The following is a 133774-nucleotide window of genomic DNA, read 5'->3' as shown; positions in this document are numbered from 1 at the left end:
AATGGAAATCAAAGAAAATTCAAAACCACTGGAAGCATACTAAAAGAATTCAAGAGAGGCAAAAAAATGAATAAATCACACACGAAGAACTTAAAACGTAGAAAAGCGAAATTAAAGGAACTAACTGACGCATTTGACGTTGTTATGGAGTAAACGAAAAAAAAAATAATGATGATAAATAAAGACAAATACAGCAAGGGGACAATCAACTAATAGGAATTTAGAATGAGCGCTGAAGGCAATAACCTCTTGCCAGAGGCAGGCGCTGTCAAAATTTGAAGTGGGAATTACCGGGAGGAAAAAACAAGGTGATAAAATACAGAGAGGGAAATATGTAGATGATATTTGACTTTACGCCTGCGCGTTCCACACACGAATCATTAGCGTGTAATTCGACTCGTTTTCTCGCAGACATTGCTTTGATTGCGGCGCTGTTCGTTGATGCGCGCAATCCATCTTAGTAGAGGCACAGCCTTTTGTCATGCAAATGCGGCCTGCACTCGAGCGGTGGAATATTCCCGGCAAAATGCGTCGAGACGAAATTCAAGATTCGCCGAGCTTTAAAGATAGAAATTGAATTCTGATTGCGCTGTCCTGAATTTTTTATTATGATATTATTGGTTTGTCGTTCTGTTTGTGTTATACTTGTAATTCTCTGTGAATAAATTTATTTACGCATATCAAAGTATATTCCTCGTTTAAAACATACATTCCCGAAAAAATATTTCTCAGGTACTAATCTAGTGGTGTTCGGAATATATTTCGTCCTTTGTTGATTATTCCAGGTTGCATAACTCTCACAGAAAACAAACAAAAAAAGTTATGTTACTCAATACAATCCGCTTGTCAATAAATATTCTTTCTTGAACTTATTTTTCATCCGTCATTGCAGCAATCGTTTGAACAGATTCTTCAAATTGTAATAGCTGTCCGAAATGGATGCAGGCGTGGATTTTGAAACGAAACTACGTAACACACCTTTAAGTTGCTGAAGGTGAGCGATCGAGATGCAGAATGCGCGCGGAAATGTGATCGTCTCATGCAACGAAAATGAGTGTAAGGCAATGCCGCGCTCCGCAGCGACCAGACACGCACGTGCGCGGGAAAAGAAAACCCTCACGTGTAATCGGGGAAAAAGCGACAAAGAAAAAAAAAAAGAAGAAGAAGGAGAAGAAGAAGAAGAAGACACATGAAATGGCGCACGATCGTGTATCTCGCCCCCACTGACTCATGGCCGTGACAATTCTTTGTTATTCAAATGAAACAGGGTATGTTAGCCGGTCCCCTACCCCCGTTCGGCCGTGGGTGCCGTCTTTCTCAAGGGCACGGCGAATCCATCATTTTTACGTCATAATTCTCTAAGGTACATTGGCAAGACATAACTTCAAGTTGTATACGCGTCTCCCAATGACTAAAACACTAAGATTCACCAAATTCCCCTTCTTTTAAGTTAAATAAACTTTAAAACGAACTAATAATTGAACGCAACAAAGGGTTGTTTTAACTTTTTTAGTGAGGACATTTTAAGGAAGTATACCTTCAAACAGAGTAGGCTCTGTGTAATCCATCAAAAAGATTTAAAACGAAATCAGATTAATTAATTCGCTTACATTTCAAGGCAATTTTTACGTCACCGTACAAATTCACATTATAGGCTAATAGGGTTGTGACCGATATAACGGTTCTGAAAAATATAGGTAAAATGTCAAAATTCCATAAATTGGTCTACATATTTCTAATTCTGATTTCAATGACTGACTTTACTCCACGGAAGGAATTCATACTACCGAATGAAGTTACCACTAAACTTTTTATGAGATGTATTTTCCGTATTCTTGTTATACGCGAAAAGTGCCTGTTTCAACATATTTTTATGCATCTGCATCATTCTTGGTTGTTTATTTCGGTCTGCATTTATCCGCAAAGATCGATTATTTCATTTTCAAAAGTTAATGATGACAGCAATGATGATGATGAAAATAAAGTTATACTACTACAAATAATAATAATATCAACAATAATAAATGATAATAATGGTAATAACAATATTTAAGTTCTACTGCTGCTAATAATTACAGTAATAATAACAACAAATAATTATGATCATATCTATAATAGTAAGAGTGATACTGCCTGCAAATAATATGATAATCATGACTACAATTTTGACAATAATAATAAAAAACTTTCCTTAAACTTGCGCCTGTACTTAAAGACGTGACGTTGGTCGGTATCATGGGCTTACCTTTGTCCAGCTAATAACCTAGTCCCATTCACATGAAAAAAAAAAATCACTGAAAGCGAAAAGAATAGGAGCTGCCTGCAGAATTTGCATGATCAAAAAAAAAAAAAAAAATGGAAAAAAAATCACCGAGGGACATTCTGTAGACCGTGAATTACTCTTACATTTCCACTGAGGCGATACTTTTGTTTCGACGCTCTTCTCTCTCGAGAGAGATTTTTTTTCCCCTTCCGCAAAGTGGTCCACCCGGATTCTTCGACATTCTTTTTGTCACCTTCATTGTCTTTCTATAAATGCAACGGCACACGCACACTCGAAAGCTTTAAGGTTCCATTTACATTGTGTGTGTGTGTGTGTGTGTGTGCGTGTGTGTGTGTGTGTGCGTGTGTGTGTGTGTGTGTGTGTGTGTGTGTGTGTGTGCGTGTGTGCGTGTGCGTAGTACTTACGTGCGTGTTATAGGTTATGATTTGCATTACAACGACATTATTAAGTCAACATCCGGATAAAACTTAATTTAGATTTTCTTTCATATCAGCTTAATCGTGAAAGCGCTCTGAAATCGCATGAGGACATGTGAAGTGAATTAATTCAAGGGAAAACTTTAGAAGTGTTGTTGCTGCTCATTTTAGTGAATAGAAAAGCAGTTTCTTCTCTTCTCCTCTATATACTTAATACTTATTTTTATGTGTACTATCCTTCCGTGCGGAGTAGATCCATCCTGCACTTATGTCACCATAATCCAAACATCAAGTAATACCATACAACATAAAAAACAGGACATATGTCCTTAATCAACTTGTAAATATTTATACAGCGTAAACTTATACGTATAGCGGCTATATCATATAAGTTTCGTGAATCCGATTCTGAAAAAAAGTTCCTTCTATATAACGAACCCTTCGTTTTTGGATTAACGTACCCTCGGAATAACGAACCTTATTTCATTTTCAGATAAACAAAACTTATTTCATTCTCTGATTAACGAATCTTACTTCATTCCCGGATAAAAGGAACCTTCGGTATAACGAACAAGTTTATTTTCGGATTAAAGAACCTTTGGAATAAAGAATTGTAATAGTTACTAACATCATTGTTTCGTTGTTGATCTACAAAGTCCTTAATTGTCTTATTCAATATATTATGTTTGCTCAGGGGACCGTTTCATGAAACTTTTTGTCAGTGATTTACACTGACAACTGTTAAAAGCTACTGAAATCCTTGCGTCTGATTGGCTGATAGCAAATTTGTCGGTGAAAACCTCCGACGAACTCGTTGATGAAACGCCCCCTCAGATGTCAATGAAACTTGACGCGTGTAGGAATTATGGATTAGTTGTTTGTTTTGTTTTGTTTTGTTTTGTTTTGTTTTGTTTTGTTAAGATTTTACTCTTCAACTCACTGGGCACTATGCATGGGAGGATAAGACTCTTGACTTTCAAAACTGACGTCTCGAGTTCGAGTCCTACCAAGAAGTTACATCCTTGGACAAGATGTCGTCACCCATTATGACGTCCCACTTGACCCAGGTGTATGAATGGGTACCTGGCAATGCTATAGGACAATAACGATGGTATAGGGCCCTTCGAAAGAGCGGCGTACAGGCTGAAGAGTCTACCCCCATCAGGTGAATAAAACCACATTGAGAGGGTTTCCTCTGTGATTGTATAGATCACCATCACTTCGAATTCGTAGCGATTTATTTCTCCTTGGGGGAGGAAAGCGAATGTTTCAAGTTAGGTTTAAGTTTGGGTATGTCCCTGTGAGTGCTTTCTTTAAAGGGATGGTACAGTATTGATGGAGACGAGAATTTGGCTTTTAACTTTTTGCGAGATACCAAGAAAACACTTATGATATCGTACAGAACATACCATTTTAAGAGGAATTCAAAGTTTATTTGACGAAAATCGGGTTTGGAATGACTGAAACATCCAAAATCAAAGTAAAACAAAGCGACCGTAATAAAGTGTGGGTCCCACACTTTATTAGATTCGCTGTTTTTTGATATCTCAGCCATTTCAAAACCAATTTTAATCAAATAAACGTTGAATTCCTCATAGAACTACATGCTCTTTCACATATTATAAGAGGTTTCTCATTATCTCACCAAAAATGTTAGAAATTTGAAATTAGGTCTCAACCATAACTGTACGATCCCTTTACCATTAGGCTGTGCGTTGCTATTACCTATCTAATGGTCGTCAACTGTTATGCTGGTGTTTCGTCATATTTTGTAAACTGTACCAACATGGGCAAATCAACAAGAGTGTGAACATGCCCGTACATCGATACCTGCCATCCTGAAAATAATCCGGATATGAGACTGTGTGCTGTGAAAATATCATTGTTCTACGAGAATTGATTATATTTGGGATTTTGTACAGGTGTATTGATATTTTTTTGTTATCGATGTTGTTTGCATGTGTATGTATAAATAGGGTTATGGGTGTGTGATAGTATGAGTGTGTGCTTGTGTGTGTTGCTGTTGGTGGTGTTCTTGTGTGTGTGTATGTGTGTGTGTGTGTGTGTGTGTGTGTGTGTGTGTGTGTGTGTGTGTGTGTGTGTGTGTGTGTGTGTGTGTGTAGATAACACAGGAATAACATGCAGGCAGTCACAAAGCGTCGTACAGTGACAACGACACCCTACTCCTTTCATTAATATGGAAATTTGCAACCTTACATGATTTGATCAAATCGTGTAAGGGATTGTTGTTGTCCCAAGGTGAAGGATAGTGCGCTAACGTGATACAATTGGCAGAACATTGCCATAACTTGATATGAACGATAGTCTCTCCTCTCCGAAACATCTCCTCTTTCTCCTTCTTCTGTTTCCTATTTCTTCCTTCTTCTTCTTCTTCTTCTTCCCTGCCTTGCTTCTCCTTCCTTCTTATTTCAGTGATCAATTATTTCAATTTTCTCTCGAACAAAAGACATCGGATATCATACAGCGATCGCAGCTCGACCGTTTCTTCGATAGATCATGATTGGTGTGGGTTTTATGACGACATGTCCAACTTCCCGAAGGAGGGGGCGGGAAAGAGAACGAAGCCATAGAGGTGTGTAGGGGATATTTGGGAGTGGGAAATGTACATTAATTTTTTTAGTTGTAACTCCGTATACCTTTTCGACAGCGAGCTGCACGATGCTGATGATATACTATGGACTATAGAGGCACTGGAGTTATTAGTTGGTCAAGGTACTTGGTATTTCCCCTCATACGTGTTACTTGATGTGATAAAATGACTAAAAAAGTGAATTTCCATGTATAATTATGCACATAATTAGATAGTAGTGTGCCATTACTAATACTATTGTAACCTCTCTTCGAGGAAAGCTGTACGCACAAAGGGCATTAGAGGGCGTTGTCTCGGTTCTCCCCAACTCCTTGACCTATGCCGAAGGTCCTATATCGGCACCTGCTGTGACCTGCGACAATTTTGTACTTATATTTTCCCCTTTCCATCCGATTCTGATCTAACCCATCGATCACTGAAAGTCAGTGTACCATCTATCAATCCTGTGAAGAATTATTGAATTTCGAAAGCATTGGTTTAAAGGGATGGTACAGTATTGGTGGAGATGAGAATTTGGCTTTTCACTTTTTGCGAGATACCAAGAAAACACTTATGATATAGTACAGAGTATACCATTTTAAGAGGAATTCAAAGTTTATTTGATTATAATCGGGTTTGGACTGACTGAAACATCAAAAAACAAAGTAAAACAAAGCCATTGCAATAAAGTGTGGGTCCCTCACTTTATTAGAATTGCTCTTTTTCGGATATCTTAGCCATTTCAAAATCAATTTTCATTGAATAAACGTTGAATTCCTCATAGAATTACATGCTCTTTTATATTTCATAAGAGGTTTCTCATTATCTCAAGAAAAAATGTCAGAAACCTGAAGGTCTCAACCAAAACTGTACGATCCCTTTAAATCATGGAAGAAGAATGATGAGACGCACAGAAAATTATGTCATCATGAAAAATAACTGTTCTGTAAGTTATGACTTGTGAATGTTAATTCCGTCATAAATTTGTCTTTCACGAGGAACAGCGAAAATGTTGATTTGCCGAAGATTCAATACTAGTATCCTTTGTCGTCTATATACTTGCCGCAATATTCCCTACGAAATTGTCTTCTCACTTCAAGTTAACTTTGGAGACAAACCTTTTCAAATAGTTAAATGTGTAGTGTAGCAGGAGGCAGATATAATAATACATATCCACGCCAGTGGTCTTGAAGAAGAATTTAGGTCCAGTGTGGTCCGCTTTAAATAGAAAATGCAATCTGAATTTAAGGAGTTACTACTAGACTCGCCTGGTACCTCCTTGGTCTAACTTGACCAGCGTTGTATTTGGTAAAGAAATGATATTATTATTCATGGTCTGACCTGTGGGCTGTGTTGTGTGACTTCACTGGCATCTGTTTCTACAATGTCATTGGCATCTCTTGCACTTTATGTTGAACAAAATTAGATGTGCCCTTCTCGTATCATTTTAGACGTTATGTAGGCCTATAACCAGGGAGGTTGCTGTGTGACTGAGTCAGATGGACATGACTTGCTTTCTTAATGATCAATTTGTATCAGTGTGCTGTAAATACTGTAGCTGGTTTTCATCAGATGTTGACGATGACACTAACCGTCCCCCTACCGAAATTTTGAAACTTCTCATCGGCTTTCGCACAGGACCAAACATATTCTCGTAGGCAGTGGACTATTGAGCAAGAAGCTTACAGTTCTCCGTAAATTTGCCCTACTGCCTCCCTTTAATAAAAGTATTAAAAAAATGTGGCGGGAACTCAAACTGCGAATCTTGTTATGTTTTATTTCACGCTACCGTCTTTCCTGCGCACACCATCCAAATGGCACATACCACTTACACTGGTTGATGGGTGATAACCATGAAGACAGTGATGATACAAACATTGGCCCAGTTTCCAACCCATTGTAATTTCATTCTACCGTGTCCTCAGCTACCACGGCGTCAACAGCTGCACATACTCGTCAACCACATGACGTTCTTCATGGTACAGTAGTACCGTCGTCAAGTTCACCTCATCATGCGCGCGCGGCTGGAGACTCGACGAGACGAGCCACATGCTCCGCCGAAACTGTCGCGTGCGCAAGTGGGTGGTCGCCCGCCCGGACTCGGCTTCGCACCACGCCGCCCGGCTGAATGAAATCTATCCTGACGACATCACGCGCCGATAAGAGCCTACGCCCCGCCGTAACAAGATTGGAAAGTGGAAAGAAGACAAACTGTGCGGTACCCAAGAAAAAGTACGGTGTTATCGTGTTATCTCTGATGTCTGGTGTAAGCATTGTCTAGGGGGTGGAAATTGTCAATTTTCTCGCTGAGGGAGATGTTTTGACGGCAGGTTGCAAATGTCATTATCAACTCTGTACCTTTCCTCTCAACTCTCATGTTTGTGGATCCAGCTTGATTTACTCCCCCCCCCCATTTTATTTTATTTTTTGTCCTGTTTAGAATTGACAAGATTGAATTGTGCGCAGGAAAATCTACAAGAAAATCAAATCTTGATTTTTGTGAAATATCAAAAGGGTTTCGAACAAAGGAAAGTTTATCTATAGAGGAAAAGTATACATCTAATCACGAACTCATACCGTCCACGCAAAAGATGGGCAGCGGTCCCATAAACCTATACATGTGCCGCTTCTGGGACTTTTGATTGTAGCTTTGTTTGGTTGTTGGTTTGTTTGTATGGTTGCTTGCTTTTCCAGCGAAGTCAACCAGAAGAAGATCAAGCAGAACAATGGAAAGACAATGCACGGAAAACAACAACAAATAAAAACAATCACACAAAAGACACGTTTACAAACAAACAAACAGACTATACTCAGCGCGAGAGAGATGGACGGAGGGGTAGGGATGAAGACATGCCGACGAGGGGAGGGTTGAATACAATACGGACCACCCCCCCCCCCCCACACACACACACACACACATACACATACACGTAAAAGCAAACACAAGCAAAGAAACATTCTGACAACATCGTTGAGCTGCTATCAAACCTATACTAAAAATGAATGTTAGCTTGTATCTAAATTATCACTTCTCCCTTTCTTTATTATACATCATGTCAATTGAGCATGCCACAAAAATTTCTTTTAAAGATGACGGTCATCATGCGTGACAACAGACACACGAATCGACGCATGAAACAGATTGACTTCGGGACGTCTTTGCGCCATGATGCACAAAAACCAACTAGTTAACATGTTATTTACCATGTTAACAGTTATTACTAAACCTGATTAACAAAAGTCTAAGTATCAGATGGGACATCAGTGCCGTATTAAGAATATACGGCACTGGTACATAATTTGTGTAGAGCGCCCTCTACGTCACCCTGTCACTCTCTTCATCCTCCTCTTCCTCCTCCTCCCCCCCCCCCCCCCCTCCCCCCGCGATTAGGAGTATAAACAGTGGCGGATCCAGGGGACGCACCGGGTGCGCGCCCCTCTTTATTTATTTATTTTTTAAACAAAAGAAATAAAAAGAAAAATGGGGGGGGGGGGAGGCCGTGCGCCCCCTTTAATTTTGTAAAGGCGCCTCCCCTCTACGGAATTCCTGGATCCGCCCCTGATAAAGAGTACAGAAAACAATGGGTAAAACAAAAAGTTATATACAATACAAAGCAAACACCCACTCCCCCCCCCCCAAAAAAAAAAAAAGAAGAAGAAGAAGAAGAAGAAGAAGGAGAACAAAACACACACACACACACACACACAATCGAAGCAAAAAAATATATATATATTTTTTTTCAGTAGCATCAATTTTGATTTTGTATCATTGTGCTCTATCCGAGTCTTTGCTCTGGAATAATCAAGCAGGAATGTAGTGAATCATCTTGAGATCATGTCATTACTTCGATTTAGAACTTCGACACCCCTGGTGTCATTCCTAAAAATGATATCCCCTTGTCTTGTTTTGCATGAGGATGATTCCATCACCAGTGCTACTAATAATACAGGTCCACTTTAAAGCAATGCTGTAAGCAGATTTTGACGTCTGGTCAACGTCACGGACATGAAAAGTAAAGGTTGAATAGTCAAACTGGGCTCACGTGATGGAGAAGAAATGACAAGAAAGGAATGATTTATTAGTAATCATCAAAAGAAACAGAAACAGAACCACGAAATAATAATAATGTATGTTTGTATATCTTTATACCGTCTTCTGATCGGGAACTGTCGTGTACAAAATAGATCTTAAATGACTGGAATGTAATATTCATGAAATCTGATATGTTCTACATCCAAGATTAGTTTGATTTTGAAGAATATCTGAGAAGGAAAACTGCCTCCACCACCACAAATACACTGGAGATGATACTTGGCCATTACAAACGCAAACATAAAGCGAGAGTAGGTTTTCGTTCTACACACTCGGTTATTGAGTGAAATAGTTTAAATAACTTGAAAAGAATAGACGCCCTTTGGAGTTTATATCGATCGCTTTCTTAGAAAAGAAAATTATTATAATTATGTTGTGTACCTGAGTTCAGTGACATATGAATAAAACTAATCGACCAACAATTGTTTTCCTCGTTTGTACTTTACACTCTGCACTATTTACGACGCTGTTCGTTGTGGACAGTCAAGGAATTACGCTTGCCTGCATAAACGTGATATGTTACGCAATCATACCATCATGCTCAAGAAAATGCGGTACATGATGAAATATCAATTTAGTGAAAGCCCTCTATTTCCAGACATTAAACAGTTATTGATCGCTCTGGACAAACAATTCGGCGAAAACTGATCACCAATCTTTTGTAGCATTTAGTTGTTTGCCTGTTTCAATTTCACATTTATTTTAACGTGGATGTTGATCTCGCGGTTTTCCGCGCGTCGCATTTTAAGCCCGCATTTCAAGGAAACTTACAAGCCATTTTCGTGCAGTGACATGTGCATGTAAATCATCGTAAGAGCCATCTCGGCTTGGTACACGCATTTCTACCCGAAACATGATTGGTTGGCCGGGGCTAAACTGATGCGCCCGATGTTTGGAGACCATATTTTGACCTGATACTTCGAAAACCGACTTTCTCCAGGTGAAGGGAGATTAAATTAGATTTAAAAAACGGAATAATAATATACGACAGGGGAAAACAACAACAATAAGGACAGTAACTAACAAACAAAACTCCTAAAAACAAACAATATTCAACACACACACCAGGGAGGTTGGGCCACCTCCCTGCACACACACACACACACACACACACACACACACACACACACACACAAAACTATTTTCCTTATCCAACATTCAAATCCTTTTGCTCTGGAAAGTATGAAATACAACTGGACATTCCACGAACGAATACATTTCGAATTCCATTTTATTCATTGTTCCTGTCAATTTTATAGTAGCTATAATAGAGTACAAATTAGATGTCGCGATGCAGCTGATATCCCGCTAATTGAATGCTGATAAAACTCTATAGTTCTGTATTTTTTACCGAGGAGAATGCTCATTCACTTGAGTGTAGAATCTTCCAGTTAGTACCAGGTCCTACTTAAACTATAAAAATTTTAAAACTCAATCCTTTTCCTCAGTGTTGTTGACGATGACAATTCCCCTTTCTCTCTTCATTACGTCAGAGGTGAGAGAATAATAGATAAAAAAAAAGTAATTGACAATAGTTTTCGTGTCATTTGGATTTATCTTCTGGATATAAATATTTAAGGCTGTCGTATCTTCAAGCTCTATGCTTACTTGACGACAGTCGTCTGCATTCACACTCCCAATACCTGCGCCATAATTCAGTCAGATCATTTGATTCATTACATCCCGAGTAGTTCCCACATTGACGTGTTCTCTTATTCTTTTCTTCAATCTGTACACGTATAATTATCTCGGTTATGTTCGGATGTACACACCCACCGCATGTTTTATTGTCTTGAAAGTAAAACGAAATGACTGTATTTCATTTGTAATATTTCAATGCAGAAAATTCCCAATAAATTCATTTGCATTGAATTGAATTGAATTTGAATTGAATATCAAAATAAAATCGTGAAGTTATGGATAACGACTAATGTCTCCCGAAATGACATTGACTGTTACCAAATCCAATTATAAACTAAATAAAAAAGTCAATGAGTAACAACGAAATTACTAAACGCATGTCCTGGCAAGAATGATTTCTGCAAACTTTACTTTGGAAAGCATTGTTTATTCCTCTCACTTGTACAGGTATGAAAATCCAGCATTATGTTTGTATGATTTTCTTATTTTGTTTCTTTATTGCAATTTGTTTATTTGATTGATTTTAACAGGCAACAGTTTACAGAGGAATAACAGAAGAATCTGAGAAAACTGTTCATATTACTCGACTTTTATAGCAGAATTAATCACAAATATGCAGACACACCGAGTCTCTGGCCTAACTCTTGGATTGCCATAAAGACGAGTCCGAGGTTGTAAAATTCCACTTACGTAATGAAATTGGCGTCATCGATAAACAAAATATTGATTAAAAATATACGTATCCGTTGATCGATTTTGGTAGGCCTATAACTGACAAAAATATCACGTTTCTTTTGACATTCGGATAGCGAAGGTCAGCGTGAGCATCGCTCTTTGCGAAAGCGAACGTTGAGGGCTCACAACTAGGTGACCGTTAGGACTCACTACCGTTATGTTTGTCGATGAGATTAGGCTCGTGCCGTGTGAAGCCACCCCTGCTCCTGAAATGCTCGAGTCCTCGCAGGTTTTTTTGTGTGTGTTGAATGCGATTGTGTGTGTGTGTGTGCATGCTACCATGGACCATGTGTGAGAGGAGCGGAGCTTTCTTGCGATACCACTGTTGGTGGATCATTCTTGAGGATCACTCGCAGGTGAATAGTGCGATCATAGCGTCTGGTGCGGAGAGCGCAGAGCCAGTTCCTTGAAATATGTGTGTTATAACTTAAAAAACTTCCAACTTTTGGTTCCCGTGAAGAGGAGGAGTGTGTGTGTGTTATCTATCTTGGAACTTTATTCCTGCACTAAAATGGATAACCGGAATTTCTTTATACTCAGCATATTATTTTTCTGGAGTTCACACGCTCGAGAAGGTAAGCGGCTCATCCTGTTTGTTATAGAGATGTCTTTGGAGATCTACTAGAGCTATGAGATGGATGTCTTGTAACTTCCATGTTATGCTCCGTCTAATTATATGTTTATCTCCCGTCAAACTAGATGACTGTCGATATACTATGATTATGCAGTTGTGTCTTCACTGTTTATGTATATTCTTGCGGGAAAACCAACGTCAAAGATGCTCAGCCGGTGTCTTTTCAAGCAAATTGCAATCAGTTTACGGTTAATTGAACAACGCAAGCGGACAAGTTGTTATCGTACCCCGAAAGCCCAACGCGTTGACGCGTTGTCTCGGTGCGGCCCCTCTCCGTTCCCGTGAGCGGTTGGTTCTGTTGGAAGAGGGGGTTTCTGTCAAAATTATGTTAATCAAATCTGATCTAAACACTACGTTCTAGCTCTGAATTTGACAGGGAAAGAAGAATGTTAGTGAAAGTTGTTTGATGCGGAAGAGTGAAATAGTTTTAATGATTATCCATTCCTCCCCTTCTGATGTCGACATTCATGCAGTAATGCTAGAAAAGAGAAATCGCCAGAAGGTTTTTGCCTTGCAGTTCTTTTTTGCGCTGCGTATAGCGCGACCGCGGCACCATTGACAGACTGTCGGGACTTTTCGCAGACGACCCGCGGAGCTCGCCCGTGTCTCGCCTGCCGAGTTGCCGCTTGATTTGTTCCTTGATCGCGGGGTGTCTTCGATTTTCGTTGTTGCCCAAACGCCTTCGGGCTGTCAAAAATGATTTCGCATGCTGTTTTGAGAGGAGAAACAGGGCAAAAATTAAAATGAGATTCCCAGTTTAGATTGACTTAGTGCTGTTAGAACATGTGGATATATGGCCTGCACTTTACTGGGCTCTAGGGGTAGGGCTAAGCATAGTGTCAGTGATGTGAATGATAATTCTTAGTTTCTTTTTTATTTCCTTCTTCTTCTTTTCTTTTTTACAGTGTTCTTTGTAATGACGATGCTCTACATTTTGATTAAGTTGATTATCAAACTAGATATTTAGGTGGTTGCTGGGTTGTCAAATAAAACTGAGTTGATTTGGATTCTATTATAGAACTAAATTGTTACTTATCTATTACTGCCATCATCAGGCACCACCACCACTACCACCTCTACTACTACTACTACTACTACTACTACTACTACTACTACTACTACTACTACTACTACTGCTACTGCTACTGACTACTACTACTACTACTGCTACTAACCATGCTAACTATATACTACTACTATACTACAACTACTTCTATACTACCACCACCACTACTACAACTACTACTACTTCTGCTACTACACTACTTTTTAATTATTACCACAGATTTTTTTTCATCAACATGGTCAATTTCTTCTTTGCTTTTGTTTTATTTCTCAGTTTTCCTATTCTACTTTCACTCATTCCAACAGTACCGTGCATAATTTTCAGTGGATGTGCACACAAATAAATATTACTTCCTAAAATTTTGACCAATAAATACACTAATGTCAAGAAATATGCCTACAACTTAATTCTGTCATCAAGAATTGAAATGAGCAATAATCCTTGGGGATGTATAAAAGCTTGACATTCTCAGCTACCATTTGCAGCTTGGCAGCAAACAATTTTAATTCCTCACTTGTGATAGAACGCTGGTTCTGAAACTACACAAGGAGCTGCACGTCATTGAAGTTGATGTATCGGTGTGCCTTGCTGAGATTTTATCTTCCCCAAAGTGTATTATCTCCCGTTCATAATTTTATGCTAATACAATAGTTGCACTGGTTTCCAAGGTAAAAAGTCTGTTGAGTGTTAAGAATAAGCCTTTAAGAAAAAAAAAAGTTGCCTCTTGTATTGCTGGTTTTAAAGTGAGATCTGAATTCATTATGAACTGCGAAATGGGGGAAATCTATTAAAAACTGGTTCACATGTATGGCCCGAGATGGTAGAAGGACCACTATTATTAATGAATGGCATCATCACCCCCCCCCCCCCTTCGATGTCAGTCACCTCCTGAACTGCGGCAAATTCTCAGTGGAGGAAGGTTCAAGTAGTAATTCCGTTTCGTGGTCCCAATCATATTGTCAGAATGCGAGAGGCCAAAGCTTTTAAGGGCTTATCCTGTAATTGATGAATGCTGCCCATACTTCTCCTATTCTCCGGCCAAGAAGAAGAAGAAAGGGAAAGAAAAAAGAATAGAAAAAAGCAGGAGTGAGTTCATATCAATGTTGTTCCATTTCTTTGCCAACAAATTTCCGAATAACCTCTGATTAAACTCCACTTTAGCGACTCTGTCATTTCTCCTGTTCTCCCACGTCATTTTTGCAAGCTCGTGTAGATGTGTGCTGGATGCAAAAAAAAACCATCCATGGCTAGTTTCACAAATCTATACCACAACACGCAGGTTTTTACTGAGGCAGTGTACCTGGTCTGAAGTGTCCCGTGTTCCGGGGAGATAATTTATGATCGGTACAATGACTTGTAACCCCAGTGCACCTTCAGTACGGCACCCGCACCCACCGAGGGTCAGATACTCTCTCCTTTGCCATACAATCATGGACATTTTGAGATTCTGGGTTGACCTTTAGTGTGGTGGTTTGTGTTATTTCATCAGATGGTTGATTCTGGAGAAAGTTGTTAGATGCCTATCTAGCTCTGCTTTATTTCCTGTTTCAGGTAGTATTGTTGCAGAGTATGTGAGCAGAATTATCAAAATGACATGCACTCTACACAAGAGAGAAAGAAAGGTTATAAGGTTGTCAAAAGAAAATCTAAACTCACTGGCAAAGGCCATGAACTTGGAAGTATATATACTGTAAAACGAGGAAAGTTCGCGAGCATTTTGATTTCACGACATTCGCGAGCGGCAAGATTCGCGAAATTAAAATGCATGCGAAAGTTCTTGTCTACACTGTATGCATTGAATGCCAGTGGCACTTCGCGAAAATTTCATGCTGCAAAAAAGGCCGTCGGCTCCAATTTGCGAAAAATTCATGCCGCGAATATATCGTGTCTTACAGTAGATGTATCTCATCAAATAAATGGTATACATACAGTGTATATGGTATATATATACTGTATATATAGGCCCTATATATATATTTTTTTTTTTTTGGGGGGGGGGGGAGGGCTCATTGCAAATCCTTAGATGCTGCATGACTCACATACATTTTTCATAGCCAGTCGTCAATGCAAATAAACCAAGATAGATGAGTGCAGTGTATGGGTATCTACTTTCCAATTCATTGTCAAAATTGTGCACCCACCAGACAAGTGTTCAAAGGGGGTCAGATATCTCCACAGACAGATTGTATGCGCTGTCTCTCCAAATCGTGTCGTGTGTGATACGCATCAAACACCTCTGCAACCAGAGGAATACCTTACCTTCATTTTGGTCGCATCTCCATTGCTAGCCCAGATATCTTTCTTCTTCCTTTTTGTCGGCTGAGAGTCTCCAGTTTCTGTCCACATCATTTTTTGAAAGGGGGGAATTCAGACTTGATTATGAAAAGGGGAGGGGGAATGAGGCAGAATTTTGAGGGATATCTCTCTCTCTCTCTCTCTCTTTTAAAGATGCGAGAGCAAGATGTTTCTAGAAAGAATGGATTGATGGATGGATTAAAGAGAAAAGATGCGATTAAGGAAGAGAAGGGTGGTGAGGTAGAGGGGTAAAACTGGAGACCAATCTGTCGAAGGAGATAGTAATTTTTCCGCAATATGGGGGAGTGATACAATATTGGAAAAAGAGAGAGAGGGAGATAGATCGAGAGAGAAATATCCAAGTTTAAGAGTGGAGGGAAATGCGAGATGCCATATTTATGACCGTGAATTGCAGAGATTGCGTCTGTGAAGAGAAGGCGGCTGAGGGGGCAGACCTGCCTCAGCCTGGATGATAATGCCCCTCAAAAATATGAAGTATCCCCGAGTATCTGGATGGAAGTGATGCCGTCGTCGGAATATTCCGGACGAAAAGATGACGGGATGAGATCTGAGTGGGTTTTTGTGAGGTCGTACTGGTTTTTCCTCTGCAGCCTTTGCTGCGCCCAGGAATAATGCAGAATGAGTGAGTGGGGAAGACTTGACTGCCTTGGCTACTACCATCAACTCCTGTGGGCTGCAAGGAATGGGAGGCGGTTGAGGCGATCGCTCCTTGCTTTGAAAGGATTTCGAGGTCACACATGTGCGCTCCCCCCCAATGCAATGAATTTCTTATTCACAGCTAGTCAGAGCAAGCCACATTTTTTAGGCAGCATTATAGCCCTTGTATACTTTTGGCAAAAAGAGTCAAGAATTTGATGTGCTAAAATAGCTTTTGTGTGGGGCTGATTAAGACATTGTCATGATATATTTACTGTCTTATTTTTATGTATGTGATTTTAAAGATATCACAATTTATAGGGTTACAGAATGAGAGATAATAATGCATCATGAAACACCCCCCTACCTGATTTACTGTCATACACATGAAGGGTCAACATCACTATGTGGCAAATCAAAATCACAGGAAATGAAGGGGAGGGGGGATCTTTTTGATGTGATGTTATTCTGATCTAAATGCACATTCTACGTAAAATCTCCTGCATTCACTCACTTTGCAATGTGGTATCTTGCTCCAGAGACAGAAATGCAGTACATGCTTTTCCAGCATTCACAAACCTCTGAAAAGTGCTGGGCTCTGATCTGTGGTGTCACTCGGATAAAATTTGATGCCGAATATTATTTTCCTTGCCTCGTTCAGTCTAGATGACTTGTTATAGTATTTAAAGCAGTCAGAATCTCCTTAGTAATAGTATTATCACTTTTTTAATGATCACCTCCTATGTGATATTACACACTGTCCTCCTGTATAGTACAAAATGTCATATCCTCTCCAAATGCATCAAAGGTGTATATGTGAATGTGTAAGGTTCCTGCATCTTCCTTTTAAGGAAAATATGATTTTATCCTAGTTAGATGTGACATGGCTTATCTTTTAGAGATTGCCATGTATCATGCTGCAAGAACAACCTTTATAATAGGGAGGGTGAATTGATCTGTGGCTGCTGTGTAGTAGTCATATGAGGAAATATTGTAGTTCATGTACTGGCCATTTTCCTAGCTTTCTCTCCCCCCCCCCCCCCCCAACAAACCACATTCCTCTGTGCATCAATGGTAATGGGGGTCATAGATCAATTTCGCCCCTGTTTTTTCCTCCGTGCTGCCGAGTGACGTGATGTTGTAGTGGACCTACCCCATTATCTGCTGAAAACCAGTCTGGTCTCTCTGCCTTGACAACTGCAATGAATGGTATGAGGGCAGTGCCTCTGTGGATGGAGCGATGTGCTGGTCAAAATTTTCACACCTCCTGGCCAAACGATGCGGCCTGGGTCACGTTGCTGGACAGCGTGCTATGTATATAGGTGGACAAGAGAAACCCAGGGGCAATCTAAACTCATATTTGCAGCCAGGCCGTGGCATGGAAGAATAAAACAATTTTTCTGAGATGTCACTGACATGAAAAAATAATGCACTCCAGCTCTGGGGGAAGAGCGTTATTTCAGACGGAATTTCGTGAGACAACAGACCGCCGATCAATGAAGTATTGAGGGGAAATCAAATATTGGAGAAAACTCTTTTGACAGTTGAACGTTGGCTGTAGTGATTCATCTAGCATGGCATCCTGTTTGGGGCCACGAGTGGTTATTTGAAGTCAAGCTATAGTGGTTGGCTTCCTGCAAATCCTGGTATTCTATAAGCATAAAAAATCACTAAATCTGTAACTTATTAAATTGATTGCAAGTAACAGAATCATCTTGACCAAGATTATACTAGAGATATATGTAATTTACATAATGATAATTTCTTCTTGACATTAACACACAAATAATGGAGTTATTGCTTATTTTTTTTAATATGAGATGCCTTGTAGTCTAATGTGATTCCCATATTCATGTAAAAAATTATGTTCAATACAGTGTCTGCACTAATCCCAGCTCTCCTTTTTTGTTAGGGGGGGGGGGGGGCAAACTCTCTATTCAGGCACTTAATTCTCTTGTCCAGCTTTTCAAGTGTATCCAACCATTTCCAGTCATGGTGTGCAAACAAAAAATTCAGTGCAGCAGAAAATTTGTTGTTTTTTGAGGATTTATGTCAACTGCAAGCTCTACATAATAGGGGAACGATGTTTGCTATTGTGCATATTTGATGGTCCATATTTGGCATGCTGTGTGCTGTGCTTAACATCACTTGATGTTGAATAATAGCAGCACAGTTCATTGAAGATGTCAGCCAAATCATGACCGTGACATTCATGCATGCACAAGTTTGATTTAGTCCCACTAGTTGTTGGAGCAAGTTGTACCATGTATTACTTACATGTGGAATGAATAAAAAAAATCTTAGATACTGTGATTTTAGTTTCACTTGTAATATGTTTAACTGTCTCTGTAGGCCTTTCTGCTTCAGCTAAAATCACTTCATAAACCCTTGTACCATTCAACAAACGAATAAACAAATGGAAAAGCAAATGCAATCTCATCTTGTGTTCCAAATCATGTATTCATCGTGAAAAAGAAAAAAAAAATAAGCCCAGAACGAATGCCATCATGGAAGGTGTGTCAACTCTTTCCCACTTCCCGCTGCATTGCACTTCACAAAGTGTATCACTCTTGTCCACACATTCTCTGAATTGAAACGAAATGATACCATTAGCATCCACTGAAAAGAATGACAGAAAGAAAAAACAACAACAACAGCTCACTGGCTGGATGCACCTGCCTAGCTTTCACTAATATTTCATGAGATATTCAGGTTTTGAAACTTTCATGAGCCGAGGCTTTTCGCTGGAGAGGAAAACCGGTAGTGTAGTACTACTGTAGGTAAAAAGCGTGTCAACCAGTGTGTCGGCAGTAGGATCCAATTGGACAGGCAGACAGCATGATGAAGCTGGCAGTGGTATCCACACTGTTGTTGGTAGATGCTGTTGGCGACAGAAATGACATTTGGGAGAAAGGCTAAAAAGTGATAGGGCCTATATTGTTGGCTATATAGGCATGTATGTAGCCATGGTATTGTTGACATAGATAAAATACAAAATCTCGTTATCATTAGTAATATTTTTTTTTGTTTACTCCCCCCCCCCCCTCCAAAAAAAAAAAAAAAAAAAATATATATATATATATATATCACAGGCTGAGGTATAGACCTACACATACTGCATAATCTTATCACATATTTGTTTTCTTGCAACTATTTTCCTGTACATTTCTTCCTGAAAAGAAAGGATAAAGAATAAAAACAAATAACCATCCAAACATAATGTGAATGTGAAGTAGCCCAACAAACACTGAACTTACAGGTAGAATTTGCTGGAGTTGAGCAGGGTCACATGATATTCATCGTTGGCTGTGTTGCTGGATGTGCATACAGTTTGCATAATCATGTATTACCACCGCTGCAACAGATTGAATGGCCCGCACATACCAAATGAGTGTAGTTCTCATTAATATGAAATTGAAGATGAGAGATGGGATTTGGGATATGGGGGGGGGGGGGGAGGGGTGTGGAGGAGCGGATGCAGGAAGAGGGCAAGAAAATTGTCTGTCGGCAAACAGTGATGCAGACAGATTTTCCAGACAATCAGAGTGAGAAAGGAAGAAAGGAGAAGGGGATAATATGTACTACTTTACCGGCGAACACGGCTAGAAGGTGAAAAGCGACAGATACAAGTCGTTTCAGAGACAGCTGTGCAACTTAAGGTGTGGAAAATGGATGAGAGGTGGAAATCGAGGTTAAAAAAAAAAAAATCTACCAGAGTACCCCAAACATAGGATGACAGTAAGAGAAGAAGGAGACAGTGAGGTAGTTAGGAAAAGGAAGAGAGATGGGGGGGGGGGGGGGGGGGGGAGGGGAGAGGGAAGGAGAAAAAAAAGATTGCTGTGACCCAATTTTGTATTCATGAGTTGGAATCAGCTGGCTGTTGTGCATCTTATTCCATGTCATTGCATATCTGGGCTACCGCAAGCAGAGGCATTCCCTGCCGACTTCAGGCTAACTAGCAACCGAGGACGTGTTGTGTGGTACAGTGAGTAGTGCTTTACTGTATTTTAATAGTCTTGCCTCCAGTCACTCGCTAATCCCCTCATTCCAATCACAACCTCTGAGGCCGAGGTCGCGTGGCTTTTTGGGGGCAAATCATGAATACATTTGCACATTGTATAGTACCATTCTCTGATTGTTTGGTTGTTTGAAATGTGAGTACATGACTGTGTAGCTGTTTAGTAATGCTGTTAAATCTTCAAAGTGTGTTTATGTGTGGTCTTTATTTGTGGGGACGGGGGAGGGGTTTCTGCATACTTTTGCTATTTAAACATGTCTCATAAACTTAATAAATTCAGGTTGGCTACATCGGCAATTATCTCAGAGGTTATTGTATAGGCCTACACAGTGTGCATACATAACACAGCTACAGTATCTGTGTGTAAATGGAACATCAAAATTGTCATTGCTTTTGACAGAAAAGGGAGGGTTGGGGTTGGTGAGGGTTAGTTGCTTGGATAGGGCATCTTTTGTGTGATCTGAAGAAACAGATAAACTTTCATGACATGACATCCTCTTCTGTCCACTCTTCTTGCACTCACTCTCTTTCCACTTCTCCTCCCCCTCCCAATTTCACTTTCTCCTTCGTCTGATTCAATCTGCCCTGACCACTGGACATCTGCTACACTGGTCAGTGGGGATAATGACCGTTGGGTAAAATTTGTATTCTTTCTTCTCTCCCCCTTCCCCTCTCTTCCCCCTCCCCCCCCCCCCCCCCCTTTCTGGCTCTGACACAATGATGCATTTGGGAGCGATTCCAAACAATAGAAGTAACAATGGCAGAAGAACATGCACAAACCGGAGGAATTTCCTTTGTCTGGGCTGGCCGGGCGTAAACAAGTGGCCCTACCCTCATGGCGATCGTTGCATAAAAGGGGACTGGACGAGAGTGGCAGAGAAGTTAGCCACAGTGTTCTCATGATTTGTCATTGTACTTCAGAGATTTTTGTGTGCTTTTTTTGGCGTCTCAATCATTTTTTGTATTCCCCATTGAACTGATAGAGTGTCGCTGTGACATATTTGTATTATATTTTAATCCTTGTGTTCACTGATTTTATCAGATACTGTTGATCATATGCAATTTTGTGTGCAAGTCTTTGCAGATGAGAGAGAGAGAGAGAGTTTAAAAGGGAAGAGACAAAGAAAGCTGGTTGTTCAAATTTATGATTATATGTAGTATCAGTGGTATGCTGAACTCGTAAGAACAAACCAAATGCACATGATTATGAGTATTATGTTCTTTTAACCTATCATATATACATAATATTATTTTTTATATATTATATGTTTAATATGTTTACATAGCAAGTTTAGATCACTTGTTGGCTATATAGAAACCAGTGTTTAATAGTTTTGTATGTCATGTTACAAAAGATGACTAGAAATAGAAAGACTCGCCCCCTCCCCCCCCCCAAAAAAAAAAAAAAAAAAAATGAATGAAAATAAAGTTATATCATCTCTCTTGTTTATACCCAGGCTCAGGCTCACCACTTGAACATGTTTCTCCATTCCGTGGAAGATCAACATTTATACTCTTACATTTCTAGTGAATTTTGACATTTTGTGGTAGCTGACATTTTCTTAATTTTTTTATTTATTTTTTAATAGTGTGTACCTGTCAAATTACATGCACATTCTGGCCACTAGTGAAGTTGTTTTTCAGGTCCTCTGTGGTGGATATACGCTCATGGGAGCCATGTTCTGAATTCATGGAGGTTTGGTAAATGGTCCGTGTAGTTTCCACTTGGATGTCTGTGCACAGAGTGGAAACTACATGGACCATCGCCAAACCTCCATGAGCGGATGAAAAAGAAACCTGACCAGAACGCGAGTGAGAGTGTTTGTAGCTAATCCATACTTGTCTTCATGTGTCGAGCGAGCTCCGAGAGTGGGTTGATACAATTTGCGCCACGAAACAAGCACCCCGGTAGAAGAGAGACTACCTTCGTTTCACGGGCCCAGCCCACGATGGCCCCAGGCGCCGCGGATGCAACAGTAGCTGGGTCGAGCTGTTTTTTGTTTGAAAGCCCTTTCAGAGGCTTTTCTCGAGATATTAAAAGGAAGGAGAAAAAAAAAGAAAGAGAGAGAGAGTCGACCGGGCAGGTAAAAGGAAGGGACTCGAGTTACTAGCCCCGGGACGGCCAGCTTTGACTGTCGTAATTCTCCGCGACGAGAGCGTGAGGGCGAACCGACGTATGCGACGATGCGCGGGGGAGGCCCGAGAAACGCGACTCCCGCCAACCCCGTCAGGCGGATCGCTGTGCGGCGTGCAATGAAAATAGGGGCTTAGATGCCGAAGATGGTGTGTACATAGGAGGGGAGGGCAGTGCTTGGCCTCCAAAAGGGCCAGATAAAAGATAATCATCTCAGCGTTGAGGAGGATGGAGACGTGGGAGACGGGGGAAGAGATGGAGGAGGAGTACAGGGGGAGCGAAAAAATAAAGAGAAGACCAAATCAAGCCTCGAATCATAATCATGATATGAGGGCATTGACACGCGATGCATTTGCAATTTCGAAGAGGTCCATTTCTAATGGTGGTCTTGCCATACAGAAAAGAAAGAAAGAAATATTTGGAAACAAAAGAATAACAAAACTTTTCACCATCTCCCGTCAAGATATCGTACAATTATGCTAATTAGAGGAAACTTGAGAAAAAACAATTGTTTGAAATTTTTTTGTTGAGTACACAGTTGCATGTGATGTTATGCATGTTTTCCAATGTGTTTTCACTGCATTAGCCTGGATTGGTCATCTTCTTTGTCTGACATATATGGCATCACCTTTTTAACCATACATCTTTCTTCTTTTTGCAGTGAAACTATATGACAGTAGTGAGTACTCATCATTAGACTGGGTCGTGCACCCTATGATCAGAGAAGACACATATGATGGCGGGGTAAGTTGCTTACTTCTTTCCTGTTTTTCTCGTTTGTATTTAAACTTTTCACGTAAAAACAATCACACACACACAAAAAAAATAACAACCAAATGACATTTCAGGGAATGAAAAGATGTGTAGTAGATGCATGTAGGCCCTACAGTGTAAATGTAAGTAAAAGATATTAAAAAATGCCCTAGATAGAAGTAGAGTGTTCCAATATGTGCATCATCACTCCAATATTCTTGATCTGGACTGGACGTGATTTAAAGGGGAAGGCTAGTAACTGATCAGTGGGAATCAGTGGAAATGCTGGGAGATGGTTGTTCCAATTCTTATGGGATTCATTCAAGAGTTTATTGTATATCTATTGTTGTGTGAAAATGATTTGCTTCAGAATGGTCTCATATTCAAGTAATGTGCAGATTAATGCTCCGTCCCTGACCAGGGACGCTAACCTGGAAGCATTAAACCGCACATTACTTGAATATGAGACCATTCTGAAGCAAATAATTTTCACACAACAATAGATATACAATGAACTCTTGAATGAATCCCATAAGGATTGGAACAATCATCTCCCAGCATTTCCACTGATTCCCACTGATCAGTTACTAGCCTTCCCCTTTAAAGATGCAAAATTACCAGAACATGTCATGGCTATGAGTACAGTGTTACACCACGAGAGGCTCTGTGTGTCACCCAGTATCACCCTCACTTTTAAAACAGGAGACATATTTCTTTTATTATGATTATGAACTAAAGCTGAATAAAGCTTGTACACTATGTGTGCATGTTTTTTTTCTCTCTTTTTGTTTGGGGTGGGGGAGAGATGGAATAAGGGAAGGATATTTTTTGAGAGAAATGGTGCCAGGACCTTCTTGGGAATCTAGTTTTGAGGTCTCTACTGAGGCATTTAGTTTTGACCTCTGCCTTCCACTGCTGCTGCTGCTGCTTCTACCCCTCCACTGAGGTGGTGGCAAGGGAGAGGACAGGGGGACTTCTCAGTGGAGTTATGGTCCATTTGAAAATAGCGAGTCTTAGGGGAAAATATATTTGAATTTTTGTCCTTGGTGCCCTCTGGCAGTGTTTGCTTTCCTTTCTTGCTTCACCAACTTTTTTTGTGGAACCAACCCACTGAAGAGTTTATCCTCTCCAATTGCTGCCAGAGATATCGATAGTGGAGTTTTTTTTTTTTTAAAGATGCATAAGAAAAAAGATAAGAATAAAAGAATGAGATTCCAAATTGACCTTTGTCTTTTTTGAAATGCATGCTTTTAAGACTTACATCCATCAATCTTATTTTGTATGCTTGATGTACATTCCAGGTGACATGCATTTCATATTTTCAATGTTTATGTCGGCTAGGTTTGTCCACTTGCAATATTATAACAATTGACAGAATCTCGATGGAGAAGGTACACAAGGAGTTTTTAAAGTGTAGAGCTGCCCTCGCATGTTTTGATTAGCTCGAATGAACAATTTATCACGTTACTCAATAAGTTTTCAATCAGCTGTGTATAGGACTGGGTAAGGGGTGAAAAGGAGTGTTAAAAGAGAGTTGAATTAAATGTAAATACACAATCCTAACACTGCTGAGACTATACTAGGCCTATATCACTGCCCAGTGTGGTGCAGAAGGTACCCAGTACTTGATGTACATTACACGTGGTAGATTGAGTGCGATAGAATTGATTTCTGGGCACTCAACATCCCGCAGTTGCTCATTACGAGTGATTGTCATATATAAGTAGTCCACATTGAATGTCAGTTTTGTCCTTGAGTTCAGCTAATTAATTTCTTGATTTCACAATCTTCAGAGAGAATTGTCGGTTTGGGCAAGTGTAAATATTTGCTGTATTGGTAATCAGAACACACTATAGAAGTCATCAAACTTTTGTCAGGGAGGGGGTCAACTTTATAGCTTTCTTAGAGCAGAGGTAAGGATGGAGATTCTAAAGAAGATCATTTTGCTGCTTCCACGATAAAAACAAAACTCTGGCAATAACGTTTTAGCGAACCAGTATGGCTCGGAGGTCGGCGGAGGCTAGCAGAGGTTGAGACTGAGCTCGATGCGTTTCTGCTTGATAATCTTTGACAGTGAGGCTGCACTTTTTAAAGAATGATACAAATAGTGAGAGTGAATTTCTCCCGCAGATCAATGTCCATTCTACCGAAAGGTAAAGTTCAATTGAAACACACAAAAAGCCTTCCGTAAGGTTAACTGGGTGCACTATGCCATCTCTCTCGTGAAAAGTTGGTATATTATTATATGCATGGGTTCGACGTGCGAGCCATACAAAAAATTTTCCTCCCCACGTACAACTAACGACCGGTGCTCTGGACGCCTGATCAAATTAAGGGGCTTTTGTCAGTTGGTAAGCCCGTTAGTCCATGTAGGGATGTGATCGCCAAATACCTAATTCAATTCATTTGTTACGCTTCACTAACTGGTTTACGTGAGGGACATGTTGGATGTGATACTGTGCATTGATCACCGCATATCATCTTTCAAAGCGGTGAGGGGGAAAAAAATAAGAGGGGGAACCCTAGCCTTGGATGTGTGTAATATACTGCCGAAAGATTAAGATTCATTATCTCAGTTAAATGGGAGAACAAGTAGGGGAAATATATTATTTAACAAAATGACCTTCGCTATTCCTACATGCACCATGTCAACAGAGAGAAAGATATTTTCTCTATATCATCAACAATTATACTGAGAATGAGATATATGGAATTTTAGAATTTTCAACCATTTGAAAAAGATACCCCAAAACAGCAACCCCACAATACATCTTTAATATTCATTTGAACAGGTGTTTCTAGATATTATTGTGAACTGTGTAAATGCAAATGCTGTATTTCCTATTCATTGATTGGACTTTGTACAAAAGTGTTGAGCAGTCGGATCGAAAGAAATAAAGCTTGAGTCATCTTGTATTTTACTTTTTCGCTCTAAAGTATGATACACAGGAATACTGGGTAAGTAATAAAATCCACCTGTTCTATGAGTGAGAATATCAGTGGTTCATATATTATGTAATAACACTTGATACTATGTCCAATTTGTGATAATCTGTACACGTACAATGCCATATATATTTATCAGTCACTTTTGGTTCCAGAATGTTTTCTCTTTCTTATTGAATATGTAGTGTATGTGTGATTGAACATTGTCCAGAAATCTTATTTAACTTGAAGGGACTGTACAGTACTGGTTGAGGTAGGGATTCATGTTTTGAACATTCCTAAGTGAGACAATGAAAAGCCTCTTATGAAATATGAAAGAGCATGTAATTTTAAGAAGGATTCAACATTTATTTGATGAAAATTGGTTTTCAAATGGCTGAGATATCCCAAAAAGTGCTAATAATAAAAGGCGACATGCCCCAACTTTATTAGTATCTCTTTGTTTCACCTTGTTTTTGGATATCTCAGCCATTTCAAATCCGATTTTCATCGAATAAACTTTTGATACCCCTTAGAACTGCATGCTCTTTGACATCTCATAAAGTGGTTTCTGAATATCTCACAAAACGTTAAAAGCTAAATCTTCACCTCGACCAGAACTGTACACACCCTTTAATGTCTATACTTCTTCATTCATATGATTATGTTATAAACAGTGGAAAGATTACATGAAGAGTATTGACCATGTACACATGAAAATTGCAATATTATGTGCCCTTTCATTTTTGTTTTAATGGTGTGTGATGTGGAAGGGGGGGGGGGTGGGGGGTTAAGTTTTAGTTGGTTAAGTGGATGAAATTATATTTGAGTATTCAAGAAAGTTGATACCCTTTCACTTTTGACCTGACAGTGACCTTAGGTAACCCATCAGGAATATGTTTAATGAAGCCACGATAGATATATATGTCTAATACCTCTGCCAACTTTGTGTATTTATGTTCTTTCTTCCCTACCTTTTGGCATGCTCGTTATAAAGCAATACGGCACAGATCGAGAATTGATTTATGCAGTAGTCCAGGGCTTTAGGTTGATTTATGCATCCAAATCCACTTGCCTTGTTGAACAGTAACAACTTTCTGACAGTATTTTTCCCAAACACACATATTTATTTTCGTTCATGGTATAAATGACGTTGAGTGGCCAGGATTGATTTACTGACTCTTGTCGTTAAATTGCCAAGAAAGGGGGAAAATGTCAGAATTATGCTGGTGCTGTGCTTATTAAAGTGCAATGGCATTCGTATTCAAGTAGACTGATGAAATCAAACAAACAGTAATAGAAATAACATCAAAATGTACGGAAGAGAAGAAAGGTTATAGAATTTAAAAGTTTCACACTTGTTCACTGAACTGTAGTATTGATTGCTACTATGTGCAATACATGTAAGGAGATGATTTTATCACCTCACAACCATTGGTTTGTACAGAAAAAAAAATGACAAAAGCCATTTGTATGCTCCATGATTTAGCAACTACAAACCCATTTTCCTATAGTCATCTTTGCCAGGTGTACCACACAACAATGATTAGGTGGAAACAATACAAAATTAACTTTTGATTTCATTGAAAAGAGAAACAATATTAAGTGATTTTTTTTTTTGTCAGAGGGAGAGTTACGTAATATAATGCAAATACTGATCACTTTGGTGAGCAAAAAAGAGTAAAACATCAGGAATGTTGTAATTTTCTTATGTCATGTCTGATTTTGATGAGACTGCAACTGTTCTTCTTGCTGATTATTAGAGACAGTTTCAATGGGGAGTGTTACCACTTATGTGGCACTGTTCTACAATGTGTCCAGTTTGGAAATCTGAGGGCTGTGCATGGTTGTAATGCTAAAATGCATTGCCCCCCCAAAAAAAATGATCGACTAGATTTACCTTTTTGTACTCAGTTTTACCCGAGAGGGTAACGCTACAATAAACCATGTAATGAAAGGTTTAGTAGCATGCGAGTTTGATCATAGTAATGAATAACTTGGGTAGTCCGGGTAGTGACAGCATAATTTTGAAAATTCTTGATTTTTTCTTTTGGTCATCCATTTTGGCATTATTAGGCTACACATGTCTTCAGAAATCATTCTTTTTTTCTAAATTGAGCCACTCTCTGCACATTGTCAAAACAGTGCCTTTTAAAGTTTATTCGTATCATAATACACAACTAACTTGAGACTATTGGATAGATTTGTTTTATTCTTATTGTTTCAATGTTTCTTGTCATGACATGTGGTTGTATTCCAGTTTTGAGTTTGTGGACGTATCATCACTTTTGTTCAGTCATCCGTAGTTATACTTCATCAAAACAATGATTTTGATCCTGATATAGATGTTTGTAGAGGAATGTGTGCATGATCACATATGTCCAATGTCATATCATATATTATCTATTTTATCATACACTGTAAATCAAGTCAACCAGTATCTATGGAAAGACAAGTTGGATATCTCCATTCTAAGCACTTTATACTACTGTTCCTTTTACCTGATTCAAGAAAATGTAAAGTGAAAAAAGAGGGGAGGAAAAACAAAAAGCAAATTTAAACAAATATACTCGCAGACTTTCCGTAATGTGGATATACAGTTGTGATTTTAAAATGATGCGATTTACATTTGTGGACATCATTGTGCATGAATATCTTCTCTTTTTCTATTTCTTTGTCGATTTGTGGTGAGTTCATACAATAACTCACAATTTTTGGTAGGATTTGTCTTCAAGCATGTTAATATTATTCACTAAGCATGACAACTGTCCAAAACTAATGATTTTCCTTTTCTTAAAATGTTTTACATCCGAGTAGTATAGAATTTAAAAAATAAAGATTTACTGTTCAAGAGCATGATTTGAGTTACCTATCAAAGAATTGACTTCAGAGAAAATGAATAAAATAAATGGCATGCTATTTGTGAAACCATAATAGATGCCTAAATCTAATGGTAGGGAAGATGCTGTTGCTTTAGAACCTGAGGCCACACCTGATCGGTTAAAAGCATAACACTCAACTTTAGAAAGGTCCATATTGAGGACTAGCATTATTTAATTATGAAGGTATTGATTGATCTTTATAGCTGCAATTTCAACTCTATAGAATTTTTATGCCTCCGCAACGAAGTGGCCGGAGGCATTATGTTTTCGGGTCGTCCGTCCGTCCGTCCGTCCGTCCGTCCGTACGTCCGTCCGTCCGTACGTCCGTACGTCCGTACGTCCGTCCGTACGTCTGTCCGTCCCGTTTTGTTTTTGTCGATATCTCAAGAACCGTGTGGTGGTTTTACATCAAACTTGGTATGAGGGTATATCCTTGGGGGATAATACTTTGTGTGGATTTTAGGGTCACAGGGTCAAAGGTCAAAGGTCACAGGTTATTTTGTGAAAAAAAAATGTGAAATTTCATGTTTTTCTCCATATCTCGCAAATGGTTCAAGGTATCTTCATTGAACTTAGTATATATGCTTGTACCGATGGGCAGTGATTATCTAGGGAAGTTGGGGGTCATGGGTCAAAGGTCAGGGGGGTCAAAGGTCAAGGTCAACTCCTAAAAATATCACTACTTTCCTTAAAATGCAATATGTCTGAAGGGTTTTTTTTAAAACTTGGTGTATGGCATGTATTACCCAATATATATTTTGGGGGAAGTTTCTTGCCAAAAGGTCAAAGGTCAAAAGGTAAAAGGTCAAGTGAAAGTGCTAAATTGCACTTTTTTCTCCATATCTCGAAAGTAACTCAAGGTATCATCATGAAACTTACATATTTATGCATGTTCAACCTAACAGTGATTCTCTTTGGAACTGTGAGGTCAAAGGTCAAAGGCCAGGTTTAGATAATGCTATTTTCCCATTTGATACTGAAATTATACTTTTTCACAATACCTTGAAAATTACTCAATACATAAACTTATAAAAGGGTCAAAAATCAAGTATAAATCATAAGTTCCCCCAAATACCTGCACTCTGACATTTTAATCATTCATCCAATTGAACCTAGTTCTAGGAAAGTGAACATTCAACACATTTGTGGCAAACCTGTCATTTTAATATTTTGCCAATTGTGTGAAACTGTCATCACACATTGTCAAGACATTGTACTATAGACCTATTAGGAGAACCATGCATTATGGCGGAGGCATATCAGTAGCCGTAGCGATATATCTAGTTTTGATATGATACAGAAGTGTGTCTGTTCTACTAGGATTCTTTTGACTAAGTTTTTTTTTTCTTCAATTTATTATAATTTTTTTTTTCTGAGTAAAACTTTTTATGTATGAGTAGGAAGTCTGTGAAGGTTACAGCTGAGTGAGTTCATGGATATCTGCAGCTTTATGCTCAATTCATATTATGTGGTCAAGGGCCAGATTATAAATTATGTGCTGGTTCACTAAAGAATAGTTATAGTAGTTTAATAGAGGAAGGAACGTGATACAATTTGTGAAAGTTAGGACAGGATGGAAGGGTAAAACAGCAATGCCTTCTGTCTGTTTAGAATTTAAGCTAAAGACAGAACAACTAACTGTTTAGATGTCCCAGACATTGCAAATTGTGTGTGTATGTTTGTTGCATCATGTGGAAGTATGTGCCACGCCAACTGTTTGGGAGAGGAAACGTTTGGTGTGAAATTGCAGCCGAGCAGTTAGTGCCCACAATGTGTGACTCTTTGTGCAAGTTTCAAGAGGTCGCATAGTGCAGGAGGGGGATGTGGGAAGCCCATGGTAGTATGAAAGTCTGTTTGTCAAATCAAAATATTATTCAGAATGCCATTGCCGCCTCTCGGCCGTTTCCATCATTCGGTGTAATCCAGCAGGCAGCTACCGGCGACCCAGCCGAAAGAAGAATGGGAACTTTAAAGAAGGAAAACAGCAAACGGGCAAGAATGTGTCACAACGATTACCAGTCCAGATTCTAACTGGGAAGGGTATGGGAGGTAGGATGGGAAGGGGGGGGGGGGAAGGAAAGTTGAAAGGTAGAGGCGAAAGATTGACCCCCTCCTCCAACTCCACAAAATACAAACTGGTTGCTATGGTTTCTCTTATTTCAGTTGGGCCAAATTCCCAAAGTCCGATTCAATAGAGGGTGTACTCTTTTGCCCACTCTGTTTGGCCCATCTGTCCAGCCCTGTCAATAGAAAAAATATGTCTTACCTGCGAGATGGAAATGGCTCCTTTAAAAGTAATCTGCGAAACGTGTGTGCAGGGAGGGGTTACGGATGCAAATTGGCTGGTGGAAGAGGTTCAGCTCTCAGGGCTGCTTTCGAACATCACATTACAGACATGAGAGTGCTTCTGAGCACTCGCATGCTATCGCCGGTAGCGTGTAAAGTGTTTGTTCCTTTCTATAGAAATCACACAGAGGTGATGCGTTTTTATGACATAGTAAAAAAAAAGAAGGAAGAATAAATAAACCAGATAGAGATGTGAATAATTAACGCCATGAAAGCTTCTTGCGAGATGAAATACCGTCATGATCATGTCAGAGTAGCACATTGGTATATGAGAGGAGGAGAAGAGAGAAAGAGATAATGAAGAATGAAGGAGGGAGAGAAAGACAGAACGAGAGAGGAAGAGAAGAGGGTAGAAAAGACCAAGAAGTTGAGAGCTTGGCATGCAGAATATGGCCGCAGCCTGAAGCCCTCACATGAGACACGAACTGGGTTTTTGGAATGGCCATACTCGCTAAATAGGACGAGACATGTTTGTGTGTAAGTGCCACGATTTAGGATGATTTACGACGAGCATAAATGGTCCCAGCCTAATGCCTCCCAGACTATTTCGCTCCAAGGGAGAGCGGGGAGTACATGCCACCAAACTAGTGGGAGAGTCTGAATTGATATTTTATCGGCTCCAGTGGAGCTATATGGGGCAGATTTCTTGGTTTTTCCTTTGTCTACTTATTGCAGATGGCATATGCCATATATGTATGAGTATGTGTGTATATAGTAACATGTGTGTATGTGTGTGTGTGTTTATACTTGAGGGAGAAAGTTGGCGTACTGGAAAGAATGTATCACTTTTCAGAAATTTATGATGTTTATTATGCATGGCTTGCAGTCTGAAATAGTAGAAAATCAATCAGATTTTATGATGCATGTTACAATGTAATGTCAATGCACCGTTGCATGACTTGGGAGAAAAAAAAATCCTATCTGTAACATTGACACATTTTATTGCCTGGTGCTGCTACATTTTCATATCCTTGATATCTGGGGGGAAGCTCAGCCCTGACTTTGGCTGAAAGGGCAATCTTTCCCATGGGCAGAGGAAACAAAATAAATAAATTAAAAAAAGTGAATGTAACAGGATGACAGGAATTTTTACACACAGGAAGCATGCTTTGTTTACAAAAACATTTATGACATTGTGTTGAGTGAAACCATACAGAAAAACGAACAAAAGATTGGTATGTTGGGTTGCACAGCAGGTGGAGTGTAAAGAGAAAATACAAAAGAAATGTCAGGAATCCATGTAAGATTCATAAAACAGGTGAGAATGTCCACCTGATCAATCTTGTCAATTGCAAATGGAGGAATTTCTATTTTTTGGCTCATCATTAGTTCAAAATAAAAAAAGAAGAGAAAAAAAATAGCGGGATAATCATCTAATCATATTTTGAATCTTATAGTTACTTTGATCTGATTTTTTTTTTTCAATCTTACCCTCTGGATCAAATCCAAGCTACCATAATGAGACCTGACCCAATAATGCCAGGATTCCAGAGGGGGAGACACTGTGTGTAGGAGGAGGTTTAAACGCTGGTCACCCAGTGTCATATAAAACCCTCAAGCAGCTGAAAGGCTGGGCAGGAGCATGACTTTATCGTCAAAATCTCACCATTCGCTGTTCCCGAAAATATTTACAAGTTCATGAGAATCAAACAAGAGACACCGGGGAAATGGGTGACGGAAGGTAGAAAATGAGAAGAGAGAGAGAGAGAGAGAGAGAGAGAGAGAGAAAGCATATGTAGATGGAATAATATGATTTATATCCCAGTTCCTACACAGGGCTTTGTTTTTACCACGGGGCTGTGAACAGCATCAAAAATAAACATCACACTATGCTGACATCTTACATGCTTTACGCTACCAACTTTTCACTCACACCTTTCACCCCCCAAAAAACAAAACAAAACAGAACAAAACATAGAGGTATAAAATGGGAAGAGAGCAAAAAATGGAGCGGAAAGAAAGAGGAATGGAAGATGTACCTGCAATGTGTGCGGTGAAGAAATGCATGCCTCTACACAACACGCCACTGCAGCTTCAAAATCTGGATCTTGTGTACACACATAGAACACACACACATACACACATACACACTTGCACACACCCAGAGTTGAGTCCGGGAGTTCCGAAGTCGCCTGGCCAATGTTTGCAGAACCGTCTGTTTGCGGCACGATCCTTGCAGATACGAGGGATGGCCCTCCGATTGTGGAATTATATCGGTGCGGCGGAGCCGTCGAATGTCTTTGCAGAGTAACCGGGGATGTTTGCCCACTACTATCTTTGATGGCCCCTATTCTGGTCGTCTCTCATCCTAAATCGAACGTGGCTTGTTCAAAGTTAAACACCCACCATCACCCATCAAGCGTTTAACGTTTGACCCGAAATGATCTTTTCGGACAAAAGGCTTCCTTGAACGACACTTGACATCTTATCGACATCCAAATCGGGGCACTGTCCGTATCGTTCGGGCTTCGCAAAAACCCAACCTCAAGCCCACATTTTCTGATTCGCTCACAAAAGGGATGACTTTATATTCAATTAGACAAGTGGTGGCCCGATGTTTGATTTTGTCAATCAGACTAAAAAAGATACGGGAATGAACTGTGTTGAAGCATTTCCGTAGGTGTTCAGAAGAAAGGGCAGTAGACTGGAGATTAAACTAATAGATACATTTGGTATACCGCTCTCTGGGTAGATATTGCTTATTCTAATACTGCCTGGTTGCTGACAGTATTAACACACCAAGTACCTTGCCGACTTAGATATTATTAACATTAATTTATCTTTAAAAAATGGAAAAATCTAGACACTGTCATGGAGCAGCCAAAACATGCTATAATGAACCATATCATATCATTTTTTTTTTCATTCACATGAAGATTAACCTTGGATTGATGTTTGAAAATTGGCACTTTACATGAAATTATAAGGACTCTGATAAAGGTTAAGCACAGAATGTGGGAGGGAGTGATTTATGAGGCGCCAGTTCGATTAATGTTAAGAACCATGTGGAAACGAATAGACCATTTTTTATGCTGATCAAGTGTGGCCACGAGTTACCAAGCAATAGATTTTCCAATGGGGAAAAGAAGAATAGTGTTGGTGGTTTGCTCTTTCCAAGATGCACAGTGATATACCTTCTTTTTCATTCTTTTTTCTTCTTAGAGTAAATATTCTTAGTTTAAATGAGTTTTGTGTTGGGTCCAAACCTTGACAATGGCCTGGAGTAGCTAGACAAGTGTTGATATGTAGGGAATTGGTCTGTCTTAAACAAACATGGAAGGTACCATTTTGATGGCTAATGACTCATGGGGCAGCTGTGTGGTAGTGGTGGTGGAGGAAGAATTGGGTTCTCTGATTTTTCTTTAATTTTGCCATGGATCAAAGAGATGATGTCATTACAATAAAATAGCAGAAGACTCTGCTACTGATGCTCCCTAATTAAATCCCTGCTCAAATCACACCACCAAGGGTTACCATTGGATATAGTCCTCTTCTTTTTTTTTTTTGGGGGGGGGGAGGGGGGGGGGGGGCAGAGACACTGGATATTGAAATCTCCACTATCCAGTTTAAATGAATCATAGTAAAACCTGTTGAAGGGAAGTGGAGGGAAAAAAGGGATGAAGAAGAATAGGGAGGGGATTAAAAAAAAGGAGGTACTTAAATGTGTCAGACAAGGTTGCTAGTGGCGGCTTAATTACATCTTCTGTGACAAGCTGTGCATCTGACAAAGGGCCCACCAGTCAGTGACAAGTGATTTTCTTGAACACTCTCACCACCAACCCCCCCCCCCACCCCCTCCCCCTTTGCATGAGTGCCATTATTAACCCATCCCCTATATTAGAGGTTCAATTCCCATGTATAGTTGATCCACCAGAGCTCCGTGCGTAATGGATTAACTGTGAGTAGACTTGAACAAGGTTGCCTCTTTGTTGTTCTTCTCCCTATTGAGGGTTGAAGATTTCTATTAGAGTGGGGTTGGATCCTTCATTTGTGGACCAATTATCAACATCCAAGCTGTAAACTGTTGAAGGAGGTATGAAATAAAGGCACATTGTTGTTAGCTATCCAGTCCCAGGCCTCCTTTATTGCATGGAGAGGACTTAGTCCCGGTCTAAGACCACTTGTCCAGGACCTGCCCGCAAGAGAAAGTGGGAAGGAAGTGGAGGGGAGTGTTTAATTGCCCCAGAGACAAAAGGGAATTATCACCGCACTATAATTTGAGCCCAAGAGAAACCGAATCGAGAGCTAGTAGTTGAAGAATAGATGGATTTTCTCTGATGAGGTTCTGTGGCAAGTCTGTTCAAGAGGGGAGAGAAGAATCCGAGTGGTGTTCCCTACTGGTGGTAGATAAATAGATAATGTCCCTCTTCAGAAATGGTCAAAGATGATGTAAGCCGACTTGGGAGGGCCATAAGGGATGGCTGAACAAACAGAAAAATGGACAATCTGGCAAGAGGGCTGTCATTCAATCAAAGAAAGTTGGCAGATATACATGTATACATTGAATAAAGACATTTCTATCCTAAGATGTTTCTCTGTAGAATTTTTACATATCCCCACATATTTGACAATGAAGAACTATGGATAAGCTAATTCTAAACTGTAAGTGAGCATCTGTATACTGTTATTACAATCTTATGTTTGATAATATTGCTGATGATAATTGTTGAAAAGTCATTAAATATGATGATGGTAATGATTATAATAATGATAGTGTTGCTCATAATATCGATAATGTTGATAATTTTATTTCATTTTCTTATCTCTTTTACTGCCAGTGGGCTGTACTGTAAAAGGAGTGGAAAGTTGAGTTACATATTACACACACACACATGCACACAAACATAGCATATGTCCGTAGAAAACTGCAACAGGAACTTACTGTAGATGTTTAAAATTGAAGTCACATGGGGTGGGGAATGACAACAAAACAAAGACATTGAAAGAGAGGCATATACACGAGCTGTCAGTGGCTGCTTTTGTAAAAACCAGCATGCGCTGTAAGAGGCTTACGGAAATCCCTTGAAGGGGAATTACTCCGAAGAAGATCAGAACTGTTGGTTACCCCTTTTTTCGAGAGCCCAGATGCAATAGATCAGTTGGTCCCTTTTGTCCAGTGTGCAAGCACATAACAGTTCATTATTTTTATATTTCTTGGCTTGCTGTTCAAGAAGAAGATGTCGCAATTGATATTATTATCATTATCATTATTTTTAGTCCATCAACTCTAGGAGGTTTCTGACATGCCTTCCAGAAGGTATCGGTAGCAAAGAGGATGGACATTGAATATGATAACTTGTCACTTGACTCTATGACATCTAGAAGCATGTCAACACACAATATACTGTACCTTTAAATTTTGTTTTGGAAAATGGTTTGAATACAAATTTGACAGGTTCATAATGAAGGGTGCAAATGCTCTTCAATAAGTCCTGTGAAAGAGCACTCTTCAACATATTCTCCGAAGAAGTTACGTTGTGATCTCTGCCGTTTCGGAAGTTCTCAAGGGCTGGGGATTGACAGATTTTTACTTGAAGTGAGAGGGATTGAAAAAAAAATAAACAAACAAAACTAACAAACAAACAAGTAAACAAACAAGCAAGCAAACAAACAATAAACATACAAACAAACAAGCAAACAAACAATAAACATACATATATACTAGCTCTGACAGGGGGCATTTTATGCCAAGAAGGGAAAAGATTCATGTGTCAGAAGTTTGAGAGATGGGAGAGTGAATTTTAAAAATACGAGCATTGCACTGAAGATTCAAATCACCATTAATCTCTACAATTGCCTTGTTACTGCATTCTTGTTCCGTGTTTATTACCAGCATGCTAAGCTTTAACGAGTGTTAGGTAATTCAATCAGAGAGAAAGAGAGAGAGAGTAAAAAGAGAGAGAGGGAGAGTGAGAAAGGAGTGGGCAAATCAAGATGACCAGTTGAGTGAAACTATACTGAATGCCATCAGCGAGAATCTCCCATAAGGGGAAGATAAAGACGTGGCGGTTGTTTCCAACCAGAAGCCAGAATGACTTTTTAAAAGGCCACCACTCCAATCTCTCTTGTACGAGGGTGGAAAATCCTCGACTCTTTAGATGTTCGCAACAAAGAGCAACTTCCCTCACTCCAGAGCGCCCAATCCCCCTTAGTCCCACGCACAATGGCGCAGATAACTACTCTCCTATTCATGGACCCTTCCACCATTCTTCTCCCTCATGTAATGCCATGTCCACTGAATAGAAGCCACCTGAATGGTTTAATTTAAGGAGAGCTACTTAACTAGTCTTTCAGTCCCAGACCACCTTTCCCCACTGCACAAAATGGCCGAGACATTCTTAGTTTGTGTGTGTGAAACTACGCAAGAGAAGAGATTTGAATTGATTGACAAATACACCTCCAGAGAAAATATTCCTCTTGTTCTAAATATGATGCATGCATTGAATTTGAATCTGGAGGTGTTCGTCGTCAAAGGGAATGCAAAATCTATTTCATAACAGTGACAAGCAGACAAAGAGCCAAATATGAAATTCATTGAATCATGACAGAGTTAATGGGACGTTAAGATGTCATACTGTCGACAGATGAGCATGAGATTGCCAGGATTCTTTGCAGGCGGAAGCCATTACAGAATAGTCAAAGAGGCAGTTCTCTGGAGGCTGATCAGCAGGAAAAGGTCTGGCAAGGAGGCTGGGGCGATGTGCTAGGTCTCCCTTCTCTCAGTGGTCTTCAAAGGACTTGCCCTCCAGAACGTCTCACCATGGTTTCGCCCACAGAGACACTGCGGAGAATCTCCCCATTGTTTGCGGAATGTTGTTTTTTTTTCTCTCGCGGCGCTGCCCGACAAGAATGGGTGGTGACCCCGAGATTTGCAAAGGCGGTTACAAGACGGCAGAGAATGGAATCTTCGATGCACAAAAGGGCGGTTTACGATCGGCGAACCGTCTCTTCTCTGGACTTGAGCGCCCCTTAATAGGGGCCCTTCATGGTGTGCCCCCGCGAGTGTGTTTTTTCATTCCATTAGACGCAGTGAAGGATCGCACAAATCACCCAGTGTTATCGCTTGATAAAGATGCTACCAATTGCTCCCCATCTTCATCTGCGAGCGGCGCGCTCGGATGGGAATTGGGGAGAAAATTGCTCCTGCCAAATGCATTCTAAATGTGAGCATCAATTATGATGCAAGGGGTCCATTATTTTCCTTTCAAAATGAAATCATGTTACCAGGCATGAAGTCTGAATCATCGGATCATCATTTAAAAATGAGAAAGGTGCTAATGCAGAAAAAGAAAAACAAACAACAACAGCAGCTGCTAAAAACAAGACAAAACAAAACAAAAGAAAAATCTTCCAAGTCCATCTATATTCATAAAGACTGCCTCTTTAAACCTATTTAACAAATATTAATTTGTGACTATAAACTTTTACAGTTTGATGTGTTGTAGCATCAAGTAGACTGTTTATTTTATCTCAAGTAGATTTGCACCCGCAATCTTCAATTAGTCTTCATAGATTTACAACATACATGGAATTAAACCAGCATACTTTGATGCAAGAGGTATGGACCTACTGAACATTTGTTACTTTTGTATTTTCCAAAAGAAAATAAAGAGTTGTGTGTTAGGCTACCATGATACACATCTCACTAGTTTGTAGTCTTTTTCTTAGGTACCATGTTTACAGCAACCCAAGAAGAATGTGAGCAAATTCCCATCAATCATATTCCCTTTTGGTAGTTTAGCAACAATTTTTTTCCCTCTGTATGCTTTATACATGGTGGCGTTTCTGCCCAATGGCCGGAATGCGCTGCATCTTGAAATGGACAAACAACACCTGCCTCTGTATGACAGGACTGCCCTCTGGTTGGCTGGCCGTTTACGTTCCGTCCTTCCGCCAGCCGGAGCCTAAAATGCATACGAAGTTAATCTGCTCGCGGGGAAGATGAACAAGTGGCACGTACAATAGTGTAAACGGTATCAACCGTGTGGCATGAAACGGCACAGAACAGTGTGCTTTCACAGCGTAAATATGCTCAAAATGTTGAAGGAAATCAAGAGTTGGGCACACTGACTGCATTCGCAAGAATGCAGTAAATTAAATATGCAGTATGAAGTATTTTCATGTGTTTGTATAAGTGAACGTGATTTACAGCTTTGCAGATAAAGTCGCTTGTAAACATTGTGAGTAATACTTGTAAGTGGTAACTCTGAATTTAAAGCTGCTGATTAGAAAGAAAATTAAGAAGAACTCTCCCTCGAATTTAGGAACAAAAAATGTAAAGGACGAATTCTTTCTTCAATTGTATCATCATCACCACTCATGAAGTGCCAGATACAAAAAATTAGATGCATTCATGGCCATTTTGTCAAGATATATAAATGAGTTTCCTCATGACGTAAACATACAAATGTACAGCAACCTGTATGGATGAGCAGCACATGTCTTTGATTTTGCTGCAGTTCACTTCATATGTGTGCAGATGTTATTGATCAGTCAACCTGCGCACTAAATGACAATGTTTCGTCTCGATGGCGCCCCTGATTGCGTTGAGCGCTGGACGATCGCTCGCAGATTGACGAGCGCTGGCGATGCCCAGCAAGTCATCTGGAATCGTCCACTCAACCGAGCGAGCCGAAAAGTGGATCTGTTCTCCGTCAGGTTCAAAGGGGATTGAAATTTGATTTGGTGTCATGACCAACCATTGATTGCGAGCTGGGGCATCTGGGTGTATGGAAAGCCGTCTGTGCCATAATTTTGCCCTCTGTTTTCAAATGATCACTGGAGCATATCTTCTAAAGCGATCTTTGCTGAATAATTCTGCTTGGACATTATAACCCTATGAAGGGATGTCATCCTTTTCTCAAGTGTGAAGACACTGAGTATACCTCATGCGTTCATGTTTCTGATGTGAAGTGTAAATTAAGGGAAAGCTTTTAGTAGGAATGTTCGGAGAGAACCTGTTTAATGGTCTCCCTCCTTTTTAGAATGACCCCACCCCCCCCCCCCCCCCCCACCCCCACCTCCATCTTTTACCTGTCTTTCTAATTGGCTTTCGGCTGAAAGGTACCGGAGAAAATTAGCTGCCGGGGAGAGCTGATGACAATTGACTCCCACGAAAAACTGCCATTTTCCACTTTCACCTGAGGCCCAGTTTGATTAAACGAATCGCAGTGAAATTCTCACGTCTCGTCTCTTGTCTCTCCTACTGTCATCTCTCAGTCCGAGCCATACTCATCCCTTGAGATATATCTTTCTCTCCTTCTGTCTTTCTCTCTCTCTTTCCCTGTCTCTTCATCTCTCCATCTGTCTGTGTCTGTCTGTCTGTCTCAGCCCCTGTACTGGTCTTCTTCAACACTTTAGATGTGATTTTATATGTCTGTCTGTCTGTATGTATGTATGTATGTCTGCTCGCGTCGCTCTCAACACTCATAGTTTGTATTTTGTTCGTTAAATATTACACTCTATCAGATAGGCCCCTACATATATTTCTTTTCCTGATATATCCAACTATAAATGTAAATGTAGTTATGCAAATGTAAATGTAAATGCAAGATGTAGGCCTATTTGATTTTAATTCCAAAATCTGTCTTGACTAGTTTCAGCTAGCGACATCTTGCAAAGAGAGAGAGAGAGACACACACACACGTACAAAAAAAAAAAAAACTATTTGAAATAGGATACGATGTGGCAATAATTATAACTTGGACAAGACTAAATAAGAATATAAAGCTTGCACGCTTACAAACATGTGCCTCACTACCATCACCTCAAATTTATGATGACCAAAAGTGATTCTATTGCGTAATACTCGTGAGATATTACGTCAGGAGAGAGCCCGCCATGTGTGCATGCGCAGTAGAACCAATACGTCATCGTGCATGCTGAGATTCGGACGGAGGATTTTATCCCTCCGTTTTTTCTGGCATTTTTCTTCGGATTTTGCCTATCTAGTGAATGTGTTTTGGGGTAAAATTGCTCCAAGACACTAGAACTGTACCCTGCTATTGGGCAGACAAAACAGTTTTCGAGCATCGAAAGCAGTTTCGAGTATCAAATCATGGATTCATCGGTTTCGCCGATCTCGGTGAAAGAGAAATTTCGCGCTGCCGCTCCACGTGAGCCCACGGCAGCTTCACACGCCGCCACGGGCGGACAACCAGCCGCCGCACAGGGGAAGCTCACAGAGCTGTGTGCCCCTACGGCTACACAAGATGGCGGGAAATCGAAACCTGCTCAGCGCACAGCGCAAGTAAAGAAGAGCAAACCTACAAATCCGGCAAAAACCCAGTCATCGACAAGCTCCGATGTGAACACTAGACTGAGTAAATTGGAAGACTTGCTGGAGTCAGTTATTCAGCGATTACCGGCGGAAAATCGTACTGCAAACTCTACAGGAGTATTGCATACGTCTGCAGTTACACCGCAGCCACGGGCTGCACACACTACCGATGATACGTATTCACATACGAGTACACAGCAGCCATACAGTGGCGAGCATTGTGAATACACGGGCGCCGGTATGGGGCAAACGCATTCAATCGCGGATGACGAGGAATGCTACCCAATCATGCCAGACGAAGTTCCACATATTGCGGCGAAGTTCGCAGTGAACGCAGATATCGGGGAACCGATAGAGGAAGAAATTGCTCAGTCAGCTACATATTTGCTCACACATCAACTGGAAAACAAAGCACTAGAGGAGACAGCAGCTAAATATGCTCTGCCCAGTAACTGCCAAGCTATGGATTCCCCAAAAGTGAACCCCTTCATTTGGGACAATCTTCCGACACATACAAAGTCAAGAGACTTGAAACTACAAAAAATTCAGAAATCAATGACAAAGGGCATTAATGCCTTTGTCCGTTCACTTCCATCGGGCAACATCACGGACCCACAACAAGATGCGCTGGCCCTACTTTGCAGTTCTTCTTTTGAGTTGAATTGCTTACGACGTGAGCTAATCAAACCAGACCTAGACTCAAGATGTGCCAGGCTGTGCAAGCCAGAGAATATGGTTGGTACTACCAACAAACTACTGTTTGGCGACAACCTCAGCAAGAAGGTTAAGGACCTTATGGAAGAACAGAAAGTTACGGCAGGGGTGATGAAGGGACAAAGAAAGAGCTACTCAAGCCCACATCCCTACAGGGGATTTAGGCCCTCGCCGGGGTTCGCTAGTGCTACCCACCGAAGCTACAAGGAAGCAGGCTGGTCCAGATCTCGTGCCCCTGCCACTGCGACTCGGCCTTTTTCTGGTACTGGTGACCGGCCTTTTTTAGAGCGGAACCCGAGGCAGTACCGCCAGAGCCAAGCACAAGGCAACAAGAAGCCACTGCCTCCAGCGCCTCACACACAACGGAAACGCTAAGCCTTACAGAGGTGAGAGATGAAATAACTCTAGAAACCCCACATGATTCTCCCAAAGTTGGAGGTCGACTGTATGCCTTTCAGGATAATTGGCGAGCTGTTACATCTGACCCATCTATTTTAGAGGTCATAAATGGTTACAAACTAGAATTTGCGGCCACGTTGCCACCATCCAGAAACAAACCCCCAAGAAGCTACAGGCTTTCTGAAACTGATAGAAGAGCTCTATCTATTGAGATTAACAAACTGTCTGAAAAGGGGGTCATTGAAAAATGCTCCAGAGAAACAGGAGACTTTGTCTCTAATATTTTCTCAAGACCTAAGAAAAATGGAGGTACACGCCTCATACTAGATTTAACAGATCTGAATAAGTATTTACCTTACCAACATTTCAAAATGGAAAATATCCATACTGCCTCACAGCTCTTGTCAAGAAATGCCTACATGGCATCAGTCGACCTCCAGGATGCATATTATGCAGTCCCAATCCACCCATCTCACAGAAAATTCTTCAAATTTATTTGGGAAGGCCAGTATTGGCAATATAAGGCCCTGCCTAATGGCTTGAGCACTGCTCCTCGATTATTCACGAAATTGTTGAAACCTCTCTTGGCAATGTTAAGGCAGCAAGGCCACACTGTGGTTTGTTATCTAGATGATACACTCATTATTGGGGACACAGTAGAACAGACAAAGAACTCTGTTAAAGCAGTCACTCAGGGCTTCGAAAGCCTAGGATTTCTAGTACACCCAGACAAGTCTGTACTACAGCCACAAAAAGTGATCCAATTTTTGGGCTTTATCTTGAACTCGGAAGACATGACTCTTCGATTGCCAGAGGCAAAAATGCATGAAATTAAGATGCTCTGCTCAGAGCTCAGATTAAGCTCGAGCACTACAATTAGGCAAGTTGCCAAAGTGATCGGAAAGCTGGTGGCAGCCTCGCCAGCAGTCCAGTATGGGCCTTTGTTTTATAGGGCCACAGAGAAAGAGAAAGTTGTTGCCTTAAGATTGCACAGAGGTCACTTTGACAGGAGAATGTCGTTATCACATGAATCTAAACAAGAACTCAATTGGTGGGTTTCCAATGTCCAGTCGGCATTCATGCCACTAAGAAGACCCAATCCGTCTGTTGAAATTCGTACAGACGCAAGTGGTAGTGGTTGGGGTGCCACTGACCTACACAATTCCACAGGGGGTAGGTGGAATGAAGAAGAGTTAAGATATGTCAAAGACAGTAAGATAAATTATCTTGAACTACTAGCCGTAAAATTTGGGCTGCAATCACTATGTAGTAGAGCTAACGATGAGCACATTCTCATCCGCACGGATAACACCACTGCAGTTTCCTACATAAACAACATGGGAGGAATGAAATCAGTGGAATGTAATAACATTACGAGAGACATTTGGATGTGGTGTATTGATCACAATGTGTGGATAACGGCATCACATTTACCAGGCAAACTAAACGAAGAAGCAGATCGCTTGTCTAGAAAGTTTGATGACAGGACAGAATGGATGCTTGACAGGGACATTTTTCAATCCATCACTGCTAGATTTGGAGAACCTGAAATTGATTTATTCGCATCTAGACTGAATAAGCAAGTACAGAATTATGTTTCATGGTTACCTGACCCAGAAGCAGTGTCAGTCGATGCATTCACTCTCAATTGGAATGGATTGAAATTCTACGCATTTCCCCCATTTTGTCTGATTGCAAAATGCCTGCAAAAAATAAGGGAGGATAATGCAGATGGAATAATCATTGTACCCAACTGGCCCAGTCAAGCATGGTTTCCCCTCTTGCGAGAAATGACAATTGGGAAACCTATGTTGCTTCACAGGAGCAAGACACTCCTAACACTCCCAAATTTGAACACACCACATCCCTTACATGCAACTCTTGATCTTATTTGTTGCAGGCTATGTGCACACCACTAGAGCACCAAGGAATTTCGAGGGACATCATTAACATCATGGCTGCTTCTTGGAGAGATTCCACCAAGGCGCAATACAATATCTACATTAAAAAATGGTACCAGTTTTGCCGTGAGAACAATATCGACTGCTACTATGCAGATGTTACGGATGTCCTCAAATTCCTCAGTAAACTCTATCATGTGGAACATGCAGCTTACAGCACCATAAACCAAGCTCGCAGTGCTTTATCATCTTTCTTGACACTAACTGACGCTTCATGTACAGTTGGTACACATCCCTTAGTCTGTCGGTTCCTGAAAGGAGTTTTTCACCTTCGGACTCCCTTGCCCAGATACAAAGAAATCTGGGATGTTGGTCCTGTTTTTAGATTGTTGCGTATTATGTCACCAGCAAAGTCGCTGTCTCTGAAGAAATTAACATTAAAACTGTGCATGATCATTGCTTTGACTTCAGCGCAAAGGATTCAGTCTCTGAAATTCATGGATCTTGATCATTTACAATTGAGAAACAGTTCAATTACTTTTCACTTTGAAAAACTGATCAAACAGAACCGACCAGGGAATGTTGGGTTTTCGGTTACCCTGGAATCTTATCCTCCAGACAGACGCCTGTGCGTAGTAAGGTACCTCAGAGAGTATATCGAGAGAACAAGTATGCTCAGGGGGGATGAACGACAGCTATTCATCAGCTACAAGAAACCCCACAAAAGGGTATCATCACAAACTATTGCTCGTTGGCTGAAGGAAGTGCTTACATCAGCAGGTATCAACACTGATAAGTACAAAGCGCATAGCACTCGAGCAGCATCAATTTCAGCCGCGACCAGGGGTGATGTACCAGTGACTGCAGTACTTGAACAGGCTGGATGGTCAAACGAACGAACGTTTCGACGTTTCTACAATAAGCCAAAAGACGCCAAAATGAGCTTTTCGCAGGCTGTCACTCGTGTAGCAGAATACTAATGACCTCTTGGTAGGTGCTTCAGTTATTCACATAACTTATGTTATGTCTGGGGGAAAAATGTATCGTCACAGGCTTTAAAGTCTCCTGACGTAATATCTCACGAGTATTACGCAATAGAATAGAAAGATTAAACGAGAACTTACCTGTTCGAAGCTTTAATCTCGATTCTATTAAGTAATAGGAGGGTGATATTACGTCCCCTCCACACCCACCCTGCGGTTCTAACAGGAGTGTAAGTCGGCATTGTTTCGAACAGGATTGCAAGTTCCCGTTATCTTTCATCTAGTGACAATCCATTTTTCACTCTTCGAAAATTGGTTCTACTGCGCATGCACACATGGCGGGCTCTCTCCTGACGTAATATCACCCTCCTATTACTTAATAGAATCGAGATTAAAGCTTCGAACAGGTAAGTTCTCGTTTAATCTTTCTATTATTATATCATTTCATTGAAAGTGCGAAACAACAATTTGAAATTGTTTCACAGAAAGAAGGATAAATATGCTTGTCTTTTTTTTGTGGGTAACCACCAGTTATTCCAGGTACACACACAATCGTATCTTTCGATGATGAATGAATGATCATCTATCTTTGAATCCTTGGGTAATGCGATATGCTGGTTAGGACACTTGTTTTGCCTCTGTCTGCATTGATGGTATCATATGGGCCTCAACCTTTGTGGCTTAACATTTTATTGACCATATGCTGGTCACTTTCATTTCCAGCTGGACATGGTGGGCAGGTTATGTTGCCACTGACCGTTAGACATGTACTTTGCTTTCAAGAGTGCAGTTATGTAGGAGAAAATAAAAATATATACATAATCAGCGGTGACTATGTAGTGACTTGTGGTATGGTCAGCTGGCCAGACAACTCTTGGGTTGAGTGACCGACTTGGCAGTGTTGATATATGTAGGCTGTAAGTGAAATCAACATGCTGGTATGTGCGCAATGCTGCCACTACTCGTGTGACTGATGGCGCAACATATTCTACCGCACAGGTCATGTCAATACACTTTTCCTTCTTTACTGCATGTTTTATAGGGGAGCCAGATGCATGAAGTGGGAAGTAAAACATGCTAAGTAGCGCTCGCCTCCTATGGGGACCGCCAGTTTGTCTCCTGAGAAATATAAGCAAGAGAAATATTACAGAAAAGGACCATATCACATGATGTTTTTTATGTGATTTCAATGAATTGATAAAAAATCTGAAAATAGACATGCTTTTTTGCGATGTATGTATTAGGCCCCTTTTCAACTTTACATTGCATGTCATTGACTTGATGAGAATCTGTATAAAAAATATTGCTGAATCTTTTTGTTTTGATAATAATCATTGCTTGAAGAAACATGTTAAATGTAGGCCTACATTCCAAATGTTTAATATGAAAAGATATCAAAATGTATAAAGACTGAGCTGAGAGATAGTAAGATATAGAAGAAAGAACAGTGTGTGTGAGGAGCACATGCTTTTTGTGTAAGTTTAAAGCTTCGAAATTCACACAGTATGCTAATTCCTGCATACCTCTGCAATGTATTGTTTAAACAGCTGGATAATTAGTCAGCAATGAAAGCACCATTAGGGCCTCAAATTGTGCCAAAATTGAGCGGAGTGCCCCAAGTTTCTCTCTCCGCCTCATCCTCCCGTTCATCCAATCAGCCATCTTCGTTCTTTCGCCCTTCGCCCGTCTTTCGTCAGCGGGTACCGGAGACTTGAGATGAGAGACTCGAACTGCAAGTTTTCTGTCACAACCAACCCATCTCGCGCAATTATCGAGTTAATATCCATCGCGGCCCGCGGGCACTGCGCGTCCAGAAAACCCCCCCGCGTGTCAAGCAACAGCAGAGGGATATGGCATGGCGCCATCGCAGGCAGGATTCAATATGCCACGTGTCGCCCCAAATTCCCGTGCCCATGCAAATATTATGCTAATAAAGTGTCATTAGGGCTGCTGCCAGAGACTACATACCGCCGGTTGCCGCTCCGAGAGAGGCAAAATGTAAAGGAAACAGTAGCCACAATCTTTTTTTTTTTTGGGGGGGGGGTTGAGGTTGGGATGGACGGACGAGGATTCTGTAGTATTTCTCATGCCCTGGAGTTACAGGCGAGCACTTACATAGAATAAGAGATACATCGCGATAGGATATGACTTGAGACAGCCGAATATATATATCTGATGGGTTGCCGATGACGACGATGACTCACTAGAAACATCTTTGCTTTTTTTTTGACGGTGGCTAATATATTGTTAGTGTTGGTCCTGCTAGTTATATTATTGTCTTCGATGTCAGGTTTTGAGGGAACCTCGGGGCGAGAGAGACAGATAGCGCAAATTCCTCTCGTCCGCACAAAGCAGTCGGATGCAAAACCTCGGGGCAGTTTTCCCATTCCCCTGCATTAATCCTGCCATAAAGTGAGTTTATGTTACCTCTGCCACTGTGTCTCTTTCCTCTGCTTTGTCTTTTTAATTCCCGGGGAAAGCAGAAAGAAATTATGCATTTTCGGCCCAAATCAACTGTCAGGCGAAAGTGTGAAAATCTCACCCAAATTAGCAGTATCGGGTTTCCCTCGCCGCAAGTTATGAATACCAACAACGGCCCGCACTGATTTTTGGGGAAATGAAAATAAATCTGTTCCTCAGGCACAAAAAAGAGATACCACAAGTATTGAGATAATAAAGAGAACAGAGAAAGTGAGCTGGAGAAAGTGAGAAAGAAAAGAGAGAGAGAAAAAAAAAGTATTTCTCTGCAAAGGCAGGAACAAATTATCACCCTACACCTTCAACCATTTTTGCTCCATTACGGGTAAACAAGATTTACTGAATTTGTTATAAGATTGCATAATCATGTGGGCTTTAAATATGCATGTATGTAAACAATAACAAAAAAAAACCCTTCTCTCCACTGAACTGAAATCAGAAAAACAGTAGGAGTGCTACATAAATCCCTAATCTCATTAGCTGTTTGTTGGGCCAGACTACTCATCAGCCATGGATTTGTTAATCGTTGCATTGATTTTTTTTCTTTCTCATTCCTGTCCACGGTCAGATGCAGCATACATAAACCACAATGGTGGTGTAGGACTATGTACTGGTGGATGAGGCAGCGTTTTCCACATATATGCAAATGTTATTACCTCCACCGATCTAATAGGACATAATTACTTTGCCTCTACCCATGTCTCTCTCTCTCTCTCTCTCTCTCTTCCTCTATATCTCTCTCTTTTATCTCTTTCTCTCTTTCCACATATATTCTTCTATCTCTCTATGTATTCCTCTCTCTATATATCTCTCTCTTTCTATCTCTTTCTCTGTCTTTTTCTCTCTCTTGTTCTCTTTCTTCTTCGGTGGTCTGAGCAATGAGTCAGTGAGTCGTGATCACCATGTGGTCTTCTACGTATGTGTAATTTGCTTTTAAGCATGAAAAAAAAAAAGACCAGACCCCAAGAAATTGCGCTTTTGTACTTAGCATCCTCTCTGGTGTGTTCTGCAAAGAAGAAAAGAGTAATAATCATGGGAGAAATGACAAGTTCAATTTATCAAAGCCATTTTAGAGAAATGAGGAATAAACGGAAGTAGATTGACAAATTACAGCAGTTAATTTCGGGTCTCATTTCCTTGTATGCATGTGTATATTGGGCCATACATTAGATACTGCTAAATACAAGAGCAATAAATACAAGAGTTGTTTTATTCTGCACAATGGCTGATGTACCATGACAGTATGCAGAAAATGTTGCATTGATACCTGTACACACCGCCTCACATTTACGCATAATAATGAATAGGGCCTATATGAATGTACACATAGCACTAAACTACAGACAGCCATTGTACTGTATGATGGATCCTATTTCCCTATTGAAGCTATATGTATGACATAACAACTGGAACTCACAATAAAACCTGGATCTTGGTTTGTGAAGCAGTACAAATCATTCTTTATTTGAATATTTGCATATTTCTTTCTGTATGTAGATAGCTGTCTAACTCGTAGCCAATGACAGGATAATTGTTTGTAAAGAACAACATCTTTTGTCTCTGATAAGAAACATGACATTTAATGCTTTGTATTGTATAACCTGATCTGGCATGTATGATACAGTAGTATTGGTAGCAAACTCAATCTGAGATTCTGTTCTTGCAACATCTTATCATATTAATTCCATCACACTTGTTTGAAACTAAAATTTTGTCTGTCATCTTTCCAACAACAGTGGGTGGAGTCGGGAGTCAGTTTTCAGAGGAGATATCAGACGTGTTCGGTGAGCAGCCCGGGCGACAACTGGCTCCGGATGCCATACCTCGAGCGGAAGGGCGCCAACCGAATTCATGTGGAGGTGAAATTTACAATGTACTCATGCACTGGCATTACTGACGCACAACTCTGCAAGGAGACATTCGATGTCTACTTTTACCAGTCGGACGAGGACGATGCTAGCGATAGCTCGCCGAACTGGACTGCCCCGCCGTATGAGCGGGTGGCCCGCATTGCTGCGGAGGGCCGGTTCTCGGACCCGGACACGCCTGATGAGAATGTCATAAATGTGCGGAGCGAAAACTTTGGGCCCGTGACATCCAGGGGCTTCTACATCGCGTTCCGGGACCAGGGGGCGTGCATGGCCCTGCAGCAGGTGCGCGTGTTCTACCAGGTGTGCCCGCAGGTTGTGCTCAACTTCGCGATCTTTAACCAGACGAACGAGGGGCAGGAAACGCACACGCTGGTGACGGTGCCGGGCACCTGTGTCAGGAACGCCCAGCCCGTACCGCCAGACACGGTGCCCCAGTATATATGCCAGAGTGAGGGGATTTGGTCGCTGAATCAGGGAGGATGTGGATGTTCGCCGGGATACGAGCCCCGCGAGGACGGAAACAGCTGTAAAGGTACGTTCAGCAAGGCTCAGCTCTTTATTCTTTATGTGTGTGTGTGTGTGTGTATGTCCGTTTGTGTGAGTTAGTGTTTGCGTTCATGATGGTGCATGTTAGTGAATGATCAAAAACTAACTTGTGTTGAGTATTAAGTGCCGCAAAATGTTATCTATGAGTCTTTAATGTGAGAGAGAAGTTCAAGTATTATAATTTGTTGCAGTGACATTCCTGTCCAATCATTGCATGAACTTGAGTTTAATTTGGCAAGTATCCCGTGGTATTTTTCCATGCTAAAAATGATGTGAATTGTCATGTATAAGGGAGCGAGTTGGGGGAAAAAAAATGTGAACGACGTTGCGTAGCTGTTTTCGTTGAGTCTTTGAACTGCAGCGTTGCCATGGCAATGCTGCATTATGAGACATCATGGCCAATTACACAATGAGGCATCGATCAATGCTGAGAGTGCCTTCCAATGGCTGCGGCTGGAACAAAAGATTCTCATTCCTCTCTCAGTTCCCTTCCCTGTATGATGTGGTTGATGGTGATGAAAGATGACAATTTAAAGTGAAAACAGTTCTCAAATGCCCGTGGAACTGCCCATATTTGTTTTAACATTTTTGCCGTATGTGTGTGAAACAATGCCGTAATTTATAACCCAATTTTAGTTACGTCAAGATGAAAATGTGAATTATTAGCCTGAGGGGTCAAAGTATTGCAATCTCCGAGCATACCTGATCATGGTTGCCACATGATTGTTTTAAAATTTGAAATGATAAATTATCGATAATTGACAAATCGGGCCATAGCAGTATCCACAGATCTTCCGCGTGAGATTGAATCGCATGCAGCCTGTTGGAAATTATGATTGCTAGGGCATGATCGACAATCACATTTATCATTCTACGTATACCTACCTACTGAGTGGGGAGGGCACGTGAGGAATAAAAGTTGTGTACTACGATCAAAATTATTTTACACCTTTGGTCTCAAAATATGCCAAAACAACTCGATATCCTGACAAATCGCATCGGCCAGAGAAGTTCAACTGTAGACACTTTTGATGTGTTGTGAGCAAATTCCAAAAACGTGGAAGACGAATTTTGAGCCCTTCTCAGAACTATGTTTTGACTTTAAACTCAGGGATACATCACACACTATTATGTCCAAGCATAGCAGAAATCAGTGCTGGCTATCTCAAGGTGGAAGATTAAACTGAGGGACTAATTGTTCATGTTGATATATTCTTGTTAGAGACAGTCGCCCTTTAATGTCTCAACAAAGGTTTCGCCAGATTAATGACGTACATTTGCCCTCATTTCGTGAAATTGAAATTGCAACCAGCTCTTTAATAGTACCTGGCCGGCGCAATTACAGTTCATTTGGGTTGTGCAGAAAAATCAAAAGTTCATTCAACGCCAATACCACCGACCTTCACTTCCCCAGTCTCTCTCTCCCCGGCAGCGAGGCTAAACACCCCTCACCTCGCATCTATATAGTCCGCGTCTCTCTCTCTCTCTCTCTGTCCATTTCGACTGTTAGGTGACGTAGAATTAATGTCATCCCCCGTCTATTTACCTACAGTCGACTGTCTAATTTGCTCGTGTCGATTCACGCTTGTTAGATCCCAACAAAGCTACGCAGTGGCAGCACACACGGACCCTGTAGCTGCTACCGGCTGCAGCGAGCAAGGCACATGGGCAAAGTCATCTCCAAACAAACCCCATAACTCATAAATCAATGGTAATGGATGTGATGACGGTCTACACGTAGACCACAAACCACGTTATGAGATGCTGCGACAATTGAAAGAAAAAAAGATTAAAATGTGACTGATTGCACATACAGTGTGAATACTATAACATACAGTGTCTGTTCTGCATATCTTCTTATGAAATTCATTTTGAATATCATGTGTGATAACTTCATGAGAAGCTTTAGGAATGTTAACTGAATGCATGTTGGAACAAGGTTAACTGCATGTATATTATAAATATGTGATTACGTGGGTTCAGTTTTCATACAAAAACATTTGTGCAGCTCGAGTGGGATATCGGTAAGCACTGTTAATTTACATTTTCTTCGTGAGCAATAGGCCCAAAATATTCATATTTTGTACAAATAATCATATAAATCTTGTATTTCTAGTATAAAAGTATTCATGAAAGACATTTAAAGCAAGCAGAAAAATTATGAATACCGTATCTTCTGAAGATTGCAGAAACTCCAAAGTGCCAGCATGAATATGTATGTATGGGACTATAGTTAGAGTGCCTTACGTAAAAAAAAAAAATACAGCCCTGTATTAAATAAAGTGAATGTGATGAGATAATAGATGAGATATAGATGAGATATAGATTGGATTTTTTTTTTTTTGGCAACAATTGCATTAGAAAATAGTCCTGAGAAAAAATGTGATGAGATAATAGAAGTGAGCCATATTTTAGGTCCTATACTTGTTATCTATCAGAAATGGGCCAAGTAAAAGAAAGAAAAGAAAAATATGTATCTTTATTGTCCTCAATTAAGTGTTATCCTCACAGGTCCCCCAGTGGGACTGTTTGCTAAACAAAAGGGGTGATGATGTTTTCTTTTCTGCAACTCGCCTCTGGTGCGCTCTCTTTCTTGACCTCGGGTGGAAACGGAGCAGCAAAAACAGACACGCAACAGACGTCTGCGATGTCTGGCATGATGGGAGGATGCAGGATGCTGGAATATATAAATATATGCCACCATGATGACACGAGGAAGTTCAACGACTATCATATCTCTTTTTGATGCGACGCTCCCTCCTCTCTTTTTTTTGTTCGGGAGGCATCAAATGTAAACACAACTAGTTTTGGGGGGTGTATGTGCCTTCAACAGGCGTGAAGTGATGCTCAGTTTATTGTGGGGGCGGGGACCGTGCGTCTATACGTCCCTTTGTCTTCCTTGCCTGGGATTGTGTCATCCCAAGTTTGGCTAAACAATAATTGTTTTTCTAGCGCACTGTCGCTGTCCCTCCGAAGAATGAATACGCACGAGTCCTGTGGTAGGCGCAATCATACCATCAACCAAAGGTTCATTGTGAGCAGGGGAGACGTGTTGTCTTAATTTCATCATTTTCTTATGCCATTCATGACTGAAAAAGATGCGACAGGGTGAAGATGGAGGCTATTCATGTTTATCTTTGGAGGTTTTGTGGCCTGTGACCGTCTTGTGGTACTGGGACAGGTGGACGTGTAGGGGTCGCGGACCAACCCCCAGTCTTCCTGAGTGACGGAGGAACAGGAATATGTAAAGCAAGTAAAAAAACCTCAAAAATCCAACCAAATTCAAGTGCTCACTGCAGCATGACGCAGCACACTGTGTACTCATTACACACGTGGCTGCTGGCAGACAATCCGTGCATTTTGAAGGCCCATTTCTCTTCACACCATATATTTTGGGGCAAGTGAAAGAAAGGAAAGAAAGGAGGAAAAAGAACAAAAAATGGAACAGAAATAACCTTCTGGAGTATTGTGATGGCCTTTTGCCCCCAATTCATTCATAAAAGTTAGCAAGACTAAGATAATACTTCTACTCTAGAGAGTTGTGAGGCCTATATGTGTTTATGTATTGCAGAGAATGATGTTCCATTTGTGTACCGATCATAATTGTCGGATTTTTTTTTTTTTTTTTGGGGGGGGGGTTCAAACAAATTCACTTGAAATCTATAGTATTATTTTCCCCTCCATTATGAAGAAGTTCCCAGTTTTAGTAGGTCTGTTCCAAGGAAAATTCTTAATTGCCTACCTGTACAATACACCAAATTATGAAAGCAATGTGATATTCGGGGTTGCTAAAACGGACACACAAACTTTATTAACTGTCGATATAGTATAATCTAAACATACAAAAAAAAATTGTCTTGGTCTTTATCTGTGTGTGTGATTCCCTCCTATGTCTAGATATCTACATCTTTTCATTTGTTTTCTCTTTTTAATCTCTCTTTCAGAATCCTTCAAGAAATAGATGTCCTGCTTTGCCACCATATGATTTCACTGAAAGATATGAACCTCTCTCTTAATGTATATGACTGCTTCTATATCATAATATTTCTCTCACCCCCCCCCTTCTCTCCTCCCTCTATCCACAGTGAGTTCCCCCCTTGAACCCTACCTACTATGCACACACTTGATTCAATTGCATGATAAATATGATTTGGCTGCCCCTGTTTGCCTAACAGTGCTTAGTCTCTTTCAAGAAGGTCATTGGCGAGGATTTCACAATACTTAGTTTTTCTTGCCTGTTTATGCCAGCCATTCCCTCCTACAATACACACCCTATAAATATGTTTAAAACATATGTAGACTCTGTGTCTGAGTATTTGATTTACTTGGTACGTGTAGTTTGTTTGCATTTAAAATTTAGGTTGAGGGCCAATTATGGTCACTGGAGAGAAAATGCTAACAAATGGAAAACATAGACCCCAAGAGATTAATCATAGAAATTGAGTATTTTGAAAAATGTCATCAAAAATTCTGCCCTAGATATAGATACTTCAACATTTGACAGATGAATCCAGTATGTATCGTGAGGTTGTTCCGTTTTACCTTAGCAGCAAAAGATCAACTCAAATGGTACAATGTACAAAGTTCAGTATTAAAATCGGCACAAGGTACCCCTATGGTGTATGTGATGATTTGTGCTTGTGGTTTAAAAAAAAAGAACTATTTTGTGGAATTATGTGATTAAATTTTTCTAACATTGTATGCCCAGTATCCTTTGTGATTTAAAAAATTCACCTTTTAATAAAGCAACTGAAAGTATTATTTGAACTTCTTCAGTCTCAATAGTCCTTCACATTAATTTTGAAGTTATGAAATTTCCAATGATTTATTTACAGTGCATGTTTAACTAGCCTTCTGCATTCAATAATTTGGAAATAATTTTCAAATGCATCTAGATGAATACCTTTTGTGTTATAACGGTTCTCTTTTTTTGGACATCTCAAATTAGTGTAGATCATTGTAATTGGATTTCTTACAGATGCTCTAATTGTATTTTCTAGGCAGACATGTTTGTGCTCTTTTTTTTTAAGCAGGGAGAAAATCGACATCTTAATCACCAAGCTTACTGCTCGGAGTATTTTATTGCTGTTTTGCATTGGTCGTGAATAGAAACTCTATGGCATCGGAGCTTGATATGGTGAAAAAAACATGTGTCACTACATTGATTCTTTAAAAGCAGCATTCATCAACCAAGGACATCCCATTGTTACTTGGATGTCGGATTATGTGCCGAGTCTGACCAATAATCATGTCCTATCATGTTAAAGTCGAAAGATCATCTATTAAGTGAAATATGTATCACCGATGACTAATGACGTTATCGGCTTGATTTTGAGGCGTGATGGGATTGGAATGCCAAACTTCTGAGGTGTAGTTCAGAGTTTGTTGCAGCTTGGTATGGGATAGTGAGATGTTCTGTAAGGTCATTGCAAGATTACGCAAGATCGCTGTTAAATGCCCTGCATTGGTTCAGTTGTGAGCCAGCAGCCAATAGGGATGATGGGGGAGAATGAGGTGGAGTGCGGTGCTGAAAGAGAAAGTTGTTTACGACAAACTGGCGGAGACTGCAGCCGGGGCATTGCTCATCAAACTTAGATGTTACTCGCATTGTCCTGACTTCCCGAACAAAGAACGGGGACAAAAGCGAGCCATGTTCGTCAAAGGCAGGCCCGCATTCCTCGCAGCGAGGCTGGACAATACGCCCAATGGAGTTTGCGTATTGATTATCGGGCGGTGAGCAAAGAAAAACATGACGAGATATTGATGTCTCGTCTGTGCCTCACAGCCCCAACCTCACAAACAAGCGAAACAAACAAGATGTGGAACTGGAGGGGGGGCCTCAAGTTTTTGAAGCAGCGTCTACGATACAGATGGTCCGTTGCAGCAGACGTGGGCCGCGTCTTCCGTGCGAGGCGTGACCCGAGAACACGGGGGAAGGACATTTCGCTGAAAGGGACAATACTTTTGCAGAGGCCTGGTCTCTAGCCCCAGCTTGATCAATGTTCACCAGTTTTAGCACATGAGTGGTGGGGCCACTTTGGCTCTCGATCCGGCCCAGTTGTTATCCCACTCTTCGTCCGCTCTATTATTTTGCGCCTTTGTTGTGACTTCAAGGCCACCATAGGCTAGGGTTTGTGAGGGCGGAGGGGATGAATATGATTCCAATGCTCAGAGTCACGTACAGAATGCAGAACATGGCTTAGAACCGGAGGGGTAATCCAAGGTCCTTTTCTATATGGCCCAGAACAATCACTAATCTTCTCTCACTGTGGGATTATTTAAACTTGAAGAGGGAGGGGGGGGGGGGGAAGAAGAGTGAGGAGGAGTTGGAGGAGCAAAAAGAAGCCCTTTTGCACCCATGTTACTATCATTCATCAACACCCATTCCAATATGCTGCTCAGCACTTTGAGTTTTCCCCTCATTCACAGCTACAATTATGCTGTATTTCATCATAACCTAACATGCACCTGCTGTACCCTAACATGCACTTTCTTCAAAAACTTTGAAAGATGTGCCCTGTACTAGTTTCTAGACGGAGCAGTGATGATTCCCTGCTAAAGCAGTGATTGAATTAACAGATGCCGTCATAATCAATGCACCGCAGGCCGTATTCTTGCGGTCTCGTGTAATCTCAGAAAATATTTTCATTTTTCCAAATGGATAGTATGAAAATTCTACCATATAGACTGTTAAATAAAATTGCTATCGAACAGGGTCAATTCATAAGAGGGCACAGCAGTGAAATCGTGACTGTCTGGGCATAGGATGGACTGTAGTTGTATCCAATTTCATGAAAGAGTTCATGCTTTTACTGAATATCCAGTAGGTATTGGGTCTCCATGTGTGAGAATAATTTGTAACAAGCAACTCTATGAGAAAGTAGCAACTGTTTAGCTATGACAGTATTAAAAGTTAAGTCTGTAAAGGAAACACGTATGACAGTGTACGTGAAGTCTCTAACCCCTCCCCATCTCCAAATTAAGTATGAAATCATGTTATCTTTACCCTCCCGGTACCAAACTACTCTTGCATCCAAACTGTCTTCTTCAGATTGGGGTAAAGATGTTCCCTTCATACCATTCCATCTTCACTCTCCCGTTCCCTCGCTCTTTCATGTCGGGCCTTCTTCCCCCGACTCCTTTACGCCGATGTGATTTATCTTCTCTCGGGCCGTGATAGCTCTTCAATGGTTTGTCCCTGTCGGTAATGAAGAGCCGGGAGAGAGAGGGCGGGGGGTCTTATCGAGGAGCACAGATAACCCGGGAATCAATCAGAGGGGAAACTCCGGGCTTGGGAGACGGGAGGTTACCCGTGATGGATAGTCACTTAGAAGAGTCCACTCACTCCCCCGATCCCTCGACTGACGAGGGTTAAAGGTGCCGTTTTTCGCTGGTGAATACATCTTTAAAAAAGAAGAAGAAAAAAACACAGAGCCCTATGCCCTTTAATGTCAGTTAGAGACAAAAACTAGGAAATACTATTCAATACACACCAATAGATATCATACTCTTAAAGCAACAACTTTATACTCATTCATACAGTAAATGTGCCTTTTATAAAAATAATGAAGATGATCGCCATGGAAATATGTCACATAGTTGTGAGACAGAATGTTTTTTTTTCTTTTTTTCTTGGCATTTGGGTAAACTGTTTCTTATAAATTGTACGCGTCCTGAATTACATGTCCTAAGAATGCAATCATAAAGTAATCAAATTGAATTTGAATTGAATGATATAGGCCTATTAAACAAAACAATAATGTACATGTGGCGAATAACAGTTTGAGTTCATATGATCTGATAAATGCATCTATATCATAACTTTTTGTGCAGTGGTACTTAGCTAATTTGGATTCATGCACTGGTGTTGCTTGTATAGAGGACAGTATTTTCTGTAAGGTCTGGCACTAGTTTTCTTTGGTTTTTTTTGTTTTGAAGAGATTTGTTTTTGTTTTTGTTTTTTCGTGGGGGGGGGGGTGGTGAGAATAGAAAGGGTGATGAGGGCCTTAAAGGGTACGTGGGAGAAAGCTGGGAGAGTTTCGATAGAAATTGATTGCTACAAGCTCTGAAGCTAGCTGGAATCTTGAACATGTCACTCCTGAGGTTCGTTTCAAGTGGCCGCATTCCCCGGCTCTGTTCTCGAGTTGTTAATTTCGAGGGCCTGGTGTGTCCTCTGTGAACAACGTGGTTTGCTGTCCCCCCCCCCCCACCCCCACCACCACCACTCTTGAGAAATAGGGCTTGTGTATGTGTACAGTATGTGTGTGTGTGTGTGTCACCAAATGTAAAGATGGCTGGGAAAAAAAAATTCTTGTCAATTTCCCTGCGTGATAGGCATCGAAAAGTGGTTCATACTGCCATGCTTCTTGCATTCTGGATGACAGAATGTCTGCTTTTACTTCCTGAAAGTGTAAATGTAATGACACATACATAATCAAAATTGAGCAAGTACAGGATATAAAGTTGTAGCAGCTATTGCAAGTGGATAATTTCTCTGCAGTATCTCATGATCTATATACCCTTAGATGTTTTTGAATTGAATATTTTTTATTTTTCACTGGAGAATCAGTCTGTAATTGCAAACATCATCTGAAGTCTTTCAAAAAAAGAAAGAAAAAAACAAACAAACAAAAACAACCTGTGCTAATTATCAGTAAGTAAACTTGTTTTATGATCTGAAATATATATACTAAGATGAGGTCTTGACTGAAATTTGATCAGATATCTGACTTTGTGGTCTCAAATAGATGTAATAAGCAAATCTTCATGAAGAATGGTCACCTCTTTTCCTGTTGATACACACAAACATGCACAATATGTGGTCCCACGTGACCATGTTTGCGTTAGCTTTTTATGTGCTATGGTATTTTTAATAATCATCTTCAATTGGTTGCTAATCAACCACAGTCCATGCATGATGTGTAAACATATCATCTTGAAAAAAAACACAATTTGATATTTTTGTATATATCTTGCTCACATGGTCATTTTAATTGTTTTGTTTTATACTCTTTTATGCAATACTCTCTTTTCTAACTACTTTTCATAATGTTCGCCATGGGTAAATGGCATAAGTATAAAGACGCAAAGAATATAAATGTCTATGATTGATAAAAATGACAGGTCCCCATTTATTGATTGGCCATTTGATATATTTTTGCTTGAGCAATATTCTATTTTCATTTTATCTTTGGATCCCTTTTTTTTTCTGAATGCGTTTTTCCACTCTCTGGCAAAATGACCACATGTCAAGTTATAGTTCCTTTAGAACAACAGCCAGGGATGTTTTACAAAAGAAGAGAGAGAGAGAGAAAAAATTCTTCTGTTGCTTTTGGCATGTTTTATCTTGACACGGAAACATTCAGCCCCCACCAAACTGGAACACGCTTTGATTTTTAGTCGCAGAATATCACAGGAGCAAAGAGTAGAGGTCTCTCTCCCCCGACAGAGACCGAGATTGAGATGAAATTTTCTATATAAAAGGGATGAATTCAGCAACAAGTGTTCTTCATGGTCATCTCTCGCCTCAAAAAAAAAAAAAAAAAAGAGCAAAAAGTGAGAAATGATATTCGGGGCACAAATAATGAGGCGAGTGTCCTCCCTTACATTGATGTCATTATTTACATCCAATTGATTACCTCGCGGTTAACCTGATTAGATAGTCTGCTAACCGGACTCCGAGTGATGCGTGCAGTAATTGTCAATGCTCTATGCTGGACGCGGACTTCATTAGATGGGAGTTTTTCCTCATTTTGTGCACAAACAAAAATGTAAAACCATCCGTGCCTTTGAAATACTTTGATACAGTTGTGCAGGGCACCCAAGTTTGTGTTTGGGGAGAGTGGATGTTGAATAAGGGGTTTGTTTTTGAAGACTACATCCAGGAGCGGGAAGGTCATGTATGAAGCAACGAACATATCAAAGCAAGCACCATTGCATTTCGTGCAATCAATGAAGAGAAGCAGAGTCTTTCATCATTGCTACCTTATGGAAAGAGAGATAGAAGTAGGGGGGGGGGGGTGGGGAGGGGAGAGAGAAAAAGAGATACAAAGAGAGAGAGAGAGATGGATTCAGTAAAGCAAGGAATATTGAATGAACATGTTGTAATTGACACGAGCGTCTGCCAGTTTGGTTGGAAGACCTTGCCATATTAACTGCTTTGTAGACTTGGCATTCCTGACAATGACTTCAGAGGGAAAAAAAGAGGCCAAAATAAGAATGACGAAGATAGAATCAAAGTAGGAAAAGAAAGAGATGAAGAGAGAGGGAGAGAAAGAAAGCAAAGAATATACCGATTTGCCGTTCCATCTTGCTCTAATTTCTAAAGTTGAATGTCACCTTCGAATGTATAGCGAGCAGGCGAATGAGAGAGAAAGGGCCGTGGAAATCAAGCGAATAACGGGCTGTATCGGGGACGGCAAGTCATCGATATTGCCCTTCCCTCGTTGAAAAGATGCAAGAAGTCTCGCTCGGCGATGATATTATAATAATGCCGTCAGGAATATCCAAATTTGATGCCTGTCAGCTACTCGCTGACAGAAGCTGCGGCCTCTCATCGTTTCAGTGTACACGAGATGCAAAACGAGAAAAAAAAATGATGCTTTTTTTACTTCGTGAGAGAACACTGTGCTATCCTTACTGAATTTGTCATCCATTTGGTACCAGTCTCTTCCTATCTCTACCTCCTCCCTCTCTCTGTATATATCTGTATCTCTGTCTGTCTTTCTCAATCTTTTGTTTTCTCTCTCTGTTGGCAAGAAGTATTGTAAAAATTAAGAATTGTAACTTATGTCTCTCTGGTTGCAATGTTGCCCCATAAAAGCCATTTCGTCTGCAAGTGGAGTTGAGTATTTCTGGAATAGAGTGCTGAATTCAAAGAAAATTACAATGCAAAGATCTCATCTTGCATACCCAACACAAAACTTGGAGTTGCTATTTAGGGTGTATATAGCTCACACAAGTCTGTTTTATAGGATGCTTTAATAACAAGGACTAGAACATGCATCTTATGATAATAGTCCAATGTGTAGAAGCAAAGAGATGGTAAGACTTCATAAAATGATTAAACTCACTGATGGGTAATAAAGCCCTGTTACACGAACGGTGTGTAAACCTCCTCGGCCATAAATTTATTCATAAGTGAAAGAGCAAATTTCTTGTCCGCATATCCGAACGAACGACACATAATCAGTGTTCGACCGAAGAGCATTTGATATTTTCATGGTTCGTACACACTGGGTGCAGGAATATATATGCACAGCAAATTTTTTGCGCCCTCGAGACATTGCAGGCGAGTGGAAATCAAATGGCCACGGTGCAGGACATCTTTCTGTGTTAGCTATAGACTCCAGATTTGCAGGAATTTTTATGACTGGCATGTAGCTCTCGTGAATGTGATGTTTATTTAGCTTCCATGCCATTGGCATGTTCTAAATGCAGGAGGGGAAAAAAGAAAACATGGGGAGGGGGGGGGGAGGGGCGAGAATTCCTGCTTGTATCATATCGCATAGAGGCTATGTTTGCCGTGGGAAATCACGCATTCTCCTATACCCAGCAAATAGGTTGGGGCCATTATCATTTCTGGGGAGAGGCGGAAATATTGATTCTGCTGATGTGAATGGGAGAACAATTGAGGAGTATATGGGTGTTTTGGTTCAAAAATAGATGTGTGTCGGGTCTTTGCCTGTACCGAGCACAATATTCCATCGTCCTCATTCTAGAATAAATGTGAACCCTTTTATATTTGATACATTTAATCATACATTGTGATAGTTTGCATATTACTCTTTCTCTCTCTCTCTCTGTCTCATTCTGTATGACTGCCCCAAAATACATTTATGGCATCAATCAACTAAGTATATCTTTGAATTAAAGGAAGATACTACCTTTTTGTAAAACATGAATAATTATATTTGATTATATTGAAATCCAATTTGAAATTGAAATTATTCCTCTTGCTGAGACAGTCATGCAATGTATCCTTCATCAGTTGTTGTCAAATCTTAGCACAGACCACTGTATCTGTGTGTTGGTGAATTTGTTTACTGGTCATTGAAAGCCTATGACCACAGTCACAAACATACATCTGTAGATCATGGATAAAATGGCCTATAAATATGAACATTTTCCAAATAGTTTGTTTCAGTATTCTTTGAAAAGATGGCAATCATCTCATATTAAAAACTAAATGTTCAGTGACCACAAATGTCTAGATGTTACCGTATACACTGAATATTTCGCGAGGTTTTTATTTTCGTGAATTTTGCAAGTCAGGTGCTATTCGCAAAAATAAAGACATGCGAAAATATTGACTCTGATGTCAATGTGGTTGTGACGTATGCATGTACATTTTTCCGTTCTGTACAGGACTCCACGATCGTGAATTTAACCACTTTCAAAATCGTTGGGAATTCCCGATTCGCAAAAATTTAGACTCGTGAAATATATGGCGTACACAGTATTTCATGTGCATGTAGATATGAGAATGTTATCATTTGATATGAGTCATGGCGTGCATACAGGCCACACACTGGTTTCAATTTTGTCTTGACAGTACATCTGCTCGGAAGAAACCCAATCAACATTGTGTTCACCCAGTAAAGTAGTATATAGCACTGAGTGATAAAAGGAAAGAGAGAGAGAGAGAGAGGAAGAGATAGAGAAGGAGAGAGAGATAGATAGATAGCTCTTATTTCTACAACCTTAAGGAGATTGTTGAGTGAAGTTGTAGAATGTTGCATTATGGGAATGATGAGTGATGACCTATTTTCCAGGCTTAGTCTCGATCAGAGGGAAAATTGAGGACACTGAGGCAGAAAAAGCGCATTTGTTATATATCCTCTTGGGCCGATGAACCTTCATCAGCCCTGATGCTGAGTGTTCTTCTTGCTATTTTAGCGGCTGATGAGCAGATTCCAGCGAATATTACGGGGCTTCCCGCCGTGCGCCGCGATTGTAACTCGCGAGGAGCGCTTCAATCAGCGAAGTTGTACCCATTTTGATGTGTTGCCACGTGATTAGAATCTCTTCCAGACAAAATTGGATCGTGATAGGCCTGCCGCTTTCGCTTTACTCCTCTCTTATTTGAGGCTGGAAATCAAATTGAAGAGGAAGTCTACAATCTTAAACATGACCACTGCCAATCTTGGCCAAGTACTCAGACATGTAATACATTCTATACCTCTGTACACCGTGTAATAATGTGCCAATAAATAAAGCTTATATTGATACCAATGACTTCTACTACACAAGAAATAACAAATTTCATGTGAGTTTGAGATGAATTGTAGTATACTTGTATAGTACCGCTATTAAAAAGTGACATCAATTCTTATTCCAGTGGTTGCATACTGTTCTTCAAGAATGAGCTAGGGGCGTACATTCTTCCGAGATGGTTTAGGTAGAATAGCTTGAGAATTGTGCTGATGACTGCCTCTGCTGTTTGATGTGAGTGGAAGGATGCTGGTTTTGTTCATCAGAGAAGATAATAAAGTTGAAAATCTATGGAAATGCGGACATCTACGGAAAGTGTTGGTAGTGTTGAACCAAAGGACCCTGTTTGTCCCTGTCTGGTAGCTCTTCCCATGACAAAATCCCACGCACATCTCGTCTCATGGACTGCACAATGCGACCGCAGTGTGCAAACCCATAGAAAAAACACTAACTCCATGGTAGAGATGGAACTGTGAGGGCGCCAAAATTCCCACTTTACTCCCCAGCGACAGACACAAACGTGAAAAGCGAGGTCATTTGAAATGCAGCAAAGATGGTGGAAAAATAAGATAGACCGAAGGAGACCTATTGTTCTTTTTTTTCTCTTTCTCTTTTTTCTACACAATGTAACAGAAATGTTACCCATCTGGATCAGAGATGTGGGTGATGCCTGTATTTCTGTTCTTGTACAGTGTCTTCTAAGCTTTCCCTCTTTTTTGATTTCTTCTTCCCCCCCCCCCCCCATACCTCCTCCTTTCCTTCTCCAAGATATCTAGTAGCATGTTATTGTTCCCCATGTTTTGTGGGGTACGTAGTCAAAAGTCCGGGGGAGAACCGAAGTAGGTGTACCCTCGGGGCGTGACGCCTGAATGTGAGTCATGTAAGATTCATGCTCGGCGCACATTGCCCGCCCCGCTGCGTTTCGGCTCTGACGATACGCATCCTCGTTAACCCCCGGTGATTGATCGGCCCTTTACCCTGCGCTGATGGACAGAACAGACATTTAGCCCAGGCAAATACGTCAAAAATGGGCAAAATGCACACAAACAAACAAACAGACAGATTTATGTCAGACAACCCCCCCCCCCCAAAAAAAAGACTCCCAAACTGGATTGGACATATAGGGGCAACCTGTCCTAATTTTTCCTTCCCATTATTGAGTGTTAGCAAAGACCTAAACTTCAGGTTTTGAAAAAAAAAAGAAAGAAAGAAAAAGGAAAAGGAAATGGCCAAAAGAAAAAAAAGAGAAAAAAACTGTCATTCTCATCTCTCGTCGGTCGTATTTACCAACTCATCTCCTTACATGGCCAGAGCACCGATATTTATTTGTAGAGTCTCTGGCGTTGCATTACCGCTGATGACATACATACATAAATTGGGCATTCCACATCTTCCAAACTCCTTCATATTTCCCCATTCCTCTCCTTTTACTCTTTCCTTGTCCATCTTGTCAGCAACGGGAAGAAAGGTTTATGCCAAGATCACTTTTATCATCTTTTTTTTGTTTACCCTTCTCATTTAGGCTTCTTTTTCTTGGGGGGGGGGGGGTGGAGGAGGGGGAGAAGAGGCTCCTGAAAAGCAGGTAAACTATCCTCATTCAAGAAATTGGACTGGCCTGAAACTATGCAATGTGCAATATATACAAGAACATTTCTTAAAGTCCCGATATGTAGCTTCCCAGTGATGGGCAATTACAGGGAGAAGAAAAAAAAATCCCCACATACCTAGCAACAACATTACTCTACCCACCCCAAATGATGTCCACTTCTGGAAAAGGAATGCTTGTAGGATGGAGTTGTGGGAGGTGATGGAGTCTTGTGCGGTTGTCGTCGTCGTTGCAGTTTGGTGCTCTCCTGACCCGAAATCCCATGTTTTTATGTGTTTCTAAGACCAAGGTTCTTACGGAAAAAAACGCTTCTGGGCACATCTTGAAACTGAGATGTCATTATGTCGACTCCGGTTTGAATGTCTCGTGGGCGACTTCTCCCTCGCCTTCCTCTTCTTCTCCTTTTCCGTCTTTCTTCTTCTCAGGCTGTTGAACTGTGAATTTAGGGTCCACCCTCCTCCTCCCCCCCCCCCCCCCCCACCGTAAAAATGAAGAGCACAGAAAAAACTACAACAAGAAATCAAATGTAATCATTAGTCTTAGCTACTCAGCCTGTCCCTTTTGTAGCCCACCTCAAGTCTCTGTAGATGTGACTTTCTTGCATTGAATAGAGTTTGTTTGAGATAGACATAATAATATCATATGGCTGTGAAAATCCAAATGAATTGGTAATCTTTATGAAAAGGCTAAGTTTAGAAGTGATAGATGACAGACATCTGCTTGGCATATACCAATTTATCATCTTTTCGAGACGTCACATTTGTGCTTGATACCAGAAACTTCAATCATCGCGGAAGAGTCCTGCGCCACCGAATTTTATTGCCACATTTTATGAGCTTGATTTTCCTAGTTGATGTGTTTCTCCAATGTGCTAATGTTGCTGGAAAAAAAAATGAAAACAAAAAAGAAAAACAACACACATAACCTTGAAATGTGGGAATAAATCCCACCTCGTATAACAGCATGCACTAAAGAATTATGGGTAGCTGCCATGTCGTCATTTCTGTGGCGCCACTTGAAAATCTAATACCTCAAGGTTGAGTAGTATTACAGGAACGCTAATTGTATACCGGCATCATCAAGTTATATGTGGAAAATCAAGTTGGGTTGTTGATGTTATTCATTCGTGTAAATGCAATTTATCTGATTTTCATCGCGATGACTGATTTGATGCAGACATCTGTGTATCTGCCGAGCGAGTGATTTCCTTAGTGTTACCCTGCTGGGAAGTAATCTGCCAGATCGAGTCTGGACGGAAAAGACTAAGAGGAAATGCTGGAGCAATACAGCCATACAGTCGTGTGTTTTTCCACCTTTGTGCCTGAGCGCTTATCAAGCGAACGGGGGTCTAGTTGTTTTAGCTCACGTTTCAGCCCTACTTTTCCAATCTAGACATTTAGTTTCAAAGGCAAAGAGAAAGACAGAGAGAGAGAAAGAGAAAGAAAGATGGAGAAAGTGAGAGAAAATATCATCTTAACCACAGTATGCCTTCTCTTCCTCTTCCATGCACCCTTACCTCTTCTTCTTTGTAGTCTCATTCCTTCCTAGTTCCCCCCGTCCTTCCATTGCGCCCCATCATACACTCGCCCCCTTCACACAAGGGAAGAGAGGGGAAGTTTTCGGCGCGCGGGCACAATATAATTTGTGTGAACAGTTCGGGCCGCAAAAATACACAAGTGAAATTAGAAAGCCCTCCCCTACCACTCCAGCTGAATGGGGGGAAAATTACCGCGGCTCGAATTTCGGGGGGACCGTCTCAGTATTGAATCAAGCCTCTCTTGTAGTAATACTAACAGGACTGGGTTGGAGACATTCGCCCACCCTGAGTGTGGGCAGGTAACATCGAGGCTGGAAAAGCTAACATGTGCAAGGGCTTGCTTTTCCTTTTTTTTTTCATTCGGCCATCGGAAGGTATACCCCAAGATGAAGTGTGCGAATATGGGCTCCCGTATTAGATAAATATGCTGCTTAAGTTGTTTGGAAACCTTAATTCTATGCCAGAAGTGGGTTGATAATGCACTCGTAGTGCATAATTCTAGCACTGCAAGGAATTGAAATGTTGTACATACTTGCAGTTCATGTGAAGCAAATCATTATCTTAATGTGGGAGTATCAAAAGTTCTAGATGCTGTTTCTGTCATGGAAAAAACTTGTGATAATCTTGATGGAAGTGAGTACTGAACACTAGGAAGAGATATGAAATTCAAAAGTACTTTGAGACAAGAAAGACCAACAAATTTAGGATGATTAAATTTTGTGCCAAAACACAACCATAAATTTTTAAACTCCCCTTTCCACAACAAGAGTAAGAGCGACAGAAAACAGTATCGTATCTAGCAGAGTATGTTTTAAGTGGTGCTATTGTTACATGTACCTATCACCGGTCTTTCCTCCTCTACTTCACCTCCCCTGTTCTCCTTCCCACCCCCCCTCCCCCCCCCCCCCAGTTTAATTATGAAGTAACAATATACATGCTGGCAAGAATCTGATGATATTAACCATCACGGAAGGGAGCGCTGCATCATTTTTGACATTTTGAGAGAAAGAGTTGCCTCTTACCGACTGCACCTCCCCCTCCCCTTCCCCCTTACTCCTCTCCCCCCTCTCTCCTCTTCCCCTCCCTTCCCCGCCCCCTTCCCCATCCCTCGTTTGTATGCGTAAGACTCCTCCTGGGGATCAGACTGTGCTCGGCTTTGATTTACGCTGCTTTCTCACGCCTGTACGCATTTCTCCGTGTGCCGCAGCTCGTTTGAGCATCTGGAGGGGGGCCCCCTCGCATATTCATGCTGTTTTCCCTGCTCTGTGTGTCACGCATCGCTAAACACGGAACACTCGTTCATTCCCCACTAGAGTGATAGGCTGGCAAGCGCGAGGGAAAAAAAAAAATCGTTCGCACTTTTCCAGGCTCTTCCAGATGCAGACTCGTGCAACACAGTGACTGCCGAATTCTGCTTCCTGAACACTTGTATCTTTTCCAGCGATGCATTCATCTATAGCAATTAAAGGGAAACTCCTTTGAAAAGCTAAGGAATTTACACAGTAAATAGTCTATATCATATGCGCATACTTTTAAGGTTAGTCCAATCTTTGTTTTTGTTTATAGCAATGACAAAATTGTGAGTAATACGTATGAATGCCCATTTTTCTTTCTTTAAAAAATTCTATTTTTGGAAGCCCCAAAACTGTTGTAGCTTCAGCGATAGCCAGCCTCTGCTAAATAAATGCTGTTATGCCAACAATGGGCAGAAACCACAATATCTGGTCTCCCCCAATTTTTTTTTTCCATACCATACACAGAATCACCAAAGAGTGCTTGAAAGGAAGGCCTGACATGATATAGATGCTCGTCTCAATCGGCATGACTTATGGCCCAAAACTGTCCTCATTCTGCCCCCAGATTCCACCCTTTTTTTGATGCCGTTTCAATAGGTGGATCTGTCAAAAGAAAACACCGTCTGTATCCCCCCCCCCCCCCCAAAAAAAAAAAAAGAGAGAAAGAGAAAGAGTAAAAGAAAGGACGATAGGAGAGCTTGTGTGATGGATCAAGCTAATTGGATTTTTACGGAATGGCCGCAACAATTTATCATCCCATCTTGACATTGACTTCTGTTGGCACTGGGAATATTTTCGGGGGAACCCTTGTTGGTTTTTTGGTTGTCACTTTGTCGGTTTCACGTTTAGACTGGCTATGATCCCCCCCCCCCCCTCCTTTTAGCAAGTCTGTGGACTATTCTTATTTGGAATTTTTGGAATTCTCCTTGAAAATTAGCTCCATTTTCATCTTGCAAACAGTCACTGAAAGACCATCTGCTTTTCATGACCCTCCCACCGTTTTCTCTTTCGGCAATTCATTAGCAATACCCCATTTCAGGTGTACAATGTGTATATTTGTATTCATACCATCCAAGGCTTCAAAAATTAGACATATATGATGATGATGATGATGATGGTGATGATGATGATGAAACAGCATTTATATAGCGCCATTTATCTGTAGAAACATTCAAAGGTATCCAGCTCCCAAAAAGTGTCACACATCATTCACAAAGTTGCTGGAAAAGATAAGAATATAAGTATATAAATGAAAAAACATATAAATGATATATTTTCACTTTTATATACATGATAAACCTATATATTTTAACCATCCCCTTTCTTATATTTAAGTGTGTATGCATACACATGCTCACACACATATGCAAGTGCCTCCATCTGAGTATTAGGCCAGACTCCACATTACCGAGATGCGGAAAAGATGCGTGATGATATTTTGTGTGCAGCGTCAGATGATGGCTTGAAGAGTGTTGGAGGAAGGGGGGGGGGGGGTAAGGGGGGTAAAGGGATGAATGAAAATGAGGATAGGCTCAGCCTCCAAGGCAAAAAATGAAGCAGGGGGAGAGAGAAAAAAAAGTGCAGGAAAGAGCGGTAGACATAAAGGAGACACCATGGGAGGGGGAAAAAAATATTCAAGCTTGAATTATTTTCGCAGTGGATGTGTTTCCACTGAGGACATATTTTCTAGGTCCGTGTCAATAATCATAAATTATTCATCCCTGGTTTAGAACTAGGGGTAGTTCTCTGTACATGATACAATTGACTTCTCATCCTATCCCTTCCAATTTTTTTTTTCCTTCTTCTAATTTTTCAACTTAAAGGGATAAGCTACCAGAATTATGTTAAGATCTAATGTTTTCTGAAATGTGCTTACCATAACCAGCATCTCCTATCAGACCAGAGCAAAAGTAGAGTTATGGGGCCTGTATTCAATAATCCTTGGAGTCGTAAATGCATAGTTTGTGTTGATGGCAGTATATATTGCAACATTGTATCAATCTTCCAGGAAAAACATCTGAAGGCATTAAGTTGAATTTGATATTGTGATGAAAGGGATGGAGGCTCTACAAAATAACATGTGTTCTGGTATATCTATTATATACCCCAGTATAAAGGTACATGTATCTTGGAACAACAAAAAACAGATTTTGGCGGGTTATGTTTTTTTAGTTTCATGTCATATCATTTTATTGCTGCATAAATTTTAGAGATCTATGGAATATCCACATGTTTGGTGCTAAATTTTAAACCAAACGGAGTTGTGTAATTGCCATGTTCTACATGTGTGCACTGCACACCTTCAGCGACATATTTTTTTTTATATGTATAGATTTGAAGAGCTTGCTTTGCTAATGATATTACCACAAAAAAAAAATGTCAATATGAAACATGCTTCCAGTATATGTATATAAGATGGTACTTTTAAGACAGAAAGATATTGGACTTAGATAGATATAAAAAAGAAGATTTTTATCTTTTTCTTTTGATTGTGACACTAAGGAATTTCATATTTATATTGAAAAGTGAGTTTCATTCTTATCTGTCACATGTATCCATATGATTCATAAATGTCCAGACATGTTTGTGAAAAGAAATGAATTTGTGAAAGAAATTGTAAATGACAGGATTTGGCCTGATATCAAGCCATGAGTCAGCCTTGGAGCCTGGAAACAAAATACTACTTTCGTATCGTTCGACTAAAAAATTGTAGTGGAAAATAATTGATGCTCAATGACTTTCCCTTTTTGATTGTGATACAGAGCTTGCTCACTGACCCTGTTTTTACTTTGCGACTGGATACGATGGACTCCTTTTCTTTGTTGATGTCGCTCAATTTGAAAAGAAATTCACGTTTCATTGTTTTTTTCTCGGGTCTTTGAGACTGCCTTAACAAGAATGTATGTTTTTGGTGCTTTTTTTTCTCCCTCCCCATAGCCTTTTGTCTTGCAGCGTGTGTTTTCTGTTTGACACTTGTCACGCAATCTCCCGCGGAAGTCCTCTCTACCTTGCTGTTGACATTGCTGATGGTGTGTGAAAAGCACATATTTTTCTCCCCTTCCCTTTCTCTGCTTTTCCGTTTCCTCAGGAGTAGTGATACCTTCCTCCCTTTTAAAGGGATGGTATAGTATCGGTTGAGGTGAGGATTTAGCTTTTAACATGTTGCGAGATATTTAGAAACCTCTCTATGGAATGTTACAGAGCATACAATTCTACGGGGAATTGAAAGTTTATTTAAATGATGAAAATAGGTTTTGAAATGACTGAGATACCCAAAATAACAAGGTAAAACGAAAAGATCCTGATAAAAGTTGTGGCCGGTCATATTTTATTAGGGTCACTTTTTTGGACATCTCAGCCATTTTAAGACCAATTTTCATCAAATAAACTGTGAATTCCATTAATTACATGTTCTTTCATATGTCATAAGAGGTTTCTCATTATCTCACAAACGCACGCACACACACACGCACAAACAAACAGGTTGGAAACTTTCGGCCCCATCTAAACCAAAACTGTACCATCCCTTTCATAAAGGTAGTGGTTCTCTTTTGTAAAGCATCCCCAATTTTTCACATAATTCTGTACGAAGATTTTCATCTGGCAATGGAAAGGAAAAAAAGCTTGTGCTAAGAGTAGAGAAGAGCAATACTTTAGTTCTCAGCAATGACAAATGATTTTTGTTAATACACTTTCCCATAAATGCACATGTTGTTGTGTGGATGCATTTATGTGTAATTCTTGGAGGTAGAGTTCTCTTTTTTTGTTAACCTTTGCAGTACTATTGAAAATATGGTGTATATGATGTGAATGATATTTCAAAATATTGGTTGCGAGAGGGGTAAGCCACAGTAGGATTCGTCCGTTCACGTTTGCAAATGTTTGGCGATCCTCGGCTGAGGGTGGCTACTGTCCGAAAGCCCTCTTGTTCTCCGTGAATACCGGAAGATGCATCGTATCCCAAGTGGAGCTTGGCTACCTGGCGACCGCAAGGCAGGAGATTTAGCGACGCAAAAGCATGCCATGACGGGAAAAAAGATGAAGGAAATGGAAAGAAATGGACGGCGGAGGGGAAATTGACAGGTGAATAGATGCGTGTCTGTCTTGGGTTATGCAGAGAGCAAGCCTTTTGTATTTGCGTAGAGCGGGGGATGGATTGCCGTGTAATGGAAATATGAAATCCCACTGCAGGGCTGAACTGTAAACGTTGGTTGTACGAGGAAGATCCATGAATATATTCCCCTATTTTTTCCCCAATAAGTAGTTTGTTAGAGTGTGGATTCAAAATTGGAAATATCTCTCTGAGCTAGTGAGAGCGATTGTGTAAATAATTGTACCAAGCAGTATAGTAATAGACACAAATGTAACAAGACGAAGTGAATTCCCCTTAAGCAGTGACACCTGCCCGGGTGAATTATACAACTGTGTCTAATGTACAAATACAGTATGCATTTTTGGAAAGCCAGCAGAGCATTGTAATAATGCTCAAGATATGTCCTGCTTATCTTATGTGATGATACAATCATTTGTAAATTCGATCACAAGATATTGTTAAAATGAGAATGGCACCTTGAAGGAAAATACATAATGTTAAGATTTGCGTGTACTGCATGGACATTGTAGAACAAATACAGAATGTTCATTTTTTTTTGTATTTGTGTATGCATATATTTGTTTGTATAATTTATATAAGTTGTACATGTATACATATGTTCACGTAACAAGGTGTGTGGAATAGAAGTCTAGCCAGATAAAATGGTATAACTTGCATTAACCATCTGGCGATGTGTGAAGTGTTATCAATGCGTTGTGATCTCTGGCCATATATCGATTGATGACACATCCATTTTTTTTTTGCCATGATGAGATTATGATGGAACTTTTCCTTTGTCATTTCACCATTGAGATTTTAACATAAATCTCCAGCTTTGGTTGAAATCTTTTTATATTAATCATACTTGATCTGTATGGGCAAAAGCACTTCCAGTGTTGAATCATATCCAGACGCAGTGTTATGCATACTAATGAGTGGATTGCTCATATACAATGTGCTGTCGATTTAAATGGTAGTATTTTGTGATGAAAAAGAAACTGTGGAAAGAGAATAAACAATCTTGTGGATATGTTGAAATTATTCCTTTTAGAGACAACACCAAAACCATTAACGGTTACTTCAATGGCCACGATTTGACCGCTCTCGTGCAAATTCAAGTCTTGGCGTCTTCCCTCTCTCTTCTCGCTTTCGTTGTTATGTCAGCCATTTCATTATCATGAGGAAATCCTGGTGCTAAAAAAAAAAAGACAGAAAGAAAAAGTGCTCATTATTATACATTCACGTCGCACTTCCGCGGCATTCCTTCGGTGAATGCGTCGGCAATTAATCGCCACTCGCCGGTGCCAGACTTGCGGGCCGGCGCTCTCTCTCCGGCGTACGGTTTCACGACGCAGACGCCTCCCTGAATATGCATGTTTGCCCGGCCCGAACCCACAAGATGTGAGGCTGAATGGCCCTCCAAGTCACAACACAGAGCCCCCCTACAACTGGCTGGTAGCATGATATATCCCAGCCAATTCAGAGAGATCACGCAAGAAAAGAAATAGAGGAGGAGGATCAAAGAAAAAGAAAAAAGAAAGACATGCAGGAATAATAAACTCAACAGGGAAAAAAAATGGAGAGGGATTTTGTCTTTCCTTGGAGAGCTGAGTCAGAAAAAAGGCAATGAATAAATAGACCTGATGTAATTTCTGGCACCACAGGATTTCCATATTCTAAAATGCTGTGTTTTCTGTGACTGCTGCATGTCTCGAACTTAGTCTCATTTCCAGACCTCGGTCTTTTTAAAATTCCTTCCATCTTGAAGTCTGAGAAAACTCTCTCCCTTACATATTGCCTATATCATGCATTATTATTATCATTAATATTATTATTATTTATTCGGCATTTGCAAAACAATACAAGTGATAACAGAGAAACAGAATAAACAAACAAAACACAAGAAAACAAAGTGTCAGGCTTTCCCTGTTGAGCTTCCCGAAGGAGCCGGGTCGGAAAAAAGCATTGTGGTATGTCAGCATTCAGATATTTTTGGGAAGAAGCATGTGGATGTGTGTGTGTGTGGGGGGGGGGGGGGGGGGTGTTATCATAAATACCTACCCTCAAAAACTTAAGATCTAACTCTATAATAGCAAGCCAAGAACCAAGAGAGCATCAGTACATGATACGATGAAATGACCGTATCACCCATGGACTTTGTTGATAAAACAGGTGTATTTGCACAAGTGTTAGAGAAAGGAAAATATGGATACAAATTGCCTGGAAGCCAGACTACATTTGAAGTCAAAATCTAGCTGTATTTATGCCGAGTTTGCCAGAGAGATGATATGGCCAGCTGCGAGAGTGGGCGATATACTGTGTTTAGTGTGGCTCAAATGGTGCAGGATATTACGCGGGGCTGAATTTCATGCCGAAATCTGCTCTCGTACATTGCTAATGGAGACCAGAATAAAAAAAAAGAAAGGAAAAGAAAAAGAGGAGGGAAGATGAAAAAAAAGAATGATGAACTCTTGACCAGTATCTGCAAAGGTAGGACACTAGAATAGTAGGCCTAATATAATGCCTCAAATAAATCTGGCTTAAAGAGGCTCGGGTAGTGTTGGAGTATGTATATAGGGCATTTTATTTCCATACATTGCACATGCAATCAATTAGGATGATATGGGATGATAGAAACATTAATTAATGCATATTATCCCATCTTCTTAGTTCACTGGAATATCTATGCCGTATTCCATGAATAGTTCATGGGGGGGGGGGGTGGGGGAGGGGTAAGAGAGAGGTAGGGGAGGGGTGTGTTACCAAGGAGATAAGGGTATTGAAAGTGCTATTTAATCAAGACTTGTATCGTGAGTGGACAAGGTGAAAAATGTAACCATAAGAAGGAAATTATGTCATATGTGATGTCACTAAAAACATTGTCTCACCCTTCATTGTCAGAAATTCTGGTTTTGATCACACAACTCCCCACTATTGAGCACATGCCAACTTGAAGATTGTGTAAATATTTACTTCTGAATATGTCCCATACCTGTTTTTTGGAAATCCCTTCATTTATGCCCCATCAGAAGTTGAGCATGGGCATGCTTACTACTTGGCAAAAAACCCCCACAAAACACACACACACACACAAAAAAAAACCCACAACAAAAACAGCAACAACAACAAAATACCCCCCCCCCAAAAAAAAAAAGAAAAAAGGAGAAAGTTTTGAGGGCATACTAACTCCTATTAGCTTACAAGTTTGTTTCTGCTGATGTAGATAATGACACAATCCTTTTAAATGTGTTTGTTTGTTTGTGTTGGTTTTTTTTTTTGCCTTTGTAAAGTGGCACTGCACTTGATGCATCTGAAACTCGTCTATGAATCCAGGATTGACTGCCAACCATTGTAGATTCTGATATTCCTTTTTTTTTTTTAATAAACATAGGGGCTGGGGAAAAAAAAATATGGAAAAACTTCTGACTCACCATCCCTTGACAATATTTAGCTCATGAATTAAAACCTGTGGCTAGCAACATTTGTAATTGTTACCAAATAAATTATATGTATCATTGCAAGGCAATGAAGAGATATAGAGAGAGAGAGAAAAAAAAATGGAAGAAAGAGAGGAAGGAAAAATTCACAGCTCTTTTACTGCCGCCACATTTGCATCTCAATATGTGATTGATTTCCCCAAGCCTCTTGTTTTGCATGGACCGCACGGAGCGCCATGAAGAGAATTTCCAGGCTTTGGAATTGGCTGTTGCGATGAGGCTCGATCGGAGCTGCGTGTGGTTACAACCAGCAAAACCGATTGTCATGTTTTAAGTTAGCGTTATTGCATTTGATGTATTTTTTTTTTGAATGCCTGCCATCTTTTGTGTTTGTATGTTGTTGTTTTTTTCTGATCATCCATCCAAATTTATATGAGTTTCTGTCTATAAAATGCCATTCCCATGGTAGTCTGGTTTCCAGACCCTTTGCCAACTGGACTCCGCGGCGACGAAGTCGCCGCCCCGCGACGAAGTCGCCGCCTTTGCCGAAGGCAAAGGGTCTGGGCACATTCGCTTCAAGTGGGAGGAGCCTAAATTTACCCCCAGTGAGCGAGGGCGATCATTCTGTCATTACGTAATAAGGAAGAGGTCACGTTAGTGACCCCTGCATCCTCACCCAGAGGTTCCAAGGACACTCTCCATATACATTACATGCATGCATCCACTGTCCGTGGAGTATTTCCATGCACTGTTTACTGCATGGAAAGGTTTTCTGGTGCGATAATCCTGTTTCTGATAGGGCCTATTTAGTCACTATATCCACACTATGCACGGAGCTATACACCATGCCCAAGACACATGGCATCCAAAGAGCGAAAAATGAAGTCGAAAAAAGAAAGTGCAGCGGAGTATTGTGCAATTTTTTTTGTAAAAACTTTGTATGTGGAGATGAGTTGTGGGTGGGCGGCCCATGTGATATATAATGTATTATTCTATGTACATGTATTTTTTTATGTTCGTGTTTGCTGATGAATACGTTCAGTTGAGACCCTTCTTTCTATAACTTAATAGCAGCTAGTGAATAAAAAAGAAACAGATGATTAGCGACGTGCTCTTCCGATCAGTTCTTGTCTTCATAATATCGTGTCCCTCTCGTGGAAACATTGCGGCAACTGACTAAACTTAAAAATATAACGATATTGTTTACTAGTATTTCTTCATCTCACACGTATGATAATCACCAAGATAATAACATCGGGATATGTATGAACCCACACAAGAAAAATGAAGTACACTTGCATGTATAGGTGAGCTGGGGTATAACGGCCCCTCAACATAAGATGTCTTCATACACCACTCTTCTATCCCTCGAAATAGCCCGCTTGATAGCCGTACAAGGTCACTTCTTACCACTATATGCTCCAACATCCATTCATTTAGCAATTATAGCATCTATAGGGGGACCAGTTTTTAAAAGAACGCGCGATAAGAGCCACATCTATTCATTTCCAATTTATTTTTCATAAAGTCACTTGATGATAAAAACCTTGTCTGAAGTGGTTATATATAATGAAACAAATAATTAAAAAAATATTTCTTTGACAGAAGGCCATTGTTTGAAGCATGATGCGCTTCGGGGCAATTATGCCCTCCCCCCCCCCCCCCCCCCTTGAAAAGCTTTGTTTTGCTAAGAACATCCATGGGTATATATGCAAGAAAGAATACTAATTATTTAGTTTAAGTCGCAATTAACATGGTTCATTGCTGGCATATATCAAGTGGACGTAATACAGTGCAGTCATAATGAATTATCATTGCAGCTTGGTTTGGGATATTTTCAGCTGAAAGACTTCATTTCCCAAGGTCATCATGCAACAAAATTAACGGCCAAACGTTACAAACAATAATAGACTCTGACTTACAGTTTTTGTATTCACATAATTAAGATATGACAAGCTCTAGCATTTGATATAGATTTGTCCATGTAACTCATATATTTTTTCGGCTTATGGCAGATTTATCACTTGTATATAGGAAAGTATCGGTTTTGTGGAATATTTTGCCTCAATTCTCAAAAGATGCTCATGTACTTTTTTTTTTCATTGTTTTTCATATGCTCAGAGACCCGTCCATATTAGTTAATCATAATAGACTTTCTATAAAAGAAACAGGTGCCAAGTTTATGGCAAATGATATGTTTAGAGACAATTATCACCCCATCGTAAGACTATTAATTGTTTGTTCTTTTATTTCTATATAAGAAGCAACGCAAGTTGGCTGCTTTTATTACCTCATTCAATGCAAAATGAAAATTGAGTGTAGATAAGTAGAGAACAGAAATAAGTTCGGTACTAAATGGCACACCACAACCAATTATTAATTTTGGTCTCCATCCTGTAATTTTTGCTTTTTAATCCCTCGACGACAAACTTCTCCATTTCACCATTATGCATGTCTTTAGTTGATATGCTCCTTGGACCTTATAGGATGTAAGCATGTATAGGCCATATAGGTGGTATAACCAGGGAGGTGGGAAAACCGAGCACTTGTGTGACCTTTTGTAAATATTGATGTTGTTACATTTCTGATTCCAATAATTGAATGGTGAATGTGGCAAAGAATGGTTCATCCCGATGACGATGTTGGCTATAGAGTATATGGGAAAGGTGGGATACGGAGGAAGAAGAGGAAATATTCGTTTTCTATCAATAATGCAATCCAAAATTCCAATTGTATTCCAGCGCTCTTCCCTTAAATTTCATTGCGTAATATTCTATATAGTATCTTAACAATAACAACACCGCATTTCGCTGAAAAATAAAACATATTTTATTTTCGGAATTACGAATCCTATTTCATCACCAGATTGACGCGCCTTTGGAATAACGACCCTTCATTAATTTTGGGATAAACTAAACTTTGGAATAAAGAACCCAATTAAGTTTTTCGGAATAAGGAACATTATTCAATATCATCTGATGATATTGAATAATGTTCGTCATTCCGAAAAACATGATCTGATCAACAAACCTTCTGAAGAATTACGACTCTGCATTCATTTTGGGATTAATCATAAATTTTTGATTCACGAAACTTATTACATTTTAGCACTGACAAACTTTCGGAATAATGAACTTAATCATTCGCATTAGCGAACTGTTCGGAACGTAACAAATTATAACAATGAGAATTATACGTATGAAAGCATTGACAAAAATTTAAAGAATATAATAATAAATGTCCAATTCAGATACTTTTAGCTTGAATAAATTTTTTTAAATATTTTTCCCGTGCACAGGTCATATTGAATCATAGCTCTTCTCCGAATATTAGCCTGCCTTATGCAATAATAATAGCTTGTCATCAACATATTTTACAGAGCATGTGGAAGCACTATGTTTTTCAGATGGAGAAATTGTGTGTGTTTTTGTAATGTATCTCATCGTTCTGACTCTTAAGTATGAGTTTAACGTTATACGAACAAATACAGCGGAAGGCGTTGTGCATCAATCAATATCGCCACAATCAAGTCTATTATACTTGCAGGGTTTTGTTGTTGTTGTTGTTGTTGTTGTTTTGCTTTTTTAGAGGGCCTCAATTTTTTCATCCACAAAGATGCCTGATTTTGAAACTCACAATTCCGGATACCTGATTTGGGAAACCTCTTTAGAGTTTTCATTGTTCGTCGAAAATGATCATTGATATCATGAGAACAATAATTATATCTCTCTAAGATTTATAATGTTTGTTTTTTTGTTAAGTGCTGTCTGGGGCAAATTATTTGTATAGGGCCCCATTTTCTCTCTCTCTTCTTTCGTTCTTTAAAACAACAACAACAACAATAATGTCTACATGAATTGTTAACTTGTTTCTCTCTGAAAAACCCAAACCATCCCCCTTCACCCCAAAAAAAGCAACAAATTAAAATACTTCACTGTTGATGCTGTTCATTTGGATATTTGAGCAACAATTCGCACATTGATGAATGTCGGAAAGATTTGGGACCTCAGATAATGTTCATTTACATTGAGCTGATGATTGCATTCCACGTCTATAGCACCTATAAAGGGACTGTACAGTACTGGTTGAGGTGGGCATTCATCTTTTAAACATTCCTAAGTGAGATAATGAAAAGCCTCTTATGAAATATGAAAGAGCATGTAATTTTAAGAAGGATTCAATGTTTATTTGATGAAAATTAGTTTTCAAATGGCTGAGATATCCAAAAAAAAGTGCTAATAATAAAAGGCGACATGCCACAACTTTATTAGGATCTCTTTGTTTCACCTTGTTTTTTATCTTGGCCATTTCAAAACCGATTTTCATCGAATAAACTTTTGATACCCCTTAGAACTTAGAAGGTTTCTGAATATCTCGCAAAACGTTAAAAGCTATATCCTCACCACGACCAGAACTGTACACACCCTTTAAGATTAAATCATTGAAGTGAACTCAATATCACATAAAAAAAAAAAAAATGTGTATCTGAAATTGCCAGTTTCTATCAAAATATGCATCCATTTTGTATTTTTTCATTGGTCAAAGATCCGTGAATTTTGCTTTATTTGTAGGATTCAGTATACTAGTAGTCAAATTAGACCGGTTTTTACATTCATACTCATAAGGCCTACTAAAAAAAAAAGGTTAAAAAAGATGTTGCTGGTTTTCCCCAAGTCGAGCCTACAAAAGAAATCCATTAGACAACATAGTGGAAACGAGAAAACGACTCAGATGGTTATGCATTAAAATACCGTGATTGAGATACTTTGTAAAGAAAGGAAGGGAAATGTGGTTCGCAATTGTTAACTTTACTGATTGTATTGCACTATAGGCCCTACATTAGTTGAAAAAAAAAAAAACCAACCCAGCACAAATGAAGAAACAAACAAAAAAAAAAATCTTCCTTGGACACCTATTCCTCATTGAGCTTATAACATAAGTAACAAGGATATGTGATTTTTTATTTCGTCGATAGACACAATGACACAAAATGGTCTGCTTTAATTTTATTGGAAACATAGTTCACTTGACCATTGTGCGCATCTATAGTAGTAAACAGGAAAAAACGTGAGTAACAATCAAAAACATCGAAAACTTTTAGGAATACACATCATGGAGTACACACTGTCTACGATTGCCGATTCTTCCATCCGACCTTACTTTAGATCTTAGAAAAGTCCAAATGTTCGTGTGCAGAGAGGTAGAATATACGCCTCCCTGAATGTATACCATCACCCTCATCCTGCATACTACAGTATACAGCATCCACACCATTGGTACACACACGCCGCAATGCCAACACACAGGTACAAACGAGAGTCCTCCCACCACCCGGCTCTGATAACACGCTGAGCAGGATAATTCGAATTTCGCGCTTCAGAGGACGGGAGCGCTGACAGATTTATGGATTCCGCCCAAAATCGGGCGGAATCCATTAACTCCAAGACGAATGCTTCCAGACCCTCTGCGCGAGAAAATCAACTTTAACTATACTAGTTTTCGACGTTGAGGGCGTTAATATCATGGATAGCGAAATAGTATGGGCAGAGGGTCTGGAAGCCAGACTATTCCCATGGTGACGTGGGAAATCAGGAGAAAAAAAAAAGAGGGGGAAGGAGGCGTGCTGATATTATGAGACTGAAAATTTCATTAATTGAGTGAGTCTGAGTGCTTTGCGACTAATGCATTATTGCAGATTTTCCTTGCCTTACCAAGTGGATAGAGGATTAGTGGAAAGTGCAGAATAAAAAAAAAAGATGCAGTATCGCATGTTCATGTTTGTGTAGGTATAGAGATATATTCTCACTTTGTACACTCATCTCTCTTGTATTTTCATATTTTTGATTTTTTAGCAGTTCAGTCAGTTTGGACACTTATTATGTCCATGTGGGAATTTTTTCTATAGGTGTAATTGTCTTCATGTGCTTAATGATTGCTTTTTTTCTTTCTTTTACATTCAGAACTTGGTATCTTGTATTTCTGTTTTCCCCTTTCATTCAGATCCTTTCCTGTACTTTTCTATTCGTCGTGTCTCATTGTTTTCATACTTCTCCTGATTGTTGCATATTTTTAGCCCGATTCTTGTTTGCTTTTCTGTTGATCATATTCTGACTTGCATTCTTACTGTCTTCCATGCTGAAGCTAAGAGTCATAGAATCTTCAGAGAAGAAAGGTAACGGGCTGATGACAAAAATATGATTCCGTTCTATGTAGCATAGTTCTGTAAAAGTTTGGTTTGGAAATGGCTTCTATAGTGAACTTGTCCATTGACTGAAGTTCTTTTGTCTCTTTATTTTCATTTTCCGAGGCCATTTGGGAAGGAAAATGTAGAGGGAAATAAGAACTGAGAGGACAGAAGTGTGAGCAATGACATGGCTGTATATCATAATCGTCCCGCTCTGGAAAGAAACGAATCCTAGCCTTGAAGGATTGCAAATAACACAGCTCTGGGTTTGTTGCCTTTGATAACAACATTCTCCCTGTTCCACAAGAATATGGGGGGGGGGGGGGCGTTAGGGGAGGGGAGGTGGAGGGAGTTAAGGATAGGGCAAAAAGGGTGTGGGTGAGAAAAGTTATAAGGGGGAAAAAAACAGAACACATGTTGGGAGTCATGTTCAGATACTACACACCAGATATCCTGCCTAACCAGAACAAACACAGCCAACATTAAATGGAACGGCACAGCATTAAAAAAAAAATCCCTGCTCATGAAAAAGCAAAATAAACTTCACCCCTCCGACCAGAAGTGCGAAAGCGAGAACCAAGTGTGGTAGCCAAGGTCTGTGCCAGACTACTGTATATCGGGAGAGCGGCGAAATGGATGACGGACTAGAACACCCCGCTCACTCAAACTGCCGCTATGAAAATACAGACACGGCCAATTTACTTTTGATATAGTGGAGCGGTAGGGGTGCATGGGTTGACCGTCCAGTTGCTTTTAATTGTCACATGCAAGGACAATGAATGACCAAATGGAAAAATAAAAACGGGGTTCATGTCTCTTTGTGTATGTGTTTATGATGACCTCAGAGCCTTTCGGCTGGACATTATCACTGTTGGTCACCGGTAGTCTGCATGTTTTGCTGTTTGACTGGGCTAGCCTTTAAGTTCAGCCTCTCTGGTAGTTTCCTTAGGAGTGGCAAAGCTGAATTTGATGATAGAAGATATAATTTCCCACATATAAGAGTTTAAAGCAGGTCAAGTTCTCTTCCTGTTTTATCTTTGAGTAGTTTTTTTTTTCTTTTGTGAGTCCCCACAGTGCAACATAAAACTACATGATACAACTGGAGCAGATATTTTAGGATATGTGCAGCATACAGATAATTGCATCCTTTTAGAGACCATCTTTAACCCTTTCCATGCCTGGAACTTTACACAGGGTGTGTGTATTATGTTACGCAAAGGTTTCAGGGAAGAAAACGCAACTTTGAAAAGAGAATAAGTATGTGCTGTATCTTGTTATCAAATGTATAGCTCCTACCTGTTAAAAGGTATTAGTCAATATTCTTCTATGGCAATGTACATTGTAAATGTCTGTTGGATACATATGCTCATGTGAGTCGTTGATTGTTCGTATTGACTCAAGTGGTCTGGAAATAAAAGACTAGAGAGGAGCGTCCAGTTGCTGGTTTCCAACGGCTTGTTGTCAGTTGATATGCCCAGTTCAATTCATAAAGTCCCTATACCCTATTTTATGTGCACTATTTGTAGACTTCTAACCCAGCTGTTTATCCAGTCATCCCAGTACAATACCTTCATCGACGTACACAAACTGTGCTATTGGGTATGAAGCCTCCACGAAAAAGACTGGATGAGAGGCCATCTTCTAGGAGAGAGGGGGGCAGGCCGAAAAAGCAATTTTCCTCACTCGCTGTTTACATATGAATGACCTTTTCATGATCATACCCCCAAGCTTTCACATCTGAAATGTACAATTCGAGAGTCGCAGAGAGTGCGGATGTTACAGAAATTCTGACACTTGTCAGGAAAAGGCGAAACCCTTGAACAAAATAGTTTGCATAAATTCAAACAGGATCATTGTGCATGTGCGTTTGTTTCTCATGCCGAAGTAATACATGTTGTGGCCTCCTATTACATGTGGAACCTCTCCCCTTGTAAAATCATGAATATGTATTGATTAATTTGGTAGAAATGTGTGGAAAAAGCTTCTTTTTCGTAGGAAAGGATTTTGTATTAGTTTGGATGTCTTTTCAGAGGTACTGTTTGCCGTCTGTGTTACCAAACAAACAAGGCTGCTTCCTCGAGTCATCGCTCTGTTTGTTAACATTATCGACCAGAATTTTTTTCCAAAGCTAAGAGGCGATGGTGCCCACGGATGAAGATATTGGGTATTGGATGTTTTTCCGTGTATACATTCACCTCTATTCTCTGTTCGGAGGGAGGTCTGTGGACCAAAAGTTTAAAGCATGGACTTTAAAAACGTGCAGAGATTGTTGAGGAGATAAATTTGTATTGTAAAGGAGGCAGAAAAAAGAGACTATTTTTTTTTTGTTCTCCCTTTCAACGAGGGTTAAAAGCTTGTGATACAATTTGATTCTGTACCCCTGCGCAATGGAAGCGGTTCATTGATCGAAATCGATGGAAAACATTGTGATAGGAGCAAGTCAAGCCGAGGGGGAAAAAATAGACTGAATCTGTTACTCTCACAACGTGCATATTCCATTGTAAAAAGTATGATATGGTAGATTTTAAAAGTGGGAGATTTTAAAAGTGCACGAAATACCCGTAATCCACAGTGTAGGAGATTTTAACTGTCTGTGCATGCTGAAAGTGAGGTTTTGTACCTGTAGGGTGTGCATACATGCGTGTATGTTAAAATATTCAGTGCTGACGAGAGCGCCAGTGGAAATTTGCAAATATTCTGCCTCCCTGGAGTAATGGATGCAATTCCTCGCACCTTCGTTTCTCTCTCACAGTCTTTGACATATCTAAAATTTGATTTATAGCTCGGGCAAGGTCCACGACTTCTCGTCAATTGGTAATTTCAGAGAGTCAGTGACATTGAAATCTTTGTGAGGGTGCCTTTCTTATATCAGTTATCAATATCATAACCTTCATATAGTACTAATATGCCAGATGATATAACATGCCATTGTCATGACAATGGTGCTGATGATGGTGATGAAGTATCATATCATTATTATTTTCATCCTCATCATCATTATCTTTACTATTGGTACTTGTTATCAATCATCACTGTAAATTCATTTACAAAAATCCCAGGTTTGTTTGCAAAAGAAAAAAAAAATGCACTTCACTTGTCATACAAACTACATATCACCATTTATTAGAATTTTCTTTTAATTCATATGAGCCATGTACTTTGCATCCTTTCATTGCAACATTCCTGATTCAGGTGTTACATATTTCAAGATGTATTCAAGACGATAAGACCTCATTGATGCCTTAGATGGAACGGAACTTGGAAGAAGGGGGGGGGGGAGGGGGGAGGTAGGGGGGCAATGGGAGGGAATGAGTTTTTAGGTTGTGTGTATCTGTCTGGTCGGTGCTTTTATGTGGTGATTAAAACAGCCGGCCTGGGAGACCATGTTGATGTCATTAAATTTATATGATGTGTGTGTGTGTGTCTGTCTGTGTATGTGTCTCTGTGTGTATACACCTGTGTTTTCAGCCTCGTGGTTTGTGCAGTTGAGCGTGTTACGACATTGATGATGACACTGGTGTTTACATATGTTTGTACAATTTCCTGTCAAAGACATCATGCCATCTCTGACTTATATGGATGAGGTTTATGGGCGCAGTTTTCGCCCCCCAAAAAGACATGAAAATATACACCAGTATCAAGGTTTTAATACCACTAGGACACAATGGTGTGCATATAAGGAAATCTTATAAAGTCTTCATTGAAACTGAATTATCAATAAGGAATGTTGTATGTGTATATTTCTATGATGGACGAGGGTGGCATACGTGGAGAAAAAAAAAAATGTCCACATGTTTGAGATGTATCAGCGACTGTGTGAATTAGAGCACCAGTCCATGTTGTAGGTAACGCAAATGATATGACGTGACCATTGAGCTGCCTGCCTTGTTGGTTCACATGCTCATAACACATTCCATGTGTAGTTGTTAATACAGCGACGAGATGACCTGCGTATGGAATGAGCTTTCAGTCCTGAAGATGCACTGATATGAAAGAAAGAAAGAAGTACACTAACATTATGGGTAGATATTGTCAGTAACTCGCTTGGTCTTTGTTCATATTCTGTGAGATCTGTAACAGATGAAGCTCACATGATATATCTTCGTACATCTTGGCGCTTAAAACCATAATCTCCTTAAAAGTGCCTGGACATCTTTTGCAATACTCTGGGGATCATTGTGAGAGATATTGTGCATAAAGGGGAAAAAATGTTTGCAAAATCAATTGCATTTTCAGCCGGACAAGTTTTGCAGTTATTTATTCATTTTCTCCCCCACTTTCTTTGGCAGACAAAGAACCATGCCACCAGGGGAAATCAATCAATGCTTAATTGTGGTTTCAGGATGATGTTCTTTTATTCTGGTATCTTATGAGATATATTGGGATTATAGCAAAAGAGAATAATTGCTGAAAAAGAAGAAAGAGACATCAAAGAATATAATGCATGAAGAGACTCTTGCCCATGCTATTTTGCTCCTCCGTGTCCGTTTGTGATATCACCCGGGCGATATCAAGCTACGAAATTCGGAACCATTTTTAATTTCCTCTCTGCGTCGTCTGTCGTGTAGCTCACTGAAAGGCAGGTCTCTTATGATCTCCCAGTTTGCAAGTTGGTGCTTTGCACGTGAGAGAAGCTGAGACCAGAGATAGACAGACAGATAGATAGATAGATAGACAGACAGACAGACCGACAGACAGACAGACAGACAGATAGATAGACAGATAGATAGATAGATAGGTAGAAAGATAGATAGATAGATAGGTATAGATAGATAGATAGATAGATAGATTGACAGACAGACAGATAGATAGATATGTAGATAGATAGATAGATGGATGGATGGTTGGATAGATAGATGTTTTAAAAATAAATGAAAGGATAAATGAATAGAGAGAGAGATAGAAGCTTTAGAGGAAGGAATGGACTAGAGAAAGAGAAAGAGAAAGGGAGAGGTCAAGGTGCAGTAGGCAAAAAGAAAAAGGAAACGGATTGAAATACAAATGATGAATATATCAAAATTCATATCTCTACAGTTTTCTTTCACTATATGATACATAATATATTATGCTTTTCTCTCTGTTCTTGCTATCAATCTCTATATGTTTATATTTTTTCTCTCTCTATTCATCAATTTATGTATCTCTCTACTACCTATCTATCTGTTAATCTACTATCTATGTATCTATTTATCTATCTATCTATCTATCTATATATATATATATATATATAATATATATATATATATATAATATATATATATATATAATATATATATATATATATATGTATATAAGACATATATATATACACATATATATACATATATATATATATATATAGAGAGAGAGAGAGAGAGAGAGAGAGAGATTAAATAGGTAGATAGATAGACAGATATATAGGTAGATGGTAGATAGATAAATAGAGAGAGAAAAAAACCAACTTATATTGTAATATGTGCTGGTATACATGCAACTATGCATAGTCACCATTAAGAGAATGATGGCGAAAGATTTATAGTGAGAGAAAAATAGAGAGAAAGAGAAAAGGTGTGTTTGTTTGTTTGTCTGTGTGCGAGCCCAAAAGACCTCAGATGGAATATTGATCGAGGCATTCCCCAGCTGTTATTATCCAGGATATTGCCGTATTTTTGCTCCTAAGAGTACAAGTTCAAGGATACATCCTTTCTGGGCAAGATGGATATTGTCAATAAATGTGAAAAGACATTTAGACTCGCGTGGTTGGAACTTTGCCTCTCGCCAGCAATCAGACATCGTCTGGTATAACTCGTCTTTTTTTTCTTTTTTTTTTGGTATTATCTTGAGATATTCTTGATACTCCCTTTCAATCGATTTTTTTATATGATGAGCTTGTGTATCAGGCTGAAAGAAAGATATAGATACATGATCTGGTGTTTGAATTGGTAAAAGCAGAAATTTATTCTTATTGAGAACTTTCCCAGTGTAGGTATAGTATTCCATAAAATCTCAACCAGTGGGCAATTGGCAATGCTAAGTTACGAGATATCAGAAGAGAGAGATTTTGTTCCTTGATCTTGCATGGGGGATCTCCTTGTGTGCTTGTGTGGTGGAAGATCTTCAATAAGAGATCTGTGGAATCATCATGGGTTCTCTGCTACTCAGCTTTAAAGGGACTGTACAGTACTGGTTGAGGCGAGGGATTCATGTTTTGAACATTCCTAAGTGAGATAATGAGAAACCTCTTATGAAATATGAAAGAGCATATGATTTTAAGAAGGATTCAACGTTTATTTAATGAAAATTGGTTTTTAAATGGCTAAGATATTCAAAAAAAGTGATAATAATAAAAGGCGACAGGCCACAACTTTATTAGGTTCTCTTTGTTTCACCTTGTTTTTGGATATCTCAGCCATTTCAAAACCGATTTTCATCAAATCAACTTTTGATACCCCTTAGAATTGCATGCATGCTCTTTGACATCTCATAGAGTGGTTTCTGAATATCTCGCAAAACATTAAAAGCTAAATCCTTGCCTCAACCAGAACTGTACACACCCTTTAAGCATTGGTATGCAATGGCCTGCATGTTCCATCCTGCTGTTAATGAAGATTCTCCTATAATGTACACATCGTGGAGGAAAAAGTATGTCGTTGTTTGTTTGTTTGTTTGTTTGTTTTTTGTAGAGAGTGGCTTCTAGACAAGGAGCTAGGCATCTCATGAAGAGATACCCCCTTTGACAAAATGATGATTTGTGGGAGGATGATATTCTGTAACTTATTCTGCTTTGATAATGAGAAACATACAGAGAAAGGGGGAAAAACAATATTTTCAAAGAGGAATGAGGATTTTAAAGAAGAGACAAGCATAGGGTAGGGATGTTGGAAGAGGTGTGGTAATGGATAGAGGTGGGCTGGGCGAGAGAGGTTGGAGGTTAGGGTTTAAGAGTTGTCCTCTATTTCTTCTTGCGCGTGTTGGGATGAATGTCTGATGAGATTTATCCAAACAGCGGCCCTGGTTCTGCCACATCGCCCGGCCATACCTGGCGACGGCTCTCAAAACAGCTCGCCCGTCACATGATATCTCTCTCCATATCCCGTTGCTCGTTCAGGTACACCACTAATGTGACGCCTGCCCTGCTTTAAATACTCCTGGCTCCATGGCTGAAATGGCACATTTTCCCATTTTCATATCCAAACATGACCTCCCTCAGACTCTACCACAAGAAAAATGATTAATGTTTGGCATTTTCAATGATTTCACAAACTTTTGAGCACACAATTTATTTTTCTCCCCACCCCTTTAACGATCAGTTTGGCAAGATCACATGGAGGAGAGCTCGTATGGCCAATGTGTTGTTGGTAATGGTGAGCATCGTATGCATAGTTTTAAAGATGCTTTCAGCTTTTGGATGCAGTCTGTGGCACATGAACTGCATCTTTTAGTTGCGCCCTCCCCATGACTCCCTTCCCCCGTGGAGATGCTGGATGGTTTAATCACATTACCGGCACATTTTGAGCCGGTACTCAAGGGCAGAGTTGTTCCTGGTCTGAGATAAAAAGTATTGCTCTGTGTGGTTTTCCCCTGCATCAGTTAAGAGTACATAGGGAAGGAGGTATCTCCTTGATAGCCTTGTTTGAGCTCGGGATGGAAGGACTTAGGGGGTGTATTATCAGCTCCGAGATGAAGAATTCTTGAGTTTGGGGATCTGTGTTTCCATCGACACAGACATCTGGTGTGACTGTGAATGACAGAGTTTGTGTACAAGGCAGCATTTATACTGGGGATGAGCATCTTGTTTTTGAATGGGATGCCGTAACAATTCTAGTCCTGCATTTTAAGTTTAGGTATCACCTTGAATGTGTATGTGCATCTGAAATATGAACAGATGAGTATTATCAAAAGCGTGAACATATAAAACTTATCCAGATCATCCAAGCAAATTCCTCTCTTAACATGATAGTGGATGCTTGTTTGTGCACTGTGGCTAAATGTGGACAAACTCCAATTTTGATAATTTCCCCCCGTAATTTATGAGACTGTTGTGCGCGCCATCATCCCTTCCGTTCACATCATTCTCATAGTTGCTTAAAAGCCTCTGGAGGATATGGGTCATTGTTGCAGCACCTGTCACCATGGTAACACATCATCAAGTGGTATCGGATGGAAGATGTGCTTGTTGTTGCATGGCAGTCAACCATGGGGAAAATTGATTTTAACAATATCGGGGATGCCTTCAGCGTAAAAAGCAAAGGAAAAGGTGGTATCGACGATCTGACATGTCGTGATGAAGATGAGTCGTCTGATACCATTTAGCGGGGATTCTCTGGAAGGGAAATAAGATGTACCTTTTTGACAGGTGGATGCTTCAAGGTCTCCATGGCGACCGTGAGCAAAAACTGGCATCTTGGTGATCATCACGCGCAGTGATCTCGCAGCGTAGTTCGTGGCTTCGTAGTCAAGTGCTACAAGTTCAGCATAATGTTATGTTTGCCGATTTTATGAGTGCAGCCCCAAGCCTCCCCCCCCCCCCCCGAGCCCCCGATGCATTGGCATCGGCATGGTAACCAGGTACTTGCCTGGTTTTCCAGTACCAGAATGTGTGTGTGTATGTGTATGTTGTGTGTGTGTGTGTGTGTGTGTGTGTGTGTGTGTGTGTGTACGTGTGAGTTTGGGGAAGTGAGGAGTGGAGGAGCAGTAGGCCTCAGGGTAGCTGGATGTTGGGAGGAGGAGGAGGAGGAGGAGGAGGAGGAGGAGGAGGAGGAGGAAAAGGAAGAAGGAGGAAGGGGAGGTGGGGAGCTGCGAAGACACGATGCTCCATAGTCATTTAACAATAGAGATACCGAGATGATAGAAGACCGAGTGACATATCGATTCGGCTGGGAGTGTGTTAGATTCAGGGGGATACAAGATACAGAAAGAGAGTGAGACAAACAGACGGACAGACAGACAGAAAGAAGAGTCAGACGAGAGAAGGAGAAAGATGGTTAATTAAGCCACGTACATGCACACGTACAGATATGTACTCGTGGACAAAAACAAAGAGATGCACAATTTGGGAGAAGATTATGTGGTTGTTAATGGACATCGAAGAAGAAAAAGAAGCTAGATTCAAAGGAATGATAGATATATGCCATAAAGGATCAAAACAGATGTAAGAGCTGAATAAAAACATTACTGTTTGCTGGAATACATGCTTATATATTTATAAAGATATGTGCAGTGACTAATAATATGTTTTTATATATTAATATATAATTGTGAATATGCTGTGTGATTTTTTCTGAAACATATATATTTCTATCTTTCTCTTTTGCATTGCATGTATCTGACTGGATGTTTCTTCATCATCATCACCATGTTTCTTCTATCAATCTTGGATATTACAGGTAAGAGTTAAACTTGACACGAACTTCATGGTCATCATAATTAGCATCAGGCAGAAGAAATGTGATGAAAAAGGAAAATATTTGCCTATTTGGAACATACGGGCAGGCAAATATATTTCACACGTAAGAGAAGAATTTTCTTCGGTAAAACAATCACATTAGGATATAATGAGCACAGTTAAGAAAGTGGAGAGGTTAAGCTTTATACCCGAAGAGGCAAGATTGACTGATTAGAATTCACAAAGATAATCTATGAATTTACAAGATAAATTCCTTCAGTTGGCTGTGGACAGCAGAACTATATGCACGGTCCTATATATTTCTGTGGGTTTTTTTTCATGAGCATTATGTATGTATAATCTCATGTTTCTCTATTTGCGGGATATATTACATTTGCCAATTATTTGCCGGTGCGCATTATCCTACACGCAGCCACACAAGAGCTCTGCAGTGCATTATTGGAATGATTCCGCATTAAAATTCATGAGGGGGTTGTAAATGTTTAGTGACTGATGAGTGGAAAAAGAAGCAAGAGAGAGAGAGATGGAGAAAGGAAATGATGTTGCCATGACTACAGAAAAAAAGATGTGCATATGGTGATGAAATGGATGAACGGATGGAAAAGGGGAGGGGGGGGGGGATGGGGTTTTGGGAAGGAAAACCTTGAGGAATCTAAGCACGAGCAAACAAGCAAGAAGAAGAGCCGGGAATCAGTACAGATGTATTTTTCTCGATTCCGCGGCCCAACCTGTCTCATCCCGTTTGCTCAAGGAAGGAGGAAGAGAGGACCGGTGTTCTCTCGGAGCAGAGAGGTGGAAGAAAAAGCAGGGATGGGGTGGTGGAGGTAAACGTGGGGGTTTTGATTACTTTGAAATGGATCCGCCGTGTTGAACTTGTAACCCTAACAGGAGCATGACAGCTCGCATCACCTCCCAGCCAGTGCCAGTCACATGATGCGCCTGTATGCATTTCTATTTTCGGGGCCGTCCTTTTACGGCCATTGTGGACGGGGAAATGAGCACGTTTCTGTATTGTTTCTTATCTTTATTAACAATGCTGGTTTTTTTGTGTGTGTGTGCTTTCGAAAGTAAAGTTGCCAAGTAACTCAATACGTCTTCATGTTTTAAGCAGTTATAAACATAGACCTTGATCATCTTGTAATTCTTCCATATACATTGTAAGATGATGTGTACATTGTATCATATGTCATGGTGGATACACAATAATAAAAATACTTGTTTGCAGACAGTACCATGGTTTTGAATTCACATCCAGGATTGGGATAGATCCCATCGGTACTCAATATACTCTATATCCAATCTATAGTTTCAATTTGTTGATGGACTGTTTGGGTAATCAGCTGATTATTTGATTACACTTCTCATCCAGTCTGACTGAGGCTGACATAATATCTAATGCAGTCATCTCTTTGTACAGAAGACTTGTAGCCTAAAGTTCAGACACAGCATGAAAATTGATCTTTTTTATCCCACACAAGAGTAAGAAGTCCAAAGTAGAATGAGTAAGCTCTGAAGTATACTGTATAGAATCATGAAATGTACCTTAAAGGCCTTTCGGTCATGTGGCCTATCTTGAACAGTATTGACTCATAAGTACAAGGGCATACAGAGTGTTTCATGAGCTTGAAAGAATCATAAAACAAATACTGGCCACATAGAATGACATGGCAGCCAAAATGATATCTAGTCCAGTGCATTTAGCTTTCTTTAAGTCGAGGGGAGTTCTTTAATGGGAGGCCAGCATGTGCCCTTTAATTCTGAAGATCTAAAACAAATGATTTGTTATTTGTTGGCCAGACCGGAGTCCCTGGTGCCTGCATCAAATCCCTTCTGTCAGTGTTTAATTAAAGAGATTGTGTACGTGGGGACATCAGAGCCAGTGGCTGCCAGCTTCTGTTTCTTGCGCTCGCTCGTGAGTCACTGATACGCTCAACGTTTATTGAGGGAGGCAAAAAAAGAAAAGAAAAGAAAAAAATGGCAGTGGAAAAACGTCGTAAATCTAATCCCTCAGGGATATCTGAGATGATTCTACGATAACCAAATTTTTAGCGTTCACTGTGTAGGCCGCAATGTTCCCGCTGCATTATTTTGTCCATGTACGGAAGAGAAAGTTGCACGTCTTGAGCGCAAGAAGGATGTCCAGGTGATGTTAATCCTGTTGTTGATGATGCCCTCCCGAAGACTTGCTTCCCTCTAGCTGTGATGTCATTTGAGAATAACACTACAGGAATTTAGCGCTGATTACCAAATTTTTTCCTCCTCAGTCGCGGGAGGGACGCGGACGTAATTGTAACAAGTTGGCGTTTTGGCACGGGCTGGGGATAAAAACGATGACAGTAATGGGGGACAGTTTGTTTACAGTCGGAAAACCGTGTTTATCGTGGGGATGAAAGCCGACTCCCCCCCTCGCGGAGCGAATCGAAGGAAGGCAATCGCCCCACGACGAAGTGATGCCTCCCTCCACGACGAGAGACGAGCCGCCGTACCAAATTTGATTGCAGGAGATAATGCGTGAGGACAGTGTTGTTACCCAAAGCGATTGCATTGTGATTGGAAATTGTACACCCTCTGCTCAATCACACAGTGATGTATTGGAGTCAACTGGGTATGATAACGGTATCATGGAGGCTAATTTCATAATCAGTTCTGGAAGCTGAAACACAATGCTTTATTTAAACAACTTTCAGAATAGTGAAAAGAATGATTGTAGCAGGTGAAGATTCAAGAAGTGTGACTGAAAAAATTCACATTATTCTGTGGTCCTTTGCTGATCTGTTTTTTATATGATTGCTATGTAAATCTAGATGTGCATATCAAATTTAAAGCGATCAATTCTGTAAGCAGCAGTTGTGCAAATGTGTTTATTTTTTTATTGTTTAGATAATGCAATATGAATACATGTATATGAGGTTGATATTACTCGATGGGGGAATTGTCCATGTCTTTATGGCTGTAAATATGTGAAGTTATTGCTACATTGTTTTACTTTCACATTAAAATCATGGTAGAGTAAATAGATTTCATATTTCTACTCACTGCTTGACTTGATATCTGGGACCCACATTTAATGTATTGAGGTACAAAAGCTCACCTGAATATTCACAATTTGAGAAATGCACTATTAGGGCAAATAATGTGCTGTTAGAGAGATTATTTTTCAATGCTTGTTGCAAATCCTGAAGAGAGTGCTTAAAATTATATGATGATGAATTCCTTTTTCTCTTTACTCTGCTGTTTGTGAGAAAAAAAGATGAAAAAGTAACACATGGGTGTTTCAAGCAAACCAATGCACAGAATTTTGTTATCATTTAACATAATTTTGACATTACCTCAAATCAAATATCTTGATGCGAGCTGGCTGTCATATTTTCAAAATCCACGTTTCTCAAAATATCTTTTCGGAGGAGAGAGAGCTGCGCACAGCTGAGCTCGGGTTCTGCATGAAGGGAATATGGGAGAGTAATTGCAAAGCGTTCCTATCGAATTTGCAATTCCGTTTCTCCTCGTATTTGCCAGCCACGAGGGGGGAAGCCAGCATCTTTAAAACGGGAATAAAAAAAATACTGCCCGGCCAGGGGGACAGCCATCTATCATATTTACTCCCGCCCGCTGTCGAGCAAATTTGATCAGATAGATCAGAAATTTATGTTTGCGCAAAGAGCAACATTAGCTCCCCCCTCTATCTTGTCCTTCATCATTCTAGTAGACTACATTCTCCTGGGCTTTCCTTTGTCCAGCCTTCCACCGTCCTCTTGCACTTAATCAAGAAGAAGAAGAAGGAAAAAAGAAAAAGAACTGGGGCAAGCGAGTATCGTCGACTTGTCAAAAAATTGTGTCAAAAGAAAACGCTTCTTGTTTAACTTACTACAATATGGAATTTTTACAGTTGCTTTCCACTGCGCTGAGTGCACATACACTCGAATAATATCATTAGTTGAGTGGCAGGAGTTGTCGTTGTTGTTGTTTTTTTTTTTTTAAGACCAGAGAAAATCTACGAAGGCGATGCATGTTTGGCTCTCATATGAGACGATGCATGTGTTTGGAGTATAAGGGTGAAAGCATCTTGTCCATGTATATGACAAGGGCTATCTATTTCTTTCAGGTTCTGTAGCGTTACGCATACTTTCCCGTATTCCCTTTTTTCATGTGTAGGGGAAAATGGATGAGGACAAGTCCACAAATTTATGGATCAGAGTCAGGAGGAGGTTGGGTGGGAGATGTGATACAGAAGGGGTAATACGTATCATTTGACTCCATACACATTTTGCGTCAAACGGGGGACAAATTGTGCCGGGGTAGTTAGCTTCACTTTCACTTTTGTTTCTTACCAGAGCATTCTCTTTTGCAGCATCTCTGCGCAAGTCCATGGAATGACTGCTGATGCTGTAGTATTTGAATTGGATTTTCACGCAAACATCACTCTAGACGCAGGAGCAGACATCAGAAGAGGGATAGTAAAAACTGTGTAAATCATAAACAGACAGACAGACAAACAAATGGGAAGACAGAAGAAAAAAAAACCACACACACAAGACTCTAAAAGACTAGAGGTAAAGGATAATGAGACTGTGCATACAGTTAACTCAGTTTTTTTTGTGCAAACCTAAATATTTGTGAAATAAAGGTTTTAATTTATGTGTTTTTTTGTGCAAATGATAGAAGCAGTTCATGTTTCTGTGGATAAAATCAAAAAGACAAAAACAAAGCTCTAGGCTAAACATAAACTCTTGCTGAAACCCTATTCACTTGTACGAGCCAGGAAGGTACGTGGCTCGGATGTAGAGGGGGATGCATTTCCCATCTCACTGGCATTCGGTGGCATGGGGGGTTTACGAGGGCCTGCTGAAGATAATGCTCCCAGCCCGCTCTGAAGTGTAATAAGAATGTCATGACCATTATCATTTTCATATTTCTCTATTCTCGGTAGGGCCCTCATTAAGCGCGTTCAGGTGGTACCATTTATGCGGTGGTATTGATTAGAGATAGGCCCCTTGAGGTTGCGCCCCCCTTCCCCCCCCCCCCCCCCCCCACTCACAGACGCTACAATGAGGGTGCCTGTAATTAGATTAATATCAGTACATGCCAAGGAGGATGGGGGGCAGTGGAGGGGTATGATGACGCAGGCATATTCACAATGTACCTTTCTCTCCCGTGACCTACTTCTCAGCGGAGTGTCATCCCTTTGTTTTTTTTTCTTTTTTCCCCTCTCAAATCTAGATTTTAACTACAGTTTGGGGATGTTATTGTAGTCCACAGAAGCTCTATTTGGTCTACATTTTCTCTATCTCTCTTTCTGTGTTTTTTCACTATCTATCCATCTTGCCCCGTTCCCATTTTCCCATTCTCCCTCAGCGGAAGCTGATAGCTAGCTTTTTGACTCCTTGACTAAATGAAACAAACAAACAAACAAACAATAAAACAAAAAAAAAACAAACATTTTTTTTCTTCTATTCAATCAGTAACACTTAAATTTGTACTCTGTTCATATTTTTATGTGAGTTCTTTCCTATTCTGTGTCTGCTTTGTTTCCTTTCATGTCTTTTCTTTTTGTTTTTGCTGATGCAAGACAAATAAGCCATTTTCGGGGGGGGGGGGGGGGGGGGGAGGGGGGTGGTCGTTGGGGGGTTGGATGGTGGTATGGGGGTAGGTAGGGGATTAAACAGTTTTACTTCCAAGTTAAGATCACTGGTGTATATACCCTCTTCCTAATCTATTCCAGCATCTGTCACTGCCTCTGTGTGCCTGTCTTGTTTTATGGTATCAAATTCTTGTTGTCTCCGTAGTAAATTTTCTACCCCTCTCTCTCACCTTACCTGGTATCCTTTTATCCCTCCACCACTACCACCACCTCCTCCTCCTCCTCCTCGTCCTCCTCCTCAAATTGCTGTCTTCCTTCTTTCCCCTTTCTTACTCTCCCCGTTGTCCGTACATGCACTTCTCGCGGTCTCCCACTTCTCCTGCCCTCTTCTAGGTCATATTACCACATGGTCTTTTAGCCATGTCCATTTTTCTCAATTGAAGCAACCTGCACGTCATTATCTTCACGCCCCTTGCAAGCGGGGAAAATATTTTCAGTGCGGGGCGGCTGCCGCCCGATCGATGGGACGAGTGTAATGGAATGGAAAGTCGTGGTTGACTGTGCACCGCGTCGCGGAACACTCCCGCATTGCGGAGCACTCCCCTCATATCTGACACTGATGCACTCTCTAATCGGCGATTGCTGCATGTCATTTGGAGCCGCATACTAATGAACAATTTCATTTCTTCCCACAGTCATATGCTGTGCACCCCTGTTTTTTTTGTTCAAGAGTGGATGCGTCCAGCGACAAGATCTCTAATTTCTTCCTTACACAATTGTTAGTTGGAGGGACTAAGAATAAAGAAGGAAGAAACAAGTAGCCTTGTTGATTCTTTTTCTGACAAGAGGCTTTCAGAATGGAATGCTTTGTTTAGCCTTTGTTCATCTGGAATCTTGCTTTTATTGTCGTAAAGTTTCTTCTTTTGTACTGTGTTGTCTCTATATTCCGTTCTCTTTGTGCTTCTGGCACAGTATTCTAAAACAGCTTCTTTTTTGTATCAAAAGATTTCTTTTCAACGACATTACATTTTGCAGATATTTTGCGCGCTGTTGTTCGATCGGGGTTGTCGGATTTGACTGAAGGAGAATTTGAAAATAAAGGGCGGTGGGGAATAGCTGTAGGTGATGATCACTCAACTCTCTCACTCCCCCCTCCCCACCCCCCACACCCCAATTCAGGGCACGTAGGGTCAGAGCCAGCTGCTCAAACAACATGCCTTCAAACGCTCTCCTCAGGTGAGCCGCATCATTGAACCCCGCCCTCGTCTAATGGCGCTATTATCTAATGACTAGTGTTCAGCCTCAAAGGCTGTATGTAGTTGAAAACTACTGCAGGGGGTGTCTACTGGAAACGTACAGAGCATAACCCTAACAATTCTGATTCATTTTTGGTTCAGCATTTGACATTTCTGCATAAATTCATTGAACAACAAAATGATATGATTGAAAATTTTCACCAGTATTTGTTTCTTTTTGTTTCATATCATGTGGCTTATTGCTTGTTTCTTGTAGTGAGGTTATTTCTCTAATAATGCATACATGTATATGTCTTATAATGTGGATATAGTAGCAAAGCAGTATTTCTCTCATATGTGGGTGCTTCAGTATGTATAATTCACATGTTTAATCACTTAGTATTTTGCTTCAAGCTCAACAGGATGCCAGATGTGGTTCAGTAATGTTGTTCCCTGTGCAAAAACAAACAAAAAGTTACCACAATGACATTCTCATGCGCCTGATGCGTTTTCTCTAATGCCCTGCGGTCTTTTCCAGTGCACGGCAAAACCCATGATTCCAAACATTAAGAGAAATGATATGCAACCACTCCCTAACTTTGGATCTTGCCAGTAGCTCCTCGCGAGGCGAATCCCTTATGTCTTCCTGCCATTATTTTTTTTTTGGAAAATGACTTAATCAAGGAGTGCAGGCGGAATTCATTTATACAGATGCCACACGCTGTGACTTGGAGCTGTAGACTCTTGAGTACAGGTAGTCTTGCCTAATGAAATTTGTGGGCAGGGGACGAACACGCCACGAAAGTATCGCATCCGAAAAAAAAGAGTGCACATAGCGAGCGGGTGGGTAGTCAGTGCACTCTGTGTGCATTTAGAAATTATATTTCCAAACCATGCCTTCCATTTGCATGCGTAAGAAGAATGGGAGACAAAGTGTAATCCCCCTGAGAGGTATTCTTGAGTAGCAACGTAGAAACATTTGATTTCTCTTCTCCAAACCGCCTTTTCGAAGCTCAGGGCTTCGAACTTTATTATCATCAAATTTCATAAAACAGAAATGCTGTGCACAAAGGACTCTGAGTATAGTGTTGAGTTTGTACGCTTTGCTGAGCTTCTCATTTACACTTCCTTCTCAATTTTTCTTCTCATTTTGCTCTCCCCTTCCGATCTTTCTCTCGTTTGGTTTAGAAAATCTCTCGCAAATCATACGGCTTGTTAAGCTTTTTTTTTCTTTGGTTGATGATTTCCAAATGCTTTCATCACTTTCATGAGTAATTATCAAACCCTTGAATGGTAAATATGTAGAAACTTTACCCTGCTGCAACAAGAAAAGATTCATTTTTTTTTTTGAGCCAGCAGCTTGGAATCGAAGATAAGAAAATACAACAACAAACAAACAAAAACAAACAAAAAGTAATCACTTATTGAGTTGAAGGAAAATTTAGCACAAAAGTGTAATTATGTGCAGATGGCAGATAGCAAATGGTTTGATTCATTGTGATCTTTAAAAGTACGCATGAATATATATATTTCGATTTAGTCTTAAGCTATTGTGAGGAGCCCTGCAACTGATGCAAAATAAGAACACGAATCCAGTAAATTCGTTAAAAAAAAGAGATTACTTTCGAAGTTGCAGCAATTCTCTGCATCCAGCATTTTTCGCTTGGTCGCCGCTTTCCACCTGAAATATTTTCAGCCCCCCCATCTCTGATTCTTGAGCCTGAAATCAAGTCAGACGTGAAACCGTAAATCTTGCGGTTCCCACCAGGGTATCGGCGCAGGCTCTCCCGAGTCGAGTCGTACCAGGCTGCTCCGTCCCCGCTCGCTCTCACTCTCTCCGGCTTTGTCGGTTTTGTGCGCACATGAGTGGCGTAGCCGTATGCATGTTCCTTTTGACGCATATGTGGTTTCTCTCACTCATTCCCCCCCCCCCCCCCTTCATCTCCTCCCTCTTATTTGAGTCCTTGCCTTTTGCTGGGTTCACACTACACTTTTTCATCCCATTACTATCTGTTGTGGCCTCACACAAACTCCTTGTTTCTGCCATCAAGAAGACATTTATGTCAGCACGGGGAGAATTTACCCTCCTTCCCAATCAGAAATCCATAAAGTGATTAATGTATCATTATAAAACAAGCTTCCTGTTAGTGGTTTTCCCTTGCAATTATATCATCATTTTTTTTTCTTATCTCAATCTCTCTTTTTTTAGTCTGGTAGGTAACCGCGATGTTGAAATGAAAATGGAAAGAGTTGCAAAACTTTTTGAGGTATATCGCATCAAATCGGAGCTTCTTGATGAGCTGAATGTGAATAAACCTTTCTTCTCTTTCTCTCTCATCTCTCATATCATACCTTTTCTATCTTTCTCCCCTCTCTCTTATATATATATATATATATATATATATATATATATATATATATATATATATATATATTCGGTGAAATCCAGCTTAGGATGCGTTTGTTTCCCTCTGAAATGTAATAGCTAAAGAGTGTTTGTGCTGTGAAGAGCCAAAAGTAGCACTGTAAAGAGAGAGAGGGAAAAAACAAAAACAAAACAAAAAACCAAACAGACAAAGTCCAGCTTCTGTTATGACCACTCGAACATTGGCACCGAAGCAGATTGGGCAGGGCATGCTGAAGCTTACAGTTTTCTTTTAGGCACTCATAATTTGGGTGTGCACATGGGTCACAGCACCCTTGTGAAAGTAGATTAGTTTTAGTACTCTTGATAAGTGAGTAGAATCAATGCTAACCAGATCACAGGTCAAGTTAACTCTGCAATATATTATTGTTGCCAAATGATATATTAGATTTATATCATATCAAAAGAAGATATGAACATGTTATTGATGCGACCCTTAGGACAAAACTTTTTTTTTGGTTTCTGTGGAAGCAGAGAGGTATATGGGCAGGGTGCTCAGGACTTTAAACAGAAGGTTCTTGGTTCAAATCTCAATTGTCGTTACTGTCTTTGGATGTGATATCTTATATATGCCCATCTTACCCCAGGGTTACTAATGGCTACCTCAGAGCATGATGCTTGTGTCATAATAGTGGCAAGCACTTGAGAAAAAGCAGCATTAAGCTTGCTAACATGTGTATGATAGACCATGTCATTACAATGTTTATAATTATTGATTTTGATTATTATCATTGTTTTTACAATTGCTATCATGATTGTTTAGGTAAATGTCTTTCTTATGGTAGTTAATAGTATTGTAATCATCACAAATATAGCGATTATTTTACATTTTTTAGCTTTATCAGGCATACATAGATTTGTATATATTTGTCTCTGTAAGTTGAGGCACTCAGAGATTGACAAAATGACCTCAGTGAAAATACCAAAACAAAATCAACTTTTTGTATGATAGACTCCTCTACCAGGTGTTTACAAGGTCAGAATTATAAACAGCTTTTTTTTTTCCCTGTTAGATAGTGGTGAAGCTTGGGGGGACACTCGTCTGTTTACATTTGAGCACCCCAGGAGCGTAATGAACTAACCAGATTAAATCTCATGTTGTAAATTGATGGATGTGTATATGACAGCATCAAATTGTGTCTAGCCCATTAATCCCCTCAAAATTGCAATGATATCCATCCCCTCCCCCCCCCCCCCCCAACCCACCACCATCCTAATTTTGGCTCCTTTCTGCTCTATGCTCCTGGTATTAATCGTCTGTTCATCAGTAGCTCCATTAGTTGCTATTAATTGGACGGATATGACCTAACCCCCGACAAGTGGAGTCTGGATGCGAATAATTACACCGTCGCCAGATGTTTAGTTATGTTACGTTGTAAATGCCAATATGAAATTCCATAGTTCAGTGTTTGTATTCATTAGTAAATTTCAAGGAGTGCAACAAGCTAATTTTCAATTTTCTTATGTTCGGAAATGCTGATAAATGTGGTGTACCAGAATTAGAGTGTACACACCACTGCTAGTGGCATATAAATGCATTGCACATTGGACAGCATTTAGATACCAAAACTGCACTCTGTTTGATCAGTTGCTACTCAATGCATGTAACATGTGAAGCATTTTCTCAGCTGAGTAGAAACTTGCCATAAATGATTGTTTTATAGATACTGATAAATCACTGCGCTCATCATAGTAGCAAGACTCCCAGTCTTATATTTCCCAATGGTATTGTACAAGACACAATTATTCACGAAAAGGACACCTGTTGGTAATATATTCCCACTGCGTAGTCATATGCTACCCTTCCATCCATATACTGGAAATACAGATCAATCTTCTACCCCCCACCTTCCCACCCCCTTCTCTCCCGCCTCCCCATACCCTCCCCCTCCCCTCCCCATACCCTCCCCATTTCCCTCTCCTTTACCTACTCCCCCTCCCCCACCCCCAACCCCTTCTACCTAGATCAGTGGCTGCCTATGGAATGTGTTTCTAGTGATCTTAGGGTAAATGCATAGTCGGGTAATACGCATTTGGCCGCAGAACCCGCTTCGCAGAGATTGTCAACGGCAACGGCAGATGAAATGGCATAAAATATCATCGCTGTAAGCACGCCGGCAGCTTCTGGTTATGTGAGTCCATCGGCAACCCTGTAAAACAAGATAATAACAATGACTTCTTGCTGGTTATGTGGGGAAGTGGGGATGGGGATATTGCTTGGTTCCAATGAAATTGCAGTCTCATTACCATACGAATGAATAAAAGCTGCAAAAGGAAACATATTGCTGAATAGAATATGGAAATAAAACCACAAGACCAGCCGAAAACAGAGTAGGTTTAATTGGAAATATACTCTACCATTAAACAGCTCTGGTTGCCTGGGGGTTTCTGTAAAAGCTATGCTGCAGGTAAGAAAGTCGTCTTTGTTGTTGTTGTTGTTTTTTTTTCTCTTTGTCTGGCCAGCAGCTAACGGCCAATATGATAGATGGAACACTTTCCCTGTATCATGAGCATGTGTTACTCTCAGCAATAATACCACATAAGTAATAACACCATAAGGGGCAGTGACAAATGAGTTCTTGCTTGATCAATGCATAATATGGCTGTTACCCAACACAAGGCTGAACATAAGCCAATTAGGCCCAGTCTGAGGGGCCTCCTGACACCAGCTATGAATATCTAATGTGGAGATATTTATTATGTGTGTGGAATACGGGATCATTCAGTTGGGGTTACAACCCATTCATCAAACTTCCCCCCCCCCCCCCCCCCCCCCGCCAGTGGATGATCCATACAAGTCATCACGAAGAATTGCACCTGAAACATGTCTCTCTCAATAGTGCCATCTTTTTGGAAGATTGAATGAGGATACACTTTAGCAGAAGAAGGGCACAAGTGTTAGGATGGATAAAAAAGGACAGGTACTGTGTATGACATTTGGTGTGCGGTAGGAAGATTCCATGTGTGTATGTGTAGTATACTTGGATATCAGAGGCACTTTTGCCCCCTCCTCTCCTCATGATGCCAGGAGCGAGCTATGGAGACAGGTGTTAAAGAAGGAAGAAGAGAAGGAGGAGGAAGGGGGGGGGGGGGGCTAGGTTTGATGCCGAGCCTTTTTTTCGTTCGAGGAAGTAAACAAGCAAACAGGGAGACAGTGCTTGCATCACTCCGACGGCCGTCAAAATAGACCTATTTTGGAATTCCTCCTGTGTGCACGCGAGATGAAAAACAACGACGCAAAGAAAGAGATGCTTACGTAGTACAGTCAGATTACTGGGAAAAAAAAGACAATGGAGGATTTAGAAAAGAAGGCACTCTTGTATGAAAAAGATTGAAACCTGAATTAATCATTGATATTGCATTGCTGAAATTTGAAAGAGGGATAGTACTTTTATTCAATAATTGGTCATGGTGGTTGGACAAAAAAAAATGCCTCAAAACTTTGCCTAATATTAATTGTGAGATGTGTTCATGTGAAAAGACTTAACAGCACTGGATACATGCATTGCTTTGCTCTTAGGATTAGTTGGGAATGCTTGTTTAAGAGCATTGGTATCACCTAGTCTTGCTAATGTTACATTTTGAAAACCATTCTACTGTCGTGGTTGTACAAATGTACAGACATGCATGTACAGAAAATTAGACAGCATATGGGTGTGTATCAAGTTTGTGTGTTTCTTGCTATTGAGCTGTTTGAAACAGCAAATGTGGTTTGGGCATATATAGGAGAGATGTCACCTGTGAAATACAATCTTCTTTGAATAGATAAAGTCTGTATATACCTGGTATGTCCACAGATGAAATCCTCTTCAGGTTTCTTTCTCTAATTCTGCATTATCAGGAAAGTATAATTGCAACTGCAGTCATCATGTATTTATAGGCTTATATTTGTGCAAAGAACAAATGAGATGCTCAAATGGCATGCGCATAAGCTGCTTACATCGAGACCTGAAATGAAAATAAAGAGTCTGGATGATGAGACTAAGAGAAGAAGTGTTATATTGGATGCGCAAAGTGTTCGGTAGCGCCAAGTAATGTATATCCAGAGATGCAGGAACTGTCTGGAAGGAGAGGAGAAGTGAAGCTAGGGAAAGAAGAGGAGGAGGAAGAAGAAGAAGATGAAGAAGAAGAGGGGGGAAAAAAGATAAAAAGAGAATAGATGGGGGATGGGAAAAAACAACAAACTGCAAGAAAAACATTAAAGGCAAGGTAAGAACAGGATGTCGGGTCAGGCTCGCGTGGTCGTTTGGGCTCGTTAGCAATGCATGATGGGTCTATCGCGGACGTCAGCGCCACTCGTTAGCTATGCAGCAGGTAGCTTCATTCCCGGGGGGCCCCCGGTTTGTGCACAGGTGCCTACGAAATGAGGGACGCGGGTTTGCTTTTCCAATTGTAGTCTGTGCACCGAAAGCGCACAGGAATGCAATGTTTGTTTGCGCAGCACTGGATTTGTGCACTGTGAACATTCGACAGAATCCACCAACTTATCCTTATTAGATCACCCAGAAACTTTTCAGAAGTTGTTAATATTGATATCCATCTATTTCTTGGTAATTAGCTAATTTATACTCACCGTAGTCACATGAACTAGGAGTACTATGATTTAAAACTGTAAGTAGTTTCTATGTATCAGTAGCAATAGATTGAAATAAGTAATGTTCAATTTCTGTCCTGAGCATACATCTTTACGTGGTAGTGAGTATTAAACTGCTTGCAGTTGCAGAGCCAACCTTGCATGAAATGTCAGTATTCTTTTTTGTAGAGTGCTTGTATATAGCCGTAGGTATATCACAGTTGCCAAGATTACTTCTGTCCCTTTCATGCATCGTCTGAAAAGATTTCTGTATCTTAAAAAGAGCCTGGTTTCTGAGTCTAGGCGTCAACCCACCTTGTAATAGGGCTGCGATGCGGCAATAAAGCGTTTCTCGTGTTTGACGGTGCTCTGGGGCGACGTTCGCAACCATCGCCGAAGAAACTTTACACCCTATGTTTTGATGTTGGATCTCAATGTTCACACCGGGCCTGACTGGCTGAGGCAGAGACAGGAAAACCATGCCATTATAGGAAAAGAGAAGGAGAAAATGGACCGGGACAACAACGGAGTCCTTCGGTGCATTTTCGTTCTTGACAACTCTGCTGAAGATAATGCATCCCGCTAGTTGCAGGGTATACGAGAGAAAGAAGAGAGTGAAAAGCAAAACAGAAACAACGATAACTCTCAAAATCATTCTAAGCAAGAATACTGACATCTTTCTCTCTTCTTCATGTGGCTTTACATCAGAGATGTCAAGTGTTACTTTTCTTTGCTGTATTTTGTACTGTTCCTTGCCAAAATAGACTGCAGATTTCATGGAAAATACTCACTTTTTTTAAATTGTATTACTACAAATGTCTATAGCAGAAATGTTGTTCTTTTTCACCAAAAATACATCATACCTTGGAATACCGCCATGCTGTCACTAAGGTTGACATCCCTACTACATGTAATTCTCACTAAGCAAACTGATAAAATTTCATCATTGATATATCAGATGGAAAAGAAAGGAGGAAGAGAAAGAATGCAATTTGAGACAATTATGATATTTATGATGGCGGTGAGAACAAAAGAATTAGAGATGTCAGAATGAAGCGTCATTTTCCTTGCTTGAAGTGACATTAAAAATCTGCCTCATTAAAGAAAACCTCCATGAAAAAAAAACCAAAACAAAACACAAGACATACATGTATGCTGCTGCCTGCCTGCTGAGAACAGAAGAAGCATGTGACATGAATTGATATCATCGCCACGGCGACAACACCCTCTGAGAATCATCCACTCAATTATTGCACAAGGAGGGAGAGAGAGGGAGTAATTGCCGAAGATGGCCTGTAGCTAGTGGGCAGATGGACACATGCTCAGCTGTGATCATCTTCTTGCCGATTACATAATGACCCATCTTCAGAGAGAGATGCTATTAGCCCGGTTGAGGTGACCTCCCATTAATTCATGTTTGCCCTCCCTTTTGTTTGGTGAAAGTGATACCCTCGATCCTCTATCCCTTATTAAGGCGTCATTTTACAGTGATGAGGATAATTTTGCTGCCTCCGGGGGATCTGAGCTATAACACATGCTGTCAATTATCAGGGTGGAGAATGTTTGACATATATATCAAATCAAACTATGAGAACAATCTAATAGGAATCTCGGTTCTTTTCTTCCTTTTTTTTTGGGGGGGGGGGGATGGGAGGAGGAGTGGATATCATCAAAGCAGGGTTATATGCCTTTTTGAGGAAATGAACTGTCTTGCCTTTATATTTTGTATTATGACGGGAAGGTATATACACGAGTATATACCGAGAAGCCCCAAAATGATCAGATAGGGCAAAGTTGGAAGGCATCTTTGCACTGGACATGAAGTTCTCTAGGAGCATTGAGAATAGGTGAACTTGAATATTTCATTCTGTTTTTTTTTTTGGGGGGGGGAGGGTGGGGGATGTAACTGAAAGGAAGACTAAGAAAGACTATGGATGGGGGAAGCTTGTCTTAACCCTCTGAAAACCACCCTTTCCTAATGCCATTGATATTGTGTGTGAACAGGTGGCAGATGATAATGAGAGGATTAATTTAAAGTCTTGTCTCCATGGTGACAGGGCCTCATATCAGAAAAAAAATTGTGAATTTCAGGAGAGCCAAGGAACATTTTTGTTTTTTGCAAGATAAAATCTCTGATGACGTCAAACAACAAAGAAACATCGTTTTGGAATTTCACTGATGATTTTAATGTTTGAAAACTCCATTTAGTATTTTTGATGTTCAAAATTGAGTTGGGAAGTTTTTGAATATTATACCAATTGAGATAGAAGTTCTTGTCACCCCCCGGGGATGTTCTATGTCACCTCAATAAATGTGATAATCTCTTGTAAAAAACAGAAAAAACAGCAACAACAACGAAAGCTAATGTTTTCCATTAGACATCAAGGCTACCAGTATATCGCATGATCTTGTTAGAAGCATCTGAAGAAAGAACTTTGGGTAGTCCTGGTTATTATTTCAGGTGGTTCAGGAGGGGCTAAAGTAGTTCCATCTGCACCCAGTGGTCTCTGGATGAGTTATTGATTGGTATTATTCTCCTAGAATCTTCTGGAAGAAAGGGAAAAAAAGAAAAGAAATTACACACACAAAGAAAAAAGATGTACAAGGGATATATTGGCTCTAAATTCACCCACAACAAACCCATCCATCCGCTAACGAGGGGTGAAGGGCGGAAACCAAAGATGAGTCCGTGTAACTAGCGGGCGAAACAAAAGAAAGAGAAGCAAGCGCCGACGCTACCCAGCGTGCCGGCACTCCGCCAGGGCTCAAGGTCATCAGTTATTAACTTGCAATCTGTTCAAAGAAAACAAGCCCCCACTGGTGCTCCCTCCTTGTTCATTCCACACCACTGTTGTTCTTGTGAGCAATTACAGCTGAGTTCCACCAGAGAGCTTATTCAATTACATGTAATGAGCTGGTTTCCCAATGTGCTTTTTTGTTTTTACTGTCAGCCCCATGTATTGAACTTGACGTAAGCTGTCCTTGTGGTTGGAAACCTCCCCCCCCCCCCCACCATAACTTCTAAATGCAATCATTAATGTACTTAGAATTCGTATTGATTAAGAGTGCAGGCTGTATATGTTTGACGTGTTTTTACATCCAGCCACTTAGTTTATTCTCCTAATTAATATGAAGAGTAAAAAGCAGATTACTTCTTCTTTTTTTTTCCCTCTGTAGAGCCTTTCGTCTGCCAAATGAAATTAATCTGTGTTCTGTTCTTAGCTGAGAGCATACATTGCTTGCTTTACGTTCTCTCTCTCTCCCTCTCTTTCTCGCTCACTCCTCATGATATCATCGAGATCAGACATCAAACCGAATCTTGGGAGAGCTATAAAGTTGGGATTGGAGTTATGAACAAGAATTTGAAGGGAATGATGAAGCTGAAACGTCAACTTTGCAAATCCTACAATAATGATAATAAAAAAAAAAAAATTCTCCCACTTTGCAGCTTCAGCATCAGATCTTGACAAGTTGATTTCCGAGATGTAATTGTTTTCATATTCCCATCCAATATCTCATCTTTCTTTTGTTCTTTGTAGGCGTCATATCAAAGAGCATTTTTTTTCTCTCTCTCTTTCTCGTTTTCTCGTTCTCTGTCAATATAAAGTCTAAATCATGTGATTTACTTCACCTTGGAGAATGGCTTTATGAAGTAGCTCCTTCCACGCATTTTACGCCGCAAACTGACGTTTTTATTAGATCAACTCTGGAGGGAAATATTATTCCCCCATGATGGGAGAATGCTCCTGCGTATCTGCCGATGATGAAATGTAGTCTTTTAGTGGCATCTCTAAAAACCCGTCTCTCCCCCGAGCCGCAGTGTTTACACGCAAATTTCGTCCAAATATAGTCGATATGGAAGCGACACAAGGTGGATGTAAAGCTTTGTAAAAATTGAAAGAATAGATGTTTGACATTTTGAGGGGAAGTGTATAATACGTCTTGATGCAGTTGTTTAGGTTTTGTACGAAAACGGAAAGGAGGTAAGAGAAGGCGAATGAGAGAGAGAGAAAAAAAAAAGGCAAGAGAGATAAAAACGAAAGAGAGGAGAGAAAGTCTGTTATTCTGACGTCAAGCCACTGATACTGGGACGGGACGGTGAGTAGCGACGTGAGCCAAGCACCTCATGCATATTCTAAGAGATACAGATGGATGACTGGGAGTGGGAAGGTGTGGGGCCAGGCGAACGGTGAGGTTACAAAACAAGAGAAGAGAGATGGAAAGAAAATAGAAAGAAATAGAGAAAGAGAGATATATGTATAGAGAGAGAAGGATAGAAAGAAATAGAGAAAGAGAGATATATGTAGATATAGAGAAAGAGAGATATATGTAGATAGAGAGAAAGATAGAAAGAAATAGAGAAAGAGAGATATACGTATAGATAGAGAGAAAGATAGAAAGAAATAGAGAAAGAGAGACATATGTCTAGAGAGAGAAAGATAGAAAGAGAGAAAAGATAAAAAGAGAGATATAGAAAGAGAAAGATTAAAAGAGATACTGTAAAATGAGGAATGTTTGTGTGCATTTTAATTTTGTAAATTTTGCGAAAGCCAAGATGCGCTAAAATTTCATGCCACGAAAAAGGCCGTCAGCTCCAATTCGCGAAATTTCATGCTGCGAAAATATCTTGCTTTACAGTAGAGAAAGAGAGAAGAAAGAGATAGATTTATATATGTAGAACAAGAGAAAGAGATAGAGAAAGATAGAAAAAGATAGAGAAAGATATAGACAGCAAGAAAGACAGGAAGAAGGAAGAAAATGATAAAAGGAAAGCAAAATGAAAATCATATCACTTAATGGGATATATGATTCTATCATATGCTGGAAATCATGCTAGAAAGTTTTTTTTTTTTCTTGGAGGGGGGGGGGGGGGGGATAACCAATCATTTCCTAACATCTTTTGGAAAGATTTTGTTACCAAGTGGTTGAAAATGCACTTCAGAGAAGTGATAAGTAATATCATATTCTCCAAGGTTTGCAATTGGATGATAACATTGAATTTGATCTCACCACTCACCATTGGTTTGATACATTCACCAAACCATGTATATGTATGGATATTGCTTTTTAGAATTCACAGTAAATCAAAGTCAAAGGTCCATTCTTGTGTGGTAATGACTAATATTCCTTTCTGAAGAAAGTTTTCTTCAAGTCTGTATTCTTTCCTATTGATATCTTTGCTTGTCACACTTGATTAGGAATGTAATTGACAGCTGGAAATGACTGCCAGAAGAAATTTAAAAGACGACAATTAGAAGAAATAGAAAGAAGATTCCATGTAGGATGGTGCTAGAGAAACAACAGCCAGGGAATATTAGTGGGGAAATAATCCATTTGGCTTCTGTTTTTCCAAGGAAATCAGGCTCATGTTAGCTTGACTGACAGTACTACAGACAGAGCTCCAAGAGCAGCAAAGAAGAAAAAAAAAAAGGATCATGCAAGAAAAAAAAAATGGTTCTACGTCAAAACTTTTCCCAAATTTCCTCCACTTTGCGTGAGAGATTATGCTGAGTTCCTGAGCCAGTAATTCATGATATCTGTCCAAATTGACTAGTCATCATTCTCATAGATCTCGTTTCTCAAAAACGACTGATCACGGCAGCGTGTGTGTCGATCAAAAAGTTTATGTCTCTTTTTTGCCTTTTTTTGTTTTTTTGCCAACTGGGACTAAATAAAGAAAAGACCAAAGGAATTATCCACACATTTGGACAGAGATTTCCTCAATTTCAGCCAATTAATGAAAGTCCTACAAACAAGGGGAGAAGGGATATTCCATTGTCTTTTCAAGACCTGCCTGAGATTTGCCTTTCAGAAGCGTTGGCAAGCACCTGAAAAGTGTGCACGTGCATCATTGAGTCAACAGATGTTGAATATTACTGTACGCGCCATTGTTTCATCACACACTGTACCAGGCTGTGTCCAGTGCCATTGTTTAGTGGATGTATGGCTCTTATTCATGTGAAGATACAATTATGGGAAAAGCAAAATCCCTTTGTCTTCTACACATGCTTAAAACATTGCACTCATAGATGACCGACATTGTCTAGGCCTTAACATCTGTAAAGCGTTCACAGGTGTTTTTGTTGTTGTTGTAGTAAGGATTATATCTTTGCAGGATTTTTGCTCAGGACATTAAATTCTGTTAAAAATATCACTGATCTGAACAAAGGTTCTTCACGTAAGTTTCCTTTGGGAATGCTTTTTTTCATTTTATGATTTATTCATTTATTCTTTTCTTTTCTAGAATAGAGTGTTCATAGGAATAACAAAACAAATACTACTGCCTGCTGGGAAAAGCTGAGTTACCAAACTGGCCATTTTGGATGATTTCCCCATGTTCAGCTGGTTGTGGCGAGATCTTAAGCCCATCTGATATCCAGAGCATTTTACCGAGATCTGTTGCTGTTAAAACCCCCCACATTTTATTCCAACCACCTTCACTCTACAGAAGCAAACTCTCCTCTAAAATAAGACACAGAGTTGGGGATTCTTTTTATCTTCTTCCTCCTCTTCTTCCTCCTCCTCCTCTGTTACAGCCTGTGCTATTTTGCTCCCTGCATTTTGGATGGCATCAGTGCTTCACCTGGGTGTTGGCTTTCTCCTGGGATGATCCCAATGCATCTTAATGCTCCTAAAAAGGGGGGAAGGTACCATCTAATGGGGGACCAAAAAGGAAAGGAACGGAAAAAAGAAATCTGTGCATGTACATCTCTGAGAGAGAGAGAAAGGGTCAAATATAGCAGCCCCAAAATAGGTCACCCCTGAAATATCAGGATCATTTCATTGTCAGAAAAAAGGAGAGTCCATCTGGATGTCTCGTTGATGGTGTAATGCACGTTTGTGCGGTTGAACTGTCGTTGGCACCGCACCCCCTTAAAGAGCAAGGCAGGTCAGGACAGCAGCGCCGTGTGGCGAGTGGCGCGATATCGCAGCGGCGGTCTATATTGAACTATTATCGCTTTCGCAGAGTGGGGACAATTTTTTTTCTTTTCTTAGCTTTCTTTTTTTTTTCCGTTTCCCCAGCAAACAAGCAAATTATGTTTTGGGTAATGTGTGGGGAAAATGGATTGATGTGTCCAACAGCTGGTGCTCTTCTCTTCAGGGAAAGAGGTGCGTGGAGAACGTGATGGGGAAAAACTTTGAAGGATGGGATGGGATGGGATGGTGCTACAATTTAGAAGGGTGAATGTTTCACCTGTGGTTGGAGGCGGAGGGGGTGGGGTGGAATGAACAGGCTAGATAGAGCAATATAGTATTTGTATAATGCGTGTTAAAAGGAGAAGCAAATGAACAAAGAAAAGTACAAATGGATACTCATGCATAAGCAGTGAGAGTGGCTGATTGGTATGGAATGATTTCATGCTTGGAGATAGTGGTATGTGGAATAGATGAAGTATCAACGAATATAAAAAAGAAAAGATGATGTTTTGAAAAGACTGGCATTAAAAGGACTTTCAATTGCCAAGCATGGGAATGATGTCTTTTGCTTCACAACTGATTTCGATCTCTTTTTCCAAATTGATTTAATGTTGTGATATTTGATGTAAGAAACAGTTATACATGACATAGGTCCTATAGCTTATTGTTTTTTGTTTTGTTTTGTTCTCTGTCTTTTTCCTCATATTCCCGTTCTGTCAACCTTCATCTGATGTGCTTGCCGCCACGCCTTCATCAAACCAGGTGAGAAATGACATATCAAATGCTTGAACTTTTAAAAACCTTAGAGTATTTCATTCGTGCTGTGTGGTGAATTTCTTGCTGGAGAGATGATTTGAATTGACTTGTTTCTTGACAGATAATGTTGATTAAGCCTATGACAGTGTGAATGAAAGTAGAATTTAAAAAAAAGGAGTGGTAGAAAACAGAAGGTAGAGTAAAATATAAAAATGGAGTCAAAAGGGGCCTGAGCTTGCGATCCGAGCAGAATCTTCATCAGAGACCAAATAACCAAATGAAAATTTCAAAAGGGGGAAAAAAGAGCAGGAAAAGCAATATGTAGCTCTCATAGGCGAAGGCATACAAAATCTACATCTGACAGAACGTGTTCGATGAAATCCTCACAGATATTTGTGTATTTCGGCATGTGCCGTGTGTTTATGCATACCGGCATGAGTTGTGTTCGTTAGTCAGGATGCCGTGGCGAGAGAAATATGTTTTCATCTCTGAGAGTGATGGATGACATGGGGGACCAGAATGGGAGAAGGAAGCAGAAAGCACCGGGCCGATTTTTTGGAGAGGCGATCGGCGGAACAAGGGGGGGAAAAGAGGGGAGGTTGAATGAACGAATGGCATCAGAATTAGCCGATCGCCCACATGTCACATGGACATCTCCCATTGTGCGTGATGGATCGTTTGCGCCAAACGCATCTGCAACGGGAATGAAGGCGGCAAGGAGTAAAGGTGTAATAATGAGATAGAGTAGAGGGAGGCAGAGTAAGGTAGTGTGCATTGAGACACATGGGAGCGAGGGGGTTAACTTGGGTTAGAGGGAGGGGGTGGGGGAGTTAATGGGAGGGGTGCGGATACCATCAAGAGGGGTGGGGCACTTGGTGTTAGGGGATGGGAAAGTGATTGTTGAGGGTGAGGAATGTTGCTGAAGTGGGGGGGGGGGGAGTCTATGAATTTTTAATGTCATCATCGTGAGTTTAATAACAATTCGTATAAATGAAATTAAACTTTAAGCATTTTAATTGCCAGACATGAAACAATGTGAACATGTTTTGAAATTACTATATGCAAACTATATTGAAATGAGAGTGATTAAGATGTAAAGTGATCGAAACCATTTGCATGTTGTTAAGGACATATAACAGTATTTGACTGTGGAAGGTGCTAAGGTCATTTTAAGGGCATATTCATCGAGATACACTGTATGTATATATGTAATGCCCTTTCCGAAACAGGCATAGTTCATGTTGAGGGATGATATTAGTAGTAGTAAGGTAGGATGCATTGCAGGTTGATTTTTGTTGTCGTTGCTGTTTTTCTGTTTGTTCTTCTCACAAATGCGCACCTGCTCCGGTTATTGAGCTGCCTTGAGTGTGAATTTCACCCTTGCCACTGTGTGCAGGGAAAAAAACAAAAACAAAACTTACATGAAATGCTAAAGGGGGTAATGACTGGAATGGAATATGAAAGAGTAACATGGTGTGTGTGTGTGTGTGTGTGTGTGTGTGTGTGTGTGTGTGTGTGTGTGTGTGTGTGTCTGTGTGTGTGTGCTGGGCATTCTGCGAATGTGTGTGCTGTGTAGCTTGACTATCCAGGAATGTGGGGAAAAGGACAGGTATCCATGTGTGACAAGACAGAGGTGGCTGACACCATTAGTGCATTCCAAGTCCACGCTGATGATGGCCAACTAATGTGTGATTAGGAGTGTGTGTGTCTGTCTGTCTGTGTGTCTGCCTGTTTGTGTGTGTGTGTGCGTGTGTCTGTGTGTGTGTGTGTGTGCGTGTGTGTGTATGTGTGTGTGAGTGTGGATAGTGGCTAGGTCCATGTCATGTTATGCAACACTGTTTTCCCTTTAGCTTGATTAATGGCACGGGGGTAGCCCAATCAATTACAATGGCTTAATTAAATCAGAACGACAAACTTGTCCACAGCACCACCGGCGTTGCTGTGGCAACGAGATTCACCCTCACGTCTGAAGTATGCCCCCCCTCCCTTTTCCAAAATAAAAAAGCACCCTCAAATGACAGTATAGGCCTACATTGTTTCCCCCCTCTACAATGATGAGTGGCTTTCTTATTACAGTTGCGATAATGGAGATGGGTTTAAAAGATGGATCCCACGGGTTGTCAGTGAGAAATGCCCTTATGGTCTAGCAATTGGAAGCAATCTTTATCAATTGCCACGACATATCATTGAACAGTAGCTTGCCTTTTCCCCTTTGCTTTCCTGGGCATGAGATGGAGGACTGTCGCGTTTTCGTTTTTATTACAGTAAGGATGAGAGTGGTACTTTACTGATCAGATGATATTTGAAGAACCTATTCTAAAGTTTAAAAAAAATAAATAGATATCTAAGATGGGATTTTCCTAATATTGTCATATATGCTTTGAATGATATCCTTTTAAAACAATATCATTGCATACAATAATTATGAGGCATTTAATCTTGCTTTTCCCAAAGTAGTATGACCTTAAATCTCTAGTGACGCATTTTTACCTGTCTCTTGGTTTTCAATGAAGTTTTGATGATTTGGTATGAATAGCATGCCTCAGTATTTAGCTTTAGTATGCTTATATTTTCTCTGAACTCGATATTTTTGGAAGAGATAAGAATATCCAGATCAAGGATTCTTTGCATTGAATAAATGCTGCTTGTATGTCAATCATATTCTAAGGTTCATCTGCCACACAAATGGTAATTTCTAGCGATCTAGCGACATTTGAGTTAGGATCCCAAAACGACAGCCCACAAGTGACGGCCCGTGTCCAGCAAGAGGTGCAAAGGTCAGCGCCTGTTTATGTCCGATTTGCCCAAAAGATTTTCACCAGGAGCAAGCTCGATTACCCAGTCTCGGACATGAATAAAAAAGGAAGAAAAATATCCTGAACGTGCCCCTCCCCCCCTTGAAAAACCTGCAGTACATCTCACCACACAGTTGTGCTCACCTACATGCATTTATATAGAGGAGCGAGGCATACCTAGTCAAGAAGCGCGTTGGTGTGTAGCCACCCGCCCAGTCCGCTGTTTGCCCATCTGCCTCCCCCGTCCCTCCGTCCATTGTCTGTCTTAATTGTGGGACTATTTGATCAGGCGGCTTGCGCCTTTAAGATGCAAAGAGAAGGAAGAATGAGAGAGAGAGAGTGAGACTGCATAGAAGAGAGGGGAGAGAGAGAGGGGAGAGAGCGAGCAAGAACGGGAGAAGACGGAGAATTCAATATTGACACAAGTCCATGGAGATGATGTAGCTATCTCCTCCCTAAGCTTTGATTCTGTTTTCTTTTTCTTTCATTTTTTTACCCCCTCCTTAATTCCTGTGCTGGATGTAATGGTATGAGAAGAAGAAGACTTGAAGTCTATGGCAAAGGGAAGGATTTCTGTGTGAGGATGTAGACTATAAATAGTTCTATCATGAATATAATAAATTTATGAATGTTAATCTTTCGAACCATCTCTAAGTTGCCATCTGTGAATGCAGAATGGTCCCTATTTGTGAGACAATCTCTTACTTTATACACATGTTGCAGAAGCATCATGAATTGGAGTCTGATGTGGAATCTCATCAGAGGAGTGTTTCTTTGTATATGTAAAGTTATCGGATCTCTCACAGTTTGATGTAAGTGTAAAATACAACACAAATAGTTTTTAGACTGGGATATTGATGTTGCATAATGGAACCATGCTCTAAGTCTAATGATGGCAAACTTGATAGATGCAAAATAACCGGAGATTTAGAATCTACAAAGACTGGAAAGGTGCTGCTTTTTCACCTTTTTGCCTATTCCAGTCACCTTTTCCCCATCTCCCTTCACCCTACCCCTTCTTCCCCACTCTAAATGGCCTTCAACTATTCCCTCTATTAACAACCAAATATTTGCCACATCGATCACCCTCTGTTTGATATCACACTCTTCAAGTGTCTTCGCTCCTTCTCCAATCCCATTTCTTCCCCCATCTCCCCCCCCCCCTTAACACTTTTCCAACTTCAATCAGCTCAGACTCCCCCTCCTTTCCACTAATGTAATTGGTCAGCTCAGCTCTGCCAAGAACAAATGTTTGACATAGAAAAAAAATAAAGGCGTATACAACTAATGCTCAAAGTTTTCACTTTTGTCTACCGGTCGGTGCTGTCGGCCAGGTTTTTTCCCTTTTAGTCTTTTAATTATCAAACATACTATTACGTAACAAATGATAACAGTTCCTGTAGAGTCCTCATGAACTAATGTCGCTGTCAAAACAACTCCAAACTTATAGACTTTGGTCTCTTCCTGTGTGATCATATTGACATTTCTTTACCTTGCAAGGATACAATAATTTACCGCTGCTTGCAGGGGTAAGATAGATTGAGGGGGAGCCATTTTTGTTTCTGCATGAAAAGGCTGACTTTGCGCATAGTGTGATGTAATAAGCGTGGAACGGGTCTACACTTTCTTCTTTTAGCTTTGTATTCATTTTGTTTGAAATGCTAATGTGATTTCAAGGATTGTTTGAGCAACTCATGTGATTTAAGCCATGAAAGTTCAAGAAGTGCCATGTCACCTAACAAAACATCACTAGCTCATTCTCTCTCTCTTTCTCTATCTCTTTCTCTATTATATATCTCTCCCTATCTCTCTCTATATATCTCTCCCTATCTCTCTATATATATCTCTCCCTCTATCTATTCATCTATCTATCTCTCTTTCTCTTTTCTTTACTATTGATCTGTTGTAAGTGCATTAGTTGCAATAACTTATTTCATTGTATTAGATAGCCTTCCCCAAGTGAAACAATACATTTTCCATATCACAAAATGTATTTTGTTTTGGTGATTGCAGTTTGTTTGGTTTTGTCAGCTTTACTCATTACAGGCCCCTTTTATGACAAAGATATGTCAGACTCTTGTTGGAAAATGGGAAAGAGGATGAGAAAATGACTAAAAAAAAATCTCTGTCTCCATGTTCTGGGTTTGTTTTAAAGAAATGTGTAGAGTTTGCTTCATTTTCTATGAAATCAGGGGCAGAGATTTACATGTGTGTATTCATTCATACATTTTTTTTTTTTTATACTGCACGATTAAAGTAACAATTTTCTCAGGCGTCAGTGGAGTGAAACATTTCAGAGACATCTCCTTCCCTCTCTACTCCAATGCTTTACTTTAATCCTCTTGCACCTACCACTGCAAAATGCTATTGATATATTGTACCAGCAGGGTGGCACTAGTAGTGACAGAGTTAAGGGAGAATACCACTAGGGCACTGAAAGGGTGCTTGATAGGTTCAAAACACAACTTTTGTCACAGAAAGTGGCCAGGATGTTGGTTTCATTCACAACTTAAGGACATGTAATTAGATTACATTAGTAACTGCTCAAGGAGAATGGTTTAAAACCAGGAAGGCTTTACTGTCGCATCCCTTTCATGTGGTTGTGCAGAAAAAAAAAAGAAATGAAAAAGAGGAGAAGGATTTGTGCATAAATAGGGGAGAAAGTGCAAAGCTTTTGTTCACCTCGAATGTTCCTCAAGGAAACATTGAAGGAAAAAACATGCACAGGCACAAAAGAATTTAACCTCTGCTCCAGATTTTACTTCATCTGCAATCACCCCAAGGTTCTCCTAGATAATGGGACGTCAGTTTGCTACTCAAAGCGGAAAATGGTAACGCATTCAGCTAATACCCGTGATTAAGCCCTCTGTCTCGCATGTATGTGACAAGCTTATACCCGTTCCTAATCTCCTGATTATCTGAATGTGCAGATTAAGTTGTCTTGAGTCATAGAGATGTCACAGACGTGGGCAGGTAGCATTCTTTCTTTTTTGTTTGGTTTTGTTTTGTTTCTGATTTTGCGGTACAATGACGTATTGCTAGCCATGATTAACAAATACTATTTTTAGCAGTTCCGCATTGTACATGTCTGACTTGCCTTCTTACACGTCCCTTGGTGTTTTATCTATTTAGTATACGTAACATTAATGATACTTTATATATTTCCATATGAAAAAAAGATATCTGTGGAAAGCATCCCTTTATGATCTTGTAGTTATTTTTTTTCCTATATACTGTACCTTTTTCTGTCTTCCTTACTTTGACCATGAAAATAATTTACATAATGTCATCATGGCATGGACCCAGCTTTGAGATATGATGTATTTGATATTGTATATCAGGGTGAAGTAAATGGGAAAAGATGGGAAATTGAATTCTTTAGTTACAGTACGAATAAGGGCTATTTCAAACAACAAAACCATTGTTTTCCACTGTATTCACATGGCTTTAAAATCTGCTGCTGTGTTGTATATTTTTCATTGCTTGTTTTGTTAGTGTATGTGTGTGTGTGTACTGAGGGAAGATGGAATGAATTTAGTAGGTTACAATGTTTAAGAATACCTTTCTTTTTGAAAAACTGTGCTGAATGGTGGCTGTCAAAGCGAAACTCACTCAGAACAGGGCACACACCTGATCACTGAGAACGTTTCGGAAAGGGGCAGACTCGAATTGCCGGGATTGTTTCATGCTCGGGGAACCCTTGCAGAGGGATCGATTTAGAGATTCCAGTAACGTCATTCGTATCCAACTCAACCGGGGAGAGGACATGATGCGAATTTTAATTGGAACCATGCTTCTGCTACTGTGAAGGCTGAAGCCGGTGATGAAAGAAGAACGACTCGATGACACCAAAATACAAAGGGTTACCCTGACGATTAAGATTGCATGAAGGAAGAAGAGATTCGGGGAAGCAGAAATGCAGTTGGGATTTAGGGTTTTAGAAATCTTACTTTTGTGTGTGTGTCAGTTTCTATCTCTTGTTGGTGCTCCTGTATTATGTCTTTGTTCTGCCTGACTTGTGTGAAGTGATCAATTAAACAGTTGATAACAGGCTGGTTTTTTACGAGGTGTTCGGTTGCAACTGATGGGTCAGTAATCGATGCTGCGACACCCGATCTGTGCCGCTGCCCCCAGCCATGTCTGTGGCAGACAGCTACACGACGACGACGACGGCGAAGGGTGGACCGACCAATGAGCTGGAGTTGCGGCCTTCTGATTCTCCCGAATTTAAATCCACAGTTTAAATGCATGGATGACACATCCAAGATAGTGTATCACCGTGGAGACAAGATTCTGCCTTGGTTGCAGTATCCTTCAGATGAAACCATTGATAAAGATGCTAAATCCATACGTGTGATTTTTGCCTTTACTCCTGCCAACTGATCAATGAATGGGGAATGATTTCAAGTAAAAAAAAAAAATAATAATTCACAAGCAAAGTATCTGTGAGTCCATATTTGAATGTAGTGATTGAGCAGGTAAAGCGGTAATGTGATAGAAATCTATGTGTTTTTAAATGTGTGCAGATCAGGGGAAGCAGCACAAGCAGCATGGGAAGTGCAGGCACTAGTATGGAAGCGGAGATTGCAAGTGATTGAAAACAAAATGAAAATGCAGAAATGTTTTTGATCTGTGTATGCTTAATGAGGGCAGCAATATGTGAAGGCTCTAGGCCATAGAGCTAGTTACGGTTTGCAGTTTGGCTTGGCTTGCAGTGCCGTGCAACTTTAAGAAACACAGAGAACAGAATCTGGCCGGCACATTCCTGGAGGGATGGCTGCGAAAACGCTTTTTGAAAAGAGATGGAAAAAGGAAAGGAACCGACAAGGATTGACTGCACCAAGATTGATGTGATCCCGCGAAACAGCGCCATTCAAAACGCCGTAAAACGGTATAAATATCCAGCACGTTTTTTTGGGCTGGCTGTCCCTGGCGGGGGTTGGGGGGGAGAGAGAAACGTGAAATCAAAGTCGACTACAGGGAGGGGAATACGCACGCGGGGACTCGACGCGAGAAACCGATACGGCGCAGTTTGATATTGGTCGGGAGAAAGGAAGGATAGGTAGAAGAGAGAGAGGGAGAAAGGAAGATACAGAGAGGGAGCGATAGATAGTGAGAGATGAGGAGGAAGAGAAGTCGGTGGAAGAGCGAGGCAGGACGAAGATGCGGTGAATTGAATGAGCATGGACTTGGGACATAATTCAGAGCCTGTTACACGGGGGTTTTTGTGCCTGCATTATAGCTCAGGGCAACTGGTCTGTCTTCGGCTCTCAGCGTCTTCTTTTAATGATTTGCAAAATAGGCCTCGTCCTCTTCTTTGAGAAAACAAGAAGAGAACGGTGTGTGTGGGGGGTGGGGGGTGAGATACTCTAAACTGGGCATTAGATTTCCCACCTCGGGGTACCTTGCGAGGGTGACATGCAACCGAAACTTGACAAAATAAAAAGGAAGAAGAAGACGGTGAAAGGAATAGAAGCCTAATCGATGATGACTATTTGGAAGTTTTAGATGCCCGTTTGATTCTGTATTGACACAATCTGAGCTTGAGCAGTTGAAGTTGTATATCGACTAATGATATTTGTCCTTTTCTTGTTTCAGAAATTTGCAGATTTATAATATATGTTAGTCATAAATATGAAACAAAAAAAGGAAGAGGAGGAGTAGGTCTTAGTTCCGTACTACGTGAAAGATATTCCACACACTGAATTGATGTAATTATCTGTAGTATGCAGAAATTTTGAAAACAGATTTTTCTTGAGGAAAAGTTGATTACAAGAGTAAATTAGAAATCAAACGTTCAAATTGTTGAGGAGAACGCTGGACAGTTGCTTGGCAACAGTGTACTGCTGACTGGACTGTTTCCTTCTTTATCATGTCGCTTTATGCAGGTAGACTTTTTTGGGGGCCAAAATTATTGCCAAGGCATCAGTGTGAATGACACCATGCTAAATTATAGATCAGGGCCCCGTTGCAAGAAAGTTGCGATCAATTGCAAATAATTGATGATTTTGAAACAACCATTCTGATTGGCTCAGCGTCTGCCCTATTAAGAAGACATGCATGCAACAATGATTTTGATTGGCCAGTGACAATCAGTTGCAAGTTGCATTTAAACGCAAAGTTTCTAGCAACGGAGCCCTGATGTCTGTTCCTTTGACTTGGGAAGACTACATGCCTCTGCGATGATGAAAAACGGCTCTTCTTAAAAAAAAAATAAAAAAATGTGTCTTTTGTCTCAGCTAGGCGAGTTGCTTATCACTGCTTGTCTCGCTCCGCTGCCTCGCGGAAAACACAGAGACATGTTCCTCCACCTCCCTGTCACTGACTGACTGTGGGGGGGGGGGGGGGAGAATAAAAAAAAGAGAGAAGCATAGAACAAAACGAAACAAAAACCTGAGAGGAATTGATGCGGGCAATGTTTGGGTCGGGCGGGGTCAAATGAGTTTCATGGTGATGTAAAATCCAATCAGAACCGTGACCCATCCAATGTTGCGACCACAACCACTGACAACTCACACCTGTAGAATTGAGCTGGATTCAACCTGCTCAGCTTGGTAAAGGATCTATATAAAAAAAAAGGAGAAAGCCACATGAATAAAATACATTCTGTCGCAACATTGAGTGAAATAGCCTTTGATTACCCCATGAACCTTGTACCCATATCATCAGTTACTTTCTCAATCATGCAGACAACCTCAGTGCCCTTTATATAAAGTTCATAATGAGGTAATTTCCCCGCCCCCCTTCTCCAAAATACCCCCAAAACAAATAAAGATTGCTTCTCACTATGTTTAAAATTCAACATCACAAGTCTCCTTTACTAGCAAAAGGCAGTAAGTGGTGTAGAGTGGAAGAGAATCCTTTCTGCTGCGTGTCAGAGAATTGTTCTATATGCTCAGATGATGTCTTGTAATGTATTCTCTCACAGCATATCTTTGGCATATATTATATACTCTTTCAGAGAGAGAAATATTTGGGGAATATAGCAGCTGAAACAAAATATGCCACAACAGAGTAAGACACTGCCGAATCCAAATCCTGTTCCCCAATAACAACCTGCCACAATTTGTATTACACTTGTACGGCATATCGCCAAATGTGTTTTGACAGCCGTCATCGACAATAAGACTCGGAATCTCGTACTTGAAAGTTTCACATAGTTGACAAAAAATAGCTGATATTAGAGCAGCACAAACTTTTGCTGGCATATTTCTTCCCTTTTTTTGTGGGGGCAAACAGTGATTACTGCATATCAGTTGCAGCAGATATTAGGGGAAAAAAAGATTTCTGCCAGAATTCCCTAGGTTGTGAAATTTGTAGCCTCACATCATTAAAGTCTCATTTTCGTTTCTTTCCCTCATCCTGGCCGGTGTCGTACCGCGGCGATGGAAGAAAATTGATTTGATGCTTGGCAATTCCTCGCCGAAAGTTGCACTGCGTAGCCAGAGGCAAGGGGCCATTTTGGACTAATCATAGCCCCGGGTTAAGGGTCCTAACTTCTGCGAAAGGTTGATGATGACAACTATATCAAAAATGTTTTCTTTCGAAATCGCCAGTGCACACGGTCCTACGTGCTTCGGATACATATGCCTTCCCATTTTTTTTTGGTGGTTGTATCAATATTTTCCCCTCTATTCTTGCAGTTCAGAGAAGAGGCTGGGTGTGTTTCTTTTATTCTTTGATACACTTTGATAAATCGTAATCCTGCTCAAACTCGTGCTTGCTTATGTGTATCTTCAAGTTGTTTTCAATTTATTTCTACGTGAATTATACGGCTAACTCTCAGTTTGATCTCGACAAGAATAACTTGACATTTCAGTGGGAAAGGAGTCAACCCATATTTCTTTTGCCAGAATTCTTACCTCTTTATCAGTGGTGATATGCTAAGTCAAAGTTGTCATATGCAATATGGAAATGAGGATTGAAGTACATGTAGGGTATTCTTTGTTTCAGTCGTTTGATGCATATGGATGTATAAGAACAAAGTTATCTCTTTGGAGACGACAGTATGTCCAGGAATTTCCCTTGTGAAACGGCAGGCACATGGTGAAAATAGATTTGACCAATCTTTCACTAAAGGTTTTACTTCATGAAGCTAAGTATCATTTTTTGTTTCAAAGTAAGGTACTCAACATACATGTAAGACCAATAACATGCAACTTTGTACAGATTTTTCGCCCAAGATCTTATGTAGATGTTAAAACTGCACATGTAATAGCCTCAGTCTATGTGGGAAGCAAAACCTTGTTGGATGATGAGTCGAGGAGAGATATCTCGGGAGTGCGATGTGAGGATGGATGTTAAAATCTCTGCCCCAATGTCGTGCATCTGGGTTGTGTTTATACGACCATGGTATAAAGCTTCTTTTAGCATGTAACACTCCTGCTCTTGGCTAAAGCGGGCATTTTTTTTTCTCTCTCTTCTTCGTCTTCTTCTGAGTTCAAGGGATGCTTCATTTTTAGCTGGATGGCACATGCTCCAGATTTTGCGGGTTTGAGGCAGGGACTGCTCCGTCTTGGAAGAGGGGGGTAAAGAAAGCTCTTGCTGATGGTCGGAGCTCCACCAACGCCAGACTGTCTGGGCCGCAGCCTGGTGGGACTGGTGACTCAGGGTTTGCTTCGTCCCCGGCAACGGGATACAGGGGGCCGACGACGCTGACGCTTTTTTTTTTTTTTTGTAAATGCGAAAGGGAGCCGGTGGATGTAAGGAAGTGCCATCTCGAAGAGGGAGAGAGAGGGAGAGAGAAATGGTGTCTGGGTGTAGGATTTACTCTGGTGATAAGAGAACGAGGAAGAAGAAGAAGAAGAAGAAGAAGAAGAGGAGAGAGAGAGAGAGAGCGAATGAGAAGAAGATGGAGGAAGATCGGGATGGAGAAAAGACACTGCACATTGGGAGACTGTTGGGAAACTTGTAAATGGAGATCCGGCTCTTGCTCTGGCGCGGTTGCATTCTCAGGTGCATTTGATTTTTAGGGAGCAGAAGAATGCCAACGAGGTACACATGTTGGAGCGGGATGAGAGAGGAGGAGACTGAGAGACAAGACTATCGCTAACAAGAGAAGTTCAAGACAAGAGAGAGCTGTCAAGAATTAGTGTGGCACAAACAAAGAGATCGTATGAACGTGAAATTTAGGAAACATATATTGATATAAAGAGAACAAGAAGGAGAGATATATATAATAAAGAGATGAAGAAAGGGAACAGGAGAGAAAGAACGCTATGAAATAGAAAGAGATTATAATAGAAATAGAGGGAGAGATATATATACTACTGTAGATGGAGAAAGAAAGAGAAAATAGATGCAGAGAGATCATATGAAAATGAAATTTAGGAGAAATTAAGAGAGATAGATAGATTAATAGGTAGATGGATAGATGGATAGATGGATGGATGGATAGAGGGAGAGAAAAAGATATTGAAATAGAAATAGAGAATAGATTCTAAAAGATCATATGGGAGTAAAATTTAGGTGAAACTAGAGCGAGATAGATAGGTAGGTGGATAGATAGATGGATAGAGGAAGAGAGACATGGATGGTGAGAACGAGACAGAAGGAATTAGAAAAGAGATAAAGAAATGGAATGGAAGAATTGCATACAGAGAGATGGCTGATGAAGTAGTAAGGCGGAGGAGTGGGTTCATGCGGCTAGACGGATGATATTTTGAGGGGATGAGATGGTCCTTTTTAAGTAGCATGAGTCATGGAAAATTGCAACACATGCATTCAGTTGGAGAGCAAAATGACGATGGGTGTTTCACTAGAATTTATTGTGGATAATGGACCTTATGGGAATGAGCAAAATGATAGGACTAAAGAGAATAAGATAAGTAAGAGAAAATTATGACGGAGGAGATGTACAGAGCATCAGGCCCACAAGTAAATCGGGAGGGGGGGAGGGGTGGAGATAAACTGAAGAGGTTTTAGGAGCAGTTTAGATGATTGCTAAAAGAAGAAAGAAATGGAAAAGTGGATTGATTAGTCCATTTTTGATGAAGCTAAATAGATTAAATGGATTTTTTTTGTCTTGCAGGAAACAAGTTCGTAGAATGTGAAGCTGGGATTAGATGATGAGTTACGTGAGAAAAGAGCCGTAACGGCCTTAAACGGGGACGCGAGAGAATGCCTGTGCTGAGCGGAGAGTTATGGTGAAGAGTGTAGGCTCAGAAAGGTCAAGTGAAGCGCTTATGGATAACGGCAGACACATGCTGAGAGAGACTGAGACAGAGACATATGGGGAGAGATAAAAAAGAGGGCAAATAGAAAGAGCAACGACAATGTCATCATATTTGAAACATGACAGAGCAAACCAGTCGGCAGAGATCGGAGATCGTAGACACCTCTGCAAGCTGACTGACCCAAAAATGTGAACCGAATTACAGTGGAACTGGCCTAGATATGAAACAACGATATAATATTCTGATAAGGTAGATGAGGCCAGGCTACCCCACCCCCCACACCTTTCAGGAAGAGGTTGTACGATCATTGTTAAGTCACGATGAGTGCAGGTATTATAGCGATGACCTAAATTCTCACAGATGATTGGCTGTCGTCGGGCTGCTGCCATAGTAACTGCAGTAACCGCCATACGTAGTTCTCGAAAACTGGCTGAAATACGCTGCAAAATATATAGAGCCTGGGAAACATGTCACATCATAGTTTATATTGACTTGTGTTAGAAACCTCTTTCAAGCTAACCCAGATAAAGATTGATAAATACATGTAGATAGATAGATAGATAGATAGATAAATAGATAGATAGATAGATAGATAGATAGAAGTAGACAGATAGAGAGAGATATAGATAGATTGATAGATAGATAGATAAATAGATAGATAGATAGATAGACAGATAGATAGAAATAGACAGATAGAGAGAGATATAGATAAATTGATAGATAGATAAATAGATAGATAGATAGATAGATAGATATAGACAGATAGATAGATACATACATACATACATACATAGAGAAACAGAGAAAGAGAGGGGGGGGGGGGGCAAGAGAGAGGGAATATCATGTGCACGATGACAGAGGGGGTAACTCCTTGACGCACGACGACCGGCCAGCGGACCGTTGTCGGTCGGTAACCAGAGAGATTGGAGCGGAGAGGAGAGTCAGCTTCTTGCTTGGCTCATGGATCCAGTGAACGAGAAAAGTAGCGAGTTTGGTAATCAAGCCGATTTGTGGAAACTGGGCAAGATGAAGGAGAAATGTGGCATTCTGTTACTGACTCTGCTTTTGGCTTATGGAAGTATGTGTATTTTTTTTGGGGGGGATGGGGTTGTACCTTAAGGAGACATACAACAGTGAGCACAAGAGATGAAGACAATCTTGGAAGAAAGAAAAAAACAGATATGTGTACAAAAAAACACAAAAATACACATACATACTCCAAGAAAAAAAGAAGAAAATATACTACAAAGAATTAGGCATAATATGAAAGGAAATTTGCATGAAAAAAAAATGAAATTGGAATGATCAGTTGAGATGGAAAGGATGTAAAGAAGGACATAGTGGTTCTTTCAAGTAGAAATTTCCTTTGTATCGCATATTCAGAAAGTGCAAAAAGTCATTTTGGACAGGAAATGGTGTAGCTCGATGGGCAAGCTGGACACAACTTGGCGCTTCCACTTACCGATCCACTGAAGATGCCGCATAATTTCCCTGTAATGTCCAACTTTAAGATACTCTTGAGATGTTGTTTGAAGGGGCAGCATGAATCCTATCATCATAGACAAAGGAATATGGCTTTTTTTTTTATCTGTCGCCATGGTGATGTCAAATTTCACCACCCCTTCTTGTACCGTTTTAGAAAAAAAGAAAAAAGAAAACAGGAGTATGGATGTGTGGACACCGGGTGGAAAACGACTGGGAATAATGTAATTTCCTGACCCTGAATGGTGTCAGATGATATGGAGGATGACAATAGGGTGTGAGGAGCGTAGTACAGATCGAATGCCGCCCTCAATCTCCGGTCACTCTGGCGTTGAAATAATGGGGATATGATGAGGGAGAAAGAGAAATTGATAATTCTGGAGTGGGGCGGGGTGGGGGGTGGGGGGATGGGGGATGGGGGAATTGCAATAGAAGGCAAAAGGGTACATGGTATGCCAGAGTGTACATCCCCAACTCATGGGTTGGGAAGGTGTACCTTTTTGAGTGCATCAAAACGGCACCATTGATATAATGGGTGAGCATGTATATCCCATGAGACAATGAGGGCGCACCACTAGTCACCTCGTGTATCTCCAAGTGGCAGTGACTCTAATTTGGTGCGTGGTTGCGGGATAATCGAGACGTAGACAAACAGACTAAAGTGTAATTGCATATTCATGCATGGTTTTTGGGAGAAACAGTTGTATTAAGGAAATTATAATGACACTATATGTAAACTTGTTGCAATTTTCCTGCTAATGCGCCCACTTCTTACATGCAGATCTTGTAGAAAATAGCTTTTTTGTTCTTACCACCTATGGCTTGTTCTCAAAGAGAGAGAGAGAGAGAAAATGAGTTGATTCTTCAAGAGGTTGATTCAGTGTGTACATGTACTTGTAAGTTGTGTACCAGTTTACCGTATGCCACCCATTTGGCAAGTTAGAAGCTTGCCGTGGATGTCCCACTAATGAGAAGGAGGTGGATTCCATTGGGAGTATCCAAGGGATAACGTGTGATGTGGTGGATCTTTGGGTGCTAGGAGAAGAAGTGCAGGGATTGAGAGAGAGAAACAGTGAGAATGGGTGGGATCCGCTCGTGGGGTAATCCTCGCTTCAGACTTTGGAAGTGATGCCTGCCACCTCCCTGGCTTGCACCTCTCCCGGTCTACGGTCTTTTGTGGGGTCGTCGATCTTCCCTCGGCATTTGGGGAGGATGGAGCGCCTCGATCCGTGTCGAAGTCCAGAGCAAATAAACAGCAGCGTTCATTAGAGCTGGCCCCCGAGAATCGCAGAGCTCGGACACGGGGCTTGGGCCGCATTTTCGGTGCAAGGACCCGCCCGCCTCGGTTCTCCTGTGTTTGTTCATTTGTGCTCATCTCCCGTCTTTCCCTACGTAGGTGGCAAGCTCAGCCTAGATTCGTGCGTGTGCATCCCACTTTTTTCCCCCTTTCTTCTTTTAATCAGAGAAATGAGGGTTTCTGGTTTCAATATCCACAAATATGTGGAAAGGCAAATGTTTCTTAGTTTTCTGTAGGTTGGCCTTCTAGTCATCATGTTACTCTTGGAGGCAGAGAACAGAATGGGGGTGGGGGAGGAGGAGGAGGAAGAAGAGGAAGAGAAGGAGGAGGAAGAGGAGGAGGAGGAGGATGAATTTTAGAATGATACCAATCGAGGATGTGTTACCTGAACAGGTACTTTATGTTGAGACTCTCTCACAGTGACCTATTTCAACTCTTTAGCCTGCTGCATGAGTAGTTCCCAAAACTACATGACATTTTAAATGTGATCACTATCGGCAGCATTCCGTTGGACTCCTCGACGAGTTTCCTCCAGCACAAGATTGCTACGCTACGTGCCCTCGTAGTTTGTCTTACTCCTGTGGATGATTCCATCACCTCCCCCCCCCCCCCCACCCACCCCCTACATGTCTTGTATATGCTCGATAACCAAAAGTCGTTTATACTATCGCCGGGATGAATTAAGATTCCCCTCTTACAGGGCACCACTGAGTCAGAGAGCATTAAGTGGGCCGCTGCCGGAGACGGGGAGAACCGAAGAGTATCACTTCATTAAGGATGCGGGGGGAAAAGTGGGTAGTTCATCTTGATGTTTTGATGTGAAGGTTGTGGGTAATCTGTCCACCATGCTGAAGAATTCCTAATGCCGTACCTGAGCCTTCCCCCCACTTAATGTCGGTATGCAATGTACCCGCGCAGAAACTCCGCCAGAGGAGGAGGAAAAAACAACAACAATAACAATACTGGCGCAAAGAACGGAAACAAGGAAACGATGAAAGAGCGCCATGTTGGTGGAGTCACGAGTGATGCGGGCACGTCTTGTGGCTGATAGATGCTAATCCTGCAAAGTAACCCGTCTGACGTGAGAGCGTATAGGGATGTAAGGAGGAAGGGAAGTGAATAGAACATGTTTTACATACATGCATGTAATGCATGATTGCTGATTTGGGAAAAGCCAGTTTCTGAAGGTCAAAGGTTATACAGACTTCCATCTCATGTAAGACCAAACTCGTGGAGGAGCACCCACATCCAGCGAGACTTCAGAACCTGCAATTTACAATTTACAACTTAGAAGTTTAGTATTGGTCCTTGATCATTACACGACATCATGAAGAGTTTGAGATATCCAAACTTTCATTGACAAATGAATAATTACTGACCTTGTCTGACTGTATGATTCAATTTCTCCAATGTAATCCATAATTTTCTATATTACTCACACAGTAACATTCAATATCATAGTGTCTCGTCTCTGGAAAACTTGATTTTATTTTAAAATTGGGTCTATTTCATTTCTTTTAAAAGAAAAAAAAATATCCATGAACATAGCATAGATAACTATAGGATATGAATTCCTGTCATCATTATACTCCATATATTTTTTTATCAACCCAATAGAAAATATAAGCACTGTCTATGTACATGTGTGTGTGTGTGTGTGTGTGTGTGTGTGTGTGTGTGTGTGTGTGTGTGTGTGTGTGTGTGTGTGTGTGTGTGTGTGTGCACGTGTGCAAATGTGCTTGTGTGTTTGGTATGCAAAGTGTTTATGTGGGTTAATTTAACCAAGGATATGCTAGATTGTACCATTGCAGGGGGTCCATTTGATGAACATCTTATGAGATACTTTTCGCTCAGAGACCTTATGAAATGGATCTGAAAGTCTCATATAGCTACATATGAGTGACTTTGGCCATTGTGAGATTTATGTATGGACTTTTAGATGATGACTTTGTGAAAGAGACCCAAGCTCCTTTAGCTTTGTGTTCATAACCCTGTAATTGCCATTGGAATGCGTTTTGTCTACAAACCCAATGGCATAATGAGATACTGGGTTTGAGATGATTAACATCCTCTATGAGTGAAACATTGTAGATGGCACTATTATGACTAATATGTGGTTTTTAGATATTTTTTCAGGAAAAAAAAATAATGGCATGATATTCTAGGTCACGTAGAATTTGCACCGTGCACACCCATGTTGTGTGTACAGCCATATTCTTGTGGTGCGTCAGCAGTATTAAAATGGTATGCCGTGCAGGTAATATGAAAAGCGACACATTTTGCATATCCAATAATTGGGCGGGACTGTTTTGGGACCGTGTGCGCACATGAATTCAGGTGGAGGGTAATTTGATCCTGGAACCCCGCGTACGAGATGTGGGTAATGATATGTACTTGTTTAGTATTCCTCGCAGTCTCTGAAAAGGAATGATTTTTTTCTTCTTTTTTTTGGTATTCGACGGGGAGCAAGAAAGTACAGGAGTGAGATGCTCGACTTGTATTCATCGTCTTTGTTTTCTGTTTGCAGAACCGAGGGTGTTGGAACAAGAGATGGGGGAAAGAAAAGAGACGAGAGAGAGAGAGAGAGAGAGATGAGAGAGGGTGAGAGTGAGAGCGAGAAAGTGTGAGATCATTGGCTGGCGTAGGCGAGACAGAATTTCACACGTCAATGTGAACTTTCTCTAAATCCCTTAAGTTTTGCCGAGAAACATCTGCATTTGTATAGCGGCGAGCAAACAGCGGCCCCCTAGTATAGGGTCCGTTGTTCTCCATCTTGTTCTCTGTTTCTCTCTCCCCCCCCCCCCCCTCCTCCTCTCTATCATTCTCTTTTTGAGAACTGCCTGGTCCTTGGTGCCGTGGTTACCGCAGTGGTTTCTCCCCGCTTCCCCTCTTCCCTTCCCCTTTCCCTGAACCCTCCCAGACTCTGATTCACTGTGCACACAGTGACGAAGCCCTCTCAAGGGGGACGAGGGCCCGGTGGGGCCCCCCATTTCAATTAGGTTCCCATCGCCTGGCTTTTTGGTCCAATAGCGGGTAGACTTCTGTGGTCCAGGAATGACCAAGTTTTGTGTGAAGACCAAGTCTGACAGGATCCATAGAGCCTTTTTTTTTTAAGTGTAGAGAAGGTCTAGAAGACCAGTAATAAGATCTCTGTATTGAAAAATATTGATAATGATACTGATGATGATTATGAGGAAAAGAATGGTGTTGACATACTGATGATAATTATGAGGAAAAGAATGGTGTTGACATTAATGATGATATTGATTCCTGTAATTGTGATGATGACGGTGAAAATGATGAGTAATATGATTTTGATGCTGCTGACACTAATGAGACGCATGATTTGTAATTTAAATAAAGATGACGTGATAGAAAGAAATGCTGATGACATTGATCGATTTATTCTCTTTTAGCACAAGAAAATGTGTCTTTCCTTCGTTGCTATAAAACTTTATTTCTCAGCAGTAATACTTATGATGTGGTTTTAACAGTCAGAAAGAGGGAGAACAAAAGTAATCATTGATATTTGTAATTCAACTGAATTATGTGTTTTTGTATTTTCTCAAAGTGTTTTGTCTAGACATATTGAGGTTAGTGAAACTTTCTCTTTTCATTTCTCTTTCATGTTATGTCTGGATACACCTCTTTTGCTTGGAATTTTCAACCAAACAGGTAAGACTCAATAAGGCTTAAAAGAATATATCCAGATTTATACAACAAGGGCAAATATATTAACAAATATCTGTGTATGTAATATGAATGAAAATATGTATGACTACATTTTTGTCCCTTTTTGAATAATAAGGACTGCACTTTTTCAAAAAGGAATATGTTTGATCTGGAAGGAAAAAGTAAAAGGCAGTTAACATTGGCCAATGTCTGCATCTCTGTGGACAGCGTATGGCGAGGTATCAGTGATGTTTGACACGCACACGCTCTCTCGTACACACACACACACTTGTACTTTTCAACTTGACAGTGTTATGTAACAATCTCGCGGGGATCGAGTTCTTGCAATTTGGAAATTTCACAATTTGATTCATCCAAGGCAGTGTAAACAGGGCCCTCGCAAGGGTTTTTTTGATTCGATATAAAGAGAAAGTTCTCCGTTTTTTGACGAATCGCTATTCCAATCACATGATTGAAGGATGAACCGAATTCTGTTGGTGTGCGCCCCAGCGACGGGCGGACGGGCGCATCCATCAAAATATGTTGGAGGGTGGAGAGGGAACAAAACGGCGAGGAAAACAACGAGATATGAAGAGAGGGAGAAAACTTTCTGTTGACAAATCCAATTAGACAGGACAGCAGTAGAGGCCTAATCGCACAAAAGCAGCCGCGAGTGAAACTGTACACGAGGGAAATTACTCTGTAAGTGGAGGCAATTCACCTAGCTAGAGGTTTTTGATGAGGAGACGAAACGGGAGGAACTGCCAGGGAAAGAACGAAAGAAAGAAAGGAAGGAGAAGATATAAAAAGAAAAGCAGGTTGCATACCTGTGTGTGAGTAGAATACAAGGGTGTAGAAGTTTCCTGGGCAAAAAAAAAACCTCTGGAAGAAGGGAAATTCCTAAGCATTCTATACCTTATTCATCTGTGACACAAGCATGGCTTCCATGTGGTAGATCTTTTGCATGTTTGTTGGTCAATCAGCATCTGCTTGTATCTATAAATCTATCTATATACATATCTGTCTGTCTGTCTGTCTGTCACTCTGTCTGCCTGCCTACTTGTCTGTCTGTCTGATTATCTATCTATCTATCTATCTTTTTTCTATGTATGTATCCATCTATTCATCTATCTATCTGTCTATCTATTTGCAGAAGTACTATCTGTCTGCTTGTTTGGCTATCAATCTAATTATCTATGTATCTATACTCTATATCTTTTCCATATATACATGTATATATCCCTCTCTTTCTTCCTACCTATCCATTTATAACAAATTTCTCTCATCAGTATTGTGGTTGATGTTCTTGAATGTAGTTTTACTTTATGTGGGACCCTGCACCATTTTTGCCATCAGGAGACAGAATACGTTTAGAATCTGAATTCTTCTGTAGAAGTGGATCACTTCTAGATGATCCATGTAGCCATGACTGTGAAATTTATTCCCTGCATGTAAACCAATTCATTGTTGCTGTTGATA

General features: G+C 40.4%; 2 protein-coding genes across 2 annotated transcripts; both read left to right on the top strand.

The window, feature by feature from the left end:
• The first annotated feature begins 12110 nt into the window (after positions 1-12110).
• LOC139743620 (ephrin type-B receptor 2-like) lies at positions 12111-112969 on the top strand. The gene is made up of 4 exons (XM_071654096.1): positions 12111-12334; positions 23225-23307; positions 49960-50626; positions 112881-112969. The coding sequence occupies exons 1-4, from the start codon at positions 12271-12273 to the stop codon at positions 112889-112891; spliced, it is 825 nt and encodes a 274-aa protein (XP_071510197.1). The 5' UTR covers positions 12111-12270; the 3' UTR covers positions 112892-112969.
• LOC139743619 (uncharacterized) lies at positions 41343-45025 on the top strand. Its single transcript, XM_071654095.1, has 2 exons — positions 41343-42848; positions 44762-45025. Exon 1 carries the CDS (start codon positions 41527-41529, stop codon positions 42835-42837), a length of 1311 nt encoding a protein of 436 aa, XP_071510196.1. The 5' UTR covers positions 41343-41526; the 3' UTR covers positions 42838-42848; positions 44762-45025.
• Positions 112970-133774: the final 20805 nt, after the last annotated feature.

Source organism: Diadema antillarum, unplaced genomic scaffold, assembly GCF_040938485.1.
Source record: "Diadema antillarum isolate AM-2024a unplaced genomic scaffold, OU_Dant_1.0 seq00001098_RagTag, whole genome shotgun sequence".
NCBI lineage: Eukaryota > Metazoa > Echinodermata > Echinoidea > Diadematoida > Diadematidae > Diadema > Diadema antillarum.
The sequence above is the reverse complement of the archived record's forward strand: the minus strand, read 5'-3'. Positions and strand labels throughout refer to the sequence as shown.

What these genes read in the sequence shown, in the direction of transcription:
- LOC139743620 (XM_071654096.1), top strand. Translation starts at nt 12,271, where the DNA reads ATGGATAACCGGAATTTCTTTATACTCAGCATATTATTTTTCTGGAGT. An exon ending in GAGTTCACACGCTCGAGAAG is followed by an intron (nt 12,335 to 23,224) that starts GTAAGCGGCTCA and finishes TTCTTTTTGCAG; the next exon opens with TGAAACTATATGACAGTAGT. An exon ending in AAGACACATATGATGGCGGG is followed by an intron (nt 23,308 to 49,959) that starts GTAAGTTGCTTA and finishes TTCCAACAACAG; the next exon opens with TGGGTGGAGTCGGGAGTCAG.
- LOC139743619 (XM_071654095.1), top strand. Translation starts at nt 41,527, where the DNA reads ATGGATTCATCGGTTTCGCCGATCTCGGTGAAAGAGAAATTTCGCGCT.